The sequence below is a fragment of the Caretta caretta genome, chromosome 20 (assembly GCF_965140235.1).
Source record: "Caretta caretta isolate rCarCar2 chromosome 20, rCarCar1.hap1, whole genome shotgun sequence".
Lineage (NCBI taxonomy): Eukaryota > Metazoa > Chordata > Testudines > Cheloniidae > Caretta > Caretta caretta.
This window is the reverse complement of record NC_134225.1, coordinates 22,308,724-22,445,238: the sequence shown is the minus strand read 5'-3', so window position 1 is coordinate 22,445,238 and position 136,515 is coordinate 22,308,724. Positions and strand designations below refer to the sequence as shown.

Below are 136,515 nucleotides of genomic sequence, written 5' to 3'. Positions count from 1 at the left end.
GCTCCGGCTCACCCCTCCTGGTCCTGTCGGTGGCCGGTGTTGTGTTCGCTGTACATGGCCCTGGACCAGCGGCTGGTGTCCGAGACCATGAGGGGCCGCATGAGCCGTGCATAGCATCGACCCATCCCGCAGGCCCGCAGCACACACTCGTCCCAGGGGTCCCAGGCGCCCGGGGCTCCGACGACCAGGGCGTCCATCTGCCCCTCGTAGCCCTTCGCTCTCAGGGGGTCAGCCGGGGGGCCCTACTTTTCCAGCTTACAAGCTGGGGCCTCGCGGAAGGCCGGGGTCCTGTTCTCACAGGAGACCGGGACGTCGACGAGGGTGATCTTTTTCTGGGCCTCGTGGGTGACGAGGACGTCGGGTCGCCGCTGGCTGGCGGTGCGGGGATGGCGCGGTTCGCGGTTCTGGACGGCGCTGTGTAATAAAACAGGCTGCTGCCGGCAGAGCTGCTGCTGGAGGAGAAGCTCAGCTCCCCCTTCTCCCGGGCAGAGGAACATCCCCAGGATCCTTTCCCTCCTGCACCTTGCAGAGGCTGGGCCAGGAGTGGGAAAGGCTAGTCCATCCCCCAAGTTCCTCTTACAGTAGCCAAGCTAGCCTAGGTCCTTCTTGCAGGGCTGGTGGGATTGTGGCGGGGGCTGGGGGTGTATCTGTCTCCCCCAGCTTGCCCTGCAGGGACTGTCCTCACTCAGGGCGAATTGCTGGAAGCTGGCAGAGCCCTGCTTCCGGCCGAGAGGGGACTGGTTATGGAGCTGAGCGGCTGGGGCCCGCGGTAACTCTCTGACTGCCCCCGGAGCAGGATCCCACCCAGCCCTGGGGCCCAGTAACCGGACGTCCCCAGGCCACCCTGCTAGGCAGAGCGGGAGGTGGGTCCCGCTCCTGGCTCGTATCAGCCCACATGGGGGGCAGGAAGAGCAGGCCCAAGCTTCCCCCCCCCAGCAATGCAACACCCCCTGCCCCATTGTAATGGCTGTGATACCCCGAGGCCCTCTGCGACAGCGACCCTCACTTTGCCAGTCTGGGCTCAGTGTCCTCCGACGCCCTCAACACCCGCTTCCGGGCAGGGACCCCTTGGGTCCTGGAGCCATCAAGGTCCCTGCAGGGGCTGTGGCCCCCTGCTCTCCTCCCTCGCACCAGCAAGGTAGATCCCAGTGGAGTTCATGGCCCCACCGTAACACCCGCCGACCCGCAGTGAGGGGCAGCATGGCTCTCCCCAGAAGTGGCTGCACGTCAGCACTCCGCCCCGGGGGCATGTCAGGAGGTGCTGGGGCCCGGAAGGCACCACCCAGGGCGAGGCCCCCGCTCACGGGTCAGGCAGGAGCCCCCCATGGCATTGGCCGCGGGAGCAGAGGGGAGATTCCATGCTCCACTCCCAGGGGCATTAGAGCCTGAGCATGGGGCAGGACGGGGTATTCCCTGCACAGCCCCACAGCCCCCTTCTCCCTGCCACGGGTAAGAATTTCTGGTAAATATTTATTCGAGAAGGAATCCTCTGAGCATGGGGGGCAGGTGTGGGGGCTCAACTGGCAAAACAGATTTGATCCAAAAAGATTAAACTCATGCTCCCAAAATCAAGAGCCCTCCCTGGCCCCCTCGCCCCAGAGCAGGATTTTTGGTCTCAAACTCCAGGAGTTTAAAAGTAACAATTCAGCTCTGCCCCAGGCAGGCAGGGCGGGTGAGCACGGGACCGCAGAGCCAGAGAGCCGGGGGCACGGCAGTGAGGGGGGCACCCCCCGTCCATGGGGCAGGGCAGGGTGAGCAGCCCGTTACTTCTTGGCCTTGGCCGAGTTGTGCGGGGGTGTGACAGGGCGTCTGCCAGGGTTCAGGCCGCTGAACTGCCCGTACTTGCCCTTAGTCTTGTCAGCCGGTTTCAGGATCTGCAGGAGGAGAGGCAGGTTGGATGCAGGGAAGGGTGGCTCAGCCCCACAAGAGCTGTCACAGGTACTGGACCAGGGCCCCTGCCAGGCCCCACAGCCCAGGGGATCTACTGCTCTTGAAATTGGAGCCCCCTACCTGAAGAAGTGGCTACCATGGGGACACTCCCCCACACACCTCAGTGCCACAGAGCCCAGACTTGGGGTCCCCACAGCTCCTCTAAGGCCCAGACCCTTCCCCATCTGGACTGTTACTGGAAGGGGGGTTGTCCTCTGCAGGAGGTTTCCTCCTGCACTCACTGTTACCCCAGCCGAGGAGTGACACCCCCCAGCCGGGGGCTCACCTGGAAGGAGCACATCAGCGTCTCGTCCACACTCATCATGGCGCCCGCGTTGTCAAACTCGCCGCAGTAGTTGGGGGCTGAGAAGAGCGTCACCAGCTGGTGCTTGGCAAAGAACTCGTAACCATCCTCCACCACCTGGGGCAGGGAGTCAGGAGGGCGTGTCTGGCCCTGCCCACCCCCAGCACCCCACTCCCTGCCCCCAGCTCTGCCTGCCCCCCAAACAGGCACAGCCTGGCACCACAGACTAACCCCTCTCTGTCACCCACATGGGACGCAGGGGCAGGGAACTGACTGATCCGAACAATGCAAACCACCCCCAGCCAGCAGGGTCCTGTACCCCAGCCAGGGGAACCCCCGCCAGCAGAGCACCCCACGCAGCTCTGCCGATCTCCTGCCATGCCGATGCTCTTCCATGACGACCCCCAGCTGTCCCAGCCCTTCTGATGCCCCTCAATCCCCGCCAACAGCCCCCCCGGCTGGCACCTGGTGTGCCCGACAGATAAAGTCCAGGTTGTGTTTGTGCAGGAACTTGGTGACCACGTCAGGGCCAAAGGTGAAGGAGACGCCACGATCGTTCTCGCCCCAGCCCTGGACATCCTTCTCGGGGTCCGACCAGAGGAGGTCGCACAGCAGGCCCTGATCCGGCACGTCTGTGGGGCGCATGATCCTGCGGATCTGCTTCATCTACTGCAGGTCTGGCGAGAGCCCTGAGGGGAGGGGGGAGATGGGTGTTAGATTCTGCCCCTCACAGGAGCCCCACCCACTGTGGCAGCATGTTAATAGGGCCTTTCGTTTTCAGTTTTTATTTTATTTAATTTTCCCCAGGAATTTATCAGTGTTTATTACCACCACAACAAACCCAGGTGAAAATCAGAGCAAAAATTCATTTCTTCTGGGTAAATATTGGATTTATCTTGGCGGCCGGAAGGACGGGGGGGAGGATCCAGCAGATGACTGGAAGTCACAGCATTAACCAATGCGGTTTGAGCTCTAACCCCCAAATGGAAAAGTTTTCGTTTGAACAGACAGGCTACTGGTGTGGACTTAGACCCATTAGCCTATAAATAGTGACGGTTGATAATGGGGCCGCACCATTTGGGGTGCATGCACCCACCTTCGTCCTCTTCTCCTCTTTCGGTTTCTGAAAACTTCGGAATACTTCCTTGTGGTCGGAAACGTATTCCGACAGATTTTCCCTGTCTTCCCGTTTCAGTGCGTCAGATCCTCGCACTGTTATCTGCTAACGGTTTGAAACGCGGACGTGGCAGGTCAGATGCGTGCGCACCCCCGAGCGTGCCCGTTTCTGGCGTGCATCTTCGAGGCCGATACGCAGCCTTAGTTCAACCGGCAGCTTTGGGTAGGCGCCCAGACGCACGTCTTATCGTGACACCTTTCGCCCATGCGATGCTTTGTACTTTCCTAATCAAACACGTTCTTTATATACCTCTGAATGACACAAAAGTAAGGCGAAAATCAGAAAAACTGAACAGTCCTTTTTGTAAAACCTGGGGATTTTCCAGTAAAAATCATTTAAAACTGAAAACGAAGGGGCTTACATTTTAATTATCCCACCATACAGAGCCCCGATAGCAACTCCCTGCCCTCCCCAATATCTGCCTTGCAGCCCCTCCCCCAGCATCCATTAGCCCTGCCCCAGCATCCCCCATGACAACATCCTGCCCTGATCAAGTGCCCCCAGCCCCGTGGGGCCTAGCGCCCTCCACCTTCCCCAGCAGCGCCCTCCACTGGACGAAGCCCACATTCCTGCAACACCCCGCTGGGCTGACTCCCTCCCTGCTGGGGGGCAGGGGCACGGGGCACTGCCCCCCACACCCTGCGGCCCCTCCCGCACCTCCATGGCAGCAGCAGATTTTCTCGTCCACAATCGCAGCGATGGGCAGGCAGTTGAAGTAGTCGGTGAACGTCTTCCACAGCTTGATGTTATGGTGCGTCATGCCCGTGGGGGACAATCGGGGGCACGGGGGCCCAGCCACTCAGGGAGACCCACGGGAGCGGGGCCCCCGCCCAGGCTGGGCCCTGGCCTGCTGGGAGAGACCCAGGCCATACAGGGAGCCACGTGAACCATGCAGCGACTTCACACAGGGCCCTCCTCCGCCGGACCCCAGGATCAGCACACGGCATGTGGGGCAGAGGCTGCCCTCTGCCATGGACACTGATGCACTCACGGTTGGGGGTGTAGGGGATATGGTGGTCAGGGCAGAGGGGGTACAAGAGTGTAGATGTGGGGCGGTGGAGGGGATGGAGTAATCCAGGCACACTCATCGTAGAAGCCGTTGATGCTGGGGCACTCGTGGTAGGGGTGAGGGGAGCAGGGTGGGGGAGACTCGGGGGGCCGGGCGCTGGGGGGGGGGCACACTCACACTCATCGTAGAAGCCGTAGATGCGGTTGATGCTGGGGCACTCGTGGCTGCCGCGCAGCAGGAAGAAGTTCTCGGGGTACTTGATCTTGTAGGCCAGCAGGAGGCAGATGGTCTCCAGCGACTGCTTGCCCCGGTCCGCGTAGTCGCCCAGGAAGAGGTAGTGGCTCTCAGGCGGGAAGCCGCAGCAGTGGTAGAACTGCCCATGGATGTCGCCTGGGGAGGGTGGGAGGTGAGGGAGCAGCTACCAGAGCCAGGCCTAACCCGCCTCCCCCCCAAGGCCAGGGATCCCTCCCACCGCTGGAAAGGGCCAGCAAGGGAGCCACGGATCCACCCCTGGCCTGCCCACCCGGCCCAGCCCCAGCCAGTGAACCCCTGCAGAGTGAACAAGGGGTGCAGGGAATCCCCCCAGGGCTGCTGGGAGGAAGGGTCCCCACCCCCCGACCTGGCCCACTCACCGCAGATCTCCAGCAGGATGGGCTGGCTCAGGAAGATCCCCCGCGACTTGTGGCAGAGGTCCCGGATCTCATGCTCCAGCAAATGCACGTTCTTGCCGGGCCGGGAGCCTTGCACTGCAACATGGCACAGCGGGCGTCTCTGCCGGGCCAGGGTCATAGCCCCCACACTGCTCACAGACCCACCCACAGCTCAGGGCAAGGCCCCAGCTCCAGCTGGGATGGTCCAAGGGGCAACGGGGATGAACTGCCGGAGGCTCTTCTGGACAGGCCTGGGTACCACCCCTCTGCCCCCGGCCAAAGGGCAGGATCAGAGCTGAGGCCCACTCGAGGGACAGGTCCTGTATCCCATTCCCCAGCCCCCTGGCTCCTGGGCACACTCGAGTCCTTTCCAACACTGCAGGAGGCAGAATACACACGCTTTAAGAAGCAGGGTGGCCTAGCAGCTGATACCGGACTGTGAGGCCGGGCACCTGGGTTCTTTCCCCAGCTCTGAAGGTTCCGTAACCTTGGGCCACGCCCTTCCCCCGTGCCTCAGTTTCCCCATATGACACACAGGACTGATGCATCTGCTTTGCCTGTGTGATGCATGGGGATGCGAGATCAGATAATCTGCCGCTCAGCAACTGCTCCAGCCCCGGGTCCAGCCCCAGGGTCAGGTGCCACCCAGAAAGCGTAGCTAGGGTCACCCCCCGCAACACCCCTAGTATTATAGGGGTGCAGGGAAGTAACAGCTAATCTCCCCCGCCCGTTTGGTAGCAGCACGGGGAGAACAGAGTTCGCACTGGGACGACCCCCCCCCCCGTAGGGTCAGCCCCGACCCCCGCCCAGGAGCGCTGCAGGCGGGGAGACCCGAGCGAAAACAAGGGAACCCACAAAGTCAACTGGGAACTTCCCGGAGCGCCCGGCCCGCGGCCGGCCCCGCCACAGCCCAGCCTGTGCATCTGGGGGGGGCAGGATCCACCCGGACATACCCCCCAGCACCGCCCCACGCCCTTGATCGCCCCCACTCAGACTCCTCCCCTCCCGCCCCCCCCATGCTAGGGTCCCCCCCAGGACCTTCCAGCAGCCGCCGGAGTCCAAGTTGAGTTTCTCGCCCTCCGACATGGCAGCTCTGCGGGGGGGGGAACCTGGACTCATAGGCGCCGGCTTCACCTCTGCCCTGCACCGGCCCCGCCCTCACCCCGCCCTTCCTGTTCCCGCAAGTGCCCGCCCCTGCCGCGTCCCTTCTCCGCCTCCCCCCCGGGAAGCTCCTAAGCCCCGCCAAACAGCTGTTAGGGGGCGGGAAGCGCTGGGAGGGAGCGGGAGGAGCGGGGGCGCTGGCTGGGGGCGGGCTCCCGGCTGTTCCAGCCTCCGCCGGCAGGGGGCGCTGCAGGGAGCGGGGTGGGGGCGCTGGCTGGGGGCGGGCTCCCGGCTGTTCCAGCCTCCGCCGGCAGGGGGCGCTGCAGGGAGCGGGGTGGGGGCGCTGGCTGGGGGCGGGCTCCCGGCTGTTCCAGCCTCCGCCGGCAGGGGGCGCTGCAGGGAGCGGGGTGGGGGCGCTGGCGGGGGGGGGAGTTCCCGGCTATTCCAGCCTCTGCCGGCAGGGGGCGCTGCAGGGGGCGGGGTGGGGGCGCTGGCTGGGGGGGAGCTCCCAGTTATTCCAGCCTCTGCCGGCAGGGGGCGCTGCAGGGGGTGGGGTGGGGGCCACACTCCCCCTGGCCTCAGCCCTCCTCCCCCCCCCAGCCCCCGCCTCAGCCCGGTCGGGTGCAAAGGGAAATGGCAGCAAAGAGGAGACCAGTTTGCAGCGCCCGCGGGGAGCGCGCTGGACTGGGGGGTTGGCAAGGGGCGGGTGCCCGGCCCTGCCACCTGGGCACTGCTCCACTGGGAACGGCCCCAGCACAGAGCATGACCCAAGGGGATTGGGCACCCTGAGGTGGGAACAAGGGAACGGAGCACGGGGAGGGCTCCTTGGGGGCAATGTGGGGAGATTCCTTACGAAGCCCCCTGAGCCGTGCTGGGGGGGGGCAGGGTTGGAGACAAGAGCTTCACAAAGTCACCCCCCCCCAGGATAGACACACGAGAAACCAGCCCCCCATGGATTCCTCCCCACAGTACACATGGGGTGGGAGGAGCTGGGCCCGGGGCGGGGGAATGGAGGTGTGGGGCCCTGGGCTGGAATCAAAGATGTGGGGGAAGAGCCCTGAGCGGGGCAGACCCTGGGGGATGGGACTGTGGCGTTTTTGGTGGGGCAGATCCTAGGGAAGATGGGGGTGAGGGGCCCTGGGCGGGGCAGACCCTGGAGGGGCGGGGATGAGGGGCCCAGGGGGACAGACCCTGGGGAATATGGGGGGTGCGGGGCCCGGGCCATTCCAGCCACAGCGCCCCAGGGCTCCTCGCCCCCCTCCCAGCCCAGCTCAGCCTGTGCTTTGGGGGTAGGGGGTGGGATCCAACTGGACAAACCCCCCAGCACCGCCCCACGCCCTCAATCGCCCCCACTCGGTCTCCTCCCGTCCCGTCCCCCCCATGCTAGGGCCCCCCCCCGTGCCTCCAGGGCCCCCCGCACCTTCCAGCAGCCGCGCGATGAGAGAGTCCAAGTTGAGTGTCTCCCCCCCCCCCCCATGGCAGCTCTGCAGGGGGAGGCCCGGAGGGTTCAAAGCCCGGCTCGGGGGTTTAGTGTCGGAGCATTAATGCAATTGGCTTCGCGCTGCCCTGGCTGAATGGCGGGTCAGGCGCTGCCTGCCATGAGGGGCTGCAAGGTGCCATGTTTGCTGGGGGGGGGGGGCCTGGGCTAGCTGGGGGGGCAGTTGGTCAAGAGTGAGGGGCATTGGTGGGGGGGGGAGCAGGAGAACAGGGGTGGGGGTGGGAATGAGACCAAGGCCGGAGCCTGCCACGTTTCTGCCCGGGGCGCGCCTGGCTCAAGCCGGGCCAGGTGAACACCCAAGGCCTGTGTGTGGACAGCGGCTCCCGGGCTGCCAGGGCCAGGCGTCAGCGGCTGCTGATGGCTTGCGCTGGCAGAGCAAGGGCGGGTGCTGGGGCTTTTCCGGCCCAGGCTGGGGCTGTGCAGGGAGCCGGGCACCAGCCCCTCTGCCTGGACCAGGGAGACGCGTGCCAGGCTGAGCCCAAGGCCAGCGCATGCTGCAGCCCCCGGGGCAGGACGGGGGGACAGAGCTGCGTTGTATTAGTGACACACGCGCCCGGGCTGGTGTCACCCAGACCAGCCCGATGATGCTCGGCTCCGTGCACCGATGCACTGACTTTATTTCAACCTGTGCAGTCCCCGGCCAGTAGGGGGCGTCTGGCACCTTTCTCTGCAGCAGCTGGTGGCTGTCAGAGGCCAGATACCGGGGTAGATGGGCCCCTGGAGTCTGGCAATTCCTTTGCGCTGACGGGCCATGCAGGGATTTGAGATGAGAGCTTAAAATCCGAGTGCTGGCTGGACAATAACGCTCCCCAGGTGAGGATGCGATTTCACAGCTAGCTGGCCCCATTAATATTAGTTGCATTATGGTAGCAATTAGAGATAGATAGACTGAGATTGCCCCCCACACACACACACAGCGTGCCAGGTGCTGCACAAACCTCCACCCAAGATCAGGGCCCCGTTGTGCCAGGCGCTGCACAAACCCCCACCTGAGATCAGGGCCCTGTCGTGCCGGGCGCTGCCCAGACCCCAGCTGAGACCAGGGCCCCGTTGCATCGGGTGCTGCCCAGACCCCAGCCGAGATCAGGGCCCCGTTGCATCGGGCGCTGCCCAGACCCCTTGTCATGCCGGGCCCTGCAGTGACACGCTGAGACAGTCCTTGCCCTAAAGAGCTTACAGTCTAACCAGACAAAGGTAGGGAGGGGAAACTGAGGCATGGAGGGACAAGTGACTCACTGTAGGTCACCCAGCAGGGCAGTGGCAGAGCTGGGACCAGACCTTGGGTCTCAGCTCAGCCCGCAGCATGCCCCAGCCCTCTAACCGCCCTGATGTTTAACAGACCAGAACCAGGGCATTGTTTTTCCAAGAGCTTTATTTTTAACAGGTTATAAATGGGATTAACGTAATACTGACATCAGCGAATACACCTCTTTGTATGTGCGACTAAACAGCCCCCCCAGGTATAAACTGAGTGCTGAGCTCACCGCCCCCCTCCCCAGGATACTGCCCCAGCGTGCGCGGGCGGGGGGGGGGGATTATAAAATGTTCAATAAACATGGCTGGGGGGTGGGGTGGGTCAGACAGCAAACGGAAGCTTAAAAAAAAAAAAAGACACAGATTTGTACCGCGGCTTTGAACCAAGCCCCAAATGTGGGGGTGGAGGGGGCAGGGGAGGGGAAAATAAGACATCACCCTAAAAGTCTGACTGGCTCATACCAAGGCAGAGCGTAAATGTGGAAGCTAAACACCCGGCGGGTCTGTGAACGCTGCAGCCAGCCCTGCCCTCTGCGTCCGGCTGTCTGCGTCCGCTGAGGCCCTAAATACCGGGCGGTAAAGTAACGTAGATCTGTCATTCTTTTCTTGGCGTATATTAATCTATAGATTTGGTATAAAATAGGAACGTTTCCCTTCTTAGTTCTTTCTTTTTAAAACCACTTGCCACACCCTTTGGTTCCAATTTCTTTCCCATCCTTTGGCCGGAGAGAAATGGCTTTTGGGAGAAGTTTGGAACTTAAAAGGATTTGTTATTGCAGCTCAAAGATACATAGAGCTGGGTTCCAGAGGAGCAGCCGTGTGAGTCGGTATCCGCAAGAAGAACAGGAGTCCTTGTGGAACCTCAGAGACTAACCAATTTATTTGAGCAGAAGCTTTCGTGGGCTACAGCTCACTTCATCGGATGCGTTCAGTGGAAAATACAGTGGGGAGATTTGATATGCACAAAGAACATGAAAAAATGGGTGATCTATGCCATCCTGTGCCAGCAATGCCCCTCTGCCATGTATGTTGGCCAGACCGGACAGTCTCTACGTAAAAGAATAAACGGACACAAATCAGATGTCAAGAATTTTAACATTCAAAAACCAGTCGGAGAACACGTCAACCTCCCTGAAACCTCGATTTCAGACCTAAAAGAGGCAATTCTTCAACAACAAAACTTCAAAAACAGACTCCAACCAGAGACTGCTGAATTGGACTTAATTTGCAAACTGGACACCATTAACTTAGGCTTGAATAGAGACCGGAAGTGGATGGGTCATTACACAAAGTAAAACTATTTCCCCTTGTTTATTCCCCCTTCTTCCCCCCCCCCCACGCACTTCCTCACACGTTCTTGTCAACTGCTGGAAATGGCCCACCTTGATCATCTCTACAAAAGGTCCCCCCCTGCTCTCCTGCGGGGAATAGCTCACCTTAAGTGATCACTCTCCTTACAGTGTGTATGATAACACTCATTTTTTCATGTTCTTTGTGCATATCAAATCTCCCCACTGTATTTTCCACCGTATGCATCCGATGAAGTGAGCTGTAGCCCACGAAAGCTTATGCTCAGATAAATTGGTTAGTCTCTAAGGTGCCACAAGTCCTCCTGTTCTTTTTATATAGAGAGCTAGGTAGGTATATAGAGAGAGGAGGTGCTGCCCCCTACTGGCCAGGTAGGGTAATTAATCCATGCAACCTCCCAGACAGTTAACACCCTATGAGTTGTGTGGGTATTTACCAGGCTGGAATTTTTAGGAAGGTTTTTTTAAAAACCTGCTCCCTTTAAAATCGATTCTAGAAACAGAGCCCCAGCTGCTTCCATCACAGAAATAACACTGAGTAGAGCAAGCTTTTTTAAGTGGGGAAAACAATCCAGACGGGAAACTGAGGCACAGAGCGACAGAATGTGACTTGCCCAAGGTCACACGCACAGGAGGAGTCTGGGTCTGTCCCCTGAAGATGGACGGAGTACCCACAATGCACCAAAGAGCCCCCCGTCTCCAGCTACAGTCCAATGGGGGGACAGGGGAGGGGAGCTCCCGGCTCGCGTGAATCTCCATGGCGTGTAGGAATGGCCCCTGGACGGGAATCCCGTGTCTGCCAGAAGCAGGCCAGGGCGATGCAGCTGCTGCTGGAGCGGAACCTATCAAACCAGCTGTGGCAGGGCCCACAGTCGCGGGTCCTTCCCTGTGGGACCTAATCCAGCGGAGACGAAGAAAACGCAGCTGCCCGATTTCCGCCACCGAGCTTGTCTCCGGCTTCCTTTGTCTCATGTCCTTGCTGCCCCCCAACATCCATCCCAACTCCCCCCAGCCAGCAGCAGCCGCCCCCCGGCTCCGGCTGGCGCAGGGGCTCCAGTGGCTCGGCTCGGACCGCAGGAGGGACGGGCCTTCGTAAGTTTCAGTGCTTGGGGTGGACGGCATTCCCTCGAGACCCGCCCCCTTCCTCCCCCCACATCTCGATCGCTGTCTTCGGGGCTGCCTGGGCGGAAACGCCGCCCCCTGCTGCCAGCGAGAGGGGGGAGAAACACGGCAGGTCCCTCCTCCGCTACTGAGCCTCGGTGGGCAGGACGGCTGCTGCGGTCTCGGCTTTTGGCTGCTTTGGGGTCCCCTGGAAAGAACATTTTGGCTTCAGTGTCGACCCGGCCTCGGCCCCGTCTGCCCGCTCCCTGTCCCCGTTTAACAGCTGGGGAAACTGAGGCATGGAGCGGGCACAGGACACGCCACTGCTCATGCACAACAGAGCCAGAATTCGAACCCAGGGCTGTTGAGTCCCAGCCCAGGTCGTCCACTCAGCCGTGCTCAGGGAACCTTTCTCAGAGCCGGGGATAACGGCCCAGACCCGGGGGCCAGCCGGCTCTAAGCCGTGCCGACCACTCCAGAAGCAGCCCACCCGGCTCGGCCTGCATCTGCAGGTGTCTTTGTGTGTGAGACACGCCCAGGCCTCCCCCTCACCCAAGACACTGTCCCCCCATCCCACCCTTGGGAGAGGACACCAGCCCCTGCAGGCTCCGTCTCCCAGAGGGGCTCTGGGCACTGAGCTGCCCCACCCCGCTCCTGCTGCGTGCCGAGGGGCTGCTGGCCCCCAGCTCTGCCTGGCTCACTCGCTGCCCCATCCTCGGGGCTCCCAGACGCCCGGCAGCCAGAGCTCCCTCTTTCGGGGCCGCGCTGCCCCATGGCTCCCCCCAGCTAGAGCCACTAGGGGCTGGGGGAGCCGGCAGGAGACACCGAAAAACAGGGCCCAAGCCTGGGAAAGCTGGACATACCCCTTGGCATGGCCCTGCTCCATCTGTATCAGTGTGGGGGGGTGCGTGTTACACGCCCCGGGCCGGGCTCTGTCTGCACCCAGGGGGGCCATGCGGGGATGGGGGGCACACCCATCACTCACCGGGGAAGGTGGCTTGGCGAAGTTCATGTGGGCATAGAGCATGGCGGCAATGTCGTTCTGCCCGGCCTCCAGCGCAATGGACAGGGCCGTGCTGCCGTCCTGCTGGGAGAGACGGGGTCAGGGGCGCCTGCTTGGGGTGACCTGTCCCGTCTCCGCAGCTGCCCCCCCCGATGCTCCTGGCCCCTCTGGCTGCCCCAAAGCAGCTAGCACCCACCCCGTGGGGGAATGGTTCCGCAGTGGGTGACGCACAGGCCAATATGCAAATCAGGACATCACTACATTTGCATAAGCTCCCCCCACACCCCTTGGAGTATCTGCAAAGCTGGGTCTCCCCCAGTCCGCACCTTGAGGGCCCCCCTTTAAGCTACCAGGCCGGGGATGCTGACAAAGTCCCTGGGCTGGGCACTCACGTGGTCGGCCAGGCCCACGTGGCAGGCGGGTGTGGCCAGCAGCAGGCGGGCGATCTCGGCGTGGCCGTGCTCGCAGGCGCACATCAGGGCCGTCGAGCCGTCGGCGTCCTGCAGGTTCACGTCGGCCGCGCAGGCCAGCAGAGCCCCCACCATGTCCTGGCGCCCGTGGCTCACGGCCAGCATCAGGGCCGTCTGCCCTGCCTGCGGGGAGCCCGGGGTCAGGCAGAGCTTGTGGGATTGATCCATGGGGGCAGGTGGGAAGGAGGAAACTCAGGGCGAGGGGAGAGATTGATGGGGGAGGGAGGACTGGGGGGGGGCGAATCTCAGGAGAGATCTATAGGGGGAGGAGTCCACAGGAGACAGGAGGGGTAGGGGGGTGTCGGTGGGTGGGGGGGGAGAGCAAGATGGGGGGGTGAGGGAGGAGTCCGTAGGGAAGGGCGTGGGGTGAGGCGTGGGCCAGGTGGGGTGGAAGGGGTTGAACCCAGGTTAGTTCATCCAACCCCCGCCCCCCCGGTCAGTCCCCAGCCCCCTGCACTGCTGGCCAGCCCCACTCCCCAGCTAGCCCCCAGCCCCCCACGCTCCCAGCCAGTTTCCCCCTCCCCGCCCTGGACAGTCCCCCGCGCCCCCGTGCTCCTGGCCTGCCCCCGCCCACACCTGGCTGGCCTTGGCGTTGACGTTGCCCAGCTGCAGCAGCTGCTGGATGGTGGCCATGTCCTTGTCGGAGCGGGTGGCAGCCAGCGCCGTCAGCATGATGGCCGTGTAGCCCGCTTTGTTCTGCTTGTCCACGTTGCACAGGCCTGGGGAGGGAAACAGAGTCAGTAGAGGGAAGACCCCCCCCACCCTGCCCTGCTCTGTTAACCACTAGCCCCCACCCCCATCCCAGTGCTGGAATAGAACCCAGGAGTCTGGGCTCTCCACACACCCCCTGCTCTAACCACTAGCCCCCACTCTCCCCTCTGTGGCCCCTCACCGGTCTCCAGGAGGCGCTGGACCACGGGGAAGTTGGAGTGCGAGACGGTGTAGTGCAGGGCCGTGTTCCCGTTCCCGTCCGCCATGTTGAGGATGAACTCCAGCAGCCGGGGTGAGAGGGCGCGGTATGCGGCCAGGCGCCCCCCCACGGCCTCAGGGGCAGCCTCCCTGTGGCACGACAGCTGCAGCCAGTCCTGCAGCACCAGGGTGTAGGCGGCCTTCTGGGGGGAGACGGGGAGAGGGGTGTCGCCCGCGAGCTTTTGGAGGCTCTAGCCACCAGCCCCCACTCCCCTCCCGGAGCTGGGACAGAACCCAGGAGTCCTGGTGTGATGTTGCACTCCATATGTTTATGGAAATATGCTTATGAGTGTAAATATAATGTACCTGGAATATACTTTAAGCAAAAGGTCTTGTGTAAGGTATCATTACAAAGCTTATAATCCACTGAGTGTAGTCATCCTATTTGTATGAATGTACCGTTCTTGTATCTGAAACTAGAAATATGAAAAATAACTCTGAGGTCCTATTGTAATTATGCAAAGCGTGGGCCATTAATGGTGGTTTGGAAGCTTGATGGCTCCCATTAACCAGGACAACTGACTGTAGATGGCTCTGTTTACTTGCAAGCCTTCCTGTGAGTCAGGCCTGGAAGAATGAAGGCTTGAGGGGTCTCACAGGACATGTGACCATGTCCCCTGGTACTGGAATCCGTCTTAAACCTGGTGCTTTTCCATTTAGAAGAAGGGGTGGGGACCCAGAGAGACAAAAGAGTCCCAATTTGTGCCAAAGCTATAAAAGGGGGTGGAGCAGAACAAAGGGGGCTGCCAGTCATGAGAAATCCCCTAGTTACCACATGAGCTGGAACTAACGGGAACTAACTGTACCAGGGGAAAGGATTGGGCCCAGACTAGGAAGGAGTCTAGTCTGTGAAGGAAGCTTACTGGAACATCTCTCGGGGTGAGATTTACCTGTATTCAGTTTCTTAATGTATCAGGCTTAGACTTGTGTGTTTTGTTTTATTTTGCTTGGTAACTCACTTTGTTCTGTCTGTTATTACTTGGAACCACTTAAATCCTACTTTTTATACTTAATAAAATCACTTTTGTTTATTAATTAACCCAGAGTAAGTGATTAATACCTGGCGGAGCAAGCAGCTGTGCCATCAGTGTTATAGAGGGTGGACAGTTTATGAGTTTACCCTGTATAAGCTTTATACAGAGTAAAACAGATTTATTTGAGGTTTGGATCCCACTGGGAGCTGGGTGTCTGGGTGCTGGAGACAGGAGCACTTGCTGAGCTGTTTTCAGTTACGTCTGCAGCTTTGGGGGCCTGGTTCAGACCCTGGGTCTGCGTTGCAGCAGGCTGGCATGTCTGGCTCGACAAGGCAGGGTTCTGGAGTCCCAAGCTGGCAGGGAAAACGGGCTCAGAAGTCTCAGCACATCAGGTGACAGTCCCAAGGGGGTCTCTGTGACTGAACCTGTCACTCCTGGCTCCCAGACCCCCTGCTCTGACCACTAGACCCCCCCACTCTCAGCCAGGGGCTGTGCAGCACCCAGCACGATGGGGCCCTGATTTTGGCTGGGGTCATTACCCTCTAACCCTAGTACAAAGAATTAACAGGAGCAAATCTTTGCCTGGCACCCGCTTTTGCTCTGTTTCAATCCCCCCACCCTGTTTCTCTCAGCTGACATGAACGAGGTGCCGCATTTCACTTTAAGGCCACGTCACTTTCACCTCCCGGCGCTGCTCTGCTTCGCTGGCAGAATCCTGCCGGGGAATTTCCCGGTTGTTTGAGCCCCTCTGCGGGCTCTTTGGCTGGGCTTCACGTTGTATAACCCCTGGCCCTTCTCGGGGTGCTCCCTGCAGCTAGCCAAGACGGCAGTGTGAAGGGAGGCAGCGTGGCCTAAAGGGTAGCGCACTGCCCTGGCCCTCAGGAGCCCGGGGATCTCCTCCCAGCTCTGCCCTAGGCCCGCTGGATGAGCTGGGGCAGGTCACATCCCCTCCCAGTGCCTCGGTTTCTTAGATGACGATTCTGTGACCTGCTTTTCAAAGGGACCTGAGCTCTAGGGATTATTCTTGTTCGTTCCTCCACGTCCATTAAACCACCTGCCGGGCAGGAAGCTGGGCCGTGTCTCGCTGCCCCAGGCTGGCGGGGTGTGTTCTGGGCTCGCTGAGGAAAGCCCTCTGCCAGGAGAAAGCAGCGAGAACCCGGGAGTCCTGCCTCCACCCACAGCCTGCACCAGGATAGTTCGCTGTCCCCCCCCACCACACACACAGTGGCCACTCTGTGAACAGCAGGTGCTGTAGATCCTGTAGCTCCGGCAGAAGCAGCCTGGGCTGTCGTACCCTGAGGTCCCAGGTTCTAGACCCGCGCACGGGCCCCTTATCTCTCCGTACCATCTCCTTGTCCATGAGCAGGTCTGGGCTCTCCAGGTACTTCTGCAGGGTTTCACAGGCCGCTAACAACTCTGGGCTGAGTCCTGTCCTGCAACGAGAGGTGGGAGCAGGGGGCTAGTGGGGTCTAACCCATTGGGGGGGGTTTCCTGAATCTGGGGGGGGATGAGAGGACGAGCCAGGGACTCTAGTGAGTCCTGCAGAGGGGGCTGGTCCCTGAAAGCGGCATCCAAGGGTTATGTTGGGCGTAACGGGCAGCAGGGCCAGGGCAAGGTGGCCGGAGGGGAGAGCTGCCCTCCCCAGGCATGGTTCAGGACAGACGGAAGCCAAGGAGCCAGCTGCTCAGGGCATGATCCCGGCTCCGGCTGCAGCCCCGAGAGCCCAGCCTGGGCCCAGGTTAGTCCCAGCTGGGTGGGGGCAGAGCCCAACCAGGTGCTGAAGGCGTTAGCCCAGCTAGGATCCAGACAAATCCCTTGCACAACATTCCCCTCCCAGAGCTGGGAGAGAACCCAGGAGTCCTGGCTCCCTGGTCTAACCCCCAACCCCACTCCCCTTGCACGAGGGCGCAGACCCCTGTACAGTTACCCAGTGGTGCTTCCTTGTGCCGTGCTGGGGGGTTCCCCTGCCATCGCCGTGTTGCCCTCTGCCGGGACTCTCTGGGGGGCCAGCACCTGCCCCGCCGGGGGCCCCTCGCTGGCCTCATGGTACTCGCTCTCCGTGCTCTCGTTGTCAGAGGAGTTCTCGGCCGTGCTGGAGCCCGAGGAAGTGGACTCGTACCTGAGGTGGGGAGTGGGGTCAGAGCTGGCAGGGCAGCACCAGGTCTCGCGCCCCTCCCCGAACCCAGGAGTCCTGGCTCCCAGCCCCCCTGCTCTAACCGCTAGACCCGCACTCCCCTCCACAGCTGGCAAACAGAACCCAGGAGTCCTAACACCCAGCCCCCGCCCACCCCGCTCTAACCACTAGACCCCCATTTCCTGAAACAGGAAGCGAACCGAGGAGTCCTGGCCACCAGCCCCCTCTCCTCCTGCTCTGCAGTTCTCCTTACCCGCCGTTGACGCCCACAAACTGGAGAGTTTTCTTGCTCGCCATCTCCGGGGCCTCCTCTTGCCGCTTCGTGCCGGTTCTGACGCCCCCCTGAGCCGGGGCTGCAGGGAGACAAGCAGAGAGGCCAGGATCAGAGACCAGCCCGAGCCCCCCACCCCTGAAGCCCCTTGGCCGCTCCTGAAGCTCCTGGCCCACCGTGCCCCTCATAGAATCATAGAATCATAGAATATCAGGGTTGGAAGGGACCCCAGAAGGTCATCTAGTCCAACCCCCTGCTCAAAGCAGGACCAATTCCCAGTTAAATCATCCCAGCCAGGGCTTTGTCAAGCCTGACCTTAAAAACCTCTAAGGAAGGAGATTCTACCACCTCCCTAGGTAACGCATTCCAGTGTTTCACCACCCTCTTAGTGAAAAAGTTTTTCCTAATATCCAATCTAAACCTCCCCCACCGCAACTTGAGACCATTACTCCTCGTTCTGTCATCTGCTACCATTGAGAACAGTCTAGAGCCATCCTCTTTGGAACCCCCTTTCAGGTAGTTGAAAGCAGCTATCAAATCCCCCCTCATTCTTCTCTTCTGCAGGCTAAACAATCCCAGCTCCCTCAGCCTCTCCTCATAAGTCATGTGTTCCAGACCCCTAATCATTTTTGTTGCCCTTCGCTGGACTCTCTCCAATTTATCCACATCCTTCTTGAAGTGTGGGGCCCAAAACTGGACACAGTACTCCAGATGAGGCCTCACCAATGTCGAATAGAGGGGAACGATCACGTCCCTCGATCTGCTCGCTATGCCCCTACTTATACATCCCAAAATGACATTGGCCTTCTTGGCAACAAGGGCACACTGCTGACTCATATCCAGCTTCTCGTCCACTGTCACCCCTAGGTCCTTTTCCGCAGAACTGCTGCCTCACCTGGGTCCTCTGCCTTGCTTGGACACGGTGCAGCTGGCTGAGCTGGGACAAGGTCCGGGGCGACTGCAGCCTCTGGCTTCTGGGGGGCTCCGGGGGGCTCTGGGGGGGGCGAAGGGGGGCAGAGTTAGAGACACAGACCCATGCCCAGGTGGCACCACTGACCCTGGGCTGGCTGACGGGGGAGGGGAGATGCTCAGATGCCGGCTGGGCCTGGCCCGGCAAGGCTGTGACAGGTGCCCAGCGGGCAGGGGGATGGTGGAGTGTGGGGGAGGGGCTCTAAGAGGTTCGGGTGGGGGTTGGTTGGGAGATAGGATCAGAGACCCCCCGCCTCCCCCTTAGCAGCAATCCTTGCATCCATGGGCCCAGTGCCTCCCCAGCAGGTCCCGTTCCACCCTCTAGCCCCCCCCACCCCCCGGCAGGTGGGGCAATCTGGGGGGACGACACTGGGTGATGCAATGAGCCCGGCTCATGGTAATGGTGAACTAACAAGGACGCGAATCAAATCTCACGCTCCGGCCTCAGCTCCAGCAGTCCAGAGCCCCTGGGCAGGAGGGGGACCCAGGGGTCCGGGCTCCCAGGACCTCTAGGCAGGAGGGGCACCCAGGAGTCCGGGCTCCCAGGACCTCTAGCCATGACGCTACAATCCCCGGCTAGGGCTGGGAAGGGACCCAGGTGTCCTGCGCTGCACTCACTGTCTTGTGTGGTTTCCCAGCCCCGCACAACCCTTTCCCCGCCCCACCCCCCAGCTCCATCCCAGGCCTTCCCCCCAGCCAGCCCCCATCTCCCCTTCCAGCTCTTAGGTTTAGGCCAGCTGCCCCCCACATCCATCCCCCCCCAACTCCACTTGTGAGACCAGAGACCCCTCAGTCAACAAGAAGGGGCCCGATTCTCAGTGATGCTCGCCCCGCCCCCGGGGTGGAAGTGCCCCTCTGAGGTCGCTGCTCCCTGGTGTAGGGGGATGGGTCAGGGGCAAGGCCAGAGCACATTATGGGTATTCTCTGCTCGGCCATGCATGAGGTAGAGCAGCCCCAAGGCTGCTGGAAGTGACACGGGGTCTGGGCAAGACAGGGAGAGGGGAAGGAGCTAAAGAGGCTCAGACCCCCTCCCCCAAGGACAGGCTGGACATTTGTGGAGAGAGCTGGGGCCCCAGGAAACAAGCCTGGAGCCGCCCCAGAGGCACGGGCAACGGGACTGGGGGGCAAGTGCGTTTATCCATCCAGCCGCCGGGAAAGGACTGAAAAGAACCAGAGCTCGCCAGGCTCCTGGATTCCCAGCCCCCTTTGATCTCCCCAGGGAGGAGGCTGCTTGAAGTCTCTCTCGTCTGCTCTAAGCAGCTGGCCCCAACCATCCTCTCCAAACAACCCCCTGCGATTTCGGACAGGCGGGAGACGGGGAACGGCCAGCGGTGCCCCTCCCCCCGCGATTTTGGGCTGGCGGGAGACACGGGACGGCCAACGGTGGCCCCCCGCGATTTCAGGCAGGAGGGGGACGGCCAGCGGTGTCCCCCCGCGATTTCGGGCAGGCAGGAGACGGGGGACGGCCAGCGCTGTTATTGCAGGAGCCGTCGGCACCGGATTCTGCTCTGGTTCCAACGGGGACGGACGCTGGACATTTTAAACTCAACACGGGCTGGGTTCTGGCGAGATCTCCCTCTAATGCCCGAAGTCCCAGGGCCCGAGTTCCCCAGGAGACTGGAGCCCACGCTCACTGCGGCCCAGCTGGCCGTGCAAGGCTCGGCAGCCAGCGGGTTTATTTTGGACTCATTTTGATGGCCGGCAAAGTTTATTTTTAAGCATCTTTTCTCTATTTTTATCAGTTTCGGTTTCCCCAGTTGCGCTGGCTGACGGGGTCCAAGCACTGCTTTGCAGTTTCCCCGCTGGTGGGATATTACGGAGGGGCAGGCAGGAATTGTTTTTTACTGCAGCCGCCGAGCGTCCAAAAGGGAACACGCTGCAACCGGTCCAACCCAAACCACCTGGGGCACAGGTCCAAGAAGCCTGGGGGAGCAGCCTGAAGTCGAACGCCGACGGAGTCTCAAGCAGCAGCTCGCTGGCTTTGCCCGCCTGTGCCCTTCGCTGACTGCCGTGGGCGAGATCTTTCGGCTGGGTCCGTGCCGTGACATCGGCAGTCCCTGAGAAAAATCTGACCCCTTCCGAGCCTGGTTCTAATCGATGGACCTTGTTGTAATACAAGGTATGAACTCAGGGCCCGTTGTTCCCTGCAAAACCCAGCTGTCTTCTTACCCTTGAGTAACGAGCCTAATCAAGAGGAATTTGGAGGTCACATTAAACTCCAGACGCCCTTATGATTTTGACCTTGATCTGCTAACTTGTGTTCGACTCCTACCCACCGCTCACTCGCCAGAGCTGCGGCCAGTTAGACCGCACCTCGCTGCGCCGTGTAGACGTGCCCCATAGCTGGGCTTTCAAACCAGTTTAGGTCGGGCTGGTTGGACGAGTGCAGATCTCACCAGAACATGCAGCCTTTCCCTGGGGGGCACTGCATTGGATAGGTGGGGGAACGGGGGGACGGGCCGGCTCAGGGGGGTGGGGAATGGGACACGGGGCCTTTCCCATTTAGCTCTGCCCCCCAGTAATCCCCACCCCAGCACTGACCGGGGGTGGGGAGCCCCTGAGGAAGGACACAGGGAGCCCTCCCACCCCCCCACAGATGCCTGCGCTGGGCCCTACCTGGTGAGGCTCCACCGCCCGGGCCCGTCTCCTCCCCGCGGGGCTCGGCCACGATGCTGATCTTCTTAACGCCGTGGATGGGGGCGGCGTGGGGCGCGGCGGCATGGACGGGGAAGGCCGTCTCCACCACCACGGCCTGGGGCGGCGTCCCCGGCTCCCCCCGGGTCAGGGCCCGCAGGCTAGCGTAGGGCTCCTTGGTCTCCAGGCTCTGTGCCCGCTGCGGCCGGTGGGCCACGCCCGTGGCCTTGCTGGCGGCGATCTCCGGCTCCCGCTGCACCTGGATCACCTTGACCGTGTCCGCCTTGACGGGCACCTCCTGCTGCTGCCAGCCGGGGCGTCCCTCTGCCCGCCGCTGCCCTGCGGCCCCCTCCTGCCCGGCCGTGCCCGGCTGCGCCAGCTTCTGCTGGGCCCCCTGCAGCTCCCGGAGGGCCTTCTGCAGCTGCTTCTCCAGCACGGCGACCTTGGCCGACAGGGCAAGCGCGGCCTGACGCTGCCCCTCTGGCACCAGCTCCTGCTCGCTCACCCCCACCCCCACGCTCCGCCGGTCCCCCGGCTCCGACGTCCCCACCCCCACCGACCTCACCTCCTTCCGCTCTGCCGCCGGCGGGGGGCTCAGGGGGGCCGAGCCCCCCGAATCCAGCCTCCGGCTCCCCCGCAGCGGGGAGGTGGCCCCCTCCCCGCCCCTGCCCTCCTCCGGGATCTCGATGTAGAGCTCGCCCCTGGCTTTGCCCTTCCCAAACCCGCCTGGGTGGCCCAGGAACTTCTGGCTCTTCAGCTGGACGCTGAGCTGCCGCTTCTCCTCCTGCAGCACCGAGACCTTCACCTGCAGCACCGGGATCACCTTCACCTGCTCCTCCAGCTGCCGCAGCTTCTGCAGGGCCACGGCCATCTGCTCCCGCACATGCTGCAGGTGCCCGGGGCTGGGGCACACGGGCGTGGACAGCCCCGAGCCCAGCGGGGTGAAGCCGGCCTGCGCGCCGGGGGGCTGCCCGCCCAGCAGGGAACTGGTGGAGCCCGAGACGCTGCTGTGCAGGCTCCCCAGGCCCCCCGCCTGGTCCTCCAGCTTCTTGCGGGCGTCCAGCAGGGTCTTCTCCACGCGGGCGTTGAAGGCGCCCGCCCCGCCCGGGGGGTAGAAGCCGGGGGCGCAGTAGGAGTAGGAGGAGTGGCGGCTGTCCAGGCTGGCGTTGGAGCACAGGGACTCGGTAGAAGTCCACCAGGAGCCGGCGCCGCGGGGCAGGGAGCTGTGGCGGGGCCGCCGGTGAACCGGGACCCGCCGGATGGTGTTGCCTTTCTCGATGTCGTCCACGTACTTCAGGAAGTCCAGGTCGAGGCGGTAGCCGTACGGCGTCTCCACCGAGTAGGGCAGCTGCGGCTCCTGGGCCCCGAAGGTGGCGGGGGAGGTGGGGGTGGGCTTCCCTGCAAGCCGGGGGAGGGCAGGGGTCAGTGGGGGTGCACAGGCGTTAGCTGACTCCCCCGCCCCGCCCCCATCCCTGTTTGCAGAGAGAGAAAAACTGAGCCACGAGAACGTTACCCCCAAGTGCATCAGTAACTAGACCCCCAGCGTCCTGGCACCCAGCCCCTGCCTCACTAACCCACTCCCCTCCCCTAGCTGGGGATAGAACCCAGGAGTCCTGGCACCCAGCCCCCTCCCCTCCCAGAGCTGGGGATAGAGCCCAGGAGTCCTGGCTCCCAGCCCCCCTCCCCACACACACATTAACCACTAGACCCCACTCCCCTCCCCGAGCTGGGAACAGAAACCAGGAACACCGTTAGGCCCCTGGGATTTGGATTTATTCAGCGCCTTGCACCCTGGGGGAACCCAAAGGTCCTTAGAAAACTAATTTACCATCTATAGGTGCCCAGGCAGCTTCCTTGTCTCATGGGTAGAGTGCAGCCACCTCTGGGGTGGGGCACAGCAGCTGACTAACACCCCACAGCACCGCTGCACTGGACAGGAAGCGAGGCTCTTGGGTTCGACTGAAGCCGCATTGGGGGCAGACGTTGGCCCGGACTCCTGGTTTCACACCTGAGCTCTGCAAAGCGGGCCCAGAGGTCTTTGCACTCCCTGTGCCCTGAGCACAACACTCACCTGGGAAACCGGTCTCCATGTGCAGCACCTGCGCCATCCTGGCCCGGGTCCCCGCCTCAGCCCGTCACCGAAATCCGGGGAGCCCTTAGCAAGCGGGAAGACGCAGCCCCACGACCTGCAACAAGAGGCAGTGACGTGGCTGGGAACACGGCCGGGGGAGGAGACCGACCAGGGGGCCCATCTAGCTCCAGGACCCCCCAGCCTCGAGGGGACTGGCTGGCCCAGGAGTCCTGCCTCAAACCGCTACACGCCCACTTTCCTCCCAGGGCTGGGGAGAGAACCCAGGCGTCCTGGCTCCCAGCCCCCCTGTTCTAACCCACCAGCCCCCCTCCCCTCCCAGAGCCGGGGAGAGAACCCAGGAGTCCTGGCTCCCAGCCCCGCTCCCCTCCACCACGATCCCAGTTTGCTTAAAGCCTGACTCTCCAGGCCCCCTACCGCCCGCCCCGCCCCGCCCCTGGCTCTCGCCCTCCCAGTGACCCAGCGCCCAGACCCCCCCAGCACTTTCCCATCTGCTGTGTCTGGTTTCCTGGCCCCGCCAGGCTGGGCCCTGAGCCAGCAGCATGGATCCCGCCCTCCCCCATCCGCTCGCTGGGGGGTCCTACGGGGTGTCCCCTCCCCAGCCTGCTCAGCCAGTCACGGGGCGGGGACATGGCCTCCCACTGACCCACAGCGTCCCCCCTCCCTCCCACTCCCTCCCCCGAGAGCCCCTCCGACTGCAGGGGGTCTCTTCCCCACTCCATCCACGCCTGGAGCCCGGAGCAGGGTCCCCCACCCAGTGTGGAGCCCGGGACCTGTTGGGGGGAGTCCTGCTCTGACCCCCCACCAGACCCCACTCCCCTCCCAGAACCAGGGAGAGAACCCAGGAGTCCTGCCTCCCAGCCCCACCCTGCTCTAACCCACCAGCCCCCACTCCCCTCCCAGAGCCAGGGAGAGAACCCAGGAGTCCTGGCTCCGACCCCCACCCGCTCTAACCACTGGACCCCATTCCCCAGCCAGGCATTAACGTGAGCTGCTTGGACAGGCTGCTCAGCTGGGGTGAGCTGGCGTTGCTCCGTCAGCCACAGGGGAGGCCTGCTGGGGCTCCGGCCCCCTGGCACCGTCACGCCAAGGGCATTTCTGCCAAGGAGCCAGGCGCAGAGAACCAGTGACAGGGGCCAGGGAGCCACAGGGACTTTCCAGCCCCCTGGCCAAGCGGAGCTCTTGGCAGGGTCATTCCCGGTGCCAGGCCTCTGGGAAGTCTGATGCTGGGCAGGGGAGGGGGCTGGGAACTGGGCCAAGACAGCGTCTCGCTGGGAGGGGGAAAGCGCCCCCCTGGGGTTGGTCTGGCCTCCCTGGCAGGGGACTGGATCCCTCTGCCGGGCACATCGACGCCTGGCGGCGGGACAGGAGCGTGGCTCTGGGAGGAGGTGGTGGCTGGGAGACAGGGCTCCTTTCCCAGAGTTGGGGAGAGAACCCAGGAGTCCTGGCTCCCAGCACCCCGGCTCTCCCGGACCCCACTCCCCTCCCAGCGCTGGGGAGAGAACCCAGGAGTCCTGCGTGATCCCTACAGACCCGATGCCAAGGGGTGGGGCTGGTGGTGCCAACCCCAGAGCACGGGGCTCTGACGCTGTGTTAATCTTGGGGTGCACCCGCCCCCCCCAGCCGCCTGCCCACAGGCCTGCATTCACCCGCATTGCCCCACGCACCTCGGCAAAGCCCCGAGCCGGGATGCAAGCGGCTGCCGGGCTCGGGGGGCGAGATGGACACACGGACACGGTGAGAGACCCAGACAGCATGCACACGTGCCCGCTCCCTCGCCAGCAGTGAAAACACACCAATGGCATTGCTGGACCGGGGCTGTTCACGGCACAGCCCGACCCACATCAGCACGTGGCTGGTGCCCATTGATTTTTCCATGTCCCGCTGGGTCGATGGGGCCTTTGCGCCCCCTCCCTGCGATGTCGGCCTTAGGGGCAGAGGGCTCCGCTGCCCTGGTGCTCTGGGAATGGCGCTGGGGGGCGGGGGGATAATTGGGCCCCAAGCCCCCTGCTCAGCCCGTGGGGGGGGCACCATCTGATCTACGGCATCCAGTGTTTCCCCTTTGCAACCCCCCACCACCCAGTCAGCCAATTAGGAAGCAACAAAATCAAGCAGAAGGGAAAATAGTTCATAGCCAAGGAACAATCCCCCCCCCCCCCCGAGGCTGCCATAGTGACCAGGGGTGGCATCACTCGCAGGATGCCGGGGTTCACGGTGCAGCCGGTGCCCAGACCTCAAGGGGCTGAGATCTGGTCACAAGGGGGGGAGGTACCCGGAGGGGAGGGCGAGAAGCGTGCGGTTGACAGAGATCAGCTGGGCACCGGAGGAGAGATTTTCCCACCTACAGCTGGTTAAGCGCCAGTGGGGGTGGGGGGGGCGGCTGGGTTGCGAGCTGGGTGCTGGATCGGTCAGCCCCCCCCTTCTGGTCAGTTTCCAGGCGCTGGGCTCTGCCAGGAGACGGGACCCGGGGGCATCGGGACGTTTTCGTGTCATGACGGCGCCCGGGAGCCCCAGCCACGGCCCAGGCCCCCGTTGTGCCAGACGCTGCCCCCCACGCACCGAGGGCCCGTCCCTGCCCCCCCCCCAGGCCCTAGTCCATGGGGATAGGAGGGACTCAGGCCCAGCAGCTGTGGGGGCCACCCGGACCCCGCTCCCCCAGCGGAAGAGTGGGGCCCAGCCATGCTGGTCCCCCCGGGCCCCCGCTCAATGCCCACCTGCAGGACCCAGTGACCCCCCCAGCCCCCGACTCCCCAGTGCTGGGGACCCCGTTGGGGGGCACGACCCCAGCCGGGCTGAACAGGACAGATGTTGCTGGGGGAGGGGGTGGCTCCGTAGCTAAAGCATCAGATGGAAAATAAAACAAATGGTTTAAAAATAGAAGTGGGGGGGGCAGGGGAGGGAGCTTTTGAGGCACAGACCCAGGAAGCAGCGTCTGGGGCCGGGGAGCTGCCAAGGCCGGGGTGGTGGGGGGCAGTGGGGGGAGGCAGAGCAGGATCAGGCCCTCTGCCCATTTCACCAGAGCCCTGCCCCCCCAGACCTGACGGTGCCCCTCACTCCCCACCCGCAGCCCCTGCCCCCCCCAGCCCTGCCGGTGCCCCTCACTCCCCACCCGCAGCCCCTGCCCCCCCAGCTCTGCGGGTGCCCCTCAAGGGGAGAAATGGAAACCCAAATCTCCTGCCCAGCCCGAAGCTGGGCTCCGGCCCCTTTGGTGGCTGATTTGAGAAACGACCTGGGGCTGCTGACCCAGCTGGGGGGAGGGGCAGGAAGCTGGAGAAATGGGAGGCAGGTGGGGGGGAGGGTCTGTGTGAGCCGGGGAGAGGGCAGAAGGGAAGGGGGGGAGCGGGGAGGGGCAGGGGCTAGGGGAGCAGATAGGGCAGTGAAGGGGAAGGGCATAGAGAGGTGGGGGGAGATGGGGAGGGGGATGGGGGGACCGCAGCAGGCGAGGGGGGAGCATGGGAGTTGGGGATGGAGCGGATGGGCAGTGGGGGGAGAGCAGGGGATGGGCAGGGGAGGGGAGCACAGGGAGAGGGGGAGGGGGGATGGGCAGGGGAGGGGAGCACAGGGAGAGGGGGATGGGGGATGGGCGGGGAGGGGAGCACAGGGAGAGGGGGAGGTGGGGGGATGGGCAGGGGAGGGGAGCACAAGGAGAGGGGGAGGGGGGATGGGCGGGGAGGGGAGCACAGGGAGCAGGAGAGAGTGGAGGGGGGGATGGGCAGTGGGGGAGCAGGGGAGGAGTGGGGGAGGGGCAGGAGAGGGGGAGGGGCAGCGGGGGGCGCACGGGGAGGGGGGGAAGGGCCCCCGCAGCCCGGGTCCTTTCCGTATATGGCAGCGATTTGCTCTAAAAATAAACAGTTTTGCAGGCGGCTACGTGAGAATTTCCTGCCGCCGGGCCAGGCTCAGACCCCCCGCTGACCCCCGCCTGCAGCCCCCCCCAGCCAGGGGCACGGGGGCAATGAGGCAAAAGCAAGAAGAGGCCCGTCCCCTCGGGGGCGCCGGCTCCCATCCGGCCCCGGCGGGGGGACTCAGGGATTTCCCCAGCTCAGGCCTGTGTGTGCCCCATTGTGCACCAAGCGTGGCAGGTCTGAGCCCAGGCCCCGGTGGCCAGCGGGGTGGGGGGGTAGCTTTACCCTCAGGGGCCTGGCTCCCCCCCCAGGGCGCAGAGCAGGGCCCTGGGTGCTGGGCAGGGAGGCAGCCATGGGCCTTGCTCTGGGAACCACTGGGGCACAGCAGCCCCCCCTCCCGCCCCACGCAGGGTCCTTCCTCCTGGGGCAGCCCTCCTCCTACGCGCCCCCCTGCGAGTGTCACCCCCTGCCCAGCCCAGAGCGGGGCGCCCCTTCTCCCTCGTCAGCCCTTAGCAAAGCTGGGGACCCCCCTGCCCACCCGAGGGGCAGCCGCTGCAGCCTCCTCTGGAGGGGCCCTCAGGGGGGCCGCGTGGGGCGAAACGAAGCGGACCCGGCTGTGTCGTGTGCCGCATCTAACTGCCCATCCCCCGGGAGCCCCTGCTCCAGCCACGGGTCCCCCAAAGGCTCCCTCGCACCCCCTGCCCCCCAACTCCTGCCCCGCCAAGGGGAGCTGCCCGGCCCCAGTCTCAGCGGGCTACATTGGGGCTAAGCAGGTGGGTCCCTGGCGCGTCGGGCAGCGCGGCCGGGTGCCCCCTCCCTGGGCACAGTCACCTGTGAGCCCTTCATTGCACAACCAGGGACCCTTCGACCCCTCTGGTCCTGGGGGGTGGTATGCTCCGCCCCCCCCGCCCCCCGCGGCCGGCGACCCACTCTCACCCCAGCCAGCGGTGCCTCCCGATCACTCTGCCTGTGCCGGGGGAGACGGGATGCCAGCACCATGCTGCCCCCGCGGACGTCGCTCCCCGAGCCGTCCCCACCTGCCCAGCGACGGTCGCTGCCCTGCGGAGCAAAAGGCACCAAGTGTCAGTCACTGAATGGAGGAGAACCCAGGAGTCCTGGCTCCCAGCCCCTCCCCCCCCCCCCCCCGCTCTAACCACTGGACCCCACTCCCCTTCCAGAGCTGGGGAGAGAACCCAGGAGTCCTGGCTCCCAGCCCCCCAGCTCTAACCACTGGACCCCGACTCCCCGGAGAGACCCCCCGGCGTGCTCTTCCCCCCGCCCCTGCAGCAAGCTGCCAGTCTGTGCATGGAGGAAATTTAGCTTTGCTCCTGAGCCTCCCACCACAGGCCGGACGCGGCTCAGCCTCCCCCTGCCCCACCCCATGGGGTGGGGCAGGGGTGGGTCCCCCTCCTGGCAGCGTCTGGGAGCTGAAGGATGTGGGGGAAACGCCCCGCCAATGCTGGACTCACGCTCAATTGTTCCATCTCCCCCTGGACCCCGAAAGAATTCGTATTAAGAAACAGTGAGATTGAGGCACTGCCCAGATCCCAGCCGAGATCAGGGCCCCGTCGCGCCGGGCGCTGCCCAGACCCCAGCTGAGACCCCGCCGTGCCGGGCGCCGCCCAGACCCCACCCAAGACCAGGGCCCCGTCGCGCTGGGCGCTGCCCAGACCCCAGCCGAGACCAGGGCCCCGTCGCGCCGGGCACCGCCCAGACCCCAGCCGAGATCAGGGCCCCGTCGCGCTGGGCGCTGCCCAGACCCCAGCCGAGACCAGGGCCCTGTTGCGCCGGGCGCTGCCCAGACCCCAACCAAGATCAGGGCCCCGTCGCGCTGGGCGCCGCCCAGATCCCACCCGAGATCAGGGCCCTGTGGCGCCGGGCGCCGCCCAGACCAGTAGATGGGTCCCCTGGAGGTGGGACATGTGGAGGGAAGGGAAAGGACATAGAGAGAAGAGGGCAGGGCAACCCGAAAGCCCCGCCGAAGCGAACGGGAAGGAGAGGGACACACAGAGACCGCGGACGAGGCCGGGGCGAGGGAAAGGAGCCGGCGAGGGCCGCTAGTTGCCGGCTGGACAAGCCGCTCCCTGACCCCATCCCCAGGAGACACCCGCTTGTCCTTCGCTTCCCGTGAGTCACCCCGGAGGCCCCGCCGGCGCTGGCTGGAGCTGGTGGTGAGCTGGACCTGGGAGAGGAGCTGCTCCGGGGCATCCACCCCGGGGAGCCAAGCGTCCCAGCCGGGGTCTGGCTCAGAGAGCACCCGACGGGGCGCGGTCGGCCCTGGGGGAACCGGGTTCAGAGCAGCCCCTGGCTGGGGAGGAATTTGGCCGGTTCCTGGGGCCCCGGCTCCCCCACGCTGGAACATCCATTGCTCCTGACCACAGCTGGCACCATGGGATCCCTGCCAGCTCCTGGCTCTGCCCTGGGCCCCACCGCCGCCTCGGCCAGCGAGAGACCTGGCTTCTGCCCCAAATGCAGCCACCTCTGGGGCAGGACATGGCAGGCAGGCGATCCCTGCTGGGCTGGCCAGTGCCCCAGTGCAGCCCTAGGGGGCGCTGTGCCGCAGGGAGGGGGTGGGGCAGCAGGGGGCGCTCTCTCCGGACACTGAGCCCCACCCTGTTCCCGGCAGCGGCCCATGGAGGAGAGGAGAGCGCCCCCCGCAGCAGGGAGTGGCCGCCATGGGGCTTTCCTGGGTTGAAGGAGCCAGAGTGGGGCTGGCTGGGGGGCGACTGACTGACCTGGGGGGGGCACAGGCTGCAGGGAATTTGCTGCACCAGCCCTGCCCTGGTGCCAGCCAGCATAGGCCAGGCAATGGAAACCCCTCGCCCCCCGGCACCGGCCTGGGATCCCTGCTGGGAGCGCTGGGGGCGGGGGGGCACTGCACCCAGCAATGCCAGCACCCCTCAATCCAGACTCAGCCCCCTGAAACCCCAGCCCTGGGCTCCCCCCCGGCTCCTCACTCCCACCCCGTAGCCCCCTGCTAGCCCAGCCCTGCTGGTGCCCCTCACTCCCGACCCACAGCCCCCTGAAACCCCAGCCCTGGGCTCCCCCCCGGCCCCTCACTCCCAACCCACAGCCCCCTGAAACCCCAGCCCTGGGTTCCCCCCCAGAGGGATAGCTCAGTGGTTTGAGCATTGGCCTGCTAAACCCAGGGTTGTGAGTTCAATCCTTGAGGGGGCCATTTAGGGATCTGGGGCAAAAATTGGGGATTGATCCTGCTTTGAGCAGGGGGTTGGACTAGATGACCTCCTGAGGTCCCTTCCTACCCTGATATTCTATGATTCTATGATTCTCACTCCCGACCCATAGCCCCCTGAAACCCCAGCCCTGGGCTCCCCCCTGGCCCCTCACTCCCGACCCACAGCCCCCTGCTAGCCCAGCCCTGCCGGTGCCCCTCACTCCCAACCCACAGCCCCCTGAAACCCCAGCCCTGGGCTCCCCCCTGGCCCCTCACTCCCGCCCCACAGGCCCCTGCTAGCCCAGCCCTGCTGGTGCCCCTCAATCCCGACCCACAGCCCCCACATGTGGCTTTGCCTATAGAAGGCCAGGAGGCCGGGGCAAAGCTGCCACATTCCTGCTTGTTTTGCAGCCGGGAGCTGCAAGGCTCTGGCTCCGGGACACGCCCGAGGGGTGGAGGCCGCGCTGCCTGGGTGTGTCCCTGTGTCTGTGGTTTCCATGGACCCCTCCCCGGCCCGCCGCCCCTCCAGCCCAGCTCAGGCCCTGCTAATCCTGCTGCTCAGGGTGTCGGGAACCCCCAGGGCACCAGGGAATTGGGGGGGATCCAATAGGGTTAGAGAGACCCCGGCCTGGGCCTCCCCCAGTCCACCACCCAGGGACTGTCACTCCCCAGCCTTGGTGCATGTGCCAGAAGACTGGGAGTCAGGATGTCTGGGTTCTAGATTCAGGCCTGGGAGGGGGTTCTGGGCCCCCAGATCACACCCCGGGGCCTTGTGTCCAAGTGCTCTCCACACGGGTGCCTCATACGGACCGGTCTCTACAGGGTCAGGCTGCCAGGCTGCAGTTTGGAGGGAGAGGATCACAGAAGGGACACTCTCCCCCACCCCAGACCTCAGCACGGCCCCTTTAAGGCAGGTCTGCTCCGCCCCCCCCCCCCCCCAGCCCTGGGAGCACATGGAACCAATTAGTCTGGGCCTGGCTCACATGGGTCCGGCCGGGGCTCGGGTTTCACGCCCAGAGCTGTACGCAGGGGAGGGGAGCGGGGGCTGGTTGTACAGGGACCCTGCCCCCACCGCTGAGATGCAGCTACCTCTGGGGTGGGGCCCTGGGGCTGGTTATACAGGGATCCCGGCTGGGAAGGAGGGTGCTGGGGCCAGGCTGGTGCTGGGGTGGAGTGGGTCGGCTGGGCCCAGGCTCAGGGGGTGCGGGGGGGGGGGGGGGGGGAATCAGAAACCCGGGCTTGCTCCTGGCCGAGGCACCGGACTGGGTTTTCTCAGACGCCTGCGTCCAGCTCTGGTCTGAGCCACAGCGGCCTTGATCCCACCCGGCCCCCACTGACTGCGGGACCTGCCCAGCTCTGACCCCCGCCGGCCCCCCGCAGCAAGTGCAAATGCCCCAAAAGAGTGCGGGGCCACGGCCGGGGGGGCACCCGCCTAGCAGGAGCTCCGGGCGCAGACACAGCCGCGGATCAGTGCCCCCGTTCTAGGGCAGCCCCTGGCGAGGCCGCTCTGGTCCCACCCATGGTGCACTGGGCCCTGGGCCGGCGCTGAGAGCAGTGACCCCTCCAGGGTGCCCATCCCCGGGGCGTCTGGGCCTCGGACACCACCCTCAGAGCCGGCCCTGTGGCAAAGACATGGACAGGATGCCCCAAAACCAACCCCATGGGCCAAGGCCAGGGTATCCCAGCCGGGCCCCGGGCCCTGCCTCCTGCCTCCCCCAGCCTGGGGTGGGTCAGAGGGGAAAGGCCCGGTGTTCTGTTCCCCTTCTGCGGCCGTGGGGATGGGCTCAGAGGCCGGGTGAGGGGCTGGCATGGGAGGAGGGCAGGACCTCCAGATGGTCCATGCTACAGCCCCACAGATTTTGGACCTCCTGCCCCTGTCTCTGCCCCAGGGGGGAGCTGCAGGAAATAAATCAAGCCCCCACCCCCATCCCAGCTGGAATCCCACCCCCAAAGCTCCCCACCCTCCTGCTCTGAGCCCCCCCCCAGCCACAGGCCCCGCCCGGGCCCCCTTAGGGACTTTTCCTACTTCCGCCTGGGCCTGGCATGAAAGCAGCGATTGTCTGACCTTCCCCCGCCGCCCGCGCCTCACTCGCACAACGGAGCCATTCAGCCTCGGGAGCCCCCCAGCCCCCTCCCCCCCCCCAACGGGGTCCGGCCCGTGCGCAGGGACTGGGGGGAGCCGTGGGGAGGGCTGCACCTTGGGAGACGGGGCCCCCAAAATGGGGGCGATCCGTGCGAATCCTCCCCTTCTGGCACAGACCAGGGGGTGGGAGAGAGGGGCTGCAGTGCGTTAAATGGGCTTGCAGGTTGTGGGGCAGATTCTGGAATAGGGGGGACGTTGGGGGACCCTTTCCCCTCTCCCCAAATGGCACAGAGCCCCCCCCCACAAGAAGGCAGGACTTAGCCCAACCCCCCCGATTCTGTTCCTGGCCCTAGTGCCGAGACTGGAGGGAGCAGAGAGGCTGCAAAGGGGGAAAAACAGCCGCAGGCTTCAGGGCTTCGGCAGCCGCAGGGGGTCAGGAAGGACATGCCACTAATGCAGGGGGCGGGGGCCTCTGGGGTGTCAGGCGCTGGAGATTGGACAGGAGTGGCTGGGTCCAGGGATCCAGACTGGAGAGGCAAGGAACAGGGGGAGCCTGGCTAGCTGGGCCCATGGGGCTGGACTGGGTGGTGGGGGACAGTGTGGGGGCAGGAGGGATACCGGGGGAGCTGATCTGGGGGATGGCGTGTGCCAGGGGGATCCCACAATTCCCGTGGCCCCTGGGAACAGGCCCATCCCTCCGCCCAGAGCAGCCCCACCCCACACACTCACCCCAAACTCAGCCAGCCCCAAGTGTGGCAGCCACCCCCGACCCAGACAGGCCTGGGCCAAGCAGCCCGCATGGCCCAGGGCAGTGCCTGGGGGAGGGGGGGAAATCAGGCTGGGTCTCCTCAAGCTACGATGTGGGGAGAAGCTGAAAGCCTGCGCAGAAGCTGAAAGCAGCAGATGTCGGGGCCAGGTGGCCGCCCCCGAGGTGCTGCGGCACTGGATTGGGAGCCCGGACACCTGGGTTCCATGTCTGCCTCTGATCCCCTGGCTGAGTCCCTTCCCCCACTCCGTGCCTCAGTTTCCTCCATGTGAGCTCTCATAGTACATGTCCCAGCGCCCAGCACGATGGGGGCCCCACATTTGACTGGGGGGGGACACACAATGGGGCCCTGATCTCGGCTGGGGTCTGGGCTGCAGCTGTCACGATGGGGGCCCCTGAATTTGGGGAGACACACAATGGGGGGGTCCCCGATCCCAGCCATGGCTGCGTGAGGATTTTCCCCCAGCAGCTCTCAGAGGTGGCCACGGAGGGGTTAATTGCTAATCGGCCCTAATCGGCTAATCCTGGTTCTGATCCTTCCCTTCTGACATCACACGTCTCAGCTGCTCCTTGGCACTGTCCCACCGTTACCTCCCCCACGGCCGGCCGCCGCACCCAGCCTGCCTGCCGGGGTGGGGACATGGCCCGTCAGGGCCCCGGCCACCCACCGAAACGCCACCCGATCCCGACCTTCACCCCCCAAACTTATTACTGGCCCCTCCCCCTAAATTCCACCCCCTTAAAGTCCCCCGAGCTGGGATTCTCCATCGCTTCCCGTTCCACACGGCTGCCGCGTTCCCCACGAGAGGCAGCTACCTGTCTGCATGTGGGGATGCAGGAAACGGGCCCTTGTGATTTACGGCCCTGATTCTGCAACCGCTTTTGCACGTGCAGAACTGGGATCTTAGCCTGGGAGCTCTAGGCTCTGCCCCTCTGTGTCTGCAGCACCAGGCCCGCCAGGGCCCCGAACTTACTGCAACGTAGCTCGTAAACCTCCCCTGTTATAACCTCCCGCCAGTGTGGGAGCCTGTTAAACCAGGGGCATTTCCACCTGGCGGGTGAGTCCGGGGGGGATCTGGCCTCCAGCGACTGGAGGAGAAATGAGATACTGCTTACTTGATACTTAGTGCCCAGAGATCTGGCCGAGGTTGTGACCCCTTGTTGTGCCAGGCGTGGCCCAGACCCCGGCCGAGATCAGGGCCCCGTCGCGCTGGGCGCTGCCCAGACCCCGGCCGAGATCAGGGCCCTGTTGTGCCGGGCACTGCCCAGACCCTGACCGAGATTAGGGCCCCGTCGCGCTGGGCGCTACCCAGACCCTGGCCGAGATCAGGGCCCCGTCGCGCTGGGTGCTACCCAGACCCCGACTGAGATCAGGGCCCTGTTGTGCCAGGCGCTGCCCAGACCCTGGCCGAGATCAGGGCCCTGTCGCGCCGGGCGCTGCCCAGACCCCGGCTGAGATCAGGGCCCTGTTGTGCCGGGCACTGCCCAGACCCTGACCGAGATCAGGGCCCCGTTGCGCCGGGGGCTACCGAGACACCGACTGAGATCAGGGCCCTGTTGTGCCGGGCGCTGCCCAGACTCATAATAAGATCCAGTCCCTGCCCCTGGGATCTCCCAATCAAGGGGTCATGGCCCCCACGTTACCCCCAGAGAGGCTAAGTGAGCAGCCCAGGGCCCCACAGCAAGTCGCTGGCAGAGCTGGGGATTTGACCCCCATCTCCCAGCCCTGGGCCATGTGCCAGAAGTACGACGCCGTCCGCCCTCTCCCCAACGGCCTGCGGGCCGCCCCATATCCCTTGGAGTGATTTCACCCCCCGCACCACCCGGCACCCTCACCTGGCACCCAGATGTGTAGGGAGAAGCCAAGATGCCTGACCCAGGGCTGCGGCTCAAAGCGTCTATCGTGGGGGGCCAGGCCGGGCCCAGGGACCTGACTCCGGAACCCCAACTGGGAATCAAACTGCAGGCCCAGGGGGCCAAAGACAAGGCGCTTCCCCTGGGAGTCCCCATCCCACTCCGATCTCAGCCCCCAGAACTGGGTCGCTCCCGCATTTCCCTTCCCCAAGGCCAGGGAGCCACTCTGCAAGCCCCTGCCCAGCTGGCCCAGCCACTGGCCACCCCAGCCCCCAGCCCGCCCGCACACAAGTGGAAAACAAGGGGTAAAGCCGCTGGAGTCTAATGACAAACATCTGGAGCTGGGAGACTGACCAGAGCTCCCCTCCCCCCGGCTCAGTCCAGCCCAGAACCGTGCCCTTCCAAAATATATCCGATTGCCTCCGAGCGGAGCCATCCCTGGCCCACGGCTCCCCCTCGCCGGTCTGGAGGGCAGGGACCCCGGGAGAAAAAGGGGCCCAGCAAAATACTCCAGCCTCTTCCAGAGCCGATTGGTCGGGAGTTGGGGACTTCTGAGGCCGCCTTTGGGCCCTCGCTGTGTTTCGAATGGACCACGGACAGCCCGATCGACGCCCCTGGGGTGCAGTTAGATTTCCCGACTCTCCGAGCTCCTCTCCTGGTCCTGCCCAACGAGGGGCTGGGGAATCCTGCTGGAAAGTCGCCTGGCGAAGAACGCGAACCCGAGCGAAGCAGGAGGCCGGGGATCGTCGCTCGCTTACCTTGGGAGAAACCCCGTCCCCACGTCGGACTCTCCTTGCCCCGTCCCGACCTGGCGAAGTGAGAAGAAAGGTCTCGGTTTAACGGGAACCGGCGGTTCGGGGGGCCGGGGGCATCGGGACTGCAGGACCGCGCGGGGTCAGAATCTGGGGTTTGAACAGGGGCCGAGAAAGAAGCGGGTGAAGTGACCTCAGCTAAACTCCGGGGACGGGACGGACGGGACCTGGTCTCCGCAGGCCCCAAAGGAGACGCCGACTCCCTCCAGTTCCCCACCTTCCCCCTCGACGCCGTGCCTGCAAAGAGTCCCCCAGGTTGGCACCAAATTAGTCGGGCTCCTTGGGAGGAACGGGTGGGTTCTCTGGGTCTCCGGCCTTCCCGGGGCCCAGGTGCGCCCCTTGGGGGCCCCACGCCAAGGGGGCAGAGGAGGATCCGGGGGGATTTTGCAGGGTCTGGTACCGTTTTTCCCTCCGCTGTCAGTTTCCCAGTCTCCCAGGCAGAGACTCCAGAGCTCGGAAAGTGACCAGCCAGCCCAGCGCCCTGGGGCTGCCTTCGGTCCCGCCCCCCTGCCCGGGACACACCCCTCCCCAGCTAAAAGGGGCAGCGACCAGTGTGAGCGGGGCCCAATCCGGCGTGCGAAGCACTGGTGGGATAGAAGATCAGGGTAGGAAGGGACCTCAGGAGGTCATCTAGTCCAACCCCCTGCTCAAAGCAGGACCAATCCCCAATTTTTGCCCCAGATCCCTAAATGGCCCCCTCAAGGATTGAACTCACAACCCTGGGTTTAGCAGGCCAATGCTCAAACCACTGAGCTCATTCCTCTGCCAGGAGCAGAACCAGAGCCCGGCTGCGGCCCCCCCGGGGAGCTGCACAACCAGGAGCCCAGAGCGCCAAGGGCTGGGCCTCAGGCTCGGCTGCTTCCGAGCTCCAGGCAAAGGGGATTTGGGCAAACTGGGCGAACCAGTAACGGCCACGTCTTCCTGAGGGTCTGGGCGGCGCGACAGGGCCCTGATCTCGGTTAGGGTCTGGGCAGCGCCCGGCCCGACAGAGCCTTGGTCTCGGTCGGGGTCTGGGCAGCGCCCGGCCCGACGGGGCCCTGGTCTCGGTCGGGGTCTGGGCAGCGCCCGGGCCACCGGGGCTCTGGTCTTGGTCGGGGTCTGGGCAGCGCCCATGGGGCCCTGGTCTTGGTCGGGGTCTGGGCAGCCCCCGGGCCACCGGGGCCCTGATCTCGGTCGGGGTCTGGGCAGCGCCCGGGCTGCCGGGGCTCTGATCTCGGTCGGGGTCTGGGCAGCGCCCATGGGGCCCTGGTCTTGGTCGGGGTCTGGGCAGCCCCCGGGCCACCGGGGCCCTGATCTCGGTCGGGGTCTGGGCAGCGCCCGGGCTGCCGGGGCTCTGATCTCGGTCGGGGTCTGGGCAGCGCCCATGGGGCCCTGGTCTTGGTCGGGGTCTGGGCAGCCCCCGGGCCACCGGGGCCCTGATCTCGGTCGGGGTCTGGGCAGCGCCCGGGCTGCCAGGGCTCTGATCTCGGTCGGGGTCTGGGCAGCGCCCGGGCTGCCGGGGCTCTGATCTCGGTGGGGGTCTGGGCAGCGCCCGGGCCGCCGGGGCTCTGATCTTGGTGGGGGTCTGTGCCAGGTAATATTCCAGGGGAATCTGTGGGGATTGAGGGGCCCATTTACACCCTCCATCAGCACAGTAAGTGGCGTTTATTAGGTGTATTACGGTAGCGCCCAGCCCCCACCCCGTGCCAGGCGCTGCACAGACCCAGAACTAAAAGCTAGGCCCTGCCCGTTGCGCTGCCCCTCTCCGGGGGCTCCCCCTGGGTCCTGTGGGCTGCCGCGAGGCAGGAGAAGGCAGCCTGGCAGGAGTTAATTCGCAGCGGCTGGTGACCGGCTCTCGGGCCTGGTTCTAATTTAGCTGCTGCTCCCGGCTCTTGGTGCATTTTTGCTTGGAGCTGAAACGTTACACGCAGAGTTTGTGGCTAGTGATAATGACGTGGGTTAGAGCTTCATGGGTGGAGCCCAGCCGAGATTGGGGCCTCGTTGCGCCGGGCGCTGCCCGGACCCCACCCGAGACCAGGGCCCCGTCACGCCGGGCGCTGCCCAGATCCCAGCCGAGATCAGGGCCCCATCGTGCCGGGCGCCGCCCAGACCCCAGTTGAGATCAGGGCCCCGTCGTGCCAGGCGCTGCCCAGACCCCAGCCGAGATCAGGGCCCCGTCGCGCCGGGCGCCGCCCGGACCCCACCCGAGACCAGGGCCCCGTCGCGCCGGGCGCCGCCCAGACCCCAGCCGAGATCAGGGCCCCGTCGCGCCGGGCGCCGCCCAGACCCCAGCCGAGACCAGGGCCCCGTCGCGCCGGGCGCCGCCCAGACCCCAGCCGAGACCAGGGCCCCGTCGCGCCGGGCGCCGCCCAGACCCCAGCCGAGACCAGGGCCCCGTCGCGCCGGGCGCCGCCCAGACCCCAGCCGAGACCAGGGCCTCGTCGCGCCGGGCGTCGCCCAGATCCCAGCCAAGACCAGGCTGGGGTTCGGATGCACCAAATCACTGTGGTGCTGCCGGACGCAAGGCTCTGCTGCCAAACCCGGGCCCCGATCCTGCAGCCCGGACTCCGCCAGGCGGCCGAGGTGGGGGGCAGATCCTGGAAGGGTTGGGCCCTCGGCCTGCACTGGGGCTCCGGGGGAGGGCGCAGGGAGAGTTGGGTTTTGCTTCTGCCTCGGCCCTGCCTGACTGGGGGGCAAGTTACATCATCCTGTTGGCTGTCCAGTTACACTGCACTCGAGGGTCGGGGTCTGGGCAGCGCCTGGCCCGATGGGGCCCCGGTTTTGGCTCCAGCTGCTCCCCCCCGCCCCCCCGGGGTAGCCGGCGAACCCAGCTGCGTCGCTTCCTCACCCCGCTCGGCTGGGTTTCGGCTCAGAGGCCCAGGGCAGAAGGCGTCGCTCTGCAAACAGCCCAGCTCCCGTCTTTCCCATTGCTGGGGGCTCCAGCTCTGCCCTGACGCCCGGGGGAGGGCGCCCTGCCCCGCAGAGGGGGCTCGGCCCAGCGGGTGCAGAGAGGGGCCGGCCAAGGGACATTTACCCCTGGCCTCACGAGCCCCACGGCGCCAGGGCTGCAGCCAGATGCATGGGGCACCACCCTGAGCTGGCGTTTCGCTCGGTTGTGCCCGTCTGCTCCTGCCAGGGCCCTGGGTTGGGCCGCCCCAGAGCTGAGCAGCTCTAGGGCCGGATAATCCCCCCTTCCCGCCCCCGAACGGGCCCAGCTGGACCCAGTGACTTGCCCGGGGGCCTGAGAGAGGCCTGGCGCCAAGCCGGGCATTGAACCTGAGGTCCCGGCCTCCATCTCAGGGCCCCTCGTCCCCCTCCCCACACCTGGCAGCTGCCGGGCCCCAGGCCTGCTGGGGCGACTCGCAGGCAGTGTCTTCGCGAGGGTCCCATCCGGCTGCCTTGCCGAACCCCAGCCGCATGGCCTGAGACACCTGGGTTCTTTCCCCTGCTCCAACCATAGGCAAGTCCCGCCCCCCTGCCTCAGTTTCCCCTCCTACCCTGCCTCTAGGTAGTCTGGGAGCTCTTTGGGGTCTGGACAGTCTCTCGCTGCGTGTCTGGGCAGCGCCGGGGCCCGGATCTCAGACAGGGACTGGGCAGCACCTGGCACCAAGTGGGGGAGCCCCAGATCTCAGCGCTACCATAATACACCTAATAGTAACTAATTCACATCCAGCCCAGCCCCTAACCCCCGCTGTCCCCCATGGCCATCAGCAATTCCTGCCCAGGTGCCCGCCTGTCAGCAGCGCCTGCCCCCCAATTGCCCGTGCACAAGCCGGGCCCCCCCGGCGCAGCTGTCTGTCCCCTCACCGCTCCAGCTGTTGGGTCTATCAGGGCTGGGCGCTATCACCCAGCACACGCCGCCCTGGCATGGGCCTGGCAAGATTAGATGCCACAAGCTCCAGCGAAAGGGGGCGGGTGGGTGGCAGGGCCTGGCTCTGCCACTGGCCTGTGGGGGGGGGTGTCCTCAGTTTCCCCTCCAAAGCCTTGGCGAGCGTCAGCTCGACAGGCAGGGATGTGTTTGCCCAGCGCTCAGCCCGAGGGGGCCCCCACATTCCTGGGGGGCTGCATGGGGGCTGGTGGGCAGAGGCGTCCCCCTCCGCCCCCCGCCCTCACTCGACCCCACTGCAACACAAACACAAACCAGACTCGGCTCCTGGGAATTCAAACAATCCAAAGGTTTTGGGTTTTATTGTTAAATCGCTTTATAAATAAACCCCCGGCCGGCGCCTCTCCCCGCGGTCCCAGCCGGCCAGACACGGGGTGTGGGGGCAGGACCGGGGTGGGAGGCTACGGAGGACGCTGAGGGGAGACCACGTCCCCCCGTGTCCTGCCCCAGAGCAAGGCAGAAGCCAAATCCAATGGGGTGCATGGGAGGGGAGGGGAGGGAGCTGGGGGGGGGGGGGGCAGCAACAGCTTCACCCCTCCCCTACCTGGTATTTAATGTGGGGGAGAGTTTCCAGTTTGGGGTTAAGGCCGGTGGTCCAGACCGGGAAGGGGGAGGGGCACAGCACCAGTGATTTGAAGGGGGCAGGGAAGGTCTGGGCTCCCCCCCAACTCCCCATCCAGGCCCTGCTGGAGTTGAGGGGGCAGCAGGGCCCCACACCGGACACTCTTGGCCCCCCCAGGGTACAGCTGGGGGGTGGGGGGGCTCGCACTGACACTGCAGGGCCTGGGGAATCCCCTGCCCACCCCACAGGTGGAGGGCCTGGAGTGGGACCTAATGGAGGGGCCCATGCCTGGCAGCCCCCCCCATCTCTGTGCCCCTTTGCTGGGGGTACCGCCTGCCCCACTGCCAGTAGACCAGCCCCCTCTCCCCGACTCACGTGGAACAGCCTCATGGCTATGCTTCACCCTGCCCCTGCTTGCCCTCCCCATTTAACCAGATCAGCCCCCCAGACCTCCCCTTCCACCCATGGGTTAATGAACGTCCCAGAGGGCCCCCCCCCGCTGGGGGTCAAGGGAAGAGATAGCAGAAGCGGGGGAGAGGAAGGCTCCTCAGAGTGAGAAAAGAAACATACAGAGGTGAGTGGGGCGGGAAGTGGGGCACCCCCCCTCCTTCCACTACAGCTAGGGCCGGCCCAGGCACTTGGGGGGTTGGAAGGCTCCAGCTGCCCCCCCTCCAGCACAGGGATTGGGCAGAGGCTGTGTCCCCCCCTGCCCCCGGAGGGGTGGGGGAGCAGGATCCTCAAGCACCACAAGGGCCATAGGGCCCCTGGCTTTGGTGTGGGGGGGGGAGCCAGGACTCCTGGGTTCTGTTCCCAGCACTAGGAGGGGGACTCCATGGCCTGCCCCATTCTCTCGCCCCAGGAACCAGCCAGCTGTGCCATTTGCCATGGGGGAGGTGGGGGTGATCTTGGCCTGGTGCCGCTTCGCTGCCCGCATTTGGGGGATCCGCAGGGGGAGACGCTCCGGGGGCAGCTTGCTGAGCTTTGGTCCAGAGGCAGGGTCCCTGGCAGGATTGGGGCCACCCAACTTCTACCGCTGGCTGCTAGGTAACAGGCTAGACAGCCCGCCTGGCTCCTGCAGCACCGGGCACAGGCCGCGGGAGAGACACCAGACCCGAGTCCTGGCGCCTTGCCCTTAACGCCCCGGGCAGCAGAAGGCAGCGGGAAGGGGCGGAGAACGACCCTGATACACCACGGACACCTGGCATTTGACTGGGTCGAGTGGTCTCCCCGCAGGCCCGGCTGGGGGCAGAGTTTGAGAGTGGGCCTGGACCCGGGGGAGGTGGCTTGGGCTGGCTCCATACGGGGGGCTCAGCAAGGCACTCTGGAGGCTGGCAGGGTGTGTCCCCCCAGGCTGGAAGAGCGGACGCAGCCGGTCCAAGGTCCTCGGTGATCCCGCTGGCTCCTCCTAGCCCTCCAGCTTGTGGAGACTAGACCTGTTCAGAGAGTTTCTGGTGGGGGCAAGGGGGGAAAGCCTCTAATTAATCCAATGGGTGAAATTAACATGTGGCAAATCCGCCCCCTCCCCGGCGGGTGGGGGACCCTGGTAACTGCCAGGTGTGGAGAGACCCCAGGGAACAAGCCAACCCTGGATTCCCCGCTCAGGGAAGGGAGTGGAGTGTAGTGGTCAGAGCAGAGAGCCAGGATTCCTGGGTCCCATTCCTGGCTATGCCACAGGATTCCCTGCATGACCCTGGGCACGTCCCGTCTCCTCACTGCCTCAGTTTCTCCTCTTGTCCTGTGCATATTCTGGCTGGGCACGACCTGGGGACGGTCTCTCCCTGTGTCCGGGCAGTGCCTGGCGCCGGGGGGTGCTCACCGGTGGGTGGAGTGCGGGACGAGTGGGGCGTAGAGCTGGGGGATCCGGCGGCCCAGCAGGGGCTGCAGCGACTCCCGGAGGCGCAGGAAGTTCCGTTCCAGCTCCCGGTGATACTCGCGCTGGTCCGGCCCGATCAGCGCCTTGTTCTTACGCAGGGCGTCTTCGCACCTGGAACCGAGGGGCGGGGCTCATCACCACGGCCAACGGGGGTCCCAGAATGCCCTGCTTCGCCCCAGCTGAGTGCAGGGCCCAGGGCTGGGGGGCTCGGAGCCCCACGGAGGGAGCTGGGGGCAGGCAGGGGCCAGGACCCAGCCCCCCACCTCCTGGGGATGAGGCCAGCCCTGACGAAGGGTTGTGCCGGTGGGGGAAGCGGGGGGCCGGGGCGCTGGGTGCCAGGGGGGAGAGGGGGGAAGGGGGGGTGGGTGGGGGGGCCGGTACCGTTTGGTGAAGTCCCTGAAGCAGAGGCGCAGCTTGTTGTGGTGCCGGTAGAGCCGGGGGTCGTCCGGGATCTCGGCCAGGAACACCTGGGCCACCTCCAGCGGGCCCTGGGCAATGGGCAGTGGGTCAGCGCCCGGCCCCGCCCCCTGCTGGCCCAGCCCCGCCCCTGACCAGCCCGGCCCCGCCCCCTGCTGGCCCAGCCCTGCCCTGCCCGGCCCGGTCCCGCCGGTGCCCCAGCATGACTCAACTCCTGGCGCGAGGGCCAAAGCGGCCGCGGGGCGGGGGATGTGGGGGGGCACCGGCGCAGCCCCAGAAGGGGGTGGGGAGGGAGGATCGAGGCCCCCTCCCGGCCTGTGTCCGCTGCGTGACCCCCGACCCCCCTGCCCTGCCCTGGGCCGCCCCACCTGGTTGACGGTGGTGCCCACGCAGCCCTGCAGCACCATCTGCAGCATCTTGGCGTCGGCCGGGTCCTGGTGGGTGGCGAAGGCCAGTTCCTGCGTCTTCTTCTGCATGTCCTCAATGGCCACCTCGATGGGGGTCAGGATGATCTGGGTGCACCGGGGGGGGGGGGGTCAACTCGGCCCCCCAGACCCCTGCAGAACCCTGCCCCCCCGCCGAGCCCCCCTCCCAAACCCCCGCCCATGGCGCCCACCGCCGAGCCCCCGCCTCCCCCCCCGCAGCCCGGCACCCACCGCCGAGCCTCCCTCCCGAACCTCTGCCCACGGCGCCCACCGCCGAGCCCCCCTCCCGAACTCCTGCCACGGCGCCCACCGTCGAGCCCCCCTCCTGAACCCCTGCCCACGGCACCCCCGCTGAGCACCTGCTTCCCCCCCCGCAGCCCGGCACCCACCGCCGAGCCTCCCTCCCGAACTCCTGCCCACGGCACCCCCGCCGAGCCCCCCTCCCGAACCCCCGCAGCCCGACGCCCACCGCCGCGCCCCCCTCCTGAACCCCTGCCCACGGCACCCCTGCTGAGCACCTGCTTCCCCCCCCGCAGCCCGGCACCCACCGCCGAGCCTCCCTCCCGAACTCCTGCCCACGGCACCCCCGCCGAGCCCCCCTCCCGAACCCCCGCAGCCCGACGCCCATCACTGAGCCCCCCTCCTGAACCCCTGCCCACGGCACCCCTGCTGAGCACCTGCTTCCCCCCCCCGCAGCCCGGCACCCACCGCCGAGCCTCCCTCCCGAACTCCTGCCCACGGCACCCCCGCCGAGCCCCCCTCCCGAACCCCCGCAGCCCGACGCCCATCACTGAGCCCCCCTCCTGAACCCCCACCCAAGGCGCCCCCGCTGAGCACCTGCTTCCCCCCCCGCAGCCCGGCACCCACCGCCGAGCCTCCCTCCCGAACTCCTGCCTACGTCACCCCCGCCGAGCCCCCCTCCCGAACCCCCGCAGCCCGGCGCCCACCGCCGCGCCCCCCTCCCGAACCCCTGCCCACGGCACCCCCGCCGAGCCCCCCTCCCGAACCCCCGCAGCCCGACGCCCACCGCCGAGCCCCCCTCCCAAACCCCTGCCCACGGCACCCCCGCCGAGCCCCCCTCCCGAACCCCCGCAGCCCGACGCCCACCGCCGAGCCCCCCTGCCGAGCCCCCCGGCGGCACCTCCTCCTTGTGGACGACGGGCAGGCGGGTTCTGAGGTAGGGGAAGGCGTGCGAGGTGGAGAGCAGCGTCTTGCGCTTGAATTGCTCGTGCAGCTCCCCGTGCGCCCGCCCGTCCAGCGTGAAGGGCGTGCAGAAGAGGAAGCTGCACAGACCATAGTTCTTCTCGAAGTAGGTGACCCGCTCCTTCAGCTCGTAGGTGTCGAAGAAGGGCTCCACATAGGTCAGCTGGATGTAGGCCTGGGGGGCGGGGGGTGGCCGTGAAGGGGGGCACGGCCGGGAATCTGCCGTCCAGCCCCAGGGAGCCCCATGACAGGAGGACCCGGCCCACCCTGCCCTCCTCACGGCCCCGGAGCTGGGTGACACTGGGCGAGTCCTTGTCCTGCTTCGCGCCTCGGTTTCCCCTCCTGCCTTGTGCCTACGCAGACTGGGAGCTCCTTGGGGCAGGGCGGGTCTCGCTGTGTCCATGCAGCGCCCGGCACGATGGGGACCCCCAATCTCGGCTGGAGTCTGGGCAGCACCCGGGGCGTGACAGGGGAGGGAGGGGGTCCAATCTCAGCCGGGGGCCCCAGGCACTGCCGTATACCCCTAACCATGGGTCCCAGCTTTACCTTATTGGGGTCCAGCTTGGCCTTGTCCACAGGGTTCGAGTCCTTGATGATCTCGACCAGGTCATCCCCGAAGCGTTCGGCGTAGAACTCCTGCGGGCGGGGGGGGGGGGGGGGGAAGAGACCCCCCCGTTCTATGGGGCTGGGCCTGGAACTGGCCAGTTTCCAGCCAGGGCGCCTCTGGCCGTCACCCCGGGGGGTGGCCCCAGAACAGCCCCAGGTCCCCCAGCCTGCAGCCTCCCTGGCTGGCAGCGGAGGGACCACGGAGGCCCAGTGTGTGTAGAAGGGCCCCCAGCCCCCCACCCCGCTGTCCCGGGGCAGAGCTGCCCAAGCTGCAGACAGAATTCATCTAGGTGCCCAGGGACCACAATGATGGGCAGAGGGGGCATGGGTGCCTGGCGATCAGAGGTCCATGGGGGGGCACCCAGGCAGCGTCCCATGCAGGGGGGCGGGTTACAAGCCGGGCTCCCAGGAGAGCTGCCAAAATCCAGCAGGATTCCCACCCCTCCCCCCCCGGCCACTGCGGGAAGCTGGGGGGCAGTGTGAGGGGCAGAACCAGCCCATGGAACTCCAGCCAGGGAGGCCCGAGGGGGAGAGCAGGGCCATTTCCAACCGACCCGCAGCCCCCAACTACCCCAGCCCTGGGCTCCCCCCATCCTGCCGGTGCCCCTCACTCCGATCCGCAGCCCCTAGCCACCCCAGCCCTGGGCTCCCCCCATCCTGCCGGTGCCCCTCACTCCGATCCGCAGCCCCTAGCCACCCCAGCCCTGGGCTCCCCCCATCCTGCTGGTGCCCCTCACTCCGAGCCGCAGCCCCCTGCTAGCCCATTCCTGGGCTCCCCCCATCCTGCCGGTGCCCCTCACTCCGACCCGCAGCCCCCAGCCAGCCCAGCCCTGGGCTCCCCCCACCCTGCCAGTGCCCCTCACTCCGACCCGCAGCCCCCAGCCAGCCCAGCCCTGGGCTCCCCCCATCCTGCCAGTGCCCCTCACTCCGACCCGCAGCCCCCAGCCAGCCCAGCCCTGGGCTCCCCCCACCCTGCCGGTGCCCCTCTCCCTGCCCCTGCCTCACCTCCAGCCGGTGGGAGATCTCGGCCAGCTTGGTGATGGATGGCTCTTTATACACAAACTCCTGCTCGTCCAGGTCCCCGAACTTGCTGCCGTAGAATCCGACCCGGAAATACGTCCCGAACATGCGCTGGGGGCCTGGGCAGAGCGGGGCCGGTGAGCCTGGGCGCCGGGCCAGGAAAGGCCAAGAGCCGGCGGCCGCAAGCCTCCCTTAACTGCAGCCATCTCCGGATACAGCAACAGCTTGGGGGCAGGGTGGGGAAGGGGCAGCCATGGTGCTGCCATAGGGGAACCCTGGGACCTGACTGGCAGGGGGGGAAGGGAGGCTGGAGGGGGCAGTGGGACCTAATGGTTACAGCAGGACGCCTGGGTTCTCTCCCCAGCTCTGGGAGGGGAAGTGGGGGCTAGTGGTTAGACCCCACCCAGAGCTAGGGAGAGAACTCAGGAGTCCTGGCACCCGGCCCCCTGCTCTAACCACTAGATGCCCCCTTCCCTCTCAGCAGGGACCCAGGAGCTGCTCTCTGACCCTGCTGCCCACCCTGCGGAGAGCCGGCCGGGCTGGGGGAGCCGGGCACAGCAGGGAAACCCGCGGCCTTGCCTGGGCGTTGCTGGGCGCGAGGCTCCGAGGCCAGACCCAGAACCCACCAGGCTCGGGGGTTCCCAGGGAACGGCCTCCCCAGTCCCTTCCCAGGCACTCGGCTGCCACAGCCGCACCCCCACACGGACGCTCCCCTCCATCCTCCAGCACAATCCTGCCCTCAGGACCCCCAGGGCACCCCCTCACCCGTCCCTGCTGAGAGTAGAGCCCCCCTCTCCCTCGGTAGCCTCGGGTCCCTGGTTCAGGCCCCGTCCCTAGGAGCTTTTCTCCGGCTCCTCCCCTGCATCCCCCCCCGACCTGGCTTTGCTCCCTGGCTGGGAGGTTCCTGCAGCTTGGAGGACATGGCCCAGGGCACGCCCCCAAATTGGTGGCACGCCCCAGGGGGGCGACTTACCGCAGCATCGAGGTGGGGGAGCAGCAGCGGGCAGGACCGGCAGCCGGGGAGAGAAGACGAGAGGCAGCAAGTTAGTAGGGGGCAGGGGGTGGCTCCTAGCATGGCGGTGGGGGGCCCAGGGCCTGGCAGGGGGGGCCCCCGGGACAGATCGGCCCCCCCCGTACGGTAGAGCTGAAACCACCATGCAGCCCCCATCTCCCCCGGGGCACTGCCATCCCCAGCCACCTCCACTTTGACCCAACATACAGAGGTGAAAGGTCACCGGCGTCGCACCTGGGGTCACCCGGGGCACACTGGGGCAGAGGGGCTGGGGGGGGCTGCACCCCCACCCTGTATGGGGATTTCCTGCCCTGGCCCACAGCTCTTCCCAGCCAGGGCTACCTGGCCCCCCAGTCTGGAAGTGGGCGCGAAGCAGGGACCAGCCGAGACCTGCTAACTCATCACACTCAGGACAACCGCCCACGGTCGGGGTCACTCGCAGCAGGGAGAGCAGGGCCACTAACCGCTAGGCCCCACTCCCCTCCCCGAGCCAGGGAGAGAACCCAGGAGTCCTGGCTCCCAGCCCCCACCGCTCTAACCGCTAGACCCCACTCCCCTCCCCGAGTCAGGGAGAGAACCCTGGAGTCCTGGCTCCCAGCCCCCGCCGCTCTAACCGCTAGGCCCCACTCCCCTCCCCGAGTCAGGGAGAGAACCCTGGAGTCCTGGCTCCCAGCCCCCGCCGCTCTAACCGCTAGGCCCCACTCCCCTCCCCAAGCCAGGGAGGGAACCCAGGAGTCCTGGCTCCCAGCCCCCGCCGCTCTAACCGCTAGGCCCCGCTTCCCAAGCTGGACAGCGTTAGAAACAGACCATTCCACCAGGCAGCCCAGACCATGCACGGGGGTGGGGGGGGCATGCGCGGGGGGGGGGGGGCTGTGAGGGTGCTGCACACACAGGGCTGGGGGGAGGGGGTGGGCACACACACACACACACACACACACACACGTGTCCTACCTCCCAGCCAGCGCTCTGACAGGACGGGCGCAGAGGGGGGCGAAGAGAGCAGGAGAGAGAGCTCGTCAATTGCCGTCGGGACCCCCCCGCCCCCTCCCCCTGCCGCACAGGATCGCACCCACAGCACCCCCCCCCCCCGGACACTGCAGGTGGGGCTTGGAGGGGAGGCCTGACCGATCAGAAAACACTGCCCCCCTGGGGAACTGGGGCAACCCCGAGGCAGCTCCCCACTGCAGCCAGCTGGGCACCACCCACTTCGCCTTCAGTGGGAAGCTGGGGTCCCCTCCCCTACAATTCACATCTCTGCCACAAGGGGGCGCTCTCACCAAGGGACCACGCCCACACTCTGCCGAGCAGCCAAGGGGCCCCCTCAGGCTAATAGAAGTTGCTCCACGGTGCAGAGGGGGAAACTGAGGCACAGACAGGCAGGGACCTGCCCAGAGATGCGGGCAGACAGTGGCAGAGCCAGGGAGAGAACCCAGGAGTCCTGGCTCCCAGCCCCGCCACTCTAACCACTAGACCCCCACCTCCCTTCCCCGAGCCAGGGAGAGAACCCAGGAGTCCTGGCTCTTGGTCCCAACACCACCCACTGGAGCCGCTCCCCTCCAGGACCCATGGCCCCGAGGCTGCAGGGCCCCGGCCCGCGCGGCCCCCCAGCTGTGCCCGCCGGCGGGCGCTCACCTGGCTGGTGATCTTGCCGAAGGCGTCCTGCAGGTTGCCGTGCAGCGCAGCCAGCTTCTTGAACTCCCGGTTGGCCTCGTGGATGGGGATGAGGATCTTGTAGACCTCGTTCACCGCCTCGTACATCCCGCCCTGGGGGGGGTCAGACGGGGACCGCAGCCCCCCAGCCACGTGAGCAAAGGGGGCAAATAGTCTGCCCAGGCCCAGGCCCAGACACCCCCTCCAAACGCCCCACGCACTGCCCCTTCCGCCGCCAGGGGCAGGCTCAGGGCCACGCTGGCTCCCTCCCTCGGCCGGCGGCGGCAGTAGGGCCGTTCCCTGGCGCTCACCATGGTGAAGAAGGCGGCCGCCTGCTCCAGCAGCCCCACCAGCCCCAGCTCAGTGAAGAACTTCCCGGAGCAGATCCCCTCCTCGTCCGGGGCCAGCACGTCGTCCGAGACGGCCGACTCCTCCAGCACGTTGGACGAGATGCCCTGCCGGAGACGGGCGGTGAGCGGGGCTGGGGGGCCGAGAACCCCCCGCTGCCCCCCACGGGCGGGCAGGTCAGCGGGCAGGCCTGCCCGGGGATGGGGCAGGGAGGAGGTTCTAGTGTTAGAGGGGTGGGGGGGCAGCCAGGACTCCTGGGTTCTCTCCTCAGTTCAGGGAGGGAAGCGGGGTCTAATGGTCAGAGCATGGGGCTGGGGGCCAGGACTCCTGGGTTCTCTCCCTGGCTCTGGAGGGGAGTTGGGGCTGGTGGGTTGGAGCGGAGGGCGGGGGCTGGAAGCCAGGACTCCTGGGTTCTCCCCCCGGCTCTGGAGGGGAGTTGGGGCTGGTGGGTTGGAGCCGGGGGCGGGGCCTGGAAGCCAGGACTCCTGGGTTCTCCCCCCAGTTCAGGGAGGGGAGCGGGGTGGGGTCTAGGGGTCAGAGCATGGGTCTGGGAGCCAGGACTCCTGGGTTCTCTCCCTGGCTCTGGAGGGGAGTTGGGGCTGGTGGGTTGGAGCGGAGGGCGGGGGCTGGAAGCCAAGACTCCTGGGTCCTCTCCCCGGCTCTGGAGGGGAGCTGGGGCTGGTGGGTTGGAGCCGGGGGCGGGGGCTGGAAGCCAGGACTCCTGGGTTCTCCCCCCGGCTCTGGAGGGGAGTTGGGGCTGGTGGGTTGGAGCCGGGGGCGGGGGCTGGAAGCCAGGACTCCTGGGTTCTCCCCCCGGCTCTGGAGGGGAGTTGGGGCTGGTGGGTTGGAGCCGGGGGCGGGGGCTGGAAGCCAGGACTCCTGGGTTCTCTCCCTGGCTCTGGAGGGGAGTTGGGGCTGGTGGGTTGGAGCGGAGGGCGGGGGCTGGAAGCCAAGACTCCTGGGTCCTCTCCCCGGCTCTGGAGGGGAGCTGGGGCTGGTGGGTTGGAGCCGGGGGCGGTGGCTGGAAGCCAGGACTCCTGGGTTCTCCCCCGGCTCTGGAGGGGAGTTGGGGCTGGTGGGTTGGAGCCGGGGGCTGGAAGCCAGGACTCCTGGGTTCTCCCCCCCAGCTCAGGGAGGGGAGCGGGGTGGGGTCTAGGGGGTCAGAGCATGGGTCTGGGAGCCAGGACTCCTGGGTTCTCTCCTTCTCCCCCTGGCAGGGGTGGTGTGTCTGGTCAGTACTCGAGGGGGCACCGTCCCCGATCTCCTCTGCCGCCCCCCGCTCACCTGGAAGGAGACGCAGCCCACGGGCAGGTAGCGACAGTCCTCCAGCATGCTCAGGTACTCGGCCACCAGCGCGGCCGCGTGCACCAGGCACTGGGCCGCCTCGGCGTGGTTCCCCTGGGACGAGTGCTTGGCCGCCATGTTCTGCAGCCACGTCAGCCGCAGGTCCGGGGAGTTCTGGTAGCCCTTGGCGATCCTGGGAAAGAAACAGGGGCTGAGAGCCAGGACGCCTGGGTTCTCCCCCTGGTCCGGGGGCAGGACGGGACGACTAGTGGGTTAGAGCGGTGGTGCGGGAGGGCTGAGAGCCAGGACACCTGGGTTCTCTCGCCAGCCCGGGGAGGGGAGGGGGGGTCTAGTCGGTTGGAGTGGGGGGCTGGAACCCAGGGCTCAGTCCGTTAGCTTGTGACAAGTCTCCCCTCTGTTCCTCAGCCCCCCACTTCTCTACTGGGAGGTGCCACTCCCAGGGAGTTGCGTGGGGGGGGGGGGGGGGGCTGTATTCCTGCCTGGACTGCCTGAGCAGTGCACGGGGGTGGGCAGGACCAGGAACCTGGCTGGGGGCGGATGGGGCGTGGGGGAGGACGCTGGAGGAGCAGGCTGGGGGCGTGGCCATGGCTGGGGGCGTGGCCGGGGCTGGGTAGGGGGCGTGGCCGGGGCTCTCACCTGTACATCAGGTCTATCAGCATCTCTGGATCCTCCTGATGCTCCTTCATCTTGACGGTGTCGGTGAGGATCATGTGCAGGTTGAAGACGAGGTCCTGCACCTGGGGGGGACAGCGGGGGGGCCGGGGCTCAGACTCCCCCCTCCCCGCCCATCACCCCACACTGTCAGCGCCGCTCCGGGAGCGTGGCTGGGCCGGGGCCCCCAGCAGGGCCGGGGCCCCCAGCAGAGCCGGCCACGCGCCAGCCTGCCACAGGGGGCCGAGAGTCGAGGAGCCCTTGGCTGGACCAGCCCCAGGCTGTTGAGGGGACCCTGTGTGCCCTCCCGCTACCCCCAGCTGGCACCAACCCGGTACCCACTCAGCTACAGGAATGGGCCCTCAGGGGGCACAGCGGGGGAGCCTGGCTGTCTGGGGGCCTGTCAATCAGGGCAGGCCCCCCCCCCGCTCAGGGAAGGTGCCGTGCAGTGGGCTTCCCCCCCCCCGCCCCCGTACCTGCTCGGCGAAGCTGCTGTCCCGCAGCCCGGCGTCCTCCTCGGTGTAGGTCAGGATGGTTTTCAGCGAGCGCCGTAGATGCTCCTCGTTGAAGTTGGACGAGGTCCCGACGAGCGAGGAGAGCGACATCGTCACCTGCATCTTCACCCGGGCAAAGTTCTGCGGGGGGAGGGGGAGGGGAGGGGCTGAGCCGAGGAACCTGCGGCGCCCCCTGCTGCCCGGCTGCTGGCATGGGGGTGAGGGCAGGGGATGCCCAGGCAGCCCCTGGGATCCCGCCGGCTGGCTGTGCCCGAGTTCCCTGGCAGCCCGGAGCCTCCAACAAACCACCCCCATCTTCCTCTTGCAAAGGAGCCGGCGGTGTGTCCCAGACAGCCCACCCAACGGCTGCGCTCCACCCCAGAGACAGCCGCATGGCAGCGGGCGGGGAGTGGGGCCGTGCCCAGCGGGGGGGGGGCTGCACTCACGTGGCCGATCTCGAAGTTCTGGCGCATGAGCAGGTAGAGGGAGGCGCTGGCGTGGGTGCGGATGGCAGCCACCCGGCTGCTACAATGCCGCAGCAGCCGCAGGCACAGGTCGGCGCAGAGCTCCGTGTCCTCCTCGAACAGCATCTCCGGGAACTGCGCCGTGGGGAGAGGGGTTACAGCCGCCCCGGGAGGCCAGGACGCCTGGGTTCTCGCCCGGCGCTGGCAGGGAGCGGGGTCCAGGGGCTGGAATGCGGGGGGGCGCTGGGAGCCAGGACGCCTGGGTTCTCGCCCGGCGCTGGCAGGGAGCGGGGTCCAGGGGCTGGAATGCGGGGGGGGGGGGGGCGCTGGGAGCCAGGACGCCTGGGTTCTCGCCCGGCGCTGGCAGGGAGCGGGGTCCAGGGGCTGGAATGCAGGGGGGGGGCGGCGCTGGGAGCCAGGACGCCTGGGTTCTCGCCCGGCGCTGGAAGGAAGCGCTGGCAGCCAGGACACCTGGGTTCTCGCCCGGCTTGCTGGAGGGCCCAGCAGCTGCGGCAGCAGGTTGGGTTCCCATCCTGGCTTCACCACTCCCTCTGGATGGAGTCACACAAACCCAGGCGCGACCTCCCCAGAGCTGGCCCGGCCCAGCCACCCGTGGGACGGGCCCAGGCGAACCCACCCTGGACTCCGATCTCCCGCTGCCCAGGGGCCCCCATGGGCAGACAGAGCCCTTCTCCCCGCTGCCCAGTCACCCCGTCCACCCCCCCGCCAGCTCCCTGTGGGCCATCGATCTCGGGGCCCCTGGATCGACCTGCCCTGGCTGGGCTGGGCTGAGCCAGCGGGCACCTGCCCCAGTCCCAGGGCGCGGCTACTCGGAGGCAGCGGAGCCCGGGGGCCGCCCGGGGGCCCCCACTCACCTTGCTCACCAGCGCCCTCTGGGAGGCGAAGCAGTGCTGCAGGAAGAGGGCGCTGGGCGTGCAGGCCATGCCGTGGAGCAGCACCCGCAGCACCCCGTCAAGCACGCTCTCCTTGGCCTCCGCCAGCAGCACCGTCTGCGGGACACGGGCCGTGAGGGCGGAGCTCGCCAGGGGGAGGGGCCAGGAGGGCGGAGCTCGCCAGGGGGAGGGGCCAGGAGGGCGGAGCTCACCAGGGGGAGGGGCCAGGAGGGCGGAGCTCACCAGGGGGAGGAGCTTGCCAGGGGAGGGGCCGGGAAGGCGGAGCTCCCAGGGGGAGGGGCCGGGAAGGCGGAGCTCACCAGAGGCAGAGCTTGCCAGGGGGAGGGGCTGGGAGGGTGGAGCTCGCCAGGGGAGGAGCTTGCCAGGGGAGGGGCCGGGAAGGCGGAGCTCCCAGGGGGAGGAGCTTGCCAGGGGAGGGGCCGGGAAGGCGGAGCTCCCAGGGGGAGGGGCCAGGAAGGCGGAGCTCACCAGAGGCAGAGCTTGCCAGGGGGAGGGGCTGGGAGGGTGGAGCTCGCTGGGGGAGGAGCTTGCCAGGGGGAGGGGCTGGGAGGGCGGAGCTCACCAGGGGGCGGTGCTCACCAGGGGGAGGGGCTTGCCAGGGGAGGGGCCGGGAGGGCAGAGCTCACCAGGGGGAGGAGCTTGCTAGGGGGAAGGGCCAGGTAGGCGGAGCTTGCCAGGGGAGAGGCCGGGAGGGTGGTGCTCTGGGGAGTGGGGATGGAGCTCGCCCAGGAGGGGAGAGGAAGGAGCAGGAGGGCAGAGCCTCCTGGGGCAACCAGTCCCTGATGTTCACAGGGAGCAGGGGCTGGTTGTTAGAGGCAGGAGCTGGGAGCCAGGGCCCCTGGGTCCCATCCCCAGCTCTGAGAGGGGGCAGGACAGGTCAGCGGCAGCTGCTGGGGTGCGGGGGGCGCTGGGAGGGAAGGGGTTAACTCCGCCTTGCCCCCACCTGGACGATGATCTCCAGTGTGTCCAGCACCACCAGGTTGGCCTCGGTCGCCAGGTTCCCCTCCACCAGCACCTCCTGCTCCACCTCCTCCCGGCTCCTGGGGGAGAGCGGGGCATCAGCATCCACCCCCCAGCCTGGCACTCCCCAGGGCCAGCCCCCTGCGTGCCACGGGCTCCTTGGTGTCACTCCCATCCTGGTCCCTGCCCAGTGCCCCCAGCCCCCACCCACCCCATGGCCCCCCAGTGCTCCCCAGCATCCACCCCCCCAGACACTGCCCCAGCACCCCCTAGCATGGAGCCCCCCCCCAGCCCAGCCCCCCACAGTGCCCTGGGCTCCCTGGCATCGCTCCCATCCTGGGCCCTGCCCAGCACCCTCCAGCCCGGCACCCCCCAGCACCCCCCTCCCCTCCCAGCCCGGTGCCCCCAGTGTCTCCTGGCGCCCCCCACCCCAGGGCCCCAGGTGTGGCAGCACACGCACTTGTCCACCTTGTCGGAGTTCGGGCGCCAGTGGGCGAGGTTCTTCCTCCAGCGAACGCTCTCCTGGCCCCCCAGGGGGCTGCGCTCTGCGGGAAGTGCGTGTGTGTCAGGAGCTGCATGGCAGAGGCTGGGGTGGGGAGAGGCAGGCGTGGCACAGCAGGGGCTGGGGGGGGGCACGCCACAGGCTGGGGGAGTCTGGCAGGTGCAGTGGGCAGGGTCGGCCAGGGCCAGAAGCAGGGCTGGCGGGGCAGGGCCAGGGCCAACAAGGGGGTGTAACATTACTGACGTGAACTGGGACCGTATAGATCATTGTTGCAACCAAGGTCCTGTAGTTGCACCTAATCTTGTACAAAGAAGGTCCAGGACGGGGTCTATGGAGAGGTTGTGAGTTGCTGGTTATGACGGTGTGTGTGTGTTTGTGTGTGTGTGTGATGTTTCTAAGCAGCCTCAGTGAAGTATTTGGCCAGCTTCTTGAGAAGGGACTATTCTCCGAAGGTGCCCAATCCAGAAACACTTCGCTGACAATGGACTTTGGGAGACGCCAATCCACATCTGAGCTTTCCTGGGAACTCAAACTAACAGGTAAAGAACGGCAAACTGAGGCATGCATGGACATGTGACTTGTCCATGTGACTCCAGACTCCATCTTGCTGCTGTGATTTCCACAGTGGGAATGGAGGGGGGTCCTCCCACGGGCAGAGAATATAACAGGCCCTGAAAACCCCTCCCACCTGGTTGTCTGTCCTGCTGCTCACCTCTGGAGGGACGTTGCTACACACAGAAGCTCTGAACTCAGGACCGAAGGACCCCTCCCAGCTGGGGACGTTCTCCAGAGCCTTGATTTGAACCTGCCGCTTATTCCATCCCTGCTACAAGCCTGACCCGAGAACTTGGCCGTTACTGGATGGGACTGATTCCATTTCACCAGTGCTGGCTCTCACCAACCTTGGTTTCCTTTGATCAATAAACCTTTAGCTTTTAGATGCTAAAGGATCGGCAACAGCGTGATTTGTGGGTAAGAGCTGACTTGTCCCGGGGTCTGGGGCTTGGTCCGTTGGATCGGGAGAACCGTCTTTCTTTTACTGGCGAATTGGTTTTCATAACCGTGCGTCCCCACAGCGAGCGGCGCTGGTGGGGATCCTGGGAAACGGGCGCATCTGAGGGCATTGCCGGCCTGACTTGTGGTTAGCCAGAGGGGTGAGACCCAAGTCCTCGCTGGCTGGCGGGTTTGGTTTGCCTTAGTTTGCAAAAGCCCTGCTCTGCTCTCAGCAATGTGTCCTGACTTGATATGCTCAGAAGTGTCCCACCAAAGCCAGCATTGTTACCGGGGGCGGGGCGGGGCGGGGCAGGGTGGGACAGAGCCAGTGGTGGGGGGGGGGCAGGGGCAGGGCCGGGGGGGCAGGGCCGGTAGCAGGGGGGGCAGGGCCATGGCTCAGCCCCGTGGCGCTGCTCCCCCCCGCCCACAAGAAGCTGTCGCTGCGGCTCTTGTGACCGGGGGGGCGGGTCAGGCCACCGTCCCACTCCCCCCGCCCCGGCTCACCCCTGCTGCGCCGCACCATCTCCTGGCGCGCCCCGACGGTGCCCAGGATGGCCTCCTCCAGCCGCGCCTTCATGTCCAGCGACTTCTTAAAGGCCAGGCTGCTGATGCGCTCGAAGGCCTTCCTGCCCTGCGGGAGTGGGGGGGGTGAGAACAGGGCTGGGGTCGGGGGCGGCCGCAGGGAGCCGGATTAAGCACTGGGGGGGCTGATGGAAGGTTCCCCAGGGAATCAGACCCAGCCCCCCAGCATGGGCCCCCGTGACTCCAAGCGGGGCTGGGCAGGGGAGGGGCCCCCCGGCAGCCTGGACAGAGGCTGGAGATGAGGGTCCCCGGCCAGGGCACACAGCCTGCAGGGGGCGCTGCACCCTACATGGAGCCCCAGGGGGCCCGGACGCTCAGGGCTGTGTCTGGGGACCGCCCTGCTCCGCCCCGCCGGGTTCCCCCCCCAGATCTGCCCCCCGGCCCGCTGGATCCCTGCCCCCAGATCCACCCAGCCTGCTGGGTTCCCCCCCAGATCTGCCCCCCCCCCCCGACCTCTGGATCCCTACCTCCAGATCTGCCCGGCCCTCTGGGTTTCCCCCCAGAACTGCCCCCCCGAGCTCTGGATCCCTGCCTCCAGATCTGCCCCCCCGACCTCTGGATCCCTACCTCCAGATCTGCCCGGCCCTCTGGGTGTCCCCCCAGATCTGCCCCCCCAAGCTCTGGATCCCGGCCCCCAGATCCCCCCGACCCACTGGGTTCCCCCCCAGATCTGCCCCCCGCCTGCTGGATCCCTGCCTCCAGATCCCCACGGCTCACTGGGTCCCCCCAGGTCCCCCCCACCTTGTACTCGAAGCAGGCCACGCAGAGGTAGAGCAGGTCAAGGAGGCGGCCGAGGTGCAGGGGGGACAGCTCCGCAAACCAGCCTTGCAGCGCCCCCGCGTCCCCGTTCTTCAGCACCCACAGCAGGCAGGCCAGCAGGGTGCGGCTCGCCTCGGCCGACAGAGTGCCACCCGGGCGGGGGGGCTGCGGGGAGAGACGGGGTCAGCGCCCATCCCCACCCGGCTGTGGGGGGAGCTCCAGGACCGTACCCCATGGGGTGCCCTCCAGCAGCTGCCCCCCATTCCCAGCCCCTGGTTTCACTCTCACAGCTGGGGCCCAGGATCAATCCTGGGGGCAGACCCCACCCCGCCCATGCCCAGCTGCTCACTAGGGACAGCCCTGCAAGGCCTAACGAGCCCGCAGATGCCACCCACCCCCAGGGGGCGCTGTGCTCAAAGGGGAGCCACTCCTGGCTCCGGGTAGGGGTCTAGTTGTTAGAGGGCGGGGGCTGGGAGCCAGGACGCCTGGGTTCTCTCCCCAGCTCTGGGAGGGAGGGGTCCCTGGAAAGAGCTCTCCATCTCCAGAGATCGGGGTTGCTCTGATGTCCCGGGGGGCCTCTAGGCTCCCCTCCTACCCCCGTGCCCCGACAGGTACTCACGGCTGCTGGCAGCAGGAAGGGGCTGGCCCGGTGGGCGTGGGGCAGCGGGGAGCCGGCAATGGCCATGGCCACTGACTGGCTGATGGTGCCGCTGTCACTGTCTCCTTCATCCCCCGGCACAGTGACCAGGCGCCCGCGTGGACTGTGGTTCTCTGTGGGGAGACAGCGCAGGGCTGGAGGGTGTCGGGGCAGTAGGCAGCCTGGGGGGTCCCCGGACAGAGAAAAGGGAACAGAGCCAGGACCTGGAGGGGCTGGAGCTCAGACTTCTGGGTTCTCTCCCCGGCTCTGGGAAGGGGACGGGGTCTAGTGGGTTAGAGCAGGGGGGCTGAGAGCCAGGACTCCTGGGTTCTCTCCCCGGCTCTGGGAGGGGAGTGGGGGCTGGTGTGTGAGGGGAGTAGGGGCTGGGAGCCAGGACTCCTGGGTTCTCTCCCCGGCTCGGGGAGGGGAGTGGAGGCTGGTGGGTTAGAGCAGGGGGGGCTGGGAGCCAGGATTCCTGGGTTCTCTCCCCGGCTCTGGGAGGGGAGTGGAGGTTGGTGGGTTAGAGCAGGGGGGACTGGGAGCCAGGACTCCTGGGTTCTCTCCCTGGCTCCAGAAGGGGAGTGGAGGCTGGTGGGTTAGAGCCGGGGGCTGAGAGCCAGGACTCCTGGGTTCTCTCCCTGGCTCCAGGAGGGGAGTGGAGGCTGGTGGGTTAGAGCAGGGGGGACTGGGAGCCAGGACTCCTGGGTTCTCTCCCCGGCTCCGGGAGGGGAGTGGAGGCTGGTGGGTTAGAGCCGGGGGCTGAGAGCCAGGACTCCTGGGTTTTCTCCCCGGCTCCGGGAGGGGAGTGGAGGCTTGTGGGTTAGAGCAGGGGGGACTGGGAGCCAGGACTCCTGGGTTCTCTCCCTGGCTCCAGGAGGAGAGTGGAGGCTGGTGGGTTAGAGCTGGGGGCTGGGAGCCAGGACTCCTGGGTTCTCTCCCCAGCTCGGGGAGGGGAGTGGAGGCCGGTGGGTTACAGCAAGGGGGACTGGGAGCCAGGACTCCTGGGTTCTCTCCCTGGCTCCAGGAGGGGAGTGGAGGCTGGTGGGTTAGAGCCGGGGGCTGAGAGCCAGGACTCCTGGGTTCTCTCCCTGGCTCCAGGAGGGGAGTGGAGGCTGGTGGGTTAGAGCAGGGGGGACTGGGAGCCAGGACTCCTGGGTTCTCTCCCTGGCTCCAGGAGGGGAGTGGAGGCTGGTGGGTTAGAGCCGGGGGCTGGGAGCCAGGACTCCTGGGTTCTCTCCCTGGCTCCAGGAGGGGAGCGGGGTCTAGTGGTTAGAGCCGGGGGCTGGCTGGGCGTTGCTGTGTACTCTGGGGGGGGGGCTGCCCGGGCAGGTCCGAGCCCTCCCCGCTCACCGGTGAAGTCGTAGAGCTGCGGCAGGGCGTCCAGGGCGATGCTGAGGAGCGGCAGGTACAGCCGGGCCACGTGGGCGCGGGCGGAGGGGGTGGCGTAGCGGGCGTCGGCATCATGGCTGCACAGCAGACTGTGCAGGGCACTGATGGCCTTCTTGTGCAGGAAGAAGACGCTGCGGGGTGGGGGAGGGGGAGGGGGAGGGGGAGGGAAGGAGGGGGCTGCGTGAGACGGGGCCTGGGAATGAGACTTCCCCGCTCTACCCACTGCACCCAACTTCCCTCCCCGAGCTGGGGCAAGAACCCAGGAGTCCAGGCCCCCAGCCTCCCTGCTCTAACCACTCCACCCAATTCCCCTCCCCGAGCTGGGATAGAACCCAGGCGTCCGGGCTCCCAGCCCCCCCTGCTCTAACAACTACACCCAACTCCCCCTCTCGAGCTGGGGCAAGAACCCAGGAGTCCGGGCTCCCAGCCCCCCTGCTCTAACCACTGCACCCAACTCCCTTCCCTGACCTGGGATAGAACCCAGGAGTCCTGGGCCCACCCACCCGCGGGAAGCTCTCGCGCGCTCTGGGCTGGATCGCAGGGGGGACCCGGGCCTCCCCGGGAGAGCGGCCGGGGGACCCTGCTCACCCTTCGGCATCCGGCTCCAGGACGAGCGCCAACTCCGTCAACACCAGCCCCGCCAGGAAATGCTGCCGGCGGTAGGGCCCTGACAGCTCGAACATGCTGGCCACCCGCGGGTCCTGCGCCGGGCTGGAGAAGGCCGAGCCCTGCGGGAGCGAGCGGGCATGAGCCGGGAGCACAGGGGGTGGGGGGAAAAGGTGGCACAAGGGTGGGGGCGGGGGAGAGCCATGGGAACAAGAACCGCCTGGCCAGCCACTGCCCTATGCCTGGGTCCCCCCCACGGTGCCGCCCGCCAGCCGGGGGGCTCCCCCCCCCGTGATTCCCCCCTCAGTGCTGCCCGCCAGCCGGGGGCTCCCCCCGGCTGTGATGGCTGGGCCGGGGGTGCCAGAGCTCGGTGAGGGACCTCCCCAGACTGGCACCCCCCAGGCAGAGACGGGGGCCCAGGGTGGATTTTGCTCCGCTCCGGGGGGCGCCCGGGGGCTTGGGCCTGGCCGCGGGCCGTACCTGGGAGGTGGCGGAGGACACGGAGGGCGAGGGCGAGGCGGGCGGCGAGAGGCGATGCCAGGGCAGGTTCAGGCTGACGAAGTGCTCGTGGCTGCAGACGACGCGCAGGAAATCCAGGCGCAGCGCCACCAGGGCGGGGGGGTTCTGGGCGCTCGGCAGCCGGTTACCGATCTGGGGGGGACGCAGCCTGTGACGGGGGGGACGGGCTCCCGGGGACAGCCCGGCAGCTGACAGCTCCCCAGGCAATCCCCCCGGCCCAGCTGCCCCCCTCCCGACCACCCCTTTTCCCGCCTGCCCGCCCCCACCGGCCCAGCTGCCCCCCCGACCGCCCCCTTTCTCACCTGCCCCCCTGGCTCAACTGTCGCCCCCGACCACCCACTTTCCTGCCTGCTTCCCCCCCGACCGTCCCCTTTCCCGCCTGCCCCCCCAGCCCAGCTGTTCCCCCCGACCGCCCCCTTTCCCGCCAGACCCCCCCGCTCAACTGTCCCCCCCAACACCCCTCTTTCCCGCCTGTTCCCCCCAAAGGCCCCCTTTCCCGCCCACCCACTCTAGCCCCCCGTGCCCACCCCCTCCCCAGCTCTGGGAGTTCGCTGGCTGATCTCCTGTAGCCCGGTGGCACAGCCCCCCACCCCAACCCGGTTCTGAGGCCGCAGCTCAAAGTGGAGAACCGACCACCCTAGGGGGGTTTCAAAGCCCTGGCCCGGCCCGGGCCTGCGGAACTCCCAGCCCCAGGACGTCCCGTGGGAAGACTGCCCCAGCCAACCTGCTTGTAGTAGGCGCGGATGAGGCCGAAGACGAAGCCGCGGTCCATCAGGGAGAGCAGGTCGTTGAGGAAGAAGGCCAGGCTGCTGTTGAGGCACTCCACCAGCTCCACGTCCTGCCGGGACAAGGCCGGGGGGTGGGTGGGGGGGTGTTTATGCCCCCCAGGGACACGGGGCTCCAAGCAATCCAGGAGCAATGGTGTGACAAAGCGGGACTGTTCTCAATGTTTCCTCGGAATAGCGTGGGGGTGCCTCAGTTTCCCCCAGGCAGTTCTCAAGTCTCTAGGGGGTGGGGTAAGGGTGTATGATCATTGCAGAGCCCTAGAGGGCAGGTGTGTGCAGGGGTCTGGAGACAGAGAAAGAAAAGGAGGACTCGTGGCACCTTAGAGACTAACCAATTTATTTGAGCATGAGCTTTCGGGAGCTACAGCTCACTTCATCGGATGCATCCCGTGGAAACTGCAGCAGACTTTATATACACACAGAGATCATGAAACAATACCTCCTCCCACCCCACTGCCCTGCTGGTAATAGCTTATCTAAAGTGATCACTCTCCCTACAATGTGCATGGTAATCAAGGTGGGCCATGTCCAGCACAAATCCAGGTTTTCTCACCCCGCCCCCCTTTTCCCGGGGACACAGACACACACACAAACTCAAGAGTGAGTTTGTGTGTTGTGACGATGTGACTCAGCAGGGAGGGGGGAGTGTTGACCTGGGAATGTGCCCTGGGGATGGGAGACCTGAGAGCCTGTCACCTGAGCCAGGAGGGGGAGGGGGAGGTAACACCTCTGCCCAGGAATGTGAACAGAGGCTGCAGCAGGGAACCTGCGGGGTGAGTTGAGTTGGCAGTTTGGAGGCTGGGGGGAGGAACACAGGGAACCCCAGGGCTGGGGTCTAAGCTCCCTGCTCCCCCAGAAGGACGTGGTTGAGGGGTCCTGGTTGTACCCACAAGCTCTGTTGTGGACTGTGTTCCTGTTGTCCAATAAACCTTCTGTTTTACTGGCTGGCTGAGAGTCTCAGTGGATCCCAGGAAGAGGGGTGCAGGGCCTGGACTCCCCCACACTCCGTGACAACTGGTGGCAGCGGTGGGATCTACTGCACCCCGTGAACGGCGCTTCCTGCAGTAAGTGACTGGGGAACAGTAAAACGAAGGGGAATTGACGGGGACCAGGCGTGCTGAAGATTCAGAGACGGTTTCGGGGGGCGGTTAACCCCTGGGAATGTGTGACCAGAGAGAAAGACTTTTGCAGTAACAGGGTCCCCCGGGGGATTGCAGCGAGCAGTCCCAGGGGCGGAGGAGTCTGCAGCTCGACCCTGGCAAAGAGGTGGTGACCTCAAGAAGGACTGGCACACTAAGGGCTTTTCCTGGAAACCGTGAGAAGCTGCCCGGCCTGCGAGTGGCCAGCAGGGAGATGTACGCTAAACGCCTTAAGAGTGACCTGGTGGAGCTGTGCAGGCAGAGGGGGCTGCGCATCGGGAGGTCCACCAAGGAACAACTGATTGCCCAGTTGGAGGAGAGGGATCGCTTGGATGACCCGATCCCTATCCCTGAGGGGAGCCGCCCGGCAGACGCAGCGTGGGCCCTGGGGCCTGACCGGGCTGGGAGGGGTCAGACTGCTGCCGAGGACATCCCGAGACCCTTCCTACCTATGTCTGGGGGAGGGGTTGGGGGAAGCCCAGCGAATACCGAGGGCACCCTGACCCCAGCACCCAGCAGGGGATCCTCCCGGCGGAGCTCCCCATCCCTGGAGCGGAGGCGGCTGGAATGGGAGAGGGAGATGAAAATGAGGGAGCTGGAGGATCATGAAAAACAACGTCAACATGAGCAGGAGGAGAAGGAGAAACAACGTCAACATGAGCAGGAGGAGAAGGAAAAACAACGTCAACATGAGCGTCAGGAGAAGGAGAGGGAGCGTCAGGAGAAGGAGAAACAAAGACAGCACGAACTGGAGCTGGCCAGGCTGAAGAGCAGTGGGGCCCCGGCTGTGGTGAGTGAGGGGGGACCCAAGACTGCAAGGAACTTTGATAAGTGCTTCCTGGCCCAGCGTAAGGAGGGGGAGGACATAGATTGCTTCCTGACGGCCTTTGAGAATGCCTGTGAGCTGCACAGGGTTGACCCTGCAGACAGGCTCCAGTTTCTCACCCCCTTACTGGACCCCAAAGCCGTGGAGGTGTACAGCCGGATGACAGGGCCGGAGGCAGGGGACTATGAACTGTTCAAACAGGCCCTGCTCCGTGAGTTTGGGCTGACCCCCGAGATGTACCGGAGAAGGTTCCGGAGTCAGCGTAAAACGCCTGAGGTCACCTACCTACAACTGGCCAACCGGATGCAGGGGTATGCCCGCAAGTGGACAGCGGGGGCCCGAGCTAAAGAGGACCTGCTTGACCTAATTGTACTGGAGCAGCTGTATGAACAGTGCCCTTCCGACCTGAGGCTGTGGTTGGTGGACAAAAAGCTCGAGAACCCCCAGCACGCAGGGCAGCTGGCCGACGAGTTTGTGAACAGTCGGTCAGGGGGTAGCCGGGAGGAGTCCCAAAAGAACAGGCCCCCCCCGATGCAGAGAGAGAGTCACCAGGGGGCCTCCCAGCGGGGAAATAGGGAGAACCCCCTCCCAAGGGGAACGCCTGGCGTCGGGCCCCTCCGACCCGCTCGAGGGGACCAACGTGACCTGAGCTGCTATCACTGTGGCCAGAGAGGCCACGTACGGTCCCAGTGCCCTGGGCTCAGGGACAAACTGAGCAGACCCAACCTACCCAGGGTTAACTGGGTAGGGACCCAGCTGGACGAGGGGCAGACGACTCAGGCAAGGGGGGCTGCCAGTTTACCACCTGCCCCGGATGGAAGAGTACCCCAGGCCAGCTCCACCAGAGGGCTGGAGGCTCTGGACTCAGGGCGCTCAGTTTACAGGGTGGGCGCGGGGCTGTCCCTCCGGAGAGAGTGCCTTGTTCCCCTGGAGGTGGATGGGAGGAAGGTCAATGGATACTGGGATACGGGTGCGGAGGTGACGCTGGCCCGGCCCGAGGTGGTGGCCCCAGATCGGGTGGTGCCCAACACCTACCTGACCCTGACAGGGGTGGGTGGGACCCCATTTAAGGTGCCCGTGGCAAGGGTACACCTGAAATGGGGGGCCAAGGAGGGCCACAAGGATGTGGGGGTACACCACCATTTGCCCACTGAAGTTTTGATGGGGGGAGACCTAGAGGACTGGCCAAGCAAGCCCCAGACCGCCCTGGTTGTGACCCGTAGCCAGAGCCGGCGAGGGCCACTGCTCCCTGACCTCGGGGAGGGTACCGCACCGGAGGCGCAGGACCCTACCCTGGTGGGAAGGGAGGGCCGAGGGGCACGGCTCAGAGAGGCTGAGGCCTCAGACCTGGCCACTGAGGGGGAACCGGTCCCCATCCCTTCCCCAGCTGCTGAGTTCCAGGCCGAGTTGAGGAAAGATCCCTCCTTGCGGAAGCTCAGGGACCTGGCCGACCTCAGGGTGGTACGGACCATGAGCAGAGGCTGCCAGGAGAGGTTCCTGTGGGAGAAGGGGTTCCTATACCGAGAATGGGCTCCCACAAGGGAAGTAGAGTCCTGTGGGATCAGGAGGCAGCTGGTGGTCCCCCAGAAGTATCGCCGCAAGCTCCTGTACCTGGCCCATGACATCCCCCTCGCAGGGCACCAGGGAATCCGGCGCACCCGGCAGAGGTTGCTACAGAACTTTTACTGGCCCGGGGTCTTTACCACGGTCCGGCAGTATTGCCGATCCTGTGACCCCTGTCAGAGGGTGGGGAAGGCCCGGGACAAGGGGAAAGCGGCTTTGAGACCTTTGCCCATCATAGAGGAGCCTTTCCAGAAGGTGGCCATGGACATCGTGGGGCCTCTCAGCAGGACGACCCGGTCGGGGAAGAAATACATTCTGGTGGTGGTAGATTTTGCCACCCGCTACCCCGAGGCAGTGCCCTTAGCTTCCATTGAAGCAGACACCGTGGCCGATGCGCTCCTGACCATTTTCAGCCGAGTGGGGTTCCCCAAGGAAGTCTTGACAGACCAAGGCTCCAACTTCATGTCGGCCCTGCTCCGGTGCTTGTGGGAGAAATGTGGGGTCCGGCACGACTGGGCCTCAGCTTATCACCCCCAGTCCAACGGGCTGGTGGAGAGGTTTAACGGGACGCTAAAGATGATGCTGAAAACCTTTATGAACCAGCACCCACAGGATTGGGACAAGTACTTACCTCACCTGCTGTTCGCGTACAGGGAGGTGCCCCAGGAGTCTACCGGATTTTCGCCTTTCGAACTGTTATATGGAAGGAGGGTGAGGGGCCCCCTGGACCTGATGAGAGACGAGTGGGAGGGGAAGGCCACTCCCGATGGAGAGTCAGTGGTGGAGTATGTCCTGATCTTCCGAGAGAGACTTGCTGAACTCATGGGCCTGGCCAGGGAGAATCTGGCCAGAGCCCAGAAGAAGCAGAAGGTCTGGTATGACTGCACGGCAAGGGCCCGTGCCTACGCCACCGGGGATCCGGTGATGGTTCTCATCCCAGTGAGAAAGAACAAACTACAGGCCGCCTGGGAGGGCCCTTTCAAGGTCGTCAAGCAGCTCAATGAGGTAAACTATGTGGTGGAGCTGTCGAACCGGGCGCACCACCGCCGGGTGTACCATGTGAATATGATGAAGCCATATTATGCCAGGGGGAATGTGGTGTTGGCCGTGTGTGGACAGTGGGAAGAGCAGGGAGATGACCCTTTAGTGGATCTATTCCCTGGGACTAGAGCTGGTTCCCCCCTGGAAACAATTCCCCTCTCGGGTCAGCTAACCCCTGCCCAGCAAGATGAGGTCAGGGAGGTGCTGCATCCGTACCGACAGCTGTTTTCCAACCAGCCTGGACGCACTAATCTGACTGTCCACCGGGTGCAGACAGGGTCGCACCCGCCGATAAGATGCTCCCCCTTCCGAGTCACAGGGAAAACTGCTCAGGACCTGGAAAGAGAGGTCCGGGACATGCTGGCTTTGGGGGTGATCCAGCCATCTGCCAGCCCTTGGGCCTCGCCGGTGGTGCTGGTCCCCAAAAAGGACGGGTCAGTCCGGTTCTGCGTGGACTATCGGAAGCTCAATGCCATCACTGTATCGGATGCCTACCCCATGCCCAGGCCGGACGAGCTCCTAGACAAACTGGGAGGAGCTCGGTACCTTACCACCATGGACCTTACAAAGGGCTACTGGCAAGTGCCGCTGGATGCAGAGGCCCGGCTGAAATCGGCCTTTATCACCCCTCTGGGGCTCTATGAGTTCCTGACCCTGCCTTTCGGCCTCAAGGGAGCGCCGGCCACCTTCCAGCGCCTAGTGGACCAGCTCCTGAGGGGGATGGAGAGTTTTGCCGTGGCGTATATTGATGACATCTGTGTCTTTAGCCAGACCTGGGAGGACCACGTGTCCCAGGTTAGACAAGTGCTGGACCGACTCCAGGGGGCTGGGCTGACTGTAAAAGCGGAGAAGTGCAAGGTGGGGATGGCGGAAGTGTCTTACCTGGGCCATCGGGTGGGGAGCGGCCGCCTAAAGCCGGAACCAGCCAAGGTGGAGGTGATCAGAGACTGGCCCGCTCCCCACACCAAAAAGCAGGTCCAAGCCTTTATTGGGATGGCAGGATACTACCGAAGATTTGTGCCTCACTTTAGCGCCATAGCCACCCCCATCACTGAGCTATGCAAGAAGGGGAAGCCAGACAAGGTGGTCTGGACCGAGCAGTGCCAGGAGGCTTTCCGGGCGCTGAAGGAGGCTCTGGTCAGTGGCCCAGTTCTGGCAAACCCAGACTTTGACAAGCCCTTTGTGGTGTTCACCGACGCCTCCGACACGGGACTGGGGGCGGTGTTAATGCAGGAGGATGAAAAGGGGGAGAGACACCCCATCGTGTACCTGAGCAAGAAGTTGCTACCCCGGGAGCAACACTACGCGGCCATCGAGAAGGAGTGCCTGGCCATGGTGTGGGCCCTCAAGAAACTAGAGCCCTATCTCTTCGGGCGACACTTCACCGTCTACACCGACCACTCGCCCCTGACCTGGCTGCACCAGATGAAAGGAGCCAACGCCAAGCTCCTGAGATGGAGCCTGCTCCTGCAGGATTACGACATGGACGTGGTCCACGTGAAGGGAAGTGCCAACCTGATAGCGGATGCGCTGTCCCGGAGAGGGGGCCCCGAACTTCCCCAGGTCACTGGTCACAGTGACCCCGCTCAGTTCAGTTCGAAGGGGGGAGAGATGTGACGATGTGACTCAGCAGGGAGGGGGGAGTGTTGACCTGGGAATGTGCCCTGGGGATGGGAGACCTGAGAGCCTGTCACCTGAGCCAGGAGGGGGAGGGGGAGGTAACACCTCTGCCCAGGAATGTGAACAGAGGCTGCAGCAGGGAACCTGCGGGGTGAGTTTAGTTGGCAGTTTGGAGGCTGGGGGGAGGAACACAGGGAACCCCAGGGCTGGGGTCTAAGCTCCCTGCTCCCCCAGAAGGACGTGATTGAGGGGTCCTGGTTGTACCCACAAGCTCTGTTGTGGACTGTGTTCCTGTTGTCCAATAAACCTTCTGTTTTACTGGCTGGCTGAGAGTCTCAGTGGATCCCAGGAAGAGGGGTGCAGGGCCTGGACTCCCCCACACTCCGTGACATGTGTGTGTGTCTGTGTCCCCGGGAAAAGGGGGGGGGGGTGAGAAAACCTGGATTTGTGCTGGAAATGGCCCAATTTGATGATCACTTTAGATAAGCTATTACCAGCAGCTCACGAAAGCTCATGCTCAAATGAATTGGTTAGTCTCTAAGGTGCCACAAGTCCTCCTTTTCTTTTTGCGAATACAGACTAACACGGCTGTTACTCTGAAACCTGGACACAGAGAATGGCCGACACCCTGTTTCCTGGCCACTGATGGCCTGGGCCCTTCCCCCCTGCAAGGTGAGAACTAAAGGGTTGGAGAACAAAGGAACCAGGTGACCTCCTGGCCCGGGAAAGGGACAAAGCCCCGAGGAGGAGGGGCTGGAGAGAGTTTCAGTTTGGGGCTGGCTGGGGACGAGGAGTGAAGGGCAGACATGGTTGTCTGGCTCACTGCCCCCCAAAATGGACCCAGCTGAGGGGTCCTGTTCTCTGCACCTACAAGCTCTGTTTTAGACCATGTTCCTGTCGTTTAATAAACCTTCTGTTTTCCTGGCTGGCTGAGAGTCCCGTCTGACTGCGAAGTTGGGGTGCAGGACCCTCTGGCTTCCCCAGGACTCCGCCTGAGCGGACTCGCTGTGGGAAGCGCACGGAGGGGCAGAGGATGCTGAATGCTCCGAGGTCAGACCCAGGAAGGTGGAAGCCGGGTGAGCTGTGTGTCCTGAAGACAGTCTGCTCCCAGAGAGGAGACTGCCCCAGAGTCCTGACTGGCTTCACGGGGAGCAGTTCCAGAGCATCGCCCGGGACTCTGTGACACCCCGTGACAGACCCCCAGGGACACGGGACTCCAAGCAGTCCAGGAGCAATGGGTGGGGTGAGAAAGGAGGCTGGGCTGGGGGCCAGCAAGGGCAGGTGGAGGGAGGGGCAGACAGGAGGAGCGGATGGAGAACAGGGGGGCTGGCCGGGGGTGGGGGGAATAGGGGATGGATGGACAGTGTGGGGCCGGACAGGCTGGGGATGGAGGGAGGGACACACGGGTGGGTTACGGGGGGGCTGGCTGGATACCTAGATGGACAGATGAGCAGGGGATAGATGACAATGGGGGGACAGCTTAATGGGAAGAGGGGCGGGGGGGGCAGGGGGGCAGGTGGGGGCACCGACCTTCTGGTAGCGGGTGGCGATCTCGATGCTGACGGCGCCCACCAGGGCGGCGATGTCGTCCACGAAGCGGCTGGGGAAGCGCTCCCGGCGCGGGGCCTCCAGCTTCTCGGCCTGGTGCAGATGCAGGGCCATGCTCTTCCCCTGCAGGCGAGAGCCGTCAGCGCTGGGCACAGGCGGGGGGCAGGCAGGGGCCACCGGGGGGAGGGGGAGCTGCAGCGGGGGCAGGAGCCGTGGGGACCAAGGAACCCCCCGCCGGGGGACGGCAGCCACCTGCTGCCGGAACCGCAGCCTGGAGCCTCCCTCCCCAGCAGGAGGCGCCGGCCCCTTCCCCGCCCCATGAGCCCAGGGACGGTGCTGGGGGGCTGCCAGGCCAAGGCCGATGCGCGGCGCGGGGACGGACACGGGGCTAATGCTGGGGGAGCCTGGACACTAGGGGGGCTGCCAGGGCCAAGGGGGCTGAGGGAGGGGTCCCTCCCGGGCACTCACCAGCAGCCGGAAGAAGAACCAGGCCTGGCGTATCACGGCCTCGCGCACGGCGCTGGTGCTCACCACCCACTGCAGGGCCAGCTCCTCGTGCAGCAGCTGGGCAGAGACGGACGGGTGGTTAACGGCGGGGGGCAGCACCAAGGGGGTAACTTGGAGGGGGAGCTCATCTCCTCCCGGGCTGGGGCATCAAGTGTCTTCCCCCTCTCCCACTGCTCCGAGGCCTGGCCCCAGCAGGAATTTACACTGATTTACGCCAGCCCCCATCACCCTTCCTGCTCCCCAGTCCACACAACCGCGCCCCGCCTCCCCCGTGGCCAGGCCAGGTTCTGACCCCTCGGCACAGGTGGGGAACCGAGGCGCAGGGAGACTCAGCTACGTGGGTCCAGCCCCGCTGGCACGCGCCAGGCCTGGCTCGGGCAGTCCTCCTGGCCTGGGAACGGTACCGCGCTCCCCACCGATGCTTGCCTGGGCGGGCCGAGCGGCGGAAACGCTCCGGAGAGGGGCCCAGGGCGGGGACAGACCCTGGGTTCGTCTGGCCCCAGCACGGCCCTGCCGGAATTCCTTACGGCCTACGGCTGGTCTGCAGCGTGTCTCCCCCCGAAACACACTGGGCCCCTCCGTTAGCTCACGGCTACCACTGGGCGCCGGGCCTGCCCTCGGCTGCGGGACCCGGTGGCTGCACCTCCCCGCCGGCCCGAGGCTGCGAACCTGGAGGGGAAAGCGGCCCAGCCGGGCGCTCCCTGGGCACACCGGCGAGGAAGCCGGCGAGGGGCTGAGGTGGAAGGCGGCTCACGCAGACATGGCAGAGGAGGGGTGGATGGTGATGGGGCGCAGGGCAGAAGATGGATGGAGAGTAACAGAGACAGGAGATTTTAGCTGGGGGGTGATAGATGGAACCTGTCTGAAAGGAGACGTCTCCCCCCGACCCGGATTCTCTCTCTGTCCGGCCGGGGGACCCGGGGCACGGAACGATTTTGGAGCGAGAGGATTTTGAATAATGCGTCGGGTGTGGGCGGGATCACAGCCCAGGACCGATTCAACGCTCTAACGACACACTGGGACTCTCCAGGGCAGGGCTCCAAGCACTTTCCTGGGGTTCGTTAACTCGGCCTCCTGTCACCCCAGTGAGGCTAAGCGTTATCAGTGGGGAAACTGAGGCACAGAAAAGGGACATGACCTACCCCAGGCCACACAGGATGTCAGTGGCGAGGCTGGGGGCAGAGGACCGGACTCCCAGTGCTCCAACTTTAGCCATTACATCACTTCCTGCTCCTAGAGCCAGGGATGGAACCCAGGAGTCCTGGCTCCCAGCCCCCCCCACTCTCACCACTAGCTCCCACTCCCCTCCCAGCATGGGGGACAGAACCCAGGAGTCCGGGCTCCCAGCCTTGGGCTTTGATCATGAGACCCCACCCCCACCCCGGGTCTCCTCTGTCCCATGGGTGGATGCGGGGGGTAGGTGGGGTGAGCCTGAGGATCAGCTGTAGTGAGCAAGAACCATCCCCCCGCCTCCCGATTTTTGCTGGGCCGCCCTCCCGCCCCCTCTACCTTCTTGGCGGTCGGCCTGGTGGGGGCGGCAGGCGCAGAGGGGTGCTCCAGGAAGGAGGAGAGGCGGTTAGAGCTTCGCTCGCAGGCCTGCGGGGGGCCGTGACGATGGAGGAGAGGAGTTAATGGAACAAGAGGATGGAGCAGAGGAGAGACGTGATGGATGAGCCCCCCCCACCCCGTGCCCCATGCGGGGTCTGCTCCGGATCTACCCGCCCACCCCGGGCGGAGGTGCCGAGGGACAGCGAAGAGGCGCCGCAGGCCTCGCTCCCCACCAGCAGGGGTCAGCGCTGGGCGGGCCGGGGGCCCGGCAGGGGCCCGGCGTGGCTGGCAAGCGAAGCGGAGAAGGGGAAGGGGCACCTGTTTGAGGTCGGCGCTGGAGCTGGGCGGGTTCCGGCGGAGCACGGCCTTGGGCCCGCCGGGGGCGTAGGCCGAGTTCACCCAGGAGTGCGAGCGGTCGATCCCCTGCACCGCGGCCGCCGGGAGAGAAGAGAGCAGCGAGAGCCGTCACCAGGGGGAGGGCGGATTCAGAGCCAAGAGCAGGACCCCCGCCCACCCCCAGTGGGATTGCAGACGGGAACCGGGAGGAAAGGCCCCACCCAGAGCGACCCACCACCGGAGCAGCCCCAGCCCGAAAGCACCAAGCGGGGAAGGTGGCAGGGGACGGGGGAGCCGTGCCCCGACCGGCAGCTTGCACGGACCGCGGGGAAGGGCGACCCAGGGGGCCAATTCCACCCTGGAGGGTGCAGAGCGCCCCGGGGGAGCGGCAGAGCCGGGAAGGGGGTCGGGGGTGCGGGCCCCGGGCGCCCCTCCCCAGGGCGCAGCCAGCGCCGGCCTTACTTTGCTGCCCAGGATCTTCTGCACCTCGCCGTCGGGGGAGCCGGGCGCGGTGGCCAGGTCGGGGTTGCTGCTGCTGATGCTCTTGGAGCGCGACAGGTTGAGGCTGGCAGGGCGGCCGGAGGCACGGGACAGGGTGGCACACTGGATGGCAGCCCCATGGGGTGGCGTCCCGGCCTCTGGAACAAACACACCCGGGGGGGAGTCAACGGCGGGGGGAGGCATTTAACCCCCTTGGAGAACCCAGGAGTCCTGGCTCCCAGCCCCCTGCTCTAACCATCACACCCCACTCCCCTCCCAAGGCTGGGGAGAGAACCCAGGAGTCCTGCATCTCAGCCCAGTTCCCCTCCCCGACTCTGTCCCCATTCCCAAGGATCCCCTCCTGGGATCAGACCCCCTCCCCACCCCCCTGGGAGCAGCCCTCCTCTCCCCACTGGACTCCTCCCACCCACCCCTCCCCAGAAGCAGCCCCTGCCTCCCCCACACCCCTGACAACTGGTCCCCAGCAGCCGCCCCGCCCCCCCCAGAACTCACAGCCCCATGGATGTTAAGGGGCCGGCTTCCTGGAGCTCCCCCAGCCGAGGAGCCCCCCGGGGGCTCTGCCCCCCCCAGCTCACCGCTCCCCGGGGCCGGCGGCTCGGCGGGCAGGCGGAAGGCGAAGTGGATGTAGGCGGCCAGCAGCGGGTTGTGGCCATGCTGGCCCTGGCTGGCCTCCAGGCCCTGGTGGATCTGGTTCACCATGACGGCCATGGCCTCGAAGGCGGCGCGGCCCAGGTTGACTGAGGGAAGTCGCGAAGCGGGCGGGGGTGAGCCAGGGCAGGGCTGGGCCCCAGGACTCCTGGGTTCCTCTCCCTGGGGCATGGGAGCAGGTCCCCATCGGTCCTGGCCCAGTGGGGGGAGCCCTGCCCTGGCACGCGGGAGTCCTTGGCTCTGCCTCTGGCCGATCACAGGCAAGCCACTGCCCCTCCCGGTGCCTCAGTTTCCCCTTTGGGACAGCAGGGCTAAGGCTCCCCTGAGGCAGGGGCTCTGACACATGCCCCGGGTCACAACTGGGAAATCGACTGTGTAAAAAGCCCCCCCGATTGGCGGTCTTCCCTAGCCTAGCACCTAGCCTGGGAAGGGGGAGGGGACCCCAGTGCTGCCCCCCCAGGCCTGGAAAGGGGGTGAGCGAGTCCCCAGGAGGAGCAGAGGTGGGGGGGCAGAATTCGATCGGCAGAAAACGACAGACCCCCCCATTCCCTTTTTCCAGACCCTGTTAAGCCTGCAACTTGCTGCTCTGGCCCCCGACACTCAGGGGCCGAGATCCTCGCGGGGCGGGTGGGGGGAAGAGATGCCAGGTAATCCGGCGATCAGGGGGCGAGGTCCCCGTGGGGGGCAGCACTAGGTACTCTGGTGATCAGGCGCCGAGAACCCCAGGTGGGGGAGAGGCAGGCACCCCCCCAATCACAGGGCGAGGACCCCGCGGGGTGGCGGGGGGGGCTCAGCTCCCCCCGATCACAGGGCGAGGTCCCCACGGGGTGGCCGTGGGGGCCGAGCTCCCCCCGATCACAGGGCGAGGTCCCCGCGGGGTGGCCAGGCACTCACCGATCTGGCCCCCGATGACGGGCGGCCGGGCGATGAGCAGCAGCAGCTTGTCCAGGACCTGGTGGCAGTGGGCCAGCAGTGGCCCCAGGCCGGCCCCCCGCAGCCCCGCCACGCTGGCCCGCAGCTCCCCCTCCACGCTGCTCTCGGTCAGCACGGCGTCCCGCAGGCGCACCGGGAAGTTGCTCTCCTCCAGCACGTGGCCCAGCGTGAAGAACTTATCCAGGGCGGGGTCCTGCCGGGGGACAGGGGCAGGTGGCAACGGGGGGGGGCAGCCCCAGCTCCTGCCTCCTGGGATCTCCCAGCACTGGCTGGCGCCGATCCGCCCTCTTGCACTAGTGCCCCCCAGTGCAGGGGGGGGACCAACGACCTGGGAAATGGACCCAGGAGTCCTGGCCTCCAACGCCAGGCTCTAGCTCCCCACGGGGCACCCCAGTGGGTACCTAGTGCGGGCACAGAGGGATCAGACCCATCAGCCACAGGGACGCTGGGTACGTTGGCAGAGGGGGGCTGGGACTGGTGCCAGCAGGCGCGTGATGGCCAAGAGCTGGGGCGGCGGGTCTGGAGCCAGGGGGCGCAGGCCCCAATCCCAGCCCCAGAGACAGATGGCGCATGAGGACGATGGGCAGGGCCCAGATCCTCAGCCAGGCCCCCGGGGACCCAGCGCAGCCGGGCAAAGCGCCCAACACGCAGTAACTAGACACGGTGCCCTGGAGCTTCGACCCCCATCCCCTGTACCTCCCCACCCCACTGGGAAGCCTTACAAACCTCCCCCATCCTCCTACCCACCCCACCCCCCGGGGATCCCAGTTCCAGCACCCCCCCGTTCCCCCCACACCACTTCCCCACCCCCGCTGGGGAACCACACAGCTCCAGTCAGCCAGGATGCCCCCCCAGTCCCCCCTCACCTGCGTGTGCACCGAGGACACGGCCAGCAGCTCCACGTGAAACACCCCCTTGTGGTTATCGACCCACTTCATGCCGGGGAGCTGCACCTGCCGGCGGGGAGGGAGAGCCGTGGGCCCCAGCCCCTGACTGCTCCTGGCCCCACTCCCTCCCCCGGCCCCCCACACCTGCCCCTACCCGGGGCCCGGCCCCTGCACCCGCTCCCACCCCATCCCCATGGGCAGAGGGCACGGCAGCGCTCCCTCTTGGGATCTGACCCCGCCCCCGTGACTCAGTTTCCCTGCCAGCTGCAGGGCAGGTAGTGCCCGAAGGAAGGACACCCCCGCCCGGCCCTGCTTAGCCCCGTCTCAAAGGGGGCTGACTCCCCCACCCCGGCCTCACTGGGCGAGGGCGCTGGGTGTGAGGAGGTCCCAGCAGGGCCCTGCGAGGTCCAGACTGGGTCTGCTGGCCTGGACACGCACCTCCCAGAGCCCAGCCCGAGCCGACCGGCGCCCCCTTGGGCCAGGGGCCGGAACACTGGGTCCAGCCGGCCCAGGGCTGCCACGGAGCCACCGTGCCTACTTACGTCAGGGGTGAGCACGGAGTAGCTGGGCGGGGGCTTCTCCACCGACACGGGCAGGCAGAGGGGCCCCGTCCGCAGACGGCCGTGCTGCAGCAGCGGGATCCACTGGCGGGAGAGAGTGGGGATGAGCCCGGGGGACTGGGCCATGGGGTGGTGAGGTTCCTGGGGGACCCGGACACAGGGCGGGGGGTCCGAGCGGCCAGGGAGGTTCCCAGGGGGCAGGGATATGGGGGTCCAAGGCCCTGGGAAGGTTCCCGAGGGCAGGGATTTGGGGGTCCGAAGCCCTGGGAAGGCTCCCGGGGGGCAGGGATGCGGGCCTGCAGGGGGACCAGGGGTGAGGGAAGTTCCCAGGGGCAGGGATTTGGGGGTTTGAGGCCCTGGGGAGCAGGGACGCAGGCCTGCAGGGGGACCGGGGTGGGGGAGGTTCCCAGGGGGCAGGGATTTGGGGGTCCGAGGGCCTGGGGAGGTTCCCGGGGGGCAGGGACGCAGGCCTGCAGGGGGACCAGGGGTGGTGGAGGTTCCCAGGGGGCAGGGATTTGGGGGTCCGAGGGCCTGGGGAGGTTCCGGGGGGCAGGGAGGAGGACCCTGGGGCCAGGCGGACCGTGTAGCCGACGGGAGTCTCCAGCGGCGTGTTCTGCTTCGGCTGGCAGCTGACGTGGTAGAAGGTGAAGAGCAGGTGGTGATTGTCCGTCAGGGCGGGCGGGATCCGCAGCTTGAACTCCTCGTAGAACTCGGGGCACCTGGGGGGTGCCAGCAAGCAGTGAGGGCCCCAAGCCGTCCGCGCGGGGCACCTCCCGATCCCCACGCTCAGGCACTGAACCCCCTCCCCCCGATCTCCAGGCTGGGGGGCTGCCCTGGGCCCCGGCCCACGGCAGAGACCGGCCTGGCCCAGCGCCCCCCTCAACCTAAACACCCCTAGACGGGTTACCATATTAACTGAAACAGCCCCCCCAATCCAGTTTAGCACCCCCCACCCAGACACCCATAGGCGGGTTACTGCATTAACTGAAATAGCCCCCCCATCCAGCTTAGCACCCCCACGCAGACACCCCTAGGCGGGTTACCATATTAACTGAAATAGCCTCCCCAAATCCAGCTTAGCACCCCCCCCCCAACACCCCTAGGTGGGTTACCGTATTTACTGAAATAGGCCCCCGCAGGCCTCGACAGCTGGGTGGCCAGCGCTCACCTGTTGTGATACACCACGGCCGTGTAGGCCTCCCTCATAAACTCGCTGCAGCTCGACTTGCCAAATATCACCTGGTGAAAGAGAAATGAGGTGACACCAGGTGAGGGGGGGCTGAACTGCGGCCACCCCTGGCCTGGGGAAGACAGGCGGGATGGCCACAGAACAACACGACGGCAAGAGATGGGAGAGGGACAGTGCTGACGAGGGGGTTCAGGCACCAGGCATGGGTTTAACTTCCCTGGGCTCCTGGAGAGAGTTCAACCTTTGGTTGGAAGCTTTGGGTGCCCCCTATTAACATCGCAGAGCTGGGGGCCCCCCACCTGATCTCGGGGCTGACGTGAGGTGCCTCGAAGGGCCCTGGGTTTGCAGGCAACCCGTGGCTCCCCTGAAGCCTGGGCGTTTTTGGGGTGTCTCAGGCTTGGCAGCCCCGAGGAGGCAAAACTCTCCAGCCAGGCCCCTGAAATCCCGAGACGGGCTGGAGGCTGCGGCTCAGTGACGCCCTGAGGAGAGCCAGAGCCTATCGCCCCCACGGGCCCAGCACCCCCAGGGTACCCCATCCCTTCCGCCCCTGGGATGGCGCTTTGGTGTAGGGCCAGGGCCCCCCAGCCTCTTGCTCGGCCAGACTCTGCTTCTGGGCTGCAAGCAGGGAGGGGCGGTGCCCACTCTCAGCGGGCGGGGACAGACCCATCTCGGCTTCACCCCTTTCTCAGGTCCATTTCTGCTGCCCCCCAAACGGGCCATCGGCACAGGTGCCCTGGCTGTGCCCTGGGGCGGAAGAAGCTGGGTGCCCCTGCCGGCTGTCGCTCCCGGGCAGGGGGGACCGGGGAGCTCTGGGCTGAGGCCAGCACTCACCGGCAGGGCCTGGCTGGGGTCCTCGCCCGCCATGAACTGCACCTTCACGGCGATGTTGCGCACCGAGCCCTGGCGGCTGCTGAAGTTCAGACTGTGGGGATAGACGTAGAGCAGGTTCCTGGGAGGGCAGGAGAGACATGCAAGGGGTCAGCGGGGCCCAGCAACACCCATTCACACAGCTGCAGCCTGCAGGCAGGGTCCTGCCCCCCAGAGGCCTGCGGGGCAGAGCAGCGGCCCCATTGCAGGGAGGGAAACTGAGGCACGGAGGGGGGAAGGAGCTTGGTGCCAAGGCAGAGGAGAGAACCCAGGCATCCTAGCTCCTAGGTGGTGCTGCCCTGCCTTCCTCCCCCCCCGGCTGGGCAGTGGTGCCTCCTGCCCCCCCAGCCCCTGCCTGATCCCCGCCTGCACATGGCTGCCCGCCAGTGACCCTGATGGGACTGACCACGAGGCCGCTCTGGGGCGGCCACGCAGCTCGTCAGGCAAAGAGCCAATGGGCAGAAGGGAGCCAGGAGTGCGGGGGAGGGGGATGAAAGGCGGGGGAGGATTTGGGGAAGGATTTGGTTTGCGATTTGGTGTCATCCCCCTGCTGCCCTGCACAGGACAGCCCCAGCTCCTGTCTCAGCTGGAACCCCAGTCTGGGAGGGGAGCAGGATCTAGTGGTTAGAGGGGCAGGGCTGGGAACCAGGACTCCTGGGTTCTCTCCCCAGCTCTGGGAGGGGAGTGGGGTCTAGTGGTTGGGGTGGGGGAGTGTCAGGACTTCTGGGTTCTCCCCCCGGCTCTGCGCGGGGAGCGGGATCTAGTGGTTGGGGGGGTCAGGAGCTCTATGGTTGCCTGCTGGGGCTCTGTCCCGCACCCCCCCCAGCCCGCGCTGGCGGCAGGGAGCTTTGAGGAGCCCTTGCCGGCTCTGCTATTAACCCCTCGCTGCCCGCCTCTGACGCAACCCCCTTTCGCAACTGCCCTGCCCCGGCCAGGGGCTCCATGCCCCAGGGCAGCCATCAGGACAGGGCGCTGGACCCACGCCAGCTGCCAAAGTCTGCTGGCACCGGAGCCCCGGGGGCGGGGAGGAGACGCTCACCAGACACCCAATGCCCTGCCCCACCCCACCCCCAGTCCCACATAAGGCCGCCTCCTACCCTCCGGCGCCAGGTGCTGGGCGATGCTGAGCCTGGTGCTGCTGCTGGCCCTGCTGCCTCCTGGCGCAGCCCTGCCCGCCCCAGGGGGGGCCCCGCAGGAGGAGGTGGACATCCTGGTCTATGGGGTGCTGCAGTTCAGCCAGGCGCTGCATGAGACCCATGGCACCACGGGGCAGCGGCTGGAGCAGGCCGGGCGCCGGGTCGGGCGCTGCCAACACCTGCTGGGGGCCCTGCAGCACCAGGTGCGCCAGGCCCGGCAGGCAGTGGGGGAGCTGCGCGGGGCAGTGGAGGGGCTCAAGGTACCCACCTGGGGAGCACGGGGGAAGTAGGGGAGGGGGGTTGGGAGCCAGGACTCCTGAGTTTTATTCCTGGCTCTGGCACTTGCTCAAGGTTTCAAGTTGCGGGTCACATCTGTGCCTCAGTTTCCCCAGCTGCACAGCAGAGGGTGATGGTTTAGAGTCTGCAAAGCCTGCGGGAGGCCAGGCGGGGAGGAGGACGAGGTCGCTGGACCCTGGCCCTGGGGCTAAGAGGATTTGGGGGTGCCTCCCCGGCTGGGGCCAGGTGTCTATTAACCCCCAAGTCTCTGGGTCTCCCACTTCACCTGCCCATCTGAGGGCTCACCCAGCCCCTGGCCTCAGTCCCACAGCCCCAAGGATGGGGCAGGATTACCAGCCCTGGATGCGGAAACTGAGGCACAGGGCAAGATACTTTTGCTGCTCTCCCCCCTTGCAGTATCCCCAGCCCCAGCTCAGTGGCCCAACAGCTCTCTGCTCTCCCCCCCGGCCAGGCTGAGGAGACAGCCCTGCGGCTGCAGACCCAGAGCACGGCCCAGGCCTTCCGAGCAATGCTAGCAGGGCGCCTCCTGCTGGCAGAGCGGGTGAGGGAGCTGGAGGACACGCTGGCCGGTCTGGCGAGGAGGGACCCCCGGGATGGGGGCAGGGAGCTGGCTGCTCTCAAGGTAACGTGCACGCGCGCTGGGGTCCTTACAGGCCTGGGCCCTGGGAATTCCCAGCTCCAGATGCTCACTGACCCCAGGTGTCAGACACCCCTGAACCCAGCCCTGGCCTGGCCTGCACCGCAGGGGGAGCGCTGAACGGCGGGCTCAAACCTCGCCTGGCGGGGATCAGCACGGCCCGTCAAGGGGAGTGGAGTGACCCCAGCTGGGATCTGGCCCCAACAGCCCCCGAGGAGCAACGCCGACCAACCCCGGCTGGGATCCGGCCCCTATGATCCGTTGGGCCCCAACAGTTGGGGGGCGTGCTGATCCCCAGGGCTGCTGGGCCCCCAGCTCAGGGGAGATGCGGGGCAGGCAGCCCGCGGGGAGGGGCAGAGGGCTAACACGAGGGGAGCTGGGGAGAGCGCGGCTGGCGGGGGTGTCTCTGACCCCCGCCTCTCCCCAGACGCACGTGGAGCGGCAGAACCTCACTCTCTGGTCCCTGGCGGACGTGGCCCGGCAGCACCAGGACCAAGTGGTCAGGCAGGCGGAGCAGCTGGCCCGGCTCTGGAAGCAGGCAAGGCCCCCGCAGGATGGCTGGGAGGGGAGCTCGGCTTGGGAGAGATCGGGGGGCCACAGCTCAGGGCTGCCGTGGGAAAGGCTGGCATCGCTACCCACAGGGAAACTGAGGCAGAGAGGGCCTAGCAGAGCTGGGATTAGAACCAGGTGCCCTGTGGCCATCGCACTAGCCACGAGCCCATGTTGCCTATGATCCCCAGCTCTCAGGCACAACTATCCCCCCCCCGCCCGCCCTCTGCAGCCAGGGGGCCTGAGCCAGGCTGGGGACCCTGGGTCTGTGAGCGGGATCGGCTCCTTTGGGTGCTGCCTGTGGGGGCGGAGCCCAGGTGGTCTCCCTGAAAAGCCAGTCGGTCCCCCCGCCACGATGCCGATTGCCCCCCCCCGCTCTCAGCCTGCCCACTCCTCCCCCGGCAGATGGAGGGCCAGGCTGGCACCAGGACATGATCAGGCCCCACGGGACGGCGGAAGAAACCCACACGGAGCCTCACCGCTGCGAGGGATGGCCCGGAGAGCACACGCCCAGCTGGCCGCGGGGACCCCGGCTCCAGGGCGCGCCGAGATGAGGGGCCAGGCCGCGCCAGCCAGGCCGCTGGATCTGGAGGACCCTGGCTCCCAGGGGACGGACACGCCTCACGGGGTCTCTGGCACCGAGCGCCGGAGCCTCCCTCCCTCCCCCCCACATCTCCCCTGGGAAATAAATGAACCTGGGGCAGGGGGGAGCCACCCTCCTCCTCGAGCTGATTGGAGAGAAAGTGACTCTGGCTTCTACAGGGGCGCGAGGGAAAAGCTCCCCCATAACACAGCTCTGCCGGTGGCCCTCAATCCCGACCTGCAGCCCCCGCTGTCCCAGCCCCTGGCTCCCCCCAGCTCTGCCAGTGCCCCTCACTCCCGACCCGCAGCCCCCACCAACCCAGCCCTGGGCTCACAGCCCTGCTGCTGCCCCTCACTCCCAACCCACAGCCCCCTGCTAGCCCAGCCCTGCCCCCCAGCTCTGCCAGTGGCCCTCACTCCTGACCAGCAGCCCCCTGCCAGCCCAGCCCTGCCCCCCCAGCCCTGCCGGTGCCCCTCACTCCCAACCCACAGCCCCCTGCTACTCCAGCCCTGCCCCCCAGCTCTGCCGGCGGCCCTCACTCCCAACCCACAGCCCCCTGCTACCCCAGCCCTGCCCCCCCAGCTCTGCCGGCGGCCCTCACTCCCAACCCACAGCCCCCTGCTACCCCAGCCCTGCCCCCCCAGCTCTGCCGGCGGCCCTCACTCCCAACCCACAGCCCCCTGCTACCCCAGCCCTGCCCCCCCAGCTCTGCCGGCGGCCCTCACTCCCAACCCACAGCCCCCTGCTACCCCAGCCCTGCCCCCCCAGCTCTGCCGGCGGCCCTCACTCCCAACCCACAGCCCCCTGCTACCCCAGCCCTGCCCCCCCAGCTCTGCCGGCGGCCCTCACTCCCAACCCACAGCCCCCTGCTACCCCAGCCCTGCCCCCCCAGCTCTGCCGGCGGCCCTCACTCCCAACCCACAGCCCCCTGCTACCCCAGCCCTGCCCCCCCAGCTCTGCCGGCGGCCCTCACTCCCAACCCACAGCCCCCTGCTACCCCAGCCTTGCCCCCCCAGCTCTGCCGGCGGCCCTCACTCCCAACCCACAGCCCCCTGCTACCCCAGCCCTGCCCCCCCAGCTCTGCCGGTGGCCCTCACTCCCAACCCACAGCCCCCTGCTACCCCAGCCCTGACTCCCCACACCCCATCTTTGTTGTTGCCCTTCAGAAGTCAGACTACCCCTACAGTCACATTTTCCCAGCGGCTTTCGTGGGTGCACTCAGGGCTGGTAGCCAGCCCCTCTGGCCGTACCAGGGGTCCCAGCGGACGCGCCCGGCCCTACTGATCAGCAAAGCGCCCATCTGATCGCCGATTGCGCAGTGCCCGGGTGTCGCCGCATGGCCAGTGACTCCCCAGGAGAGGCCAGCAGCCCACGCGCTCACGGGTGCCCACTCGGCTGCCACCCACCTGTAGGTGGTGTGGGGGACATAGACCTCCCGGGCTGGGAACTCCAGGATCTCCTTGGTAGGCCGCACCCGGGGGTCCGGGTAGGGCTTGACGTGCAGCAGCTCCGGGGAGAGGCAGTAGTAGGGGCTCTCGGGCGCCGGCGAGATGTCCACCTTGAACTGAGCTGCAGAGAGGAGGCGACGGGCCGTAAGGATCTTAGCGCTATGGGGCCGGTGCATGGGGCAGACCCCCAGGGCCAGAGCCGGCCCGGTGCCTGATGGGAAAGGAGGGCCATGGCTACGCTAACACACAGGACTGAGCCCAGGGGCTGGTGGGAAGGGGCCCAAGGAAGAATCCAACCGGGGAAGGCACCTGGCCCCTGGCCCAGGGCAGGGAAAAGGTGGGACCCGGGAGGGGGCGGGGCTTGGAGGTGCAGGGGGCAGGGTTTGGAGCTCCCCTCCCCCAGAGCTGCCGGAGGCTCCTTTGGCCTCGATGTAGGTTAGAGCAGCCGTGAGGGTTGCCCTGGGTGCAGCGGCCATTGCGGGTGTGGCTCTGTGGCTGCACCTGGGGCCCCGCCCCCTGAAGGGGGCATAGTCAGCTTCCCCGGGGGGCCTTACTGCTGCGTATGGGCCCCTAACCGCCCCCCCCCCCAGTACACAGAGCCCACACCGTCCCTGCCAGCCGCACCTGTGACGGGCCGCAGCCGGCGCAGCAGTGAGGACGGGCGCCTCATGTCCGCCAGGAACTTGTACAGGTCCTCGGTGCTCAGCCGGTCGCCTTCCTGCGGGGGCCGGGCGAGCGTGAGAGCGGAGGGGGCTGCGGCGTCTGGCACCAGCCCCCAGAGCCACAAGGCGGCCAGGCGCCCCCAAAGCAAACACACCCCATAGCCCCAGCTGCCCCAAGCCAAATGCTGCCCATCACACAACGAGCAGCTCCACCCCCCAAGCACCCTAAATGCTGCCTCCATCCACCCCAAGCCCCACCTGTCCTAAAAGCAAAGCAATCCCTACCAGGGCCAGCAGGGGGCGCCCCGCCCCGTTACCTGTTTGAAGAAGTTGGTGACGGTCAGGGTGGCGGGGCGGAAGCTGCCGAAGCTGCACGGCTCCTCCCCGGCGCTCACACGCTCCAGCGTCCTCCGCTTGCGCTCGTTCCAGGTGCCCCGGCGCTCTGCCGGGGAGGGGTGGGGTGGTCACCGCGGGCAAGGGGGCTCCCAGCGGGCAGGCCCAGCAAAGCCCCCCGGGCCGTGCCAACCGGCGACGCGCCCGGCTCCACTGGGCCTGCCGGCCGCCCAGGGAGAAGCCCGGTAGCGCCCAGACTCTTCTCGGGGGGCCCCCAGCTCAGCTAGATGACGAAGGGTTGGGTTTTTTTGCAGCCACCTCTGGGGTGGGAGGCAGCAGCTGCCTAAACAGCCACTGGTAAGAAACCTGCGGCCCACTGTACCCACGGGGGGCGGGTGCGGCCAGCGCTCAGACACGGGGAACAGGAACCGTTAACCCCCCACAGCAGCCAGGACCTCCTGCAGCACAGCACCCCCTAGCTCGGGCCCAGGGCTCTGGGGCCAGCCCTGCCTGCCAGGGGCCAGTGCCCCCCGCTGAGCCCCATCCCGCCCTGGGGGAACAGCGCCCCCTAGCGCCGCCCCGGGGCCAGCCCTGCCTGCCAGGGGAGAGCGCCCCCCGCTGAGCCCCATCCCGCCCCGGGGCCAGCCCTGCCTGTCAGGGGAGAGCGCCCCCCGCTGAGCCCCATCCCGCCCCGGGGCCAGCCCTGCCTGCCAGGGGAGAGCGCCCCCCGCTGGAGCCCCATCCCGCCCCAGGGGAACAGCGCCCCCTAGTGCCGCCCCGGGGCCAGCCCTGCCTGCCAGGGGAGAGCGCCCCACGCTGAGCCCCATCCCGCCCCGGGGGAACAGCGCCCCCTAGCGCCGCCCCAGGGCCAGCCCTGCCTGCCAGGGGAGAGCGCCCCCTGCTGAGCCCCATCCCGCCCCGGGGGAACAGCGCCCCCTAGCGCCGCCCCGGGGCCAGCCCTGCCTGCCAGGGGAGAGCGCCCCCCGCTGAGCCCCATCCCGCCCCGGGGCCAGCCCTGCCTGCCAGGGGAGAGCGCCCCCCGCTGAGCCCCATCCCGGGGGCACTGGGGCCAGCACCGAGCCAGAGGGCAGAATGCCCCCTACCAAGCCCGGCAGCGCCCCCCAGCCCCAGGCTGCGGGGAACGTGGCGCCAGGGAGGTCTCCGGACCGCGCCCAGGCCTGTGCCCCACGTGCTGCCCCCCCGCCGGGCTCACCGCTCTCGGCGTCGGCGGCCTCGCGCTCCAGGGCCCCGGCGGTGCTGGCGATGTTCAGCAGGTGGATGGCCGTCCAGGCGAAGGGCATGCGGTACCGGCCCAGACGGCCGCAGAACTGCTCCACCGCCCCACGCAGCTTCTCCAGCTTCTCCTTGTTCTGGGGTGGGCGGGCACCGAGTTAACGTGGCGGGGCAACCCCAGCTCACCCCGAGCCCCACACCGAGCCCTCTGGGGCACGGGGGCATTGCACTGCCACTGTCAGAGCCGTACCCCTGTTAGAGTGGGGGGGCTGGGAGCCAGGACTCCTGGGTTCTCTCCCTGGCTCTGGGAGGGGAGCAGTGCTGAGTGGCTATTGTGTGGGAGGGGTGTGCTGGGAGCCAGGACTCCTGGGTTCTCTCCCTGGCTCTGGGGAGGGCATTGGTGCTGAGTGGCTAGAGCGGGGGACGCTGGGAACTAGGACTCCGGGGTTCTCTCCCGGGCTCTGGGAGGGGAGCGGTGCTGAGTGGTTAGAGTGGGGAGCGGCTGGGAGCTAGGACTCCTGGGTTCTCTCCCAAGCCTTGGGAGGGCAGTGGTGCTCAGTGGTTAGAGCAGGGAGGACGGGCTGGCTCCGAGGCAGCACCTACCTTGGCTGTGTCCGTCTCCTTCATGACCATGTAGGGCTCACAGCAGTCCCCGATGTCCCCCTGCTGCAGTACCTTCTCCAGCTGGGGGAGAAGAGGAACAGTGACCCACTGGGGAGGGGAGTGGGGGCCAGTGCTTAGAGCAGGGGGGGTGGGCTGGGAGCCAGGACTCCTGGGTTCCAGCTCTCGGGAGTGAGGTCTAGTGGTTAGAGCAGGAGGCTGGGAGCCCCCCCCCCTCACCTTGATGACCAGGAAGATGTCGGGGGAAGGGTAGGTGATGGAGAAGATGGCGGAGCGTGCCAGCGTGGAGATGGCGGGGTGGGCGCCGGGCGCCCGCAGCAGCCCCTTCACCTGCTCCGAGTTGAGGTCGAAGTAGAAGTTCTCGGAGATCTAGGGACGGAGCAAAGGTGAGAGCAGGAGACAGAGCCCCCACGTGGGCTGGCCAGGGCCCTGCCCCTCAGCCCCCCAGCCCAGTCAGTACGGCCCAGGCCCCGCCCCTCACCCCTGGTCAGTACGCCCCAGGCCTCGCCCCCCACCCCACATCCCTGCCCCCTGGTCATTTGTGAGGAAGCAGGACTGTTCTTAATGTTTCCTCTGAATAGTGTGGGGGTACCTCAGTTTCCCCTAGGCAGTTCTTAAGTATCTAGGGGGTGGGGTAAGGGTGTATGATCATTGCAGAGCCCTAGAGGGCAGGTGTGTGCAGGGGTCTGGACACAGACAATGGCCGACACCCTGTTTCCTGGCCACTGATGGCCTGGGCCCTTCCCCCCTGCAAGGTGAGAGCTAAAGGGTTGGAGAACAAAGGACTCCGGTGACCTTCTGGCTCAGGAAAGGGACAAAGCCCAGAGGAGGGGGGGCTGGAGAGAGTTTCAGTTTGGGGCTGGCTGGGGACATGGAGTGAAGGGCAGACGTGGTTGTCTGGCTCACTGCCCCCCAGAATGGAGCCGGCTGAGGGGTCCTGTTCTCTGTACCTACAAGCTCTGTGTTAGACCATGTCCCTGTCGTCTAATAAACTTCTGTTTTACTGGCTGGCTGAGAGTCCCGTCTGACTGCGGAGTTGGGGGGCAGGACCCTCTGGCTTCCCCAGGACCCCGCCTGGGCAGACTGGCTGTGGGAAGCGCAGGGAGGGGCAGAGGATGCTGAACGCTCCGAGGTCAGACCCAGGAAAGTGGAAGCCGGGTGAGCTGTGTGTCCTGAAGACAGGCTGCTCCCAGACTGGAGACTTCCCCAGGGTCCTGCCTGGCTTTCGTGGGGAGCAGTTCCAGAGCATCGCCCGGGGACCCCGTGACCGTCCAGCCCAGGCCACGCCCCTCACCCTGCATCCCCGCCCCCTGGTCAGTACGGCCCAGCCACACCCCCTGTCCCGCATCCCCGCCCCTCTGCCCAGTAGGTATAGACCAGGCCAGGACATGCCCCTCACCCTATGTCCTTGGCTCCCCGTTCAGTCAGTACAGCCCAGGACAGGCTCCCCGCCCACCCATCTGGTCAGTACAGCCGAGGACACGCCCCTCACCCTGCGTCCCCGCCCCCCTGGCCTAGCACATGCCCCGATGGGGCGGGGCCATCGGGTACCTTTTTCTTTTCCTTGATATCATACAGGGCAAGTGTCCCGAAGATGGGCTCGATCTCGATCTCAAACCTGGCACCAGAGAGACGGCGAGCGCATCAGGACCCTTCAGCTGGGAGCAACAGCCCCACAGCCACCCCCCAGCCCCACACCCCTCGGCACTCAGGGGGCAGTGTGGCCTAGGCGGCTGCAAGCCAGGACACCTGGGTTCCATTCCAGGATCTGCCACTACTCACTGGGCCGCCATGGCGAAGCCCCACCCCCAGTGCCTCAGTTTCCCCTCCAACACAGATATCATTGCCCCCACATGCCCCCCAGTGGTCCTAGGGATGAGCAGGGCTCAGCATGGACATCCAACGCTGAGCTGTTCGCCCGCACAGCCAGCCCCTCCTCCCATTCTGCGGGGGGGAGCCAGGGGACCCCACCCTACCCAGAGACCTCTCCTCCCCCTGCTGGACAGGCCCAGCCTCCAGGGCAGTTCGCTTGGCTCTGGCAGGCTCCTCCCCGCAGCGGGGATGGAAACACTACCTCCCCCCAGCCCCAGGGAGCCCCCGCAGCCCCTAGCTCCCTCGCTGTGATGATGGGGGGGCGACCTACTTGAGAGACAGGCACTTCACCAGGATCCGCTGGCCGAAGTGCTCCCGGGGCACCTCGGGCAGGCTGCAGCGCTCCACCGCCTCGTCCTGCCGGCAGGGGGAGCAGCGGTGAGAGTGGCCTCTCGAACCCGGGGCCCCCAGCCCGCCCCACGCAGCCACCCCGACCCAGCCTTTATACCCGCTGCACACGCAGGCCCTGCGGCCTTGCAAAGACACCAGGGCTCTATTCCCGGCTCTGCCACTGACTTCAGCTCTGTGCCTCAGTTTCCCCTCCCCCCGGGTATGTTTAGACTGAGAGCTTGTTGGGGCAGGGCCCAGCCCAAAGAGGGGGCCCCGATCTCGCTTGGGGCATTGGGACACCACCTTAACACACCTAGGAAAGGGGACCCGGCCCGTTCCCCGAGGCGGGGCTCACCTCGTCGGGGGCGGGGAAGAGGGCCAGGAGCTCCGGGTGCCGGTTCTCCTTGCGCAGCTCCTCGTTACGCCGGTCGACCTCCTCCATGGCCGTGTGCTCCAGCAGGGTGGGCAGCAGCGGGTCGGCCACCGAGTTCTTCAGGTCGAAGATGCTGGAGGCCCAGCTGCCCCGGGGCGTGTCGTCCAGGGAGGGCGAGCGGCGCTTCAGCTCCTCCTGGGGGGGGTGGGGTGGGGTGAGGGGGCGCCAGGCCGCCTCCCACCACCCCAGGCCAGCCCAGCCCTGTCACCCCACAACACCCCCGTCCCAGCCCCCCCAACATCCTCCCTCTACCCCAATGTCCCTCCGGCCCAGCCCCCCGACCCCTGCAGGTGATACGGCCATCCCAGCCAGGCCTCTTTCCCTCCAGAACCCCCAGCTGGGGCCACGCTCTGCCCAGGGGCATCCTCCCTCGCCCCCTGGCCTCACCGGCTCCTCCGCGGCCTCGTCCAGCTCGAAGACCTGCCGGGGCAGCCCCCTCTGTCTCTGCCGCTGCCGCTCGGCCGTGTGGGGGCTGTACATGGTGCTGAGACGCTGGTACCTGCGGGCGCGGGGAGCCTTGGTCACATCCCCCGGCCCCCCGCAGCGCAGCCCCACAATGGGAGCGAGGGAGTGCGGCGGGGGAGACCAGGCTATTGCCTGGGGGATGCGGGGAGAGGTGCAAGAAAGGATAGTTCCCATCATCCTCCCCCTTTATTTCAGCCACATGATGGGTCGCCCTTGCATAGGGGAGGGGGGCAGGGAACAACACACCTGGATCACCCCAGCCCAGGTAGAGAGGGGCGGGGACTCGGGTCGGAGCACAGGAAAGGGAGCCAGGAACTAACCACCCCTGCTCTGTGCCTTGATTTCTCCATCTGTAAAACAGGGGTTGGTGCTCCCCTCCTTCCCAAGGATTCAGCTGCTGTGTAACCCGGGCTGAGGGACGGACAGATGGGCAGAGGACAAACAGCCCATTGTCCCTTGGCCAAGCCACCAGTTGCGCCCGCCTCCGGAACACGAGGCAGAGCCGGGCTCGGCTGACCGAGCCCCAGGCACCAGGAGAAACAAGGTCCCTTTCTCCAAGGACTGAACGGATCCGGTTACCAGGAGTTTGGAAGCCCATAGTGGGCGGCTGGCTCTGGTATAGCTCCGGGCAACCCAGCCACGCGCCGGCGTGCTGGGCCCATCCCCCTGGCCTCCCGCCAGGCATGTAGTGGGCCAGCGATTTCAGCCTGCGGGGAGAGGGGACGGGAGACAGGCCTGGCTCCAAAGCGCAGCACTGGAAGCCGTCCACGGGCGCTGGCTCCGGGCTCGCCCTGCCCCCTCCGACCAGCCGCGGGGTGCTCCGCCAACTTACTTCCTCCGCACCACCAGCCAGTCCTCCGTGTAGACCTGCACCGCGTCCCGCACCCGGGCATCCAGCTTCCTGGCGGGAGGGAAACACACAGGGCTCGCCTCCGAATCAGCGGGGGGAGGGACGAGGGCAGGGGACGCCTGGGCAGCTCCAGGGGGCAGCGGGTACACCACAACCCCAGGGGCCTCTTTTCCAACCCCGCAGCCTTCAGAACTGCCAGGACACCTGGGTTCCCGCTTCCTGGCTCTGCCGCTGGCTGGCTGGGTGACCTTGAGCAAGTCACTCTGCCGGCATTCATTAATTATAACTCCCTAATTAAGCCTCGTCACAGCCCCCGGGGGCAGGCAAGGAGCATTATCCCAGCCATGCGTCCAGGCCGGGGACGTGCCAAAGTGGAGGAATGCTCAAATGCCCCGTCTCAAAGCACCCCTTGTGCAGCAGAGGACGGGGCTGAGCCAGGCACAGGGTGTGCACGGCAAGGGGGCGAGACACAGAGAGGGTGGGGGGTGATCACGGGGCTGGAAGCCGAGAATTCATGAGCTCTGATGCCTCAAGTCCCCACCCCTGTCCGGTCTGTATCGCTCAGGCCACGCCCCTTATCCAGAGTCCCCGCCCCCATCCAGTCTGTATAGCCCAGGCCAGGCCCCTTGTCCTGAGTCCCCGCCTCCCCAGTCTGGTCAGTCCCCAGAAACTGGTGGCTCAGTTTCCCCAGGGGGAGGACAAAATGTCCCAAGACATAGGACCCTGTGCTAAATGCGCTGCCCCCTGCTGGTGGCTGGGCAGTACTGAGATGCTAACTTGCCGTGCCCCATCCAGGGCTGGTGGTCTCTTGCACCACCACACAGGGCCAGGTCCCACCCCACTCCCACATTCAGCAGCAAGCCCCGGCCCAGGCACCCACCCCTCGTCGGGTAACCCCGGTTCCAGCGTGCGGCATTCCCGCGGCTCCCGGACCACCTCCACGTCATCAGCGGGGAACTCGACCAGGTCACGGAGTGGGCCAGGCTCCACCTCGGGAGGGTGGGCAGCCAGGTACTCCTCGAAGTCCACCGGCTCCACCACCTCCGTCAGCGGCACCTGCAGGGACAGACCGGTCAGCACAGGGCGGGATCGTCCCAATGCAGCCAGGGCAGCTCCCTGCAAACCCCACCCCACCGCTGCCCCCTGCTGGTGGTTGGAGCTGGGACAGCCCCAGTGTGGACCCCCAAGGATGAGACAGGCTGCGCTCCCCACAGCGGTGGGATAAGCTAAGGGTTAGAGCAGGGGGCTGGGAGCAGGACTCCTGGGTTCTATCCCCGGCTCCGGGAGGGGAGTGGGGTCCAGTGATTGGAGCAGGAGACTCAGGACTCCTGGGTTCCTTTGCCAACAGTGTGCAATCTGGGGTACCACATCACTGCCTGACTGAGCAGGGAGAGCGACCCCGGCTGAGCTCCTGGCAGCCCGGCACAGCTGAGAGTCAGTATCGACTGGGAATAGAGCGCCCCAAGCGAACCCCCAGCATCACTCCCTGCAGCCCCCCGGCTCCTCCCCAGGCATCCTCCCAGACTGGCCACTGAGAGGCGGCAGGAAGTCGGGCAGCTGCCGGCACGTGGCTGGCCAAGGGGGCTCTCTCAATACTCCCGGGCTGGGCGGGGGCCACGCCGGCTGACGGGAGGGGGCACGGGTAGCACAAGCCATCTGTGCCAGAGGAAATCTCAGCGCCGACCTGCTCACAAGCGCCTGCCGGGCCGGCACTAACCGGGCAGGAAGTGAGGGCAAGACACTGAAACCACACGGGAAAGGGAAGGGGAAACCAACGCGGTTAGATCTAAAGCGCGCCAGAACCCTCCCCCTTGGCGCCTGGCCCCAGCCACTCGGCCTGGGGCTCCCGGAGGCCAATGCGCCGGCCCTGAGCCTGCCAGCACATGGGACCGGGAGACGGATGGAAACACCCCATTCTCCACGGCATGCTCCCCCCAGTGCAACCCCCCTGCTCTAACCACTAGCCCCCCACTCTCCTCCCAGAGCTGGGTAGAGAACCCAGGAGTCCTGGCTCCCAGTCTTCTCCCCCCACCCACTCTAGCCACTAAACCCCACTCCCCGTCTAACAGCTCCACCTCCTGTTAAAGCTCAGCGGGTTCGCCGCCGGGAAAGGCCGCAGCCACGGGACAAGAGGCAGCGCGGGAGAGAGGCCTGGAAACCGTTGTAGAGGGGGAGTCCGCGCCGTCCCCCTCCCTGCCGCGGGCCCCTCGCTAAGCCCCCAAGGGCCCCCAGGGTCCTGGAGCAGAGAAGGGACGACAGGGAACAGCGCGGCTGGCTCCTCGCCCGGGTGCTGGGGCCCTCACCACGGCCCCATGTCTAGCGGGGGCCACGAGCCGGCTCCAGCCGCGACTCCCAGCCCTCGGCAGCGCCAGCTCGGGCAGGAGGGTGCCGCCTTTACACACCGAGGTGGCAGGTTCGATGCCTGCTGCTGCCCCCCCCCGCCCCCCCCCCCGAGCCCAGAGTGGTGGGCGGGGTCGGGCAAGACGGGGATGGGAAGGGCGGGACCAGTGAGGTAGAGTCCCGGGACGTTCCCATGATGCTTTGGGAAGGGGAGAGGCTACAGGGGAAGAGCCAATGGCAGGTGCCGGCGGTGACGTTCCCCAAGGTGGCTCTGTCCCCCACTAGTGGCCGGACCACGTTGAGAGCCCGTCAGTGCCGGGGGCTGAGGGACGCGGGGCGCTGGGGTACTCACCAACTGCTGGGAGCCACTGCGCTTCTTGGAGAGCTGGGGGGACCCGCCGTACTCCCGGGACACCTGCTTCCGCACCTCGGCAGCCACCGTCCTGCAAGAGACACGGGTCAGGGGAGATAGCGCCCTGGGCTCGGCCGATCCCGCGGGGCAGGGAGCCGGACGAGGGGGGCTGGGGGTTCGGGCAGGGGGCCATTCGCTAGTCCTTTCTGTCCCCCAGTCCTCTGGTCTAACCACTAGGTCACATTCCCACTCCGAACAGAACCCAGGAGTCCAGGCTCGCAGCCCTGGCCCCCCCCAACCCCCGTGAACTCCCCCCTCTGTGCCCGGCTGCAGATTAGATCAAACAAGACCTGCACTGCACACAGCTGAGCTGGAGAAATGCGCGCCCAGCCCCAGGCCAGCAGCTGCTGTCCCCCCCTTCCCCACCCAGGGCTGCGCTGCCCCCGGCCCCTCCCTCCCCGCCCCATCTCCCATCACAGCCCAACTTTGCTCTCTCAGCTGCAGCTGGCCTGGCAGGCTCTGAGCTCCCCTCCACGAATCGCCCCAAGGCCTGGGGGTGGCACCAGCGAGCCTGGGGGAGCCTCCTTGCTTCACCACAGCATTTGGTTTTTAATTCCCCTTCTCTCAGTGATGTGCACTGAGGACACCCGGGCTCTGCTACTGACTCCCTGTGTGACCTTGGGTAAGTCATTGGGCTGCCCCGTGCCTCAGTTTCCCCCACCTGTAACATGCCGCTAATGATCCTTCCATTTTTCTCTCACTGGGTTAGGGACTGTCCCGCACTGGATCTGTGCAGTGCCTGGCAAGACGGGGCCCCGATCACTGCTGGGGTCCGGGCAGCACCCAACACGACGGGGCCCTGATCTCGGTGAGGGCTCCTACGTGCTACCGTAATACACCTACTGCTAGGTAAGGGAGTTGGCAGGAAACAGCAGGCCTGGGTTTAGTAGATCTGCAAGCTCTCTCCAAAGGTGGTTACCATCACCCCCGTTTCACAGATGGGGAAACTGAGGCACAGAGCAGGGAAGGGGCTTGCCCCAAGGCACCCAGCAAGCCAGTGGCAGAGGCAGGAATAGAACCCAGGAATCCTGCTGTCACGGCGTGTGGGGGAGTCCAGGCCCTGCACCCCTCTTCCTGGGATTCACTGAGACTCTCAGCCAGCCAGTAAAACAGAAGGTTTATTGGACAACAGGAACACAGTCCAAAACAGAGCTTGTGGGTACAACCAGGACCCCTCAGTCAAGTCCTTCTGGGGGAGCAGGGAGCTTAAACCCCAGCCCTGGGGTTCCCTGCGTTCCTCCACCCAGCACCAAACTGAAATTAAACCCCCCCAGCAGGCTCCCTCCTGCAGCCTCTGTTCACATTCCTGGGCAGAGGTGTCCCCTCCCCCGCCCCCTCCTGGCTCAGGTGACAGGCTCTCAGGTCTCCCATCCCCAGGGCACATTCCCAGGTCAACACTCCCCCCTCCCTGCTGCGTCACATCTCCCCCCCCTTCAAGACTGAACTGAGCGGGGTCACTCTAACCAGTGACCTGGGGAAGTTCGGGGCCTCCTCTCCGGGATAGCGTGTCCGCTAGTTGGCACTTCCCTTCACGTGGACAGGTCGTAATCCTGCAGGAGCAGGCTCCATCTCAGGAGCTTGGCGTTGGCTCCTTTCATCTGGTGCAGCCAGGTCAGGGGCGAGTGGTCGGTGTAGACGGTGAAGTGTCGCCCGAAGAGATAGGGCTCTAGTTTCTTGAGGGCCCACACCATGGCCAGGCACTCCTTCTCGATGGCCGCGTAGTGTTGCTCCCGGGGTAGCAACTTCTTGCTCAGATACCCAATGGGGTGTGTCTCCCCCTTTTCATCCTCCTGCATTAACACCGCCCCCAGTCCCGTGTCTGAGGCATTGGTGAACACCACAAAGGGCTTGTCAAAGTCTGGGTTTGCCAGAACTGGGCCACGGACCAGAGCCTCTTTCAGTGCCCGGAAAGCCTCCTGGCACTGCTCGGTCCAGACCACCCTGTCTGGCTTCCCCTTCTTGCATAGCTCAGTGATGGGGGTGGCTATGGTGCTAAAGTGGGGCACAAATCTTCGGTAGCATCCTGCCATCCCAATAAAGGCTTGGACCTGCTTTTTGATGTGGGGAGCGGGCCAGTCTCTGATCACCTCCACCTTGGCTGGTTCCGGCTTTAGGCGGCCGCTCCCCACCCGGTTGGCCCAGGTAAGATACTTCCGCCATCCCCACCTTGCACTTCTCCGCTTTTACAGTCAGCCCAGCCCCCTGGAGTCGGTCCAGCACTTGTCTAACCTGGGACACGTGGTCCTCCCAGGTCTGGCTAAAGACACAGATGTCATCAATATACGCCACGGCAAAACTCTCCATCCCCCTCAGGAGCTGGTCCACCAGGCGCTGGAAGGTGGCCGGCGCTCCCTTGAGGCCGAAAGGCAGGGTCAGGAACTCACAGAGCCCCAGAGGGGTGATAAAGGCCGATTTCAGCCGGGCATCTGCATCCAGCGGCACTTGCCAGTCGCCCTTTGTAAGGTCCATGGTGGTGAGGTACCGAGCTCCCCCCAGTTTGTCTAGGAGCTCGTCCGGCCTGGGCATGGGGTAGGCATCAGATACAGTGATGGCATTGAGCTTCCGATAGTCCACGCAGAACCGGACCGACCCGTCCTTTTTGGGGACCAGCACCACCGGCGAGGGCTGGCCGATGGCTGGCTGGCTTTGGGGGTGATCATGTCCCGGACCCCTGTCCAGGTCCTGAGCAGTTTTCCCTGTGACTCGGAAGGGGGAGCATCTTATCGGCGGGTGCGACCCTGTCTGCACCCGGTGGACAGTCAGATTAGTGCGTCCAGGCTGGTTGGAAAACAGCTGTCGGGACGGATGCAGCACCCCCCTGACCTCAGCTTGCTGGGCAGGGGTTAGCTGATCCGAGAGGGGAATTGTTTCCAGGGGGGAACCAGCTCTGGTCCCAGGGAATAGATCTACTAAAGGGTCATCTCCCTGCTCCTCCCACTGTCCACACACGGCCAACACCACATTTCCCCTGGCATAGTATGGCTTCATCATATTCACATGGTACACCCGGCGGTGGTGCGCCCGGTTCGACAGCTCCACCACATAGTTTACCTCATTGAGCTGCTTGACGACCTTGAAAGGGCCCTCCCAGGCGGCCTGTAGTTTGTTCTTTCTCACTGGGATGAGAACCATCACCGGATCCCCGGTGGCGTAGGCACGGGCCCGAGCCGTGCAGTCATACCAGACCTTCTGCTTCCTCTGGGCTCTGGCCAGATTCTCCCTGGCCAGGCCCATGAGTTCAGCCAGTCTCTCTCGGAAGATCAGGACATACTCCACCACTGACTCTCCATCGGGAGTGGCCTTCCCCTCCCACTCGTCTCTCATCAGGTCCAGGGGGCCCCTCACCCTCCTGCCATATCACAGTTTGAAAGGCGAAAATCCGGTAGACTCCTGGGGCACCTCCCTGTACGCGAACAGCAGGTGAGGTAAGTACTTGTCCCAATCCTGCGGGTGCTGGTTCATAAAGGTTTTCAGCATCATCTTTAGCGTCCCATTAAACCTCTCCACCAGCCCATTGGACTGGGGGTGATAAGCTGAGGCCCAGTTGTGCCGGACCCCACATTTCTCCCACAAGCACCGGAGCAGGGCCGACATGAAGTTGGACCCTTGGTCTGTCAAGACTTCCTTGGGGAACCCCACTCGGCTGAAAATGGTCAGGAGCGCGTCGGCCACGGTGTCTGCCTCAATGGAAGCTAAGGGCACTGCCTCGGGGTAGCGGGTGGCAAAATCTACCACCACCAAGATGTATTTCTTCCCCGACCGGGTCGTCTTGCTGAGAGGCCCCACGATGTCCATGGCCACCTTCTGGAAAGGCTCCTCTATGATAGGCAAAGGTCTCAAAGCCGCTTTCCCCTTGTCCCGGGCCTTCCCCACCCTCTGACAGGGGTCACAGGATCGGCAATACTGCCGGACAGTGGTAAAGACCCCGGGCCAGTAAAAGTTCTGTAGCAACCTCTGCCGGGTGCGCCGGATTCCCTGGTGCCCTGCGAGGGGGATGTCATGGGCCAGGTACAGGAGCTTGCGGCGATACTTCTGGGGGACCACCAGCTGCCTCCTGATCCCACAGGACTCCACTTCCCTTGTGGGAGCCCATTCTCGGTACAGGAACCCCTTCTCCCACAGGAACCTCTCCTGGCAGCCTCTCCTCATGGTCCGTACCACACCGAGGTCGGCCAGATCCCTGAGCTTCCGCAAGGAGGGATCTTTCCTCAACTCGGCCTGGAACTCAGCGGCTGGGGAAGGGATGGGGACCGGTTCCCTCTCATCGGCTGGGTCTGAGGCCACAGCATCTCTGAGCCATGCCCCTCGGTGCTCCCTCCCCACCAGGGTAGGGTCCTGCGCCTCCGGTGCGGTACCCCCCCCCGAGGTCAGGGAGCAGTGCCCCGCGCCGGCTCTGGCTACGGGTCACAGCCAGGGTGGTCTGGGGCTTGCTTGGCCAGTCCTCTTTCTCCCCCCATCAAAACCTCAGTGGGCAAATGGTGGTGTATCCCCACATCCTTGGGGCCCTCCTTGGTTCCCCATTTCAGGTGTAACCTTGCCACGGGCACCTTAAATGGGGTCCCGCCCACCCGTCAGGGTCAGGTAGGTGTTGGGCACCACCCGATCTGGGGCCACCACCTCGAGTCGGGCCAGCGTCACCTCCGTGCCCGTATCCCAGTGTCCATTGACCTTCCTCCCATCCACCTCCAGGGGAACAAGGCACTTTCTCTGGAGGGACAGCCCCGCGCCCACCCTGTAAACCGAGCACCCTGAGTCCAGAGCATCCAGCCCTCTGGCGGAGCTGGCCGGGGGTACTCTTCCCTCCCGAGCAGGTGGTAAGCTGGCAGCCCCCCTTGCCTGGGCCGTCTTCCCCTCGTCCCGCTGGGTCCCTACCCAGTTAACCCTGGGTAGGTTGGGTCTGCTCAGTCTGTCCCTGAGCCTGGGGCACTGGGTACGTACGTGGCCTCTCTGGCCACAGTGATAGCAGCTCAGGTCACGTTGGTCCCCTCGAGCGGGTCGGAGGGGCCCGACGCCAGGCGTTCCCCTTTGGGGGGGGTTCTCCCTATTTCCCCGCTGGGAGGTTCCATGGTGACTCTCTCTCTGCATCGGGGGGGGCCTGTTCTTTTGGGACTCCGCCCTGCTACCCGTTGACCGACTGTTCACAAACTCGTCGGCCAGCTGCCCTGCGTGCTGGGGGTTCTCGAGCTTTTTGTCCACCAGCCACAGCCTCAGGTCGGAAGGGCACTGTTCATACAGTTGCTCCAGTACGATTAGGTCAAGCAGGTCCTCTTTAGCTCGGGCCCCAGCTGTCCACTTGCGGGCATACCCCTGCACCCGGTTGACCCGTTGTAGGTAGGTGACCTCAGGCATTTTACGCTGACTCTGGAACCTTCTCCGGTACATCTCGGGGGTCAGCCCAAACTCACGGAGCAGGGCCTCTTTGAACAGTTCATAGTCCCCTGCCTCCGCCCCTGTCATTCGGCTGTACACCTCCACGGCTTTGGGGTCCAATAAGGGGGTGAGAAATTGGAGCCTGTCGGCAGGGTCAACCCTGTGCATCTCACAGGCATTCTCAAAGGCCATCAGGAAGCTATCTATGTCCTCCCTCTCCTTCCGCTGGGCCAGGAAGCACTTATCAAAGTTCCTTGCAGTCTTGGGTCCCCCCGCACTCACCGCAGCCGTGGCCCCACTGCTCCTCAGCCTGGCCAGCTCCAGTTCATGCTGTCTTTGTTTCTCCTTCTCCTCCTGCTCATGCCTATGTTCCCTCTCCTCCTGATGTTCCCTCTCCTCCTCCTCCTGCTCATGCTTACGTTGTTTCTCATGATCCTCCAGCTCCCTCATTTTCATCTCCCTCTCCCATTCCAGCCGCCTCCACTCCAGGGATGGGGAGCTCCGCCGGGAGGATCCCCTGCTGGCTGCCGGGGTCAGGGTGCCCTCAGTATTCGCTGGGCTTCCCCCAACCCCTCCCCCAGGCATAGGTAGGAAGGGTCTCGGGATGTCCTTGGCAGCAGTCTGACCCCTCCCAGCTCGGTCAGGCCCCAGGGCCCACGCTGCGTCCGCCGGGCGGCTTTCCTCCGGGACAGGGATCGGGTCATCCAAGCGATCCCTCTCCTCCAACTGGGCAATCAGCTGTTCCTTGGTGGACCTCCCGACGCGCAGCCCCCTCTGCCTGCACAGCTCCACCAGGTCGCTCTTCAGGCGTTTAGCGTACATCTCCCTGCTGGCCACTCGCAGGCCTGGGCAGCTTCCCACGGTTTCCAGGAAAAACCCCTCGTGTGCCAGTCCTTCTTGAGGTCACCACCTCTTTGCCAGGGTCGAGCTGCAAACTCCTCCGCCTCTGGGACCGCTCGCTGCAATCCCCCGGGGGACCCTGTTACTGCAAAAGTCCTTCTCTCTGGTCACACACTCCCAGGGGTTAACCGCCCCCTGAAACCGTCTCTCTCTGAATCTTCAGCACGCCTGGTCCCCGTCAATCCCCCTTTGTTTTACTGCTCCCCAGTCACTTACTGCAGGAAGCGCCGTTCACGGGGTGCAGTACATCCCACCGCTGCCACCAGTTGTCACCGAGTGTGGGGGAATCCAGGCCCTGCACCCCTCTTCCTGGGATTCACTGAGACTCTCAGCCAGCCAGTAAAACAGAAGGTTTATTAGACAACAGGAACACAGTTCAAAACAGAGCTTGTGGGTACAACCAGGACCCCTCAGTCAAGTCCTTCTGGAGGAGCAGGGAGCTTAGACCCCAGCCCTGGGGTTCCCTGCGTTCCTCCACCCAGCACCAAACTGAAACTAAACCCCTCCAGCAGGCTCCCTTCTCAGCCTGTCTTCTCATTCCTGGGCAGAGGTGTCCCCTCCCTCCCTCTCCCCCTCCTGGCTCAGGCTCTCAGGTCTCCCATCCCCAGGGCACATTCCCAGGTCAACACTCCCCCCTCCCTGCTGCCTCACATCCTCACACCAGCATCCCTGGCACAAGTGATCTGGAAGCAGGGACGCTCTCCTGCACTGGCAGTGGATCCTCTGCTGCCTTTAGCACCCCCGTCCTGGGAGGGGGGGCCCCCGAATTCCTTCTAGCTCAGCAGCGACTGCAGGGCGGTGCCTCCGAGAAGCCGACACGTGGCCCGCCGTCAGCCCAGTTGGGTGAAGTCAGCCCTGGCCCCCGCTCAAGTTCCCGGGGGGGGGCAGGGGTGGGAGCATCATGATGAGCGGACGTCCCGCCCCCCCCATCGCAGACAGGCACTGCTGGGCGCATGTGAAAGGCGACAGGTGCTGCCAGGTGGCCCCGCACCCGGAGATCTCCCCACGGCGACACAGAGACAGCTGCGAGTGGCACCTGCCTGCCCAGAGAGGGGGCGCTCGGAGCACAGGCGCCAACCGGGTGGGAAATCCCTGGGGGCGGGGGGGCTGCTGAAAAGGAGGGTCTGTCATCTCCCGGCCCCCCGCTTCAAGCAACGACTTTATCTGCTTCATGTCACTTAACCCAAGCCAGGCCTATACCAGAGCAAGGGGAAAAGCAGGGAGCTAGTGTTCGAGAGGGGAGTCAGGAATCCTGGGTTTTGGCCTGGCAGGGGAGCGGGGTCTAGGAGTTAGAGCAGGGGCGTGGGGGTCAGGACTCCTGGGTTCTCTCCCAGCTCTGGCAGGGGAGCGGGGTCCAGGGATTAGACCATGGGGGCTGGGGGTCAGGACTCCTGGATTCTGTCCCGGCTCTGGGAGGGGAATGGGGTCTAGTGGATAGATTTCAACTTTTCAGTGGGGGGAAAAAAAAAATTAACTAGTCAAACCAGCAACTTTCAGCCCCAACCTTCCCCCTCTGAAACGGGGCCACAGCGCTTCCGAGGCGGAGCCGAGAATCAAACCCAGGTGTCCGAGGCCCTGCCCAGCGCCTTCCCCACAATCCGGGCCGGAGTCAGCTCTGACGTGCCCGAAGCTCCGCACGGCTGGCCCTGCTCCGAGACACGGAGGCATCCGCAGATGCGAGCGCAGAGCGCAGGACGGGCACTGGGGGCAGCTCCCTGCCCCGCCGGAAGGGAGAGGCCCCCGAAGAGCCGAGCGTCTCCAGGCCAGCAGCTCTGCAAACTCCAGAGCAGACCCTGAGCGGGTCTGAAGCCAGCGGCTCCCCGGGGGCCCAGTTCACGCAGTGCACTGAACGGCACAGGCCAGTGGCACTACCCGCCCCAGTCCCGCTCGCGCTCTCTACCCTCGCTCCGGCCGGGGACTCAGAGCACGGCACAGGGCCCCGGCTGGGCACCCGTCTGGCTGGGGCTGGCAGTGCCAGGCTTCGCAACTCAGCCATGGCGCAGCAGCTGCCGGGCCGGCCTCCCCAGCTCAGCGCTCAGCCCGGCTTCCTGGGGAGATGGATGTTTTTCCAGCTGGCTCCTCGGCCAGGCTCCCACGCTCCGGCAGCGGGGCCCAGCCGGGGAGGGAGGGAGAGGAGTCGTCAGGGTGGCAGGCTAGTCCTGAGCCCCAAGCTAGGCCAGCAGGGACCCCAGGTTCCCTGGGCGTCAATGCTGCCGGGACTGCAGGGCACGCGACCACCCTAGAGGCTTGCGGCTCAAAGCCTGGTGCAGACAAGGCCTGAGGGTCACTGCCCCCCACCCACCCCCCTGGGAAAGCTGACCTGCCCCCGGGACAATAAAGCCAGCGACAAACCACACCGAGGTTTTAACTGCGGGATTCCTGCAGGCAGCGCCCCAATCCCACGCACAGGGGCCGTTAATGCCCGGGCCCAGTGGGGGGCTCGGCCCCCTAAGGGAAGCGGCGCCCCCCAGTTGGAGGGGAGAGACTGCAGCGACCAGAGCCGGGATTTCGTCAGGACTCCAGGGTCCCTCCCCATCACTCCCACGTGCCAGGGCCCCGGGATTACAGCACTTGCAAAGGGTGGTACCCACAGCAGCACAGCGCCCCCTAGCACCACACTGGGGCATTGGGTCCCGGAGGCAGAGAGAGCGCCCCCTACAGCACAGGCTAGAAGTATCGGCCTGGGGAACAAATACTTCACACCGGGCTCTCGAGTCTAGCAGCCGAAGGAGGCTGGAAGTGGGAGTGAGATGAACTCAGACTGGAAAGGAAGGGAATGGACCCTGGGTGCAATTCGCCCCGGGCTGCGGTGGCTTCTCCATCCAGGCAGAGGGTCTGTCCAGGGTGAGGAACGGAATCGGGGCACCCGGCGGCCGGTCAGACCAGCTGCTCACCGGGGTCCCCTCGGGCCCTGGAATCCACAACGCCAGGGGAGTGGTCCAGCCGCGGGACAGCCTTCCTGCCCCCTCCCCTCCTCCGGGGCAGGCCCAGCCAGGAGCTCAGGGCAGGGGAAGTGGGGCGGTGCCATGTCTGGGGGAGGATGTGCAGGCCGTAAATAAGCTGCAGTCAACCTGGCCCTGTGTGTGTGGGTGGGGGCGGGGAGGGGCACATCTGTCCGGCTCCGAGGTGCCGGGATAGGGCCAGGAAGCCTGGTGGCGACTGGTTCCCTCTCTCCGGTACGCTGGCTGTGGGGAGGGGGAACCCGGCCACCTGCAGCCCCACAGTAACACCGGGCCCCCTTTAGCTGAAGGGAGTCAGGCCCCCAAGTAACTCAATGGGAGCCCGGCACCTAAATCCCTGCCTTGGCTCTCATCCAGCATGGGCCACCCGCCTCTGCAGAGGCTAGGGGAGATCACTCACCCCCCTTACAGATGGGGAAACTGAGGCAAGGAGGGATGCCTGGCCCGATGTCACCAGCAAAGCCAGGATTGTCTTGCCAGATTGTGAGTTCCCGCATCGCGGACTCTGTCCTCGCCAGCTCCCCACAGGCTGGGAGCTAGGGGCGAATGGGAGGGGTTGGGGTAGGGACAGTCGCCCTGCGCTCCTGGGACTAGCTCAGAGACAGGCTCCTGCCGCAGGCTGTACGATGGATTATTTATGGATTCTGTGATAGCACCTTGGAGCCTTGTGATCGCTGCAAGGGCCCCGCCCTGGAGCAGTGGGGAGGCTCCCCTGCTGTGCCGGGTGCTGTGCTGGGTGCTGTACAGAGTCCTTGCCAGAAGGGGCTCACAGTCCAATGAGACAAGAGGGGGGAGGGAGGACTTTTGTGCCCATTTTTGCAGCTGGGAGAACCAAGGCCAAGAGAGTGGAGGGAAAGGATGGTGCAGTGGTTAGAGCGCTGGCCTGGGCCCTGTGAGGCGCCCAGATACCCCGGGGATGGGGATCAGACAAGTACCTTAGATGCGTAAATGAAGAGACTTGCCCAAGGGAGTCTGCAGCCCGGGCAGGTCCCCCAGGTCCCAGACCCGTCTCTTACGCCCCCAAGCTAACCCCACGGGACGTGTCTCTGCCCGCTGCCCCTCTGCCTTCCCCTTGGAAACCAGCGGGGCCAAGTGCAGCCACAGGCCCGGCGGCCCAGCCCGCCGCACACACATCCGCCACCAGGAGCCTGGCGAAGGAAAGAGGAAGCCGAAAGCAACCACAGAGGCAGGGGGAGGGAAGAGCCCAGAGCACTGAATTATTCACACACCTGCTCCCCGCTTGCTGCCAGCTCATGAGATGACCCAAAGGCCCCGGCATCGTCCATTTTGCAACCCTGCCCCAACACACACCCCGGAGATCCTGCTCTTACTCCTTTGGTTATTGCCAGGCGACTGCCGGACGCTGAGCTGGGTTGTGTGTGGAGTTGGGGGGTTTGGTTTTTTTACAGAACAAGAAAACGACGGGACACAAATCCAAGACTCCGGCCGCAGAACAAAACCGACACAGTTCAACGTCCACGAACTGCTATTTAAATTTGAATGGGTGCGTGGGTGGGCCCAGCTCCCCGCCTTCCACCTACGAGACACCAGCGCTTTGCCAGAGCATTAGCCCCACACTTTGCAAACTGGAGGAAAAGCAAACCCCTGCACACACACACACACACACACACACGCCCCCCAAGCAGGCAAGGCAACAAAGTCCAGCAATTAAAAACGGCAGGGCCAGCTCTGGTCCCAGCGGGGAGAGCCAGGAAATGGGTCAGAATTTCCTTCCGCGGGATGAAACAATACATGCCAGAGTGGGGCTGGCCGAGGGCCGGGAAGGGGAGGAGGCGCTGGTGACCGTGGCCTAGGGCAGGTCTTGCCTGGATCCAGAGGGCGTTAGCCCCTTAGGCACACACGGGTTACGATCCTTGTGTAGACGGGCCACTTGTCATGTCGCCGCGTTACCTGGCCCGAGTCAGCGCTCGTGCGGAACGGAGGGCTGTCGCGGGGCCAGCCCATGCTTCCCACCGGCGATCATCTCAGCCCGTCTGCACTAGGCTCCCCGAAGGGGGGACCAGCGCCCGCTACGGTCACCCTCTCACAGCAGCGTCTACACGAGGCTGCAGCCGTGCCAAGGTTGTGGGGCGACGGCGAGCTGTTAAAAGCACAGCCACGAACGCTGGGGTGGTAAAACCCACCTCGTCACGGGGCACCCTCCTGAAACACACCGGGCCTCCCGCACCACAGGCAGCCTGGCGTCTCGGACGCCGACCCGGCCCCGCACAGCTCCAGCATTTCACGACGGGACACGCCCGGCACAAGCACGTGCAAGAAGTCACCAATGCGCCTTACAAGGGGAGAGCGGGGATACCTGGCTGCCCCGCCATCTTCTGGGGCCGGGGCTCAGCTCACATTTGGGGGGGGGGGGGGGGGGACTCCAGTTCTCAGCCCCATCGGCGCCCAATCCCACATCTTTAGAAAGAGGCGAGTGCGGGGGATGCTCCCATCCGGCAAAGGTAGGAGGGGTGGTTGGCTCACACGCCCACCTGGGGGGGAAGGGGGGATGCCAGCTGGGACCCCACAGGGCACAGGACTCCTCCCCCAGAGACCCACCCCACCAAGGCCGTGCTAGGAAGCTGCTCAGGATTCTATCCCCTTCCCCCAGTGCACATCCTGGGGACCCCCCCTGGCCTGTTCAGCCTACGCCTGGCAGGGGGGGGGCTCTGCTGGGAGGTGGAAGCAGGTTTTCGGGAGCACCAGGCTATTGGCTGTCAGACGGGATGGGGACATGGCGCCCCCAGTGCAGAGGGAGCTGTGGGGCTCAGAGGTGCCCCACAGGGGAGGGATCAGGGCTGCGGGTGTTCGTGGGTGGATGGAAAATGGGGGGTGCCCCACAGGGGCCTGTGGGGTCAGGAATAGGGGTGGCTGCCCATTAGCTTGCCATGGGGAGGATCGGGGCTGGGAGTGGGGGCACCGTAGGCTTAGGGGGGCCCACGGGATGCAGAGGGAGATACACAGGGATGGGAGGAGGTGCACAGACTGGGGTGCCCATGGGGTAGGTACAGGGGGCAGTAGGGGGGTACCGCTGGCACTGTGGGTTGGGGACTGGGTACCATGAGGCTGGGGGCTGGGTGCCCTGAGGGGGCTGGGAAGTGGGTGTCCTGGGCAGTGGGTGCCTTGGGTGCCTTCACTGGGTGGGTGCTGGGGGGTGGACGCCCTAAGCAGTGAGTGCTGGGCGCCCCAGAGGGGCTGCCTAGGGCAAGGGCGCTGGGTGCCCTTGGGGTGGGCTGGGTAGGGACTGGGTGCTCTCAGGCAGGGGTGGGTGGGTGCCCTTGGGCAAGTAGGCTGGAGGGGCTGGACTCTGGGTGGGTGCTGGGTGCCCTCGGAGGGGTGCTGGGTGGGGCGCTCAGTGCCCAGAGTGGTGGGTGCCTTGGTGGGGCGCAGGGGAGACGCGCTGGGGGCCCGGGGGGGGCGGCGACGCTGGGGGGGACGCGCTGGGTGCCCGGGGGACGAGCTGGGTGCCCGGGGGACGCGCTGGGGGGGACACGCTGGGGGGACGCGCTGGGGCCCGGGGGGGACACGCTGGGGGGACGCGCTGGGGCCCGGGGGGGCGGCGCTGGGGGCCCGGGGGGGGACGCGCTGGGGCCCGGGGGGGGCGGCGCTGGGGGACGCGCTGGGGGCCCGGGGGGGGCGCTGGGGGGGACACGCTGGGGCCCGGGGGGGCGGCGCTGGGGGCCCGGGGGGGGACGCTGGGGGGGACGCGCTGGGGCCCGGGGGGGGCGGCGCTGGGGGACGCGCTGGGGGCCCGGGGGGGGACGCTGGGGGGGACGCGCTGGGGGCCCGGGGGGGGCGGCGCTGGGGGACGCGCTGGGGGCCCGGGGGGGGACGCTGGGGGGGACGCGCTGGGGGCCCGGGGGGGGACGCTGGGGGGGACGCTGGGGGGGACGCGCTGGGGGCCCGGGGGGGGCGCTGGGGGGGACGCGCTGGGGGCCCGGGGGGGGACGCGCTGGGGCCCGGGGGGGGCGGCGCTGGGGGACGCGCTGGGGGCCCGGGGGGGGCGCTGGGGGGGACGCGCTGGGGCCCGGGGGGACGGCGCTGGGGGCCCGGGGGGGGACGCTGGGGGGGACGCTGGGGGGGACGCGCTGGGGCCCGGGGGGGCGGCGCTGGGGGACGCGCTGGGGGCCCGGGGGGGGACGCTGGGGGGGACGCGCTGGGGGCCCGGGGGGGGCGGCGCTGGGGGACGCGCTGGGGGCCCGGGGGGGGGCGCTGGGACCCGGGGGGGGGCGCCGGGGGGGCCGCCGGGTCTCTCACCGGCTGATGCGCTGGGCGAAGGCCCGTCGCTCCGGGGCCGCCATGTGGCTCCGTCCCGCCGCCGCCGGCTCCGCTCCGCGCTGGGCGCCCCGGGCCGGGCTGGGCAGGCGGGGCCGAGCCGGGGGCGGCACCTTCCGGGTCCGGGCGCCGGGACCGCGCCGCCACCTGCCGGCCGGAGCCCTGTAGGGGCAGCGTCCCCTATGGAGACCCTATAGAGCGCCCGGAGACAGCCCGGCCCCGGGCGGAGACCCTATAGCGAGACCCCCAGAGACCCCCTATGGACGCTTCCCTCTACACGTTGAGGGAGAGCCCTGTATGGACTCAGCCCTTGTAAGCAGAGCGCTATAGGCAGAATCCCCTACAGAAATGCGCCCCTAAAGACTAACCAATTTATTTGAGCATGAGCTTTCGTGAGCTACAGCTCACTTCATCAGATGTGTACCGTGGAAACTGCAGCAGACTTTATATACACACAGAGAATATGAAACAATACCTCCTCCCACCCCACTGTCCTGCTGGTAATAGCTTATCTAAAGTGATCAACAGGTGGGCCATTTCCAGCACAAATCCAGGTTTTCTCACCCTCCACCCCCCCACACAAATTCACTCTCCTGCTGGTGCTAGCCCATCCAAAGTGACAACTCTTTACATAATCAAGTCGGGCTATTTCCTGCATAGATCCAGGTTTTCTCACATCCCCCCCACCCCCATACACACACAAACTCACTCTCCTGCTGGTAATAGCTCATCCAAACTGACCACTCTCCAAGTTTAAATCCAAGTTAAACCAGAACATCTGGGGGGGGGGGGGGGTAGGAAAAAACAAGAGGAAACAGGCTACCTTGCATAATGACTTAGCCACTCCCAGTCTCTATTTAAGCCTAAATTAATAGTTCCTGGCCACTATGGATGTAGAAGCCCTCTACACCAACATTCCACACAAAGATGGACTACAAGCCGTCAAGAACACTATCCCCGATAATGTCACGGCTAACCTGGTGGCTGAACTTTGTGACTTTGTCCTTACCCATAACTATTTCACATTTGGGGACAATGTATACCTTCAGATCAGCGGCACTGCTATGGGTACCCGCATGGCCCCACAGGATGCCAACATTTTTATGGCTGATTTAGAACAACGCTTCCTCAGCTCTCGTCCCCTAAAGCCCCTACTCTACTTGCGCTATATTGATGACATCTTCATCATCTGGACCCATGGAAAAGAAGCCCTTGAGGAATTCCACCATGATTTCAACAATTTCCATCCCACCACCAACCTCAGCCTGGTCCAGTCCACACAAGAGATCCACTTCCTGGACACTACAGTGCTAATAAACAATGGCCACATAAACACCACCCTATACCGGAAACCTACTGACCGCTATTCCTACCTGCATGCCTCCAGCTTTCACCCTGACCACACCACACGATCCATCGTCTACAGCCAAGCTCTGCGATACAACCGCATTTGCTCCAACCCCTCAGACAGAGACAAACACCTACAAGATCTCTGTCAAGCTTTCTTACAACTACAGTACCCACCTGCTGAAGTGAAGAAACAGATTGATAGAGCCAGAAGAGTTCCCAGAAGTCACCTACTACAGGACAGGCCTAACAAAGAAAATAACAGAACGCCACTAGCGGTCACCTTCAGCCCCCAACTAAAACCCCTCCAACGCATTATTAAGGATCTACAACCTATCCTAAAGGATGACCCAACACTCTCACAAGTCTTGGGAGACAGGCCAGTCCTTGCCTACAGACAGCCCCGCAACCTGAAGCAAATACTCACCAACAACCACATACCACACAACAGAACCACTAACCCAGGAACTTATCCTTGCAACAAAGCCCGTTGCCAATTGTGCCCACATATCTATTCAGGGGACACCATCACAGGGCCTAATAACATCAGCCACACTATCAGAGGCTCGTTCACCTGCACATCCACCAATGTGATATATGCCATCATGTGCCAGCAATGCCCCTCTGCCATGTACATTGGTCAAACTGGACAGTCTCTACGTAAAAGAATAAATGGACACAAATCAGATGTCAAGAATTATAACATTCATAAACCAGTCGGAGAACACTTCAATCTCTCTGGTCACGCAATCACAGACATGAAGGTTGCTATCTTAAAACAAAAAAACTTCAAATCCAGACTCCAGCGAGAAACTGCTGAGTTGGAATTCATTTGCAAATTGGATACTATTAATTTAGGCTTAAATAGAGACTGGGAGTGGCTAAGTCATTATGCAAGGTAGCCTGTTTCCTCTTGTTTTTTCCTACCCCCCCCCCCCCAGATGTTCTGGTTTAACTTGGATTTAAACTTGGAGAGTGGTCAGTTTAGATGAGCTATTACCAGCAGGAGAGTGAGTTTGTGTGTGTATGGGGGTGGGGGAATGTGAGAAAACCTGGATTTATGCAGGAAATAGCCCGACTTGATTATGTAAAGAGTTGTCACTTTGGATGGGCTAGCACCAGCAGGAGAGTGAATTTGTGTGGGGGGGTGGAGGGTGAGAAAACCTGGATTTGTGCTGGAAATGGCCCACCTGATGATCACTTTAGATAAGCTTCAGAGGAACAGCCATGTTAGTCTGTATTCGCAAAAAGAAAAGGAGTACTTGTGGCACCTTAGAGACTAACCAATTTATTTGAGCATGAGCTTTCGTGAGCTACAGCTCACTTCATCAGATGTATACCGTGGAAACTGCAGCAGACTTTATATACACACAGAGAATAAAGTCTGCTGCAGTTTCCACGGTATACATCTGATGAAGTGAGCTGTAGCTCACGAAAGCTCATGCTCAAATAAATTGGTTAGTCTCTAAGGTGCCACAAGTACTCCTTTTCTTTTTTAGATAAGCTATTACCAGCAGGACAGTGGGGTGGGAGGAGGTATTGTTTCATGATCTCTGTGTGTATATAGACAGGTTTCAGAGGAACAGCCGTGTTAGTCTGTATTCGCAAAAAGAAAAGGAGTACTTGTGGCACCTTAGAGACTAACCAATTTATTTGAGCATGAGCTTTCGTGAGCTACAGCTCACTTCATCAGTTTCCACGGTAAACATCTGATGAAGTGAGCTGTAGCTCACGAAAGCTCATGCTCAAATAAATTGGTTAGTCTCTAAGGTGCTACAAGTACTCCTTTTCTTTTTGCGAATACAGACTAACACGGCTGTTCCTCTGAAACCCCTAAAGACTGAGAGGTCCCGTGACGAACTCCGTAGAGAGACCACTTCCCCCCCAGAGAGCCCTCAGAGAGAGACTCTTCCGCTACACAGGCCCTTATAGGGCACCGATAGACAGACTTTCCCCCTCCAGTGAGACCCCCCCCTATATAAACAGTGCTTTTATAAAAGACACCTTTAAACAGCAGCATCCCCTACAGAAATGCAGCTGTAAAGGCAGAGAGACCTTTTCCCCTAGAGAAATCCCATCAAGACGGAGACTCCTCCTGCCCGGGGCCCTTTCCCCTATAGAAATACCAATGACCCTACAGGGAGTCCCTCCCCCCCACTTTCGGGAGATCCGACTCCTCACCCTCCCATGCAAGGAGTGGGGCTGGGTGTCATTTATTCTGTGGGGCTGGTGGGTCGGCCTATTATCAGCTGTACAGTAGGATAGTGCAGGGGGCCAGCACTGCCCAGACCCCATCCGAGATCACCGCCCCACTGTGCTGCACTGACAGGCATTGAGAGACAGTCCCTGCCCCAATTAGCTCACAGTCTAAAGAGACAAAGGACGGGAGGGGAAACTGAGGCACACAGAAGGCAGGGGATGTGCCCAAGGTCACCCAGCATCTCGAATGCGGCCCGCAGCTCTGGTCACACCAGCTCAAACTAGATATATTAGAACCGGGAAAAGTGCCGTGAAGGGCAACAAGTGATGGGGGGGTGATGGGGGGGTGGAACAGCTGTGGGTGCCCTAAGCAGTGAGTGCTGGGGGGGGTGATGGTGATGGGGGGTGGAACAGCTGCTGTGTGAGGCGATTACAAAGGCTGGAACAGTTCAGCTTGGAACAGAGACGACTAAGGAGGGATCTGAGAGAGGTCTGTACGATCATGCCCGGGGTGGAGAAAGTGACTTGGGAAGTGTTATTTACCCCGTCACATAACCCAAGAACCAGGGGGTCACCCAGTGAAATCAGTGATCAGCAGGTTTCAACCAAACAAAAGGAAGCATTTCTTCACACAACGCTCAGTCAGCCTGTGGAACTCCTCGCCAGGGGATGTTGTGAAGGCCAAAAGTATAACTGGGTTCAGAAAAGAACCAGAGAAGTTCATAGAGGGCAGGTCCATCAACAGCTCTTAGCCAGGATGGGCAGGCACACAGCCCCATGCTCAGGGTGTCCCTAAACCTCTTTAAGGACACCCCATGCTCAGGGTGTCCCTAAACCTCTGCCTGCCAGAAGCTGGGGCTGGAGGACAGGGGGTAGACCAGTCGATAATTGCCCTGGTTTATTCATTCCCTCTCTACAGATGGGGTAAGATTCAATTAGAAATAGAAACAGGCAGAAATATAGATCAGATGGGATCAAATTAGCTTGCCTTAGATTCGATTACAATAGGAACGAACATTTGCACAGAGCAGATTGAATTAGCTACCAACAGGGTTAGTTACAGTGGCTCAGCCTGGGGGGGCCCATCGAGCCCGGTGTCCCGCCTCGGCCAGTGCCAGCTGCTTCAGACAAAGGATCATGACAGGAGACGTTCCTTCGGGACCCCGGGCAGCTGCAGGCGGGCGGATTCTCCAGCCAAACCAAAAGCTCTTTTCAAACTTTTTTTCCCCCAATCCTGAAATTATTTCTATTAACCCGGGGCCAGATCCTGAGCTGGTGTCAATCGCCCGAGCCCCATGGATTGATACCAGCTGAGGATCAGGCCCAATAAATCTGATCCACAGCGCTGAACGGGGGGACCCTAATTCTCTTGACGGTGGGATATTGGTGGCTGAAGACGGACACAATCCAGCTGGAAATAAGGCACAAAGTTTATCAGGGGCGGGGGAGTAAGCACTGGGGAGGGGTTGGGGGGGGAACTCCCCAGAGAAGTGGTGGATTCTCTGGCTCCCCGTGACTTCCCATGCAGCCTCGCTGCCTGCTTGGAAGATGCTTTAGCCGAACGCAAGCGGCTGGGCCCAGCACAGGGGCACCTGGGTGCAACGGGACGGCCTGGGCTCTCCAGGAGCTCTGGCTAGATCACAGGTGGGCCAGTCAGCCAGCGGGACCTGGCCCGGGCTGGCCCTGGGAATGGAGATGGCTGTTGGGCTGGCCAGGCACGGACGGGGCCTGTAACCGAGCCACGACAAGGGGCAAACAGGGCCGGGATGGTGCGGGGGGGTAACGCACAGCGGTGCACTGGGGTACAGCGAGGCCCCTGCCGACCTCCCTCCGCCGGGCACTGGCTTTCCAAGGCCCTGGCCCGAGCCCGGCGGGGAGATGGAGAAACATCGCCCTCTAGTGAGGCTTTGCAGAACAGCCGCATGAACCGCCAGGGTGTGTTTGCCAAGCTTGGGGTGAGATTTTCCCCCGCTCCAGCGAGCAGCGGCCCCACATCCGTCCCTCCTGAGCCGTGCAGTCGCTGACAGCTGCAGAGGCCTCTGCCCTGATTCAGGTCAATGTTTACAGGCTTCCCGGAGCTGTTTCAGCCGCACAGTCAGAGCAGGGGCCCGTCTCTGAGCGGGGCCAGGAACAATTGCTCCGAGACACCCTGCTGCAGAAGGCAGAGATGGGACATCCAGCCAGCGGGGACAGCTCCTTCCTGACCGCTCCCCGCCAAAGGTCTGCTCAGGCCCTGAAGCATCAGGCTTTATAACCCTTCCAATCGCCTTCATTTACAACTCTGGCTTTGAATGTTCTTGCTAAACCAAGAGCCCAGTGGATGCAAGAGAACTCAGGACAGGGCAGCAACAACATTATCATAGAATCATAGAATATCAGGGTTGGAAGGGACCTCAGGAGGTATCTAGTCCAACCCCCTGCTCAAAGCAGGACCAATTCCCAATTTTTGCCCCAGATCCCTAAATGGCCCCCTCAAGGATTGAACTCACAACCCTGGGTTTAGCATGGCTGGGTCTGGTTGTGTTCTGGGGGCCTGATCCCCTACTGGGGTAAATCAGCCTCATGCCAATTCATTCAATAGCTCTGCTCTGATTCACAGCAGGCCAGGATCCAGCCCCAGACACGACAGTGATGCATGTTCAGACGGACAGGCAGATGGAGGGGGTGTATGGGGATAGACAGACAGGCAGACGGAGGGGGTGTATGGGGATAGACAGACAGGCAGACGGAGGGGGTGTATGGGGATAGACAGATCTATCTGAAAAAGAGCTCTGTGTAGCTCGAAAGCTTGTCTCTTTCACCAACAGCAGTTGGTCCAGTAAAAGGTCCTCACCCCCCTTGTCTCTCTGAGTACGTAGGTAGATTCCTTTACTGCACTGAAATGAAATTCAGGCCCTTTGACAGGTCTCCAGAGGAGCAATCCCACAGTCATGAGTCACCTTTTAAAACTACTGCCTTACCCTCTCTGGGCCTCAGTTTCCCCATCTGTAAAGTGGGAAGAATAATCCTTCCTCCCACCTTTTGTCTCTTCAGACTGTGAGCTCTTCAGAGCAGGGGCTGCCTCTCTCTCTGTGGCTGTGCAGCGCCCACTGCGACGGGGCCCTGGTCTGGGCTGGGGTCTGGGCGGCACCCGGCACCAGGGAGCTCTGATCTCGGTCAGGGTCTGCGCAGCGCCCGGCACGACGGGGCCCTGATCTCGGTCGGGGTCTCGGCAGCGCCCGGCACGACGGGGCCCTGGTCTCGGTCGGGGTCTCGGCAGCGCCCGGCACGACGGGGCCCTGATCTCGGTCGGGGTCTCGGCAGCGCCTGGCACCATGGAGCCCCAATCTCAGCCAGGCCCTAGCGGTGTTATCATAACACAGATTATAACAGGTGGGATTTTCCAAAGCTCCTCTTCCCAAGTCCCAGTGACTCAGGGTAACCTCCCCTGAATGCCTGCGCTCCCCGGGGGCTCGAGGGAACTCCATCCCACGTTCCCCTGGGCCAACGGCCGGCTGGGCCCAGAGCACCGCCGAAAGCTCGGCCCTCGCCTCGGGAAGCGAAGCGTTAAAGCTGCGAGTGTACAAGCCTGTTGCCTGCATTCCCCTCCCCCTGCCCGGCTGGGAGTTCAGGCGGGCTCAGGTGGGGAGGGCGATGAAGTCCCAGAAGCAGGTGCAATTCCAGAGCAGAGAGCGGAGATCAAACCCCGGAGCCGCCGCTCGCTGTTGTGTGGCAGGTGGGGAGCCACACCCTGTGGAAAGGAGACACACACCGGCACCCACACACCCACCCACACCCCCCACACACCCCCCGCACACTCACCCGCATACACACCCTGTGGAAAGGAGACACACACCGGCACCCACACACCCGCACACCCCCCGCACACTCACCCGCATACACACCCTGTGGAAAGGAGACACACGCACACCCGCACACCCACACACCCACCCGCACCCCCCCCCCGCACACTCACCCGCATACACACCCTGTGGAAAGGAGACACACACCGCCACACACCTCAGCAGACTCACCCGCACGCACACACACTCGCCCACACACACATCAGGACACTCACCTGCACACACACACCCCGCACACACACACAGAGCAAACTTCCCAGCCACCCCTCCAAGAGGTAAGAGCTTTTTGCATGTCCAATATCCGCATTTCTCTTGTGTGTATAGCCAAAGGAGGCCTGGCCCTTTGCTGTCGCTCTGCGGAAATCAACGGAGTCGTGCCCATCTTACGCCAGCAGAGGATTTGGCCCCGGGAGATTCAGGCTTGTTGCAAAAGTCCAACTCGCAAACCTGAAATCTGACCCAGTATGCTCAAATGCTGGGTCTCTGTAGTCTTCTGTCATAGATGTGTAGTTCCCAACACGCAGCTCTGCCGGTGCCCCTCAATCCTGACCTGCAGCCCCTGCTATCCCATCCCCGCCCTGGGCTCCCCCCAGCTCTGCCGGTGCCCCTCAATCCCGACCTGCAGCCCCTGCTACCCCATCCCCGCCCTGGGCTCCCCCCAACTCTGCCGGTGCCTCTCAATCCTGACTCTCCAGCACTGTGGACAATGGATTTATCCGTACCCCACCACCAAGTGAGGGTTACCCCCATTTCACAGATGGGGAAACTGAGGCACAGGGTAGGCGTGACTTGCCTGCGTTTCTTTGCCTGCTTTGAACCCGGATCTCGCCAACAGGGCACCGGGATCCAGCTGCAGATGGAGCTTCAGCACCAGCCATCAGCACCCACATGGCTCTGCTGCTGCCCCTCAACTCCAGCCCGCAGCCCCCTGCAATCCCAGCCCTGCAGACCACACACATCACAAGGAAGGTGCCTCCTGGCTGAGCCCTTCTGAACAGGGAGTCGGGCTGAACCCTTTGGATTCCCTGCTGGACAGGTTTCAGGGCCCTACCCTGAGGCCCCCGAGCTCTCCTAGTGGGAGGCTGCTGTTCATGGAACCCCCAGGATAAAGGGGTGCAGGCGGATCCCAGCCCATTGGCTGCTGCTAGGCAACAGCTTCAGCTGCAGGGAAACAAGGGGCTAGGAGACGATGCTGCAGAGGTGGCCTTAGGGAGCGGCGGTGCAGGGAGGAGGTGCAGGGAGGTGGCCTTAGGGAGCAGTGGTGGAGGGAGGAGGTGCAGGGGGAGCCTGTAGCCGCAGGGCAGGTTGTCCCATCGCTGCTGGGAGACGGGTGAGGCCCTGCTCCAGTCTGATCTGGTCAGTCCTGCGCGGGAGCAGTGCGCTGAGTGCTTATTAGATGTGATGAGTCTGCAAGGCTCAGAAGCCCCTGTTCCTAGGCTCACCCTGACTCACCCCCTTCCAGTATCTAGAGCGTGGGCTGGGGTGGCACGACCCCCAACAGGTTGTGCAGAGTCTTCGGGGCTAGATGGGAGGGAAGGCCGAGCACCACTGAACTAGCCGCGGATTCACTGAGACGCGTCACCCTGAGATCTCCCCACCCCCTTTTCCTGGCTCAGTGACTTGCTTATCCAGGCCCAGCTGCCTCTTTTATAGCTTCCACATTTCGGGGAAGGCACCGCTTGGGAACCAGCCCAGCTCCTGAAGCAGTGAGGAGCTACAGAGCAACGGTCCTTGCTGGCCCAGCACGGGGCACCCCGTGACTTGACCCAGTGCCAAGGAGCCATGGCAGGAGGAAAGGACCAAGAGCAGATAGCTCTCCCATCGTGGCCGAACGAGACCCTGCGGCTGGAGCCAAAACTGGACAATTCAGATGGGAAAGAAGGGGCAGATTTTGAACCGTGAGGGGAATTAACCATTGGAGCAGCCACCCCAGGGCCAGGGCAGATTCTCCATCACATGCCCGCTGTCAGTCAAGACCGGATGTCCTTCCAAATCTAGCTCAGTGGGATGTGACGGGCTTGATGCAGGCATTGTTGAATGAGTTTCTAGGAGTCAGTGCCAGAGGAGGTCAGAGGGAGCAGGGGCCAGTGCCCAGAGCAAAAGACCAGCACTCTGCAGACTGAGGTTCTGTTACCCACTCAGCACCTGGCCTGTCACTTCCCTGCCTCAGTTTCCCCAGCTGCATAATGGAGCTAATGAGAGTGGCCTCCTTTTGAGGAGCGCTTTGCAATCTACGATGGAAGAAACTATGTAAGAGTGAGGTATTGTTCTCAATGGTCCCTTCTGGCTTTAAAACCTAGCAACCGCCTTTATGGTACTTTACTCCTGCTCCGTGGGGAAAGTGAATCCCTCTCTGCTTTTTACCGCGGTTGCGCATTCAGTGGTTTGCAAAGGGTTAACACATGATGCACCAACGTTCTGAGCCTATTACAGCCATGAGCAGCTCATGTGATCCGTGTTCACAGCTTCCTAGATCCCCAGGCCAGAAAGGACCATTGTGATCTTCTGGTCTGACCTCCTGGAGAACACAGGCCCTGGGGATTCCCTCAATCCATTCAGACTTGAGACAAACACCCATCTTGATTTAAAAACTGCCAATGCTTACAATCCACCAGGATCCATGGGAAGCTGGTCTGGTGTGTAATTACTCTCACCGGTACAAATTTGCACTTTATTGCCAATCAGAATTGGTCTAGCTTCAACTTCCAGCCATTGGCTTTTGTTAGACCTTTTTTGGCTGCTAGATCGAAGAGCCCCCTATGGTCAGATATTTGTCCCCATGTAGGTACTTACAGACTGTGATCGAGGCACCCATCACCCTCTGCTTTGTTTAGCTAAAAGGCTTGAGCTCCTGGAGGCTCTTGCTGGCAGTAGGTAAAATCCTTGGGGGATGATGTTCGAGACAGTTATAAGCCCTGGTTATAAGCGAGATCAGTGGTTTGACAATTGATGGACTATTTATGAAAACGTCTGACCACCAGGTTTTCATCTTTTATAGATGCCTTATAAATTGGAAGCTTCAAACAAGGTGTGAGCTACACTGCAACCTGGCTGGGTGGGGAAGTTATTTCATATCAGTGTCTGGAACGCTGCTAGCCCTGACCGTTCAGAAACCGTCACTGTGGCCTTGCATAAATCATGAGCTGTTTTTTTTTAAATCAATTTTCTGGGGATCTGTTTCTATGCCTTCTATTTGTTGAGTCTTTGGGGATCACATCTACAAGCTTCTCTCTGCAGCTGGGAGAGCTAGAAAGTTGCTTTATTTTTCTTTTCTTTTTTCTTTAAATGAAAACTGTGAGTTTCATAAAATCACCTGACTCCAGTGGCTGGGATTTTAAGAAAAAGCCCAAATATAGTGAGAGTTGGGAACACTGTAAACAGTGGAAAACACCCACATCCTCTCTGTCCCCTGTGTGGTCTGCCTCACCCCTCTACATCACACTTCTTATCTCAGGCAGTTTGGACAAGTCTGGGCCTGAGAAGGCTTTGCAGGGTCGGAGCTATCACCTTATTTATTGTGTATTATGGTAGTTCCTAGAGATTCACACCGAGTCGGGGGGGGCCTTGTAGTGCCGGGCGCTGCACAGCCCCCCATCGCGACTGAGCGGGGCCATGCTGAACCCCACGTCTTTACTGCCCCCTTCTCCTCTCCATGTAGGTGCTGGAAGATGGGCTGCTTCTCATTCCTGAAGATGATGATGTTTGTGTTCAATGGCGTTATATTTGTGAGTAGGCAAAACCGCAGCTGGTGGGCTGGGGGCTCTGATCCCGTGTGGAAGGAGAAGAGAAGGCCCTGCAGGCTGGGGGTAACCCTGGGAGCTGCAGTGCAGCCCAAGAAAGGAGCCTTGCGCAGAATGTGGCCCCGCAGGGCCCTTTAGGGAAAACTTTTTCACTAGGAGGGCGGTGAAGCACTGGAATGCGTTACCTAGGGAGGTGGTGGAATCTCCTTCCTTAGATATTTTTAAGGTCAGACTTGACAAAGCCCTGGCTGGGATGATTTAGTTGGGGATTGGTCCTGCTTTGAGCAGGGGGTTGGACTAGATGACCTCCTGAGGTCCCTTCCAACCCTGATATTCTATGATTCTATGATTCCCATGGTGAGGAATGAAGGGAGGCCGCTCACTGCTTACTAGCCTCTCTCCTCTCTCCCCCAGCTGGGCGGGCTGGCCGTGCTGGGCATTGGCATCTGGATGAAGGTGGATGGAGGCTCCTTCGTGCAGATTCTGGGGGCCGCTGCACCCCAGCTGATGCAGCTGATCAACGTGGGGTACCTGTGCATCGCTGTTGGCACCTTCCTGCTGCTCATGGGCTTTCTGGGCTGCTGCGGGGCCATGAAGGAGAGCAAGTGCATGCTGCTGCTGGTAGGGGCTGCAGCACCACGGGGAAGGGTTGGGGGCTAACGGACAGAGCACTGGGCTGGGATACAGGAGTCTCTGGGACCTCAGGCCAGCTGCCTCCCCTCTGTGCTTCATTCTCCCCAGTACGCAGTGGGGATAGCAGCCAGACCTACCTTTGTGCAGAGTAGAAGTGCTCCTGGCTAGAGGGATCGTTAAGGGGGTTGGCTAGGACACAGTACATTTTGTTTCAGATTCTGGCTTTGCCCCAGACTCCCGGAGTGATCCTGGACACAGCGCCGCTGTGTGCCTCAGTTTCCCCTACCTACGATGGGGATGCAGGTCATGGCAACTTCTGCAAAACTGGTTCCGTTTTGAACCTTTGTCCGAATCCTGGGTGACGGTAGGAAGGAGGAGAGGCAGGAGCCAGGAACCAAAGCCCGGGGTCAGAGAAGCTGAACGGCAAACCCAGGGTCTGAGTCTTGAGTCAAGCCGAGGGGCAGAGCCAGAGATGGAGTCCAGGCCAAGGGTCAGCGCCAGGTATCAGGGTCAGCACTGGGGTTCCGGGGTTGAGCGGGAGACAGGTCAGAGCCAACGTCAATGCCGGTTGTTCAGAGGCAGAGAAGCAGCGCAGTCATGGCAGCTGGTCACACTGTTATCCTCTGGGCGCCTCCTGGGATGCCCAGGGGCTTATGGAGGATCAAGGAGCCAATCAGGGATTGTTAAACCAACGGTCAGCTGGCTCTCCCGGGGCAGACCGTCCGACGGCGTGCACCCTCTGTGGATTGCGGACGGGCAGGCAGGCAGGCTATGACAGCACGAGGAGGTGGTGGCTGATCACTCGGCAGGCCTGGGTTTGAGTCCCACCGTGGAAACGTGTGAGATATTTCCCACAAAATGATTTTTCCAGTTCATCCACCAACTCTGCCCCACCCCTGCCATCTCTCCAGGTTAGGAAGTGGGAAAATTTCCCTCTAAAGGTTTTTTTGGACATTTTCACCCCCAAAATTCCCACTGTTGTTGGAAATGTTCAGGTTTCTGCCAAAAAAATACCCAACCCCTGAAAACCAGTGGGGGGAGGGAGAATTGGTTTTCAGCAACGGCATTTTGTGGCTTTGAGAAATTTCAGGTTTTGATAGAAAAATACCAGAACTTTTTGTGGGAAGGAGGTGGATGAAAATCTGAAAAATTCTAAGAAACATTTGATGAAAATGTACAAAATTTTGTCAAAATTTCCAGGGGAAAAATATAATTTCCCAGCTAGCTCTGAGCTCAGATTCTTCTAAGACTATCCAAAAGTCGGTCCCTCTGTAGCTAACACCGAACAACTCGTTGTCTCCCCTAGGGGCTGGAAGCCAGATTTACAAGGTAGTTCAGAAGCAGATTCCTAGATGCTAAAGCCCGAAGGGACCATTGTGATCCCTCAGCCTGACCTCCTGTATAACACAGGCCGATTGACCCTTCCCGACTCAATTCCTGTTTAAGTGAGAGCAGATCTTTTAGAAAAACATCCTGTCTTGATTTGAACACTGCCAGCGAGGGAGAAGCTGCCTTAGCCCTTTGAAACTTGTTTGAATGGTTAATTACCGTCCCGGTTAATAACGTGCCCCTTATTTCCAGCCTGAATGAGTCTAGCTTCGACTTCCAGCTGCTGGACCTTGTTAGACCTTTGTCAGCTGCATTGACGAGCGCTTTAATAAAACAGGCGCCTACTGGAATGTAAAAGGTGCCTCTGTGAGTTGGGTACCTAATTCCCATTGGCTCTGCATCTTCAGGTGCCTAAATACCCAAATCTGGCCCTTGGCTGTGTTGGTCTATTTCTGACCATGACCGCCTGGGGCTGCCACACCTTGCCAGTGGACCCTTTTCTCCAGCCCCCAGGGATGGCTCCTGCAAAGGTCTCTGTGCCGGTACGGGCGGCTTTTGATCTCGGTCTCTCTCTGTCTCCAGTTCTTTGTCATTATCCTGATTCTCTTCATCGCTGAGGTCACGGGGGCTGTCGTAGTCCTCGCCTTCTCTTCTATGGTAAGTTCAAGGCTGGGCTTTGAGAACATTCGAGCTGCCAGCCTGGGTCAGACCAGAGTCCATCCAGCCCAGGATCCTGTCTCCACCACTGCCCTGTACCAGAGCATCAGGGGAGTGTATGGAGCAGAGCCGTTCAGTGAGCCACCGCTGTGTTCCACTCCCAGCTTCTGGTGTCTGAGTCAGAGCCCCACAGGCTGGGAACTGTTTGACGGCTCTCCTCCGCCTCTTAAAACAGGACCTAGGGGGATTCTGCTAAGGGAGGTGGAAAGTCATGGGAGTCAGGATTCCTGGGTTCTCTCCTGCAGCACCCCCGGGGCCCTGGCCTAGGCTTGTCTCCCTAGATGTTGTAAATAACAGGGTAAATAACAATGCCTAGAGCCTAGAGACAGCTGAGTGAGCGACTGAGTATTTGGTTCAGTGGCTGAACTGGAATTGTTTTCAAAAATATTTCAGGTTGACCCCAAACTTTCATTTTTTTTCTTGCCAAAACGAAAAACTGAAAAAAAAATTGTTATAGATTCATGGACACTAAGGTCAGACGGGACCATTATGATCATCTAGTCCGACCTCCTGCACCACGCAGGCCACAGAATCTCACCCACCCACTCCTGCAATAAACCTCTCACCTATGTCTGAGCTATTGAAGTCCTCAAATCGTGGTTTAAAGACTTCACGGTGCAGAGAATCCTCCAGCAAGTGACCCGCGCCCCACGCTGCAGAGGAAGGCGAAAAACCCCCAGGGCCTCATCCAATCTGCCCTGGAGGAAAATTCCTTCCCGACCCCAAATATGGCGATCAGCTGAACCCTGAGCATGTGGGCAAGATTCACCAGCCAGATACCGAGGAAAGAATTCTCTGTCGTAACTCAGATCCCACCCCCTCTAACATCCCTGGGTTTGTTTAGTTTCTCGGTGGTTTCTTTTTACCCTTTTGGGGTTTGTTTGGAATTTTTCGTTAAATCTAACTAAATTTAGAAATGAAATGTTTTGACTGTTTAGGAGAAACCCCTCCCCCCTTTTTTTGGCCGAAACTATGCAGAAAATTCAACTAAACCTGCATTTTTGGCCAACAAGCATTTTGCACCCCCCCAAAATAATAACAATTTGTCCAACTCCAATCCTCATGACTTTCTCTGGGTCAACATTTAAAACCCCCGTCAAAGCACAAGATCAAGGGGATGCTGACTGGAACTGAAAGGTGTCAACCTCAGGGTTGATTGACAGAAATATTTTTTCACACAACGTGCTATTAATCTGTGGAACTCACTGCCGCTGAATGGTGCTTAGGCTGAGAACATAGCAAAATTCAGAGAGAGGTTGGAAGATTACATACGTACTAGAAGTAGAGTTGTGATAGTTAATGCAAATAAAGGGTCCTGGAAAGGAAATTAATCGTATTCCTTCCTCTGAAGGATGTGACTTTGACCACTGTCAGAGATGGGATATTGCCTTAGATGGACCATTGGTCTGATCCAGGCTGGCCGTCCCTGGGTTAAACAAATAGAAGATAAAGGTATAAAACACTAGATCTGCCATGTGTCTCCCGAGGGCTGGTGCAGTCATTTAAATGCCTGGCTCGTTGCACTGGGAGGTTGTTTCATTTGTCTGCTAAGCTCAATAAATGAAAAACCAAACAGCTCCTGAAAGACAAGACAAGGTGCCAATCTGTGTGTGTCTCTGGGTTCCAGGCTGATATATTCATTGAGCACTTGAAAACCTGGGCTGTGAAAACCTTACGAGAGGATTACGGGAGGCAGGACGACTTGACTGCAATTTGGGACACAACCATGAAGGAGGTGAGCAGTGGCGCATTTCGGCATTCCCTCTGGAAGAGATGGATTTGGCTAGCTGATGCATGGCGGGCAAGGGGAATTCCCCCAGCAGTGTGTGTGTGTGGGGGGGAGGGGGAATCTCCATGCTGGAAGGCCAGTGGGACTTGAGCACATGCTTGAAATTAAGCACCTGCAGAGGCAGCTCTTACATCACTTCTAGGGGTCCGGCTGGAGGGCTTTAGTGCTCTGGATAGTCTAAGCTGGCCCACGGGGGAGCTGGAAGGATCATTAGCTGCATTTTCCAGATGGGGGAAACTGAGGCACAGAATCTTGCCTAGGGACTCTAGAAATTGAATGTAGATCTCCTGTGTCCCAGCCAAGCACTTTAAATGCAAAGCCACCCACTTCCGTTAGCGATTAGGCCTATGTGATTCACTTTCAGGGCAGGGCAAGGTTTTTACAACACTGCCTTCTTAAACGGTCACATCCTCCCCCCAGTCAAACCGTCCTGGACGTGAATCTAAAATGTGGCTGTGGCTGTAAATCAACTGGTGTTCTCGTTCTAGCTGAAGTGCTGTGGCTTCAACAACTACAAGGATTTCAACAGCTCCTACTTCTACCAAACGCACAGCCAGACTTATCCCGCAGGCTGCTGCCTGCCACCCAAGCGGGAGTGCCCGGAATCTGAACTGGACAGCACCAAGAAGGTAAGGAAAAGACCATAGCAAGGTATTTGCCATAGGAGACAGGCTATGAGTTGTTAGTGAATGTGGCGCTGACATACACAGTCTTCCAAATTCTTCTTATTTTTTAGCGTTCTGAGCAAGTTTTCAGTCTTGGGAAGAAATTCTGTGTTCTTAGTTTTGGGTTAGCAAGGCTCTGGGTAGAGTTTGCTGTCTGCCTCGGGCTCTGATTAGCCAGTTCCTGAGGCAGAGTTGCTCCCGGGGAAACTGGTTGGATTGAGATTCCAAGACGAAGGAATTGCCTGGCTTGCTCTTTGGTCACCTCTCTGAACTCTTCCGCTGGTAGATGCTGCATCTCCATTCGGAGGGTTTGCTGATAGAGCTGCATAGCTCTATCAGTAAACCCTGTCTAGTATAAGGCCTGGCCTAAGAAGAAACTTTCCCAGGGACAGGTTGTGGAACTGCCGTTGGTTTTTCACACCAACAGAGAATCCAGCCCTAGGTTTGATATTACAATCACATCCCCAGTTAACGAGCCGCTATGGGCCATTGTGGGGACAGACTGTAATTAGTGCCGAGATGAGACGCACTGGCCCCATCACTGGCCCGCTTTGCATCTGTGATTCTCTTTCCCCGACCAGGGCTGCTTGCAGGAGTTCCAGACCTTCCTGAGCAGGAACGGGAGGATCGTTGGTGGGGTGGCATTAGGAATTGGTGTGCTCGAGGTACGCTTTACGCTTTCATGGCATACTTGTGGTCTAGGACTCATGAGAACTTCATTCAGTTCCTGGCTCTGCTACTACCTTGTTGGGCAATCCCTGGCAAGTCACTTCCCCCAGCCCCACTCGCCCCTGCTCCATGCCTCAGTTTCCCCACCTGTAAAATGGGGGGCAGTTATCTTTCCTTGGATCGTGCCCCTCGGCACCTTGGCCTGAACAGTTTGGCGGTGTCAGAGTTCACAAGTCCAGGTCCTGCAGACCCGGGTTTACAATGCAGTGCAGACAGGGGTAATTCTCTGGCCTGTTATACAGGATGTCAGACTAGAAGTTCTAATGATTTATTACAGGGGTGGCCAATCTGAGCCTGAGAAGGAGCCAGAATTTACCAATGTACATTGCCAAAGAGCCACAGTAATACGCCAGCAGCCCCGCATCAGCTCCCTTCCCCCTGCTCCCAGCACTTCCCGCCCACCGGCAGCCCCCCGCCGGTCAGCGCCTCCCCCTCCTACCTCCCCCCTCCCTCTCTGCACTTTCCGATCAGCTGTTTCGTGGGGTGCAGGAGGCTGGGGGGGAGAAGCGAGATCAGGGCAGGCTCAGGGGAGGGGGCGGGAAGGGGTGGAGTGGGGGCAGGGCCTGTGGCGGAGCCAGGGGTTGAGCAGTGAGCACCCCCTGGCACATTGGAAAGTTGGCGCCTGTAGCTCCAGGCCTGGAGTCGGGGCCTAGACAAGGAGCAGTGTATTAACTTCTGAAGAGCCGCATGGGGCTCCGGAGCCACAGGTTGGCCACCCCTGGCCTATTGTGATCTTAAAATCTATGAACTCTTTGTAACTGTTTCCCTCTTTGCTTTCTTGTTTTCTAGCTGGCGGCTATGGCTGTTTCCCTGGTTCTGTATTGTCAGATCGGTACAAACTCCTGAAAAACAAGATTTCCACCGGAAACACAAAATGCCTCTCCTGCCGTCCATAACTCCTCCTGCCTGTGCATCTTCCTGATGTTTACTGCGAGAGAAACCTAACTTTTCTTATTAATAACTAATCACTAATATTTCCTGTTAATCTGTAATAGCACTAAGCAATCAGATGGATACGACGCCAATGAGACTACGTGAAAATGGAGATGGTATCTTTTCCAGGCCATTTTTTTGTGTATGTTTCAATAATAAATTTGATCTGACCTGTTTTTCTTGTGTGCTCAACAAGAAATTAGCTTAAAGGTGGCAATCTAAACATCTAAAAGAGGAGAATGAAACCAACATGCCCCCTACCACATGTTATTGTAGACCCTACCCAAAACATGCACTGACTGAGGATCATTTACGTAGCTCTTACAGTATTTCCTTTCATTTGTCACATGCTTTGAGCTGTGACACAGTGAGCCATGTTGACATTTTAATGTACTCTCATTGCGTCTGAGCTGCAATGAAAAGGGCAGGTCCCTCCTTTCAGAGTGACTGATTCAGGCTCTCTGCAAACTCAGGCAGATGTCACTGCATCGGTTACTTCACATGCTGAGGGTTCTCTTTGCAGCCGTAACAGCTTGAGACTGGCTCCTCCATCCCTTCTTTTAATGAAAGCAGAGACTTGGGGGAATAATTACAAATTCCAGTCATCCCTCTGTGCTCACCTCAGCTTTAAACATGCCCAGCAATCTGAGAAACACTTAAACGATGCACTTTTACTGATATAGCACATCATGAACTTGAATTCTAATGAAATATTTCATGTCCCTTTTCCCCCACCCTCCTTGTGTGTGTTCGGAAAAGATCAAGTCAACAGTGTGTCATTGGTTTTCTGCCCCCGGCAATGTTTTTTCTGCCAATGTCTTGTAATTTGTATAAATTAAATATCCATGGTCTTTCTATGCAGATGTCGTTACCCTGGCTATTGCAAGTGGCTGTTTGAAAGTGACGAGGTTCAGGGAAGAGCAAAGCTGGGTTGTGGAGGGAAAAAAAGATTTCCCTTTACTCATTTTGGAATGAAATTCATCCCTGGGATTATGGACAGCACATGATCTTAAACTCCCAAGGAGTGACTCTTATACTTCTAGAATTCAATTGCCTTGTTAATTTCTAAAAGGAAGACTTTTTTTGTGGGTGCCTATTTATTGTTTGTGTTATGGTAGCACCCAGAGGTCTCCTGTACAAACAGTCCCTGCCCCCCAAAGATTCTAAAGAGACAAAGAAAGGAGAACGATCTCCATTTTACAGATGGGGAAACTGAGGCACAGGAAGGGGACAGGGAATCTGTGGCAGAGCCAGGAACAGAACCCATGTCACATGAGTCCCAGTCCCACCCCTTAACTACAAGCCCCTCCTTCTTCATTTTGGGAGTTTTATTCAACAAGAGCCAGCCCAGCCCCCTCCTTGGCTAACTCTCTGTAATGTACAAAGCACGACCGTGGTTACTAAGCCCTGTACAGAATGGCCCCGTGGGAACACTTGTTGCAGGATCGCAGCCCGTGCTTTACAGAGAGGGAGAGGTGGGACTGGGCATTGCATCCCCTGGCCAAAATGCCCCCGGGGGGCCTGTGGGCGGCGTTGCGGGAATCCCCTATCTCCCGCTGAATGGAGCTGAATAGTCATGGGCTGCATGTTCCAGCATATGCCGCTCAGCCTGGCCCCCCACCAGCCCCCATGCCCTCTGCTGGCACGGCCCTGCTCCCGGCAGGGGCTAGCTGGATGTGGCAGAGGGGTGGGGTCCCAAATACAGGACCAAAAGAACAGCCCTTGGTTGGTAGTCACTGACAGAATGGGGTCCCCTAGTGTTCTGTGGGGAAGATCTGATTTAGTCCCAAGCCATAGACCCTGCAGCCATGGGAAACTGAGGACCATATAGACACCCTACAGTGGTCCCAGTCTATGGCCCTATAGCAGTCCCACTCTCTGGCCCCTAGGGACGAAGGAGGCAGATGCTGCCTCACAATGGAGCCTGCTCCCCATTCCCCCGCCCCTTCCAACAGCCATCGGGCGACGGTTGGAATCCCCACAGGCGCTGGGCGAGCCGGAGCACAGGGGCCCGGACCAAGGACACGTGAGACCCGGGGCGCGTTGCAGGGCCGGGAGCCAGGCTGGCCAGGGCAGGAGGCTCCGGGGAGCCAGCACAAGGCCCCGTGGGTGGGTCTGAGCAAATGTGCCGGCCGCTCCCTTAGCTCCGGGCTTGTGAGTTTCGATCCTGAGGCCTGGGCGGCAGCCACGCCACCCACTAGGGCTGCTGGCCCCTGGACGCCCAGGCCTGGGTCATGGGTGGGAGGTGAAGAGCCCTTGACGCAGAGAAGGGAGACGGAAGCGTCAGTAGCAGCCCCCTGCTAGCCCTCTACACGGGGCGAGTTTCCCCTGCAGCGGAGTCCGGGCTAAAGCTAACAGTGGCTGCGATGGGGGATAAACACTTTCCTTCCCACAGCCCAGGAGTCACCGGGTCTGTAGTCTGTAAGGCCATGACAATTGTCGAGTACTGAAATCTCCCCTGGGGGGCGGCTGGATTTTCACATGTCACAGAGACCCCACTCCCCCAAACTCAGTGACAACCTCTCAGTGCAACCACTGATCATTATTTACAGGATGCGCTGACTGGGGCCTCACTGTGTCAGGCGCTGCACAGACCCTCTCAACCGAGATCGGGGTCCTGTTGTGCCAGGTGTTGCATAGATGCACAGCAACAGACAGTCCCTGTCCCGCGGAGCTTCCAGTCTAACTCGACAAAGGATTATTACCCCCCTCTGAGATGGGGAAACTGAGGCACAGAATAATGCAGTCACATGAGTGTTCTGGATCAGAGCCAGGAAACAAAATCCAATCTCCTGGTCCCTTGGCCAGCAGTACCCACTAGACTAACCTCCCTGCTTAGCATTAGCTTTTAAATAAAAGTATTTGCCCCGTCATAAGTAAAAGCCTCCAACAATGTGCTGCATTGCTAGTGGGTTTAACATAAAACCAAAGTGCGAATGGATCCTTGTGAAAGGCAGCAAGTCCAGCTGAAAATCTCTCCGCCATCTCTCCAACCTAGAAGCCATTCTGTGAGCAGCCGCACTGGCCGGTTTTCACCATGGCTCCCTCGCGCAGTTGCTATGCCACTCTGAAGACTGTAATGATTTGCTTCAACACCATTATCTTTGTAAGTCTGTGTTTTCAAACACAGGTTTATTTAGGTGTATTATGGTGGCACCAGGGTCCCATGGTGCCAGGGGTTGCACAGACCCAGAGTGAGAGGCAGTCCTGCCCTGAAGAGCTTACAGCCTAACCAGGCACTAGGTGAGAGGGGAAACTGAGGCACAGAGCGGGGAAGAAACTCGTTCACGGTCACGCAGCAGGTCTGGGGCAGAGCAAAGGATAAAACCTGCCAGTCCTGTGCCCAGAGTTCAGCGGCTCAATCCTCAGCCGGTGTAGATCTCTGTTGACACTGATGGCGCTGCAATGATTTACATCAACGGGGGATCTGGCCCTCGGCGTTCAGGTAACATTCACGTCTCTCCACGGCTGGTCAGAACTCTGGGTTGTGTTCAGCAGCCTCTGTTCAGTTCTTGGTGGGCAGACCTGAGCGGGGAGGAGGGACTGGCCATGGAATGGCACAGAGGGGCTGGCTCTCAGTGACGTTCACGGCCCCCCGGCCTGGCCCTGGCATCTCTGCTCCTCGCCCCGGGTGAATTGGGGGAATGGCCGGAGCGCTCGAGCTGAAGGGCCAATGCACGCCCTAGCACGCACACACACACACACGCATATACGTTTATTGTCACCCTAGGTTGTCGGCTGCACCTTGGTTGCGCTGGGCCTGTGGATTAAACTGGGAAGCACCTCCTTCGTCAGGGTCCTGGGCTCCACCTCGGTGAACTTTGTCCACATCGGGTACTTCTGCATCGTGGTGGGCATCGTGGTGGCCATGCTGGGGTTCATGGGGTGCTGGGGTGCAGCGAAAGAGAGCAGATGCCTCTTGCTGATGGTGAGTACATACAGCTGCTCTCAGCTGGGGCGGAGTCCCGGACCGCGAGGACAGGGCTGCAGACCTTTCCTGCTTGAGCTGGGGGGGAGTCAAATGTGCCGTTACGATGCACCCATTGCCACAGCCACGTGATTTACCCCAGCTGGGGATCTGGGTTCCTAAATTTGGCCCTAACTATGCTTTAGACTCTAACTAAACAGTGGTCTCCCTTGCAGTCACAAGCTATTTTTTCCCATCCTTAGCGTGTGAAACTCACGTCTGTTCAGAGGGAGCGGGACAAGATCCACACACCACTTAAGTCCTTTGGCAGCTTATGTGGTCCCCAGCGCGCTCTGTTCTGGGGGGACTTTGACCATGTGTGCCCTGCTTTCTACCCACGGGAAAGCTTTGTTTAGGAGACAGCCTCTCAGTCAGCAGCGGTCAAGGCTCTTATGGACGGGCATGACCTCCTGACCCCTGTTCACCTTCATTTGGGCAGCCCCAGCCCCTCTGGGCTAAATCCTTTTACTGCAGTGTAAATTTGCCTCTTGTGTTTCACTTCGCAATCCCTGCACCTTCATCCCGAATGAATCTGAGCGTGAACAAGGCCTCCGCTGTGTGCACTCACAGCAACCTTCCAATTTCCTTCCACACCCCTCTCTCACAGTACTTCTTAATAATGCTGGTCATCTTCATCGCCGAAATCACAGCAGCCGTCGTCGTTTTCGCTTTCACTCAGTTTGTGAGTATCAAGAATTCCCTTCTGGTGTGGGAAATTCTCATTTTCCTTGACAAAGCTGCAGGCCCCGATCCTACAAAGAAGAGTCGCTTGGGATCGGGTCCTTTTTCCAAACAGGGAGACATTTCCAAAGGGAAGTTAAGTGGCCAATTTTTGTGAGTATCTTGGAAAATCTAGGAGCCGCACGGGAGCCTAAACATCTAGTGCTGCCCCTTTCCAATAGCACTGCTCCAAAGAACGAGCACAGAGTTTCCAAATCTGGAACTTTTGTTGACCAAATAAAAAAATGTTGACAAAATTTCCCCTCCAGGTTCTGATCATCTGGACTCTGAGAGCAGGAGGAATTCAGACTAACTCTTTTGTCAAAAATTTAATTGCACAAAAAGAAAAGAAAAAGGAAATCTCTCCCCGCCCCTTGCATTTGAACCAGCTCTGTCCCTCAAAACCAACTCACGGCTTTAACTGAGGTCTACCCACTCCCCATGCTTAACTGAGTAAAAGGTTCCTCTTTGCTTTAGAATTATTCCTACCGCATTATTTTTTTTCTTTGTAAAAGAAAATTTAAATATGAGTGATTATCCTTTGGGTTGGATATACATTTACAAAACTAAGGCCCAGATCCTGCACAGATTCACAGAGTTTAAGGCTAAAATGGATGGTTATCATAGAATATCAGGGTTGGAAGAGACCTCAGGAGGTCATCTAGTCCAACTCCCTGCTCAAAGCAGGACTGATCCCCAATTTTTGCCCCAGATCCCAAATGGCCCCCTCAAGGACTGAATTCACAACCCTGGGTTTAGCAGGCCAATGCTCAAACCACTGACCTATCCCTCCCCCCGATCTAGTGCGACTTCCAGCATAACACCGTCCAGAAAATTTCACCTAGTTATTCCTGTATCCAGACCAGTAACCTCTAGTTGCGTGAGCGACTCCTCTAGAAAGGTGTGCTGCCCTATGCCTTGGGAATCTGATCCACTGGCTAGTTACCCTAAGGTACAGGTAAAGTACCTGTACCTTACTTCCACGCAGGCTTCACTTTACACCCACCCACTGCAGGAGCAATAGATGTCATGTTAAGTGCGTGAGTAAATCTTTGCAGGATTGGGGCCCACCCTAGGGCCAAAGTGAGCTCGCTAGTCTGAGGCTGGCCCGCGGCTGCATTGCGGTCAGCTTTTACCAGCCCAGCGTAACACTTTGCTGTCTCTGGGCTAGACCTTTAGCGGGTGGACATCAGCTCAGTTCTGCTGAGCTCGGTGAAGCTATGCGGATTTACCCTCCCTGAAAGCGTTTGGCCACACTTTGGCACCAGACGGGATCTGAGGAGAAAATATTTCCTGGTCTAGCCCTGTTTCATTCCCCCCGTTTAAGGCTCGTAGTATCGTCCTAGACAAATCACTGACTGCCTTGAAGAAGAAATACAGCGGCTACAAACACGATGATATCGTGTCCTATGGATGGAATGCATTCATGCTGAAGGTAGGGGACCCTCTGCCCCCCAAACCTCCTGTTTCAATGGACTCAACACATTTTCCCCACAGTCTTATTAGATGCATTACGGTAGCTCTGAGAGTCCCCACCCAGTGTGCCTGGTGCTGCATATACACAGTGACAGTCCCTGCTGTGACGAGGTGGTGTGAGAGGAAGGACAGTCTAGTGGTTAGGACAGAAAATCCTGGTTCAATTCCCTTCTCTCCCACGCACTCCCTGTGTGATCTGGGGCCAGTCACCTGGACTCTCTGGGCAACAGTTCCCCATCGGTACCATGCGGATCATAGCCGAGAGGTTGGGAGGAGATGCCCAGCTGGTACGGTGATGGGCCCATGTACACGCCTCAGACAGAGAGCAGAATTTACAATCTAAAGAGGCAGGCCAGGCGAAAGGGAGGCTGGTTGTGTGCCCACCCTACAACTAGGAAAAGAGACACACAGATTCGCCCAAGTGGTTCTGTAACACAGCTGGGAATTGGGTCCCAGGGCAGTATCTTAACCACATGCCCTCCAACGCAAGCGTTGAGCGAGTCTCCGGGCTAGATCCTCTGTGTGAATCAGCGCTGCTCTGGCCACAAAGCAGTCAAGCTGATACACACGTGCTGAGGATCTGCTGTGTAGATTTTTTGGGCCAGAAGTTTCACACAGTCTCAGGCCAGACGGGATAGCCAGTCTGAGCTCCCGTTCAGCACAGGCCACTAAACTCCACGCAGTGTCTAGTTAGATCAAAGCATCCTAATCCTCAGAGACAACCCTCTTGTGAGCCACAGGCAGAGAATAGGGCCCACCAAGGAGTGACCAGTGCCTACAGCCCCTGCCATGGCAGGGAACTGATTGGGTGAGACAAACCCCAGGACCCCAGTAGCGACCTGCACCCCACACTGCGGAGGAAGGTGAAAAAATCCTGTCAATCTGAGCTGGGGTTTCTTTCCAACCCCAAATCTGGCAACCTCGAGCATGTGAGTGAGATGCACCAGCCAGATGGAGGTGCCTCTGTACCAGCTCAGAGCACTGGTCCATCCCGTCTGGTGTCCCATCTCCCGCTGTGGTTGATTTCTGGAGCTTCAGAAGAAGGTGGAAAAACCCCACCCCAGAATACAAGATGGGACGATTTTGCTTATCTTGTCTGACCTGTCAACCACAGACCTTAGAATTTCACCCAGCGTTTACATCTCAGGCATTTGATAGCAATTGAATCATAGAAGATAAGGGTTGGAAGAGCCCTCAGGAGGTCATATAGTCCAACTGAAGGGTTAAATGTACTTCTCCTCTGGTAAAATCACCATTTGAACAAGGGGCATTGAAGAAATTCTGCCAGGATACCGCAGGGAAGGGGAGGTAGAAAGGAAAAACTAACTCTTCAATACCCTGGCCTTTAACAAACCCTGTTGTGTGTCGTTCCTAGCTGAACTGCTGTGGGGTTCATAACTACACAGACTTTTCTGGCTCTGCCTTTCAAATACAGACCAACCTGACTTATCCCAAAAGCTGCTGCAAAGATCCAATGAGCTTGGCATGCAACGGACACAATGTCAGCAGCGTGGTCATCAACCAGGAGGTCGCAGCCCAGTTTGGACGTTGAAAAGGAAACCGTGGGAATAGTGCTGTTAAAAACCTAGCCTGTGTCTGCTGGAGTTGAAGGGAGCAAGGGAGCATGTGGGGGGAGGGACCAGCACCCTGATCTTGCAGAGAATGCTGCATGAATGTCTCCCTGCACTCACAGGGATCTCATGGCAGGATCAGTGCCTATGTGCTCTAAATTCAAAACCAGAAAGCCCCTTGTAGACCCCTTAACTGAAGGTTGTGGGCCTAGTGGGCAGGGCACTGGGTTGGCTTTTCCTGCAGCACGACTTTAGGCAAGCCACTCCCCCGTGCCTCAGTTTCCCTCTCTGTAAAGAGTGGGGGAATAACGATACAGACGTCTTTTGGAAAGGGCTTTGAGATCTATGGATTTAGGCACAGGCATAGGCCGGTGGCCAGTCAGCCACACAGGGGCTAATTCCACCCACCCCTTGTGACGGGAAGATACAATAGTTTGCACAGCAAGTGTGTTGAAGCCAATGGGATTCCACCGGGGAATGGGCAACCATTGCTTTTTGTTTCCAATTACTCTTAAAGCAGCCTACACCTCACTGTCATTTTTACCCTTCAGGGCTGCTTCCACAAGCTGGTTTCCCTGGTCAAAGAGAAGAGCCTATTGCTGGGTGGAGCTGCCACCGGAGCTGCCCTGCTGGAAGTGAGTTGAACCCAAGTTAGCCTGGCCTTAAAGGGACGTGTCCACTTTTAAGTACTCCAATGATGCACAATTAGCCAGCTGTGCACAGATCGACCATGGGTATGTGCAGTGCCTAACACAGTGGGGCCCTGACCTCAGTTAGATGCTAGGGGGTTACACATAAACCTAAGAACATAAGAATGGCCAGACTGGGTCAGACCAATGGTTCATCTAGCCCAGTATCCTGTCTTCCGACAGTAGCTGGTGCCAGATGCTTCAGAGGGAATGAACAGAACAGGGCAATCATCAAACAATCCAATCCCCGTTGTCCAGTCCCAGCATCTGGCAGTCAGAGGTTTAGGGACACCCAGAGCACTGGGTTGCATCCCTGACTATCTTGGCTAATAGCCGCTGATGGGCCTATCCTCCAGGAACTTATCTCATTCTTTTCTCAACCCAGTTATACTTTTGGCCTTCACAGTATCCCTTGGCAGTGAGTTCCACAGGTTGTGTGAAGAATTACTTCCTTTTGTTTGTTTTAAACGTGCTGCCTTTTAATTTCATTGGGTGACCCCTAGTTCATGTGTTATGTGATGAGGTAAATAACACTTCCTTATTTGCTTTCTCCACACCAGTCATTATTTTGTAGTCCTCTATCGTATCCCCCTTAGTTATCTCCTTTCTACGCTGAACTGTCCTAGTCTTTAAAATCTCTCCTCATATGGAAGCTGTTCCATATCCCTGATCATTTTTATTTCCCTACACTTTTTCCAATTCTATATAACATTTTTGAGATGGGGTGACCAGAACTGCACGCAGTATTCAAGACGTGGGCATACCATGGATTTCTATAGAGGCAATAGGATATTTTCTGTCATATGATCTATCCCTTTCCGAATGATTCCCAACATTCTGTTCGCTTTTTTGACGGCCGCTGCACATTGAGTGGATATTTTCAGAGAACTCTCCACAATGACACCAAGATCTCTCTCTTGAGTGGTAACAGCTAATTTAGACCCCATCATTTACATGTATAGTTGGGATTATGTTTTCCAATGTGCATTACTTTGCATTTATCAACATTGAATTTCATCTGCCATTTTGTTGCCCAGTCACCCAGTTTTGTGAGATCCCTTTTTAACTCTTCACAGTCAGCTTTGCACTTAACTATCTTCAGTAAATTTGTATTGTCTACAAACTTTGCCTTGTCACTGTTTACCCCTTTTTCCAGATCAGCTATGGATATGATGAACAGCACTGGTCCTAGTACAGACCCTTGGTCAACCTCGCTAGTTACCTCTCTCCACTGTGAAAATTGATCATTTATTCCTACCCTTTGTTTCCTGTCTGTTAACTAATTATTGATCCATGAGAGAACCTTCCCTCTTATCTCATGACTGCCTACTTCGCATAAGAGCTTTTGGTGAGGGACCTTGTCAAAGGCTTTCGGAAAGTCCAAGTACACTATATCCACTGGATCACCCTTGTCCACGCTTGTTGAACCTCTCAAAGAATTCTAGTAGATTGGGGAGGCATGATTTCCCTTTACAACAGCTGTGTTGACTCTTCCCCAGCAAATTGTGTTCATCTATGTTTCTGACAATTCTGTTCTTTACTGTAGTTTCAACCAATTTGCCTGGTACTGAAGTTAGGCTCACGAGCCTGGAATTGTCAGGATCACCTCTGGATCCTTATTTAAACATCGGCGTCACATTAGCTATTCTCCAGTCATCTGGTACAGAAGCTAATTTAAGCGATGGGTTACATGCCACAGTGAGTCGTTCTGCAATTTCACATTTGAGTTCCTTCAGAACTCTTGAGTGATACCACCTGGTCCTCGTGACTTCTTATTGTTTGATTTATCAATTTGTTACAAAACCTCTACTGACACCTCAATCGGGGATAGTTCCTCAGATCTGCTGCCTAAAAAGAATGGCTGAGGTGTGGGAATCTTCCTCACATCCTCTGCAGTGAAGACTGATGCAAAGAATTCACTTAGCTTCTCTGCAACAGCCTTGTCTTCCTTGAGTGCTTCTCTTACTTGTTTTTTATTTGGGGTATACATTTAGTTTGAGCCTCTATTATGGTGTTTTTAAAAAGTTTCCATGCAACTTGCAGGCATTTCACTCTTGTGATTGTTCCTTTTAATTTCCAAATTAACTAGCTTCTTCATTTTTGCATAGTCCCCTTTCTGAAGTTTCTTGTTCCTGTGGTGGGTTTCTTTGGTATTTTCCCCTAATAAGAAAAGGAGTACTTGTGGCACCTTAGAGACTAACAAATTACTCCTTTTCCTTTTACAGACTAACACGGCTGCTCCCCTAATAAGGATGTTAAATTTAATAACATTATGGCTGCTGTTACCAAATGGTTCATCTATATTCACCTCTTGGACCAGATCCTGTGCACCACTCGGGACTGAATCAAGAATTACCTCTCCCCTTGTGGGTTCCAGGAGAAGCTGCTCAAAGAAGTAGTCATTAATGATGTCTAAAAATGTTATCTCCACATCCCATCCAGAGGTGACATGTTCCCAGTCAACGGGGGGATAACTGAAATCCCCCATTATTATTATATTTTCTGTGTTTGTAGCCTCTCTAATCTCCCTGAGCATTTCACAGCGATTATCACCATCCTGGTCAGGTGGCCGGTGGTATATGCTATGCTCTTATTACACAAGCACAATTGTGTTTGATTCATTTAAGATTTTCACTATATTTGGCTCGATGCTTTCTTTCACATACAGTGCCGCTCGGCCACCTGCCCCACCTACTCTGACATTCCAATCTATTTTGTACCCTGGCATTCCCGGGTCTCATTGAATATCATCGTTCCACCAAGTGTCTGTGATGCCTGTTATATCAATATCATTTACTACCAGGCACTCAAGTTCACCCATCCTGGTAGTTAGACTTCTTGCATTTGTGTACAAGCATTTATAAAATATGTCAATATTTAGTTGCCTGCCTTCATGTGGGGTAACTGAATGGGACTCTTTTTCATTCAAAAACCAGTCGGAGAACACCTCAACCGCCCTGGTCACTCAGTTACAGACCTAAAAGTCGCAATACTCCAACAAAAATACTTCAAAAACAGACTCCAACGTAAGACTGCTGAATTGGAATTAATTTGCAAACTGGACACCATTAAATTAGGCTTGAATAAAGACTGGGAGTGGACGGGTCATTACACAAAGTAAAAACTATTTCCCCTTGCTAATTTTTCCCCTACTGTTACTCACAGCTTCTTGTCAACTGTTGGAAATGGGCCATCCTGATTATCCCTACAAAAGTTTTTTTTCTCCTGCTGATAATAGCCCACCTTAATTGATTAGTCTCGTTATAGTTGGTATGGCAACACCCATTTTTTCATGTTCTCTCTGTATATATCTTCCTACTGTATTTTCCACTCCATGCATCCGATGAAGTGGGTTTTAGCCCACGAAACCTTATGCCCAAATAAATTTGTTAGTCTCTAAGGTGCCACAAGTACTCCTGTTCTTTTTGCTGATACAGACTAACACGGCTGCTAGTCTGAAACCTGTCATTTGACTGTTTCTCTTCAGTTCCTACCTGTACTTTATCAAGTTCTATCCTCTCCTCTTTACTAGGCTATATAGTACCCCCTTTAATAAATTCTCCCCTAAGGGATGTTTCCATCCAAACTGGATCCTCCTCTGCACCTGTCAGCTTTCCCCCAGCCCTTAGTTTAAAAACTCCTCTATGACCCTTTTAATTTTACATGCCAGCAACTTAGTTCCATGTTGGTTTAGGTGGAGCCTATCGGTCTGTATAGAATCCTCCTTTCACAAAAGGTTTCCCAGTTCCTAATAAACCTAAATGTCTACTCTGAACACCATTGTCTCATTCACTCATTGAGACCCTACCGTTCTGCCTGTCTAACTGGCCCTGTACACAGAACTGGAAGCATTTCAGAGAATGCTACCATGGAGGTCCTGGACTTTAATTTCTTACCTAACAGCCTAAATTTGGCCTCCAGGACCTCTTTCCTACCCATCCCTATGTCTTTGGTACCTAGAAGTACCAAAAATGTATGTAACAATAATCATGAGTTTAGATGCCAGTCTTTAGGCACCAAGGATGGAAAATTTTTGACATAATCCTTAAGACTTTTATTCATTCCTTCTATATTTTTTCTCTCCCACTGCAGCTAGCAGCTATGATAGTCTCCTTAATGCTGTACGTTAAACTGGTATGACAACATTTGAAGAAACACAGAAGGACTGAAGCAATCGGTCCCATTTCCCAAACACCTGGGAGTTTGTTGCATCGGGGCCGGGAGGGCAGACGGGCGGACACACACTGCACTGCATTGCAGCAAAGCTGAAATAGCACCAAGCACTCACGATCCTGCCCCATGGCCGTCACTGGGACTTTGCCACTGACTTCCGTAGGAGCAGGACCATTCATTTGTCCAGTTTTCCAGCTCCATATTCACATAACAGGAAATCCTGGGAGCCATATCAATATGCAGGATCAAAGTGTCTCCAGAGCTGTGAATATGGAAACCACTCTACACATGTGTGGTTATTAGTGATTAATATACTGAAATCTGTATATTTTTTAATTCTCCATCCCCTTGGGGGGAAAATACCATTTAAACAGAGATAATAAAAATGGGGAGATTGATTGCTAGAGTCTCTGTGTTTTTAAATGTCTCATCTTCCTAAAATACCAATCAACAGCTTGCTTACCTGTCTGAGTAGAAATCAGGTTTTAATTCTGCACTGGCAGGTGTCTTTTTGCCAGAGGCCTGGAAAGGACTGAGAAGGGGATAGCCACTTTCATACCACTGAAAATAAAAGGAGAGAGAATGATGTTGGGCTTAAGGGACAGGACCAGGGCTATGTCACATTAGCAATGCTTGATCAGTTTAGGAATGCCAATATACTATATGGCAACGCGCTCCTAGGGCAGACACAGCTATGCTGGCAAAGAGGTACAGTTTATTCCAAAGTGCAGTTTTGCTGGTATAACTGTGTCTACACTAGGAACTTCTGTGGACATAACTGTCAGTCAGAGGTCCCACCTCTTCCCACCGCTGACTGACACAGCTATGCCAGTAGAGGTCTCTAGCGTAGATGCGGCCTAGGGCTCTGGAGATTTTAAGGCCAGAAGGGACCATTGTGATTATGACGGGTTGGGTCACAGAAACCCCCTTGTGACAGCCACCTGATGTACCTAGACTACCTCTGAGCCCGTTTTCCCTGTCAGCTTGGGACTTCAGTACCTTGCCTTGTTTGAGCCAGACACGCTCGCCTCCTGCAAACACAGATCCAAGTCTCAGCCACGTCCCCCACAAGCTGCAGGCTTAACTGAAAACAGCTCAAGAAGTGCTCCTACCTCCAGCACTCGGATACCCAGCTCCCAATGGGGTCCAATCCCCAAATAAATCCATTTTACCCTGTATAAAGCTTATACAGGGTAAACTCATAAATTGTTCGCCCTCTATAACACTGATAGAGAGATATGCAGAGCTGTTTGCCCCCTCCCCCACAGGTATTAATATTTACTCTGGGTTAATTAATAAGTAAGAAGTGATTTTATTAAATACAAAAAGTAGGATTTAAGTGGTTCTAAGTAATAACAGACATAACAAAGTGAATTACCAAGCAAAATAAAATAAAGCACGCAAGTCTAAGCCTAATATAGTAAAAACTAAATGCAGGTAAATCTCACCCTCAGAGATGTTCCAATAAGCCTCTTTTACAGACTAGACTTCCTCCTAGTCTGGGTCCAGCGATCACTCCCACCCCTGTAGTTACTGTCCTTGTTTCAGTTTCTTTCAGGCATCTCCTTGGGGTGGAGAGGCTATCTTTTGTGCCATCTGAAGACAAAATGGAGGGGCTTCCCCAGGGGCTTGTATAGTCTCTCTCTTGTGGGTGGAAACCCCTTCCCCTCTCCTAAGGAGAATCCAGCTCCAAGATGGAGTTTTGGAGTCACATGGGCAAGTCACATGTCCATCCACGACTCAGTTCCTTACAGGCCAATGTCACATTCCCAGGAAAGCTCAGATATGGATTGGCATCTCTCAAAGTTCATTGTTAGCTTAAGTGTTTCTTGATTGGGCACTTACTGAGAATAGTCTTTTCTCAAAAAGCTGACCAACTGCTTCACTGAGGGTACTTAAAATCAAACAAGTACATAGCCAATATTCATAACTTTGAATACAAAAATGATACATGCATACAAACAGGATGAATATATTCAGTAGATTTAACCTTTGCAGAGATATGTTACATGGCATATCTAGCACAAAACATATTCCAGTTATGTCATATTTACACTCATAAGCATACTTCTATAAAGCATTATGGGGTGCAACATCACAGTGATTATCTAGTCTGACCTCCTGTATAACACAGGCCAGGGAACTGCCCCAAAAGACTCCTGCATACAGCCCATCACTTCTGGTTCTGACACAGGTACAGTTACAGAAAGCAGATACCCCTCTCATCAGGTCAGTGACCTTCTTCCCGGTGTCAAAACCAAATGCAAATAAACCATAAGCCCAGCCACCAAAAGCCCAACCAGTGAATAACACACCCCAGGGCCTGTGTCTAGGAGGAAGACCTAGAAAACCCAGACGGAAGAGAGGGTTGTTGTGCCTTTCTCATGGCCCTGGTGGACAGCAACCTTGGGGCAGAGGCTGGGGAGTGCCGACAACTATGAGGGGAGAGGTAATGGCCTCAGGTGGGGGAGTGACAACTACGGAGGGCAGAGGTACAGGCTGGGGGCGGGGGAGGGACAACCATGAGGGCAGAGGGCAGAGGTAAAATCCCATGGGAAGCAAGTCTAAGGGGCAAAACAATTCAAGACAGTTGGCAGTTTTTCAAAGAGACATTATTAAGGGCGCAAGAGCAAACTATCCCACTGCATAGGAAAGACAGGA

The 136,515-nt window shown here is 62.4% G+C and overlaps 4 protein-coding genes and 1 pseudogene across 15 annotated transcripts; 2 read left to right on the top strand and 3 right to left on the bottom strand.

Moving 5' to 3' along the window:
• Nucleotides 1–1,456: 1,456 nt before the first annotated feature.
• LOC125627642 (serine/threonine-protein phosphatase PP1-alpha catalytic subunit-like) lies at nucleotides 1,457–6,193 on the bottom strand (annotated as a pseudogene).
• Nucleotides 6,194–9,022: 2,829 nt separating this feature from the next.
• Nucleotides 9,023–35,857, bottom strand: KANK2 (KN motif and ankyrin repeat domains 2). The gene is made up of 14 exons (XM_048831967.2): nucleotides 35,776–35,857; nucleotides 35,322–35,371; nucleotides 27,622–27,744; nucleotides 22,826–22,940; nucleotides 20,737–22,152; nucleotides 18,047–18,145; nucleotides 17,134–17,233; nucleotides 16,674–16,865; nucleotides 16,092–16,179; nucleotides 13,696–13,915; nucleotides 13,380–13,522; nucleotides 12,726–12,926; nucleotides 12,316–12,414; nucleotides 9,023–11,538 (listed from the first exon to the last, which is right to left on the bottom strand). The coding sequence occupies exons 4-14, from the start codon at nucleotides 22,860–22,862 to the stop codon at nucleotides 11,476–11,478; spliced, it is 2,658 nt and encodes an 885-aa protein (XP_048687924.2). The 5' UTR covers nucleotides 22,863–22,940; nucleotides 27,622–27,744; nucleotides 35,322–35,371; nucleotides 35,776–35,857; the 3' UTR covers nucleotides 9,023–11,475.
• A 3,657-nt stretch (nucleotides 35,858–39,514) lies between these two features.
• Nucleotides 39,515–103,434, bottom strand: DOCK6 (dedicator of cytokinesis 6). 11 transcript variants are annotated; one of them, XM_048831743.2, is made up of 50 exons: nucleotides 103,318–103,433; nucleotides 89,771–89,861; nucleotides 87,959–88,134; nucleotides 87,061–87,129; nucleotides 86,151–86,262; nucleotides 85,686–85,898; nucleotides 85,272–85,357; nucleotides 84,680–84,746; nucleotides 83,348–83,497; nucleotides 83,111–83,191; nucleotides 82,488–82,644; nucleotides 81,259–81,383; nucleotides 80,904–80,997; nucleotides 80,238–80,400; nucleotides 75,594–75,711; nucleotides 74,742–74,812; nucleotides 74,154–74,292; nucleotides 73,556–73,657; nucleotides 72,993–73,079; nucleotides 72,088–72,319; nucleotides 71,121–71,282; nucleotides 70,507–70,682; nucleotides 70,027–70,131; nucleotides 69,670–69,756; nucleotides 68,122–68,217; nucleotides 67,636–67,776; nucleotides 59,856–59,969; nucleotides 59,093–59,263; nucleotides 58,595–58,734; nucleotides 57,968–58,137; nucleotides 56,600–56,751; nucleotides 55,963–56,145; nucleotides 55,144–55,270; nucleotides 53,605–53,689; nucleotides 53,128–53,224; nucleotides 52,146–52,280; nucleotides 51,253–51,405; nucleotides 50,789–50,947; nucleotides 50,298–50,398; nucleotides 49,641–49,833; nucleotides 48,320–48,463; nucleotides 47,991–48,122; nucleotides 47,310–47,324; nucleotides 45,332–45,457; nucleotides 44,267–44,356; nucleotides 43,659–43,895; nucleotides 42,461–42,604; nucleotides 42,057–42,163; nucleotides 41,619–41,786; nucleotides 39,515–41,250 (listed from the first exon to the last, which is right to left on the bottom strand). In XM_048831743.2, exons 1-50 carry the CDS (start codon nucleotides 103,359–103,361, stop codon nucleotides 41,208–41,210), a joined length of 6,330 nt encoding a protein of 2,109 aa, XP_048687700.2. In that variant the 5' UTR covers nucleotides 103,362–103,433; the 3' UTR covers nucleotides 39,515–41,207. The 11 variants fall into 11 exon arrangements, 9 of the variants coding, with proteins under 9 accessions (XP_048687700.2, XP_074977890.1, XP_048687702.2 ...); XM_075121789.1 differs by having other exon boundaries at nucleotides 69,670–70,131; XM_048831745.2 differs by lacking the exon at nucleotides 69,670–69,756.
• Nucleotides 103,435–108,999: 5,565 nt separating this feature from the next.
• LOC125627565 (tetraspanin-1-like) lies at nucleotides 109,000–122,115 on the top strand. Of its 2 annotated transcripts, none has more exons than XM_048831788.2 (8): nucleotides 109,000–109,101; nucleotides 114,382–114,448; nucleotides 114,878–115,084; nucleotides 117,008–117,082; nucleotides 118,770–118,877; nucleotides 119,420–119,560; nucleotides 120,178–120,261; nucleotides 121,115–122,115. In XM_048831788.2, the coding sequence occupies exons 1-8, from the start codon at nucleotides 109,049–109,051 to the stop codon at nucleotides 121,169–121,171; spliced, it is 792 nt and encodes a 263-aa protein (XP_048687745.1). In that variant the 5' UTR covers nucleotides 109,000–109,048; the 3' UTR covers nucleotides 121,172–122,115. The 2 variants fall into 2 exon arrangements, with proteins under 2 accessions (XP_048687745.1, XP_048687746.1); XM_048831789.2 differs by lacking the exon at nucleotides 109,000–109,101 and adding an exon at nucleotides 110,918–110,998.
• A 2,180-nt stretch (nucleotides 122,116–124,295) lies between these two features.
• TSPAN16 (tetraspanin 16) lies at nucleotides 124,296–133,821 on the top strand. The gene is made up of 7 exons (XM_048832323.2): nucleotides 124,296–124,364; nucleotides 124,989–125,186; nucleotides 125,833–125,907; nucleotides 127,273–127,380; nucleotides 128,797–128,949; nucleotides 129,544–129,627; nucleotides 133,774–133,821. Exons 1-7 carry the CDS (start codon nucleotides 124,296–124,298, stop codon nucleotides 133,819–133,821), a joined length of 735 nt encoding a protein of 244 aa, XP_048688280.2.
• Nucleotides 133,822–136,515: the final 2,694 nt, after the last annotated feature.

Excerpts from the sequence above, each read along its gene's own strand:
- KANK2 (XM_048831967.2), bottom strand. The coding sequence starts at position 22,862 with ATGGCGCAGGTGCTGCACATGGAGACCGGTTTCCCAG. Across the intron at positions 22,153-22,825 it reads CATGGAGACCGGTTTCCCAG|GGAAGCCCACCCCCACCTCC; the intron begins GTGAGTGTTGTG and ends CCCGGCTTGCAG. Across the intron at positions 11,539-12,315 it reads TCGCCAAGCCACCTTCCCCG|GGGACCCCAAAGCAGCCAAA; the intron begins GTGAGTGATGGG and ends TGTTCTTTCCAG.
- DOCK6 (XM_075121789.1), bottom strand. The coding sequence starts at position 103,361 with ATGGCGGCCCCGGAGCGACGGGCCTTCGCCCAGCGCATCAGCCG. Across the intron at positions 50,948-51,252 it reads AGAACTTCGAGATCGGCCAC|AACTTTGCCCGGGTGAAGAT; the intron begins GTGAGTGCAGCC and ends CTCCCCCCGCAG. Across the intron at positions 48,123-48,319 it reads CGGCCGCCTTCTTCACCATG|GGCGGGATGTACGAGGCGGT; the intron begins GTGAGCGCCAGG and ends GACCCCCCCCAG.
- LOC125627565 (XM_048831788.2), top strand. The coding sequence starts at position 109,049 with ATGGGACATCCAGCCAGCGGGGACAGCTCCTTCCTGACCGCTCCCCGC. Across the intron at positions 117,083-118,769 it reads TCCTCGCCTTCTCTTCTATG|GCTGATATATTCATTGAGCA; the intron begins GTAAGTTCAAGG and ends TCTGGGTTCCAG. Across the intron at positions 120,262-121,114 it reads TAGGAATTGGTGTGCTCGAG|CTGGCGGCTATGGCTGTTTC; the intron begins GTACGCTTTACG and ends CTTGTTTTCTAG.
- TSPAN16 (XM_048832323.2), top strand. The coding sequence starts at position 124,296 with ATGGCTCCCTCGCGCAGTTGCTATGCCACTCTGAAGACTGTAATGATT. Across the intron at positions 127,381-128,796 it reads GGAATGCATTCATGCTGAAG|CTGAACTGCTGTGGGGTTCA; the intron begins GTAGGGGACCCT and ends TGTCGTTCCTAG. Across the intron at positions 128,950-129,543 it reads GCGTGGTCATCAACCAGGAG|GGCTGCTTCCACAAGCTGGT; the intron begins GTCGCAGCCCAG and ends TTTACCCTTCAG.